The 114072-nt window shown below is 48.7% G+C and overlaps 42 protein-coding genes across 42 annotated transcripts; 20 read left to right on the forward strand and 22 right to left on the reverse strand.

Annotated features, from left to right (window-relative positions):
• Positions 1-1753: 1753 nt before the first annotated feature.
• N7455_006698 (Major facilitator superfamily domain general substrate transporter) lies at positions 1754-3429 on the forward strand (the record flags this gene model as incomplete). The annotated part of the gene is made up of 5 exons (XM_065605408.1): positions 1754-1989; positions 2137-2186; positions 2240-2498; positions 2567-3076; positions 3168-3429. The coding sequence occupies 5 exons, from the start codon at positions 1754-1756 to the stop codon at positions 3427-3429; spliced, it is 1317 nt and encodes a 438-aa protein (XP_065461262.1).
• Positions 3430-5048: 1619 nt separating this feature from the next.
• Positions 5049-6293, forward strand: N7455_006699 (NADH:flavin oxidoreductase/NADH oxidase; the record flags this gene model as incomplete). Its single annotated transcript, XM_040958381.2, has 1 exon — positions 5049-6293. The coding sequence occupies one exon, from the start codon at positions 5049-5051 to the stop codon at positions 6291-6293; it is 1245 nt and encodes a 414-aa protein (XP_040811247.1).
• Positions 6294-7117: 824 nt separating this feature from the next.
• N7455_006700 (uncharacterized protein) lies at positions 7118-7339 on the forward strand (the record flags this gene model as incomplete). The annotated part of the gene is made up of 1 exon (XM_065605409.1): positions 7118-7339. One exon carries the CDS (start codon positions 7118-7120, stop codon positions 7337-7339), a length of 222 nt encoding a protein of 73 aa, XP_065461263.1.
• A 445-nt stretch (positions 7340-7784) lies between these two features.
• N7455_006701 (uncharacterized protein) lies at positions 7785-11201 on the reverse strand (the record flags this gene model as incomplete). The annotated part of the gene is made up of 1 exon (XM_065605410.1): positions 7785-11201. One exon carries the CDS (start codon positions 11199-11201, stop codon positions 7785-7787), a length of 3417 nt encoding a protein of 1138 aa, XP_065461264.1.
• A 389-nt stretch (positions 11202-11590) lies between these two features.
• Positions 11591-12828, reverse strand: N7455_006702 (esterase/lipase family protein; the record flags this gene model as incomplete). The annotated part of the gene is made up of 3 exons (XM_065605411.1): positions 11591-11721; positions 11784-12414; positions 12508-12828. The coding sequence occupies 3 exons, from the start codon at positions 12826-12828 to the stop codon at positions 11591-11593; spliced, it is 1083 nt and encodes a 360-aa protein (XP_065461265.1).
• A 1087-nt stretch (positions 12829-13915) lies between these two features.
• On the reverse strand, positions 13916-14955 carry N7455_006703 (putative mitochondrial methylglutaconyl-CoA hydratase (Auh); the record flags this gene model as incomplete). The annotated part of the gene is made up of 2 exons (XM_040962134.2): positions 13916-14486; positions 14591-14955. 2 exons carry the CDS (start codon positions 14953-14955, stop codon positions 13916-13918), a joined length of 936 nt encoding a protein of 311 aa, XP_040807408.1.
• Positions 14956-15195: 240 nt separating this feature from the next.
• Positions 15196-18369, reverse strand: N7455_006704 (uncharacterized protein; the record flags this gene model as incomplete). The annotated part of the gene is made up of 2 exons (XM_040962153.2): positions 15196-18210; positions 18286-18369. 2 exons carry the CDS (start codon positions 18367-18369, stop codon positions 15196-15198), a joined length of 3099 nt encoding a protein of 1032 aa, XP_040807402.2.
• Positions 18370-18981: 612 nt separating this feature from the next.
• Positions 18982-21502, forward strand: N7455_006705 (uncharacterized protein; the record flags this gene model as incomplete). Its single annotated transcript, XM_040962154.2, has 2 exons — positions 18982-19187; positions 19240-21502. The coding sequence occupies 2 exons, from the start codon at positions 18982-18984 to the stop codon at positions 21500-21502; spliced, it is 2469 nt and encodes an 822-aa protein (XP_040807407.2).
• Positions 21503-22380: 878 nt separating this feature from the next.
• N7455_006706 (uncharacterized protein) lies at positions 22381-24012 on the reverse strand (the record flags this gene model as incomplete). The annotated part of the gene is made up of 3 exons (XM_040962139.2): positions 22381-22423; positions 22485-22869; positions 22935-24012. The coding sequence occupies 3 exons, from the start codon at positions 24010-24012 to the stop codon at positions 22381-22383; spliced, it is 1506 nt and encodes a 501-aa protein (XP_040807406.2).
• A 2416-nt stretch (positions 24013-26428) lies between these two features.
• Positions 26429-27836, reverse strand: N7455_006707 (SDR family oxidoreductase; the record flags this gene model as incomplete). The annotated part of the gene is made up of 4 exons (XM_040962148.2): positions 26429-27079; positions 27127-27303; positions 27357-27484; positions 27542-27836. The coding sequence occupies 4 exons, from the start codon at positions 27834-27836 to the stop codon at positions 26429-26431; spliced, it is 1251 nt and encodes a 416-aa protein (XP_040807410.2).
• A 1538-nt stretch (positions 27837-29374) lies between these two features.
• On the forward strand, positions 29375-31388 carry N7455_006708 (glutamyl-tRNA(Gln) amidotransferase subunit PET112; the record flags this gene model as incomplete). Its single annotated transcript, XM_040962141.2, has 4 exons — positions 29375-29759; positions 29815-29891; positions 29947-30088; positions 30139-31388. 4 exons carry the CDS (start codon positions 29375-29377, stop codon positions 31386-31388), a joined length of 1854 nt encoding a protein of 617 aa, XP_040807411.2.
• A 583-nt stretch (positions 31389-31971) lies between these two features.
• N7455_006709 (arginase) lies at positions 31972-33079 on the forward strand (the record flags this gene model as incomplete). Its single annotated transcript, XM_040962145.2, has 3 exons — positions 31972-32058; positions 32122-32705; positions 32776-33079. 3 exons carry the CDS (start codon positions 31972-31974, stop codon positions 33077-33079), a joined length of 975 nt encoding a protein of 324 aa, XP_040807418.1.
• A 626-nt stretch (positions 33080-33705) lies between these two features.
• N7455_006710 (uncharacterized protein) lies at positions 33706-34541 on the forward strand (the record flags this gene model as incomplete). The annotated part of the gene is made up of 3 exons (XM_065605412.1): positions 33706-33866; positions 34005-34279; positions 34350-34541. The coding sequence occupies 3 exons, from the start codon at positions 33706-33708 to the stop codon at positions 34451-34453; spliced, it is 540 nt and encodes a 179-aa protein (XP_065461266.1). The 3' UTR covers positions 34454-34541.
• A 318-nt stretch (positions 34542-34859) lies between these two features.
• Positions 34860-37424, reverse strand: fcpA (protein-serine/threonine phosphatase; the record flags this gene model as incomplete). The annotated part of the gene is made up of 3 exons (XM_040962138.2): positions 34860-36975; positions 37034-37120; positions 37177-37424. 3 exons carry the CDS (start codon positions 37422-37424, stop codon positions 34860-34862), a joined length of 2451 nt encoding a protein of 816 aa, XP_040807401.2.
• Positions 37425-38400: 976 nt separating this feature from the next.
• On the reverse strand, positions 38401-40013 carry N7455_006712 (uncharacterized protein). Its single transcript, XM_040962144.2, has 4 exons — positions 39816-40013; positions 39606-39756; positions 38896-39550; positions 38401-38842 (listed from the first exon to the last, which is right to left on the reverse strand). The coding sequence occupies exons 1-4, from the start codon at positions 39918-39920 to the stop codon at positions 38554-38556; spliced, it is 1200 nt and encodes a 399-aa protein (XP_040807416.2). The 5' UTR covers positions 39921-40013; the 3' UTR covers positions 38401-38553.
• Positions 40014-41048: 1035 nt separating this feature from the next.
• On the reverse strand, positions 41049-41519 carry N7455_006713 (uncharacterized protein; the record flags this gene model as incomplete). Its single annotated transcript, XM_040962136.1, has 2 exons — positions 41049-41468; positions 41502-41519. The coding sequence occupies 2 exons, from the start codon at positions 41517-41519 to the stop codon at positions 41049-41051; spliced, it is 438 nt and encodes a 145-aa protein (XP_040807404.1).
• A 323-nt stretch (positions 41520-41842) lies between these two features.
• rpt3 (proteasome regulatory particle base subunit RPT3) lies at positions 41843-43655 on the reverse strand (the record flags this gene model as incomplete). Its single annotated transcript, XM_065605413.1, has 6 exons — positions 43377-43655; positions 43281-43322; positions 43117-43215; positions 42768-43054; positions 42040-42714; positions 41843-41994 (listed from the first exon to the last, which is right to left on the reverse strand). Coding segments are annotated over exons 1-6 (1413 nt in total), but the record flags the coding sequence as incomplete, so codon positions are not given.
• Positions 43656-44073: 418 nt separating this feature from the next.
• On the reverse strand, positions 44074-44540 carry N7455_006715 (uncharacterized protein; the record flags this gene model as incomplete). Its single annotated transcript, XM_065605414.1, has 2 exons — positions 44074-44210; positions 44279-44540. 2 exons carry the CDS (start codon positions 44538-44540, stop codon positions 44074-44076), a joined length of 399 nt encoding a protein of 132 aa, XP_065461268.1.
• Positions 44541-46018: 1478 nt separating this feature from the next.
• On the forward strand, positions 46019-48976 carry N7455_006716 (putative ARID/BRIGHT domain protein (SWI1); the record flags this gene model as incomplete). The annotated part of the gene is made up of 1 exon (XM_040962147.2): positions 46019-48976. The coding sequence occupies one exon, from the start codon at positions 46019-46021 to the stop codon at positions 48974-48976; it is 2958 nt and encodes a 985-aa protein (XP_040807423.2).
• A 735-nt stretch (positions 48977-49711) lies between these two features.
• N7455_006717 (mitochondrial 54S ribosomal protein mL49) lies at positions 49712-50903 on the reverse strand. The gene is made up of 3 exons (XM_065605415.1): positions 50699-50903; positions 50123-50508; positions 49712-50061 (listed from the first exon to the last, which is right to left on the reverse strand). The coding sequence occupies exons 1-3, from the start codon at positions 50850-50852 to the stop codon at positions 50011-50013; spliced, it is 591 nt and encodes a 196-aa protein (XP_065461269.1). The 5' UTR covers positions 50853-50903; the 3' UTR covers positions 49712-50010.
• Positions 50904-51114: 211 nt separating this feature from the next.
• On the forward strand, positions 51115-52537 carry N7455_006718 (eukaryotic translation initiation factor 3 subunit E; the record flags this gene model as incomplete). The annotated part of the gene is made up of 2 exons (XM_040962137.2): positions 51115-52259; positions 52324-52537. The coding sequence occupies 2 exons, from the start codon at positions 51115-51117 to the stop codon at positions 52535-52537; spliced, it is 1359 nt and encodes a 452-aa protein (XP_040807412.2).
• A 1212-nt stretch (positions 52538-53749) lies between these two features.
• On the reverse strand, positions 53750-54587 carry N7455_006719 (uncharacterized protein; the record flags this gene model as incomplete). Its single annotated transcript, XM_040962149.2, has 3 exons — positions 54125-54587; positions 54015-54056; positions 53750-53935 (listed from the first exon to the last, which is right to left on the reverse strand). Exons 1-3 carry the CDS (start codon positions 54239-54241, stop codon positions 53750-53752), a joined length of 345 nt encoding a protein of 114 aa, XP_040807419.2. The 5' UTR covers positions 54242-54587.
• A 915-nt stretch (positions 54588-55502) lies between these two features.
• On the reverse strand, positions 55503-56771 carry N7455_006720 (ArsA family ATPase). Its single transcript, XM_040962143.2, has 2 exons — positions 56296-56771; positions 55503-56230 (listed from the first exon to the last, which is right to left on the reverse strand). Exons 1-2 carry the CDS (start codon positions 56683-56685, stop codon positions 55598-55600), a joined length of 1023 nt encoding a protein of 340 aa, XP_040807421.1. The 5' UTR covers positions 56686-56771; the 3' UTR covers positions 55503-55597.
• A 458-nt stretch (positions 56772-57229) lies between these two features.
• On the forward strand, positions 57230-57778 carry N7455_006721 (hydroxyisourate hydrolase; the record flags this gene model as incomplete). Its single annotated transcript, XM_040962140.2, has 1 exon — positions 57230-57778. The coding sequence occupies one exon, from the start codon at positions 57230-57232 to the stop codon at positions 57776-57778; it is 549 nt and encodes a 182-aa protein (XP_040807420.2).
• Positions 57779-60286: 2508 nt separating this feature from the next.
• On the forward strand, positions 60287-61781 carry atfA (bZIP transcription factor atfA; the record flags this gene model as incomplete). The annotated part of the gene is made up of 3 exons (XM_040962156.2): positions 60287-60320; positions 60381-61419; positions 61478-61781. The coding sequence occupies 3 exons, from the start codon at positions 60287-60289 to the stop codon at positions 61779-61781; spliced, it is 1377 nt and encodes a 458-aa protein (XP_040807405.2).
• A 749-nt stretch (positions 61782-62530) lies between these two features.
• On the reverse strand, positions 62531-64054 carry N7455_006723 (uncharacterized protein; the record flags this gene model as incomplete). The annotated part of the gene is made up of 2 exons (XM_040962155.2): positions 62531-62893; positions 62951-64054. The coding sequence occupies 2 exons, from the start codon at positions 64052-64054 to the stop codon at positions 62531-62533; spliced, it is 1467 nt and encodes a 488-aa protein (XP_040807414.2).
• A 99-nt stretch (positions 64055-64153) lies between these two features.
• Positions 64154-64393, reverse strand: N7455_006724 (uncharacterized protein; the record flags this gene model as incomplete). The annotated part of the gene is made up of 1 exon (XM_065605416.1): positions 64154-64393. The coding sequence occupies one exon, from the start codon at positions 64391-64393 to the stop codon at positions 64154-64156; it is 240 nt and encodes a 79-aa protein (XP_065461270.1).
• A 548-nt stretch (positions 64394-64941) lies between these two features.
• N7455_006725 (tubulin gamma complex associated family protein) lies at positions 64942-68095 on the forward strand (the record flags this gene model as incomplete). Its single annotated transcript, XM_040953606.2, has 2 exons — positions 64942-66190; positions 66246-68095. The coding sequence occupies 2 exons, from the start codon at positions 64942-64944 to the stop codon at positions 68093-68095; spliced, it is 3099 nt and encodes a 1032-aa protein (XP_040815974.2).
• Positions 68096-69886: 1791 nt separating this feature from the next.
• Positions 69887-71296, forward strand: N7455_006726 (WKF domain-containing protein; the record flags this gene model as incomplete). The annotated part of the gene is made up of 1 exon (XM_040953700.2): positions 69887-71296. One exon carries the CDS (start codon positions 69887-69889, stop codon positions 71294-71296), a length of 1410 nt encoding a protein of 469 aa, XP_040816032.2.
• Positions 71297-71629: 333 nt separating this feature from the next.
• prs2 (proteasome core particle subunit alpha 1) lies at positions 71630-72993 on the forward strand. The gene is made up of 5 exons (XM_065605417.1): positions 71630-71812; positions 71888-71947; positions 72044-72138; positions 72201-72413; positions 72494-72993. Exons 1-5 carry the CDS (start codon positions 71806-71808, stop codon positions 72878-72880), a joined length of 762 nt encoding a protein of 253 aa, XP_065461271.1. The 5' UTR covers positions 71630-71805; the 3' UTR covers positions 72881-72993.
• Positions 72994-73723: 730 nt separating this feature from the next.
• Positions 73724-75114, forward strand: N7455_006728 (uncharacterized protein; the record flags this gene model as incomplete). The annotated part of the gene is made up of 3 exons (XM_040953671.2): positions 73724-74469; positions 74532-74763; positions 74835-75114. The coding sequence occupies exons 1-3, from the start codon at positions 74457-74459 to the stop codon at positions 75112-75114; spliced, it is 525 nt and encodes a 174-aa protein (XP_040816054.2). The 5' UTR covers positions 73724-74456.
• Positions 75115-77663: 2549 nt separating this feature from the next.
• On the forward strand, positions 77664-79273 carry N7455_006729 (glycoside hydrolase family 18 protein; the record flags this gene model as incomplete). The annotated part of the gene is made up of 7 exons (XM_040953587.2): positions 77664-77702; positions 77830-77930; positions 77990-78243; positions 78306-78335; positions 78389-78438; positions 78487-78547; positions 78612-79273. The coding sequence occupies 7 exons, from the start codon at positions 77664-77666 to the stop codon at positions 79271-79273; spliced, it is 1197 nt and encodes a 398-aa protein (XP_040815884.1).
• Positions 79274-79478: 205 nt separating this feature from the next.
• On the reverse strand, positions 79479-80458 carry N7455_006730 (ubiquitin-ribosomal 40S subunit protein eS31 fusion protein). Its single transcript, XM_040953485.2, has 4 exons — positions 80344-80458; positions 80115-80220; positions 79732-80012; positions 79479-79650 (listed from the first exon to the last, which is right to left on the reverse strand). The coding sequence occupies exons 2-4, from the start codon at positions 80206-80208 to the stop codon at positions 79561-79563; spliced, it is 465 nt and encodes a 154-aa protein (XP_040816097.1). The 5' UTR covers positions 80209-80220; positions 80344-80458; the 3' UTR covers positions 79479-79560.
• Positions 80459-81246: 788 nt separating this feature from the next.
• On the forward strand, positions 81247-83469 carry ace2 (putative C2H2 transcription factor (Swi5); the record flags this gene model as incomplete). The annotated part of the gene is made up of 2 exons (XM_040953676.2): positions 81247-81937; positions 81989-83469. The coding sequence occupies 2 exons, from the start codon at positions 81247-81249 to the stop codon at positions 83467-83469; spliced, it is 2172 nt and encodes a 723-aa protein (XP_040815871.2).
• A 779-nt stretch (positions 83470-84248) lies between these two features.
• On the reverse strand, positions 84249-86070 carry N7455_006732 (T2 family ribonuclease). The gene is made up of 6 exons (XM_040953642.2): positions 85674-86070; positions 85326-85620; positions 85065-85257; positions 84767-85006; positions 84596-84693; positions 84249-84535 (listed from the first exon to the last, which is right to left on the reverse strand). The coding sequence occupies exons 1-6, from the start codon at positions 85949-85951 to the stop codon at positions 84395-84397; spliced, it is 1245 nt and encodes a 414-aa protein (XP_040815874.2). The 5' UTR covers positions 85952-86070; the 3' UTR covers positions 84249-84394.
• A 280-nt stretch (positions 86071-86350) lies between these two features.
• Positions 86351-87705, reverse strand: N7455_006733 (RMD1 family protein; the record flags this gene model as incomplete). Its single annotated transcript, XM_040953511.2, has 2 exons — positions 86351-87313; positions 87373-87705. The coding sequence occupies 2 exons, from the start codon at positions 87703-87705 to the stop codon at positions 86351-86353; spliced, it is 1296 nt and encodes a 431-aa protein (XP_040816022.2).
• A 28-nt stretch (positions 87706-87733) lies between these two features.
• On the forward strand, positions 87734-92127 carry N7455_006734 (CLH domain-containing protein). Its single transcript, XM_040953637.2, has 5 exons — positions 87734-88222; positions 88277-88303; positions 88352-89316; positions 89369-91641; positions 91717-92127. Exons 1-5 carry the CDS (start codon positions 87911-87913, stop codon positions 91998-92000), a joined length of 3861 nt encoding a protein of 1286 aa, XP_040816043.2. The 5' UTR covers positions 87734-87910; the 3' UTR covers positions 92001-92127.
• A 488-nt stretch (positions 92128-92615) lies between these two features.
• On the reverse strand, positions 92616-95007 carry N7455_006735 (uncharacterized protein; the record flags this gene model as incomplete). Its single annotated transcript, XM_040953608.2, has 4 exons — positions 92616-94600; positions 94687-94740; positions 94801-94869; positions 94932-95007. The coding sequence occupies 4 exons, from the start codon at positions 95005-95007 to the stop codon at positions 92616-92618; spliced, it is 2184 nt and encodes a 727-aa protein (XP_040815863.2).
• A 2948-nt stretch (positions 95008-97955) lies between these two features.
• Positions 97956-98789, forward strand: N7455_006736 (alpha/beta fold hydrolase; the record flags this gene model as incomplete). Its single annotated transcript, XM_040953722.2, has 1 exon — positions 97956-98789. One exon carries the CDS (start codon positions 97956-97958, stop codon positions 98787-98789), a length of 834 nt encoding a protein of 277 aa, XP_040815967.2.
• A 2059-nt stretch (positions 98790-100848) lies between these two features.
• Positions 100849-103690, reverse strand: N7455_006737 (grainyhead-like protein; the record flags this gene model as incomplete). Its single annotated transcript, XM_040953474.2, has 5 exons — positions 103290-103690; positions 103075-103218; positions 102467-103006; positions 101209-102398; positions 100849-101153 (listed from the first exon to the last, which is right to left on the reverse strand). The coding sequence occupies exons 1-5, from the start codon at positions 103301-103303 to the stop codon at positions 100849-100851; spliced, it is 2193 nt and encodes a 730-aa protein (XP_040815950.2). The 5' UTR covers positions 103304-103690.
• Positions 103691-107933: 4243 nt separating this feature from the next.
• Positions 107934-110473, reverse strand: N7455_006738 (zinc metalloproteinase family protein; the record flags this gene model as incomplete). Its single annotated transcript, XM_040953709.2, has 4 exons — positions 107934-108030; positions 108090-109957; positions 110040-110135; positions 110201-110473. The coding sequence occupies 4 exons, from the start codon at positions 110471-110473 to the stop codon at positions 107934-107936; spliced, it is 2334 nt and encodes a 777-aa protein (XP_040816058.1).
• Positions 110474-112073: 1600 nt separating this feature from the next.
• On the forward strand, positions 112074-113276 carry N7455_006739 (uncharacterized protein; the record flags this gene model as incomplete). Its single annotated transcript, XM_040953523.2, has 2 exons — positions 112074-112133; positions 112275-113276. The coding sequence occupies 2 exons, from the start codon at positions 112074-112076 to the stop codon at positions 113274-113276; spliced, it is 1062 nt and encodes a 353-aa protein (XP_040815888.2).
• Between the last annotated feature and the right edge of the window lie 796 nt (positions 113277-114072).

Consider the following 114072-nt stretch of genomic DNA (forward strand, 5'->3'; position numbering starts at 1 on the left):
TATCCATCCATGGATTGGATCCATATTGGAATTATGTAATCATGGACCCACCCCAGGGCTCCACCTGTACCCAGTTCCCCAGTCTGGTGCACGGACCTCCACGCGCCTCCCCAGATAGACTTATTTTCTCCGTGGCCCGCTCTCTTGACAATTGACAATCCCTGTTGGATATTATTTTCAACATTCATCGGCAGCGAGTCTCATTTCCGAACTAACAATTCATGGAAAAGGGAATCGAAATGTCGAAAAGGCACGACTGACCCATTATTATATGGAATTTCTCGGTATCATGGATGATCTTCCTACCTGGTTGCAGGCTGCGAACATAATAATCTCCTCTGACGACGGAAACGCTGTTCAATTCCAGAAGACAGCTTTCTGAGTTCAGGGATGTACAATTCTAGTGATATTCCAGTGTCTACGGTTGCTTATCCTACAACAATGTATTGAAAGCAAGCTATGTGATGTTATGGGATTGAATGATCAGCCTCTGACATTGGAGATAACAAAGATTGGGACGGTCCACGACTTTGTCCAGACTTTGGAGGATATTCCTTTTGTTTATTTGCAAGTCAAAGGGGAGCCGACCGTGAGTTGAAAAAAGAACCGTTTCTATCATTTAAATATATGCTGATCTTTCTTATCAGGTGGAAAGGATTCGCCGAGTTGGGAGTATAATCTTAGAGATCCTTGACAACGCTACCAACGAGAGAATTAAAATACGTGCTAAGCATTATTTCACTAGACTCCTCGACATACTCTCCCGACTGGACTCCAAGTCTTCGGATGTTTTGGTTGAACTACGCGAATCAAATCAACCGAGAGTAGAGATTCGGCTACATGAGCAGTTGGCTTTATGACCCCCGTGTACTTTTAGTGTTTTTGCATGTTTGTGGTTATCTTCTAGGCATGCCACTTTTGAGCTGGAATGACCCCCAAAATGAGATTTACCCTATATATCATGGCCAACATCGTGTTTTTGAAGACCACAGCACACATCCAACGAAGTATATCGTCTGATCAACATCACGGTCAAGTACGAGGAGTCCAAAAGGAGAGCCACTACGATGAGCTCAGAAAATGGATAGTAGCCACCTTTATATTTCTCCACGGGGGAATTCTGAACCTATCATGTCTCCAGTCTCCAATTTGGAGAAACCCCCAAAATGATCAGGCCAGAAGAACTACTGCGTGTGGCCGTGTTCGTATTCGACTTTATGTGAATTCTCGACATCGGTTTAACCTTGGGAACCCCAAGTACCAGGTTATTGCCCTAAGGCTACTGAAGTGTCTGCGGAGTCATAGAGGATATAGACCGGAGCCAATGTAATCCCAATATTATTGCCAGAAGAGATCTACAGCAAACCGATCATGAATAGTCGATCATAAATAGTAGAATGGAGGATAATGAAGGGGTCTAGGAATAGAATGGGAAACATGCCACATTCCAGACTTAAATGCTTCACTAGTTCCGCCACCAAGACCCGACTCCGTGGAGAAATTGCACACCTGGGGGTCATGCCCTAAAGCTCCCTCAACCCCCATACATGGAGACTCCGCAAATGTTAGTATTTACCCCACAATCTTGTCCTGGGTGTATGAGGAATTACAGTAGCCGATGACACAGGGCAACCATTGGAACTGAGGCTTTGTATCCAGCAAGGTATATACACCTTGAACAGTACTTAAACTCCATCATACCCCCGGCCAACCTTTTACACAACTGGTGCTCACCTCAATCACTCTTCACAAAATGGGTTCAATCAAGGAAGTTAGTGCGCAGACTGAGCATAGCTCCGAGATGTCTACCTCTCACGAGGAGCATAAAGAAAGCGATCCTGTCACTGTCCTTTCGGCAACTCAGGCGGTTGAAAGTCTTGATCAGATCAAGCCTTCCCCGTGGACGCCGAGTATGTTTCGTCTTTACGGCGTTCTCTTGTGCGCTTACCTGGGTGCGTGTACCAACGGCTTCGATGGTTCCGTCATGGGGTATGTAGATTTCAGGACTTGTCGTTTTTCAACACACGCTAATTTGGTCTGCAGAGGACTGAACGCCATGCCTTCATATCTTGAATACTTCCATATGTATGGCGACACAGAAACTCTCCTTCTTGGTTCTAGCTAATTCCTGTGTAGGGAATCGGCTTCTGCTTCTACTGGCCTCGTGTTTGCCATTTATGGAATTGGTACTAGAGGTTGCGGACTTTTGCCAATGATATCATGTCTAACTTTGGAAAAGAATCGATCTGTGCTCTCCCCTTCGTCGGTTCCGTAAACGATCGTCTCGGCCGACGTGCTGGCATGTTCACCGGAGCAACCATTATCATCATCGGCGCCATTGTCATCGCAAAGTCGCTCACCACTGGCATGTTCTTAGGCGGACGTTTTATCCTGGGATTCGGGGTTGCTTTTTGCAACATCAGTGCGCCAGTTTATGTCGGGGAGATAGCTCACCCATACTGGCGTGGAACACTCATGGGGATCTATTCCAGCCTTGCGTTCGTTCTCTCATCTCATTCACGTCATAAATTATGGTTGCTGTTCAGGGCACTAACATCTGAGTTAGGGGTATCGGTTCTATCATGGCTACTTGGGTCGTGTATGCTGCTCAGTTCTTAGGGCCGAGCGGATGGCGTATCCCTCTCTGGTGTCAGTTGATCTCATGCGGCCTCCTATTCACCTTTGTCTGGACTTTACCTGAAAGCCTGCGTTGGTTGGTCGCTCAGGGACGACTTGATGCTGCGAGAAAAGTATCGATACGCTACCACGGTGAAGGAAACCCCGAGCATCCCCTCGTCAAGTTAGAGATGGCAGAAATAGAGGCCCAGATCTCGAGCACAGGATCCGATAAGAGATGGTGGGCTTATAGCGAGCTCTGGAAGACCCGTACTGCGTGTCGCCGGTTGCTCTGTGTATTGACCATGGCTACCTTTGGACAGTGGTCAGGAAGCTCGCTCACAAGTACCTATTTACCGGTTATGCTCCAAGATGCCGGAATTACCTCTGAGCAGAAGAAGCTGATGTTGAACGGAATCTTTGCCGTTCTTACCTTTCTTTCGAATCTATGCGGAGCCAGGTTAATGGATAAGGTTGGGAGAAAACCGCTTCTTCTCGGCACGCTCACCTTCTGCGTCGCATGTTTTGCAATCATCATTCCAACCTCGAAGTACGCCACTGAGAACCCGCGATAACTCGGCTATCGCGAACACATCTATTGCTTTCATTTACCTATTCGGCCTCAGTTGGTTTTTGGCATGGGCTCCTCTTGCGCCTATGTATATCGTCGAGGTGCTTGACACTAACACGAGAGCTAAAGGGAAGTCCCTGGCTCAGCTTTTCACTGCGGTTACCTCAACCGTTATCACATACGCATCTTCACCGGCATTTGCGGGATTGAAATACTACCTATATGCTATTTTCATTGGGTGAGATATCATGGAGCTTCTTGTTAGTTAACTATATACTTCTTCTGGCCTGAGACTAAAGGCCGCACACTCGAAGAGCTCGAGGAGGTCTTCTCGGCACCGAACCCGGTAAAGAAAAGCTTGGAGCCGATGACTTCTCAGACAATCATGAACCCCATTCACGCTGGTAAAAGGGACGTGGAGATGACAGAAAACACCAATGCTGTCTAGAACAGTCTTATACTGTATATCGGACTTTATCAATCAAATTGCTAACATTGAAATCAATATTTATAAAGCATTCCATATTTCTGAAGCTTCAAGCTCAGTGCATCATTGACAAAACCATTGAAAAGTCTCTCAAGTATTACTGTTCTTTTCTATAGGAATGGACACAAGAAAGAGTCAATGCCCATAGATTAACACTAAAAAGCACCTTTATAACAATTTTTAACTTCGGGGCACCTTTGCAATAAGCCCTTTAGGTACTTATCTATAATTACTCGATTTAATCTTATTTGATATGGGTTTTCCCCGAACGCTCTTCCTGCTCTTAACAACCGCATCCTCCGCGTAACCCGGGAAATAGAGATTTAACCGTAGCTCGTTGTCAGGGCCCTAGCTGAGAGCTTTAGTGCCTAGGAGCCTTAAGATAGAGAATGAGCAAGAAGAAGCTGAATAAGCGGTGACCACGTTGAAAGCTGCATTCTCCCATATTCCATAGACTGGAAGCAGCCTGCATGGAAATGCCATCCTGCCATGCAACATGCTGCAATATGTATAGAGAAATAGATGACAGAGGCATCAAACTGCATCAATACCGCTAATCTCGATTTTGTAGGAGTTCTGAATTCTTCGACCGGAACTCCATGCAATGAATGGCCATTTTAACCTCCCACTCCTTGTCAAGAGCCTCGTCAATCTCTCTCGCCTGCCGAAGATCATCTTGAAGAAACCAATTTGTCAAGCAATTGACATATTGCTAATGTTAGCTTGATAACATCATTTTTGAGAACATTGACATGGAAGCTGGTGGGCAATGGCAGCCCGAGCACCAATGGGCCGGGGTGGCCTCTAGAGCTGCGAACTAAGCTTCTTTGCTTATATGTTGTGGTTTTCCACGGCATCCTGGTGGCTGCGATTGAAAATAGTTGTTGATTGTCGATCTGTTCATGAGGATAACAATGCCCCCACTTAAGGGGGTAATGGTGGAGTATGTGACGCAATCAATCGACGAGTTCAGCTCGTATTGCGGCCCAGGGACTATCTGACGAGACACAGAAATGATAAACGAATTCTGATTGGATTCAATGTCTCCAATGCTTCGATTCAGAACCTGCAGAGATGCAGGTTGTTCGCTTCGCGTTGGGACTGGTGGAGTTAGCTTTCTTCACACCCAATAATGTATCCGTATCTGAATCTGATGGATCTGATGGATCTGATGCATGCCGTTGCAGGGTTGTGGTTCGTATCCGATGCATCTGGTGCATGCCGCTGCAGAATTGAGATTCGTGATCATCACACTAATAATAATATCCCATTGATGCTGAATTCATATCATTCCAAAAGACTCAATCCGGGTTTTGCTTTTCCCAGGTTTTGCTTTTCAGTGCCTATTCAACTCTTCGGTCAAACACTGCCACCATGACAAAAATAATCGACAACTTTGCCGCCAAAGGCATCTCCTATTATACACCAGCGCAAGACCCTCCAGCAGGCACACAATTAGAGGGATCAACCAAGCTGTTCACCCCTCTTACCATCCGCGGTCTGACGCTTCCAAACCGTCTGTTCCTTGCTCCCCTTTGCCAGTACTCTGCCAATCCCAACGATGGCAAGGTCACCGATTGGCATCTGACACACATGGGCGGAATTCTCCAGCGCGGCCCGGGATTGGCAATTATGGAGTCCACAGCCGTGCAGAAAGTGGGTCGTACCACGCCTCAAGATCTTGGTCTCTACGAAGATGGTCAGATTGAACCGCTGAAGCGGATCACCGAGTTTGCCCACAGCCAGAGTCAGAAGATCGCTATTCAATTATCTCACGCCGGTCGAAAGGCTAGTGGTGTTGCTCCCTGGTTGAGCCTCAACGCTATGGCTGCTAAGGAAGTCGGCGGGTGGGATGGGATCGTTGCACCGTCGGCAATCCCCTTCGAGAAAGGAGTCAACACCTTTCCTATGGCCCTTACCTTAGAGGATATCGAGATCTTGATCAAGGATTTCGCGGAGGCTGCGAAAAGGGCTGTAATGGCTAACTTTGATGCCATTGAGATTCACTCCGCTTACGGGTATCTATTGCACCAGTTTCTAAGCCCTGTTAGCAACAAAAGAACGGATCGGTATGGAGGTAGTTTCGAGAACAGGATCAGACTACTTCTGGAAATTTCCGAGGCAATTCGTGCTAGCATCCCGGAAACAATGCCTCTATTGATCCGGATTAGTGGGACTGATTGGTTCGAGTTCAGCGATAACGATGAATTGAAGAAAGACTTTCCCGAGAGCTGGACAGTTGCTCAATTGGTTCAGCTCGCACCAATGTTAGCTGAACGTGGTGTTGACTTATTGGATGTCAGCTCTGGTGGCATCCATCCTAAGTCTGTCAGTGCTATCAAACCGGGACCTGCCTACCAAATGGATTTGGTCCAAGAAGTCAAGAAGGCCGTGGGTGACAAGCTATTGATAACAGCTGGCGGCGGAATTAAAACGGGGCCTCTGGCCGAGGAGGTGGTGCAATCTGGCATTGATGCAGTGCAGATTGGGCGCTGGTTCCAGCAGAACCCTGGCTTGGTCCATGCTTTTGCTAATGAGCTAGGAGTGGAGGTGAGGATGGCCACGCAAATTGGTTGGAGCTTCGGAGGGGGTGGAAAGGGGGCAAGCAAGAGCTCGTGATTAAACAACTGACACAACATCACCTGTTTTGTAAATGGTCAGTCATTTGATCTCACTTTCCTTCTAGAATAATACATTTCTTGGGATGGAATTACCCCCAGACCCGCAGTCGCTAAGAGTAAACAAAGTTTTGAATCGGTGTAATCGTCCGTCGCAGCTAAAACACTATACCAACCTTCCTTGGTTGTTCCTTCCCAACTTACGTGGACCGGTATTCTAGGTAGGTCCTGGAGGGAAGGAGTCGTGAAGGTCAATGAGGCAATTGAAGCCATATTAGAAAGGCGGGATAGACCCCTCCCGTTGGTATAAACCCCCCCCTCTCTGCTCTCCCTCTCTCCCTCTCTCCCTCTCCCTCTCTCCCTCTCTCCCTCTCTCTTCCTTCCATGTCACTTTCACGATTGACACTAGGTTGATACTACTATATATTCCGAAGTACAAACTAACTACATATTGTTAGGAGGCCTGAGGCCAGGGGATCGGCGTTCCTAATCGGGTTATATTAAATTGAGCCCCACGCGAGTCATGGACCGCATTTCGGAGTGAATTCATCCCTGTTCACAGATTATCTTATCAACACCCACTTCAAGAGAGCAAGGTCCAAATAGGAAAGTCCATTTTCTCGCCCCCTTGGTATCTTTTCACCGACTAGCTCGTCAATCCAGTACGTTATACCAAAGCCACTTAGATAGTGGAGCTATAAACTGATGTTGCATTACGGACTCAGTCGGGGAAGCGGGGAATTCTCATTTCTTGGTTTTTGCTATCTGCTTCATTTCCATCTTTCGATCGAGCTGTGTACCTAGAGAACATCCATTTACGCGACCATGGATTGGTTGACGAACTTGTTCACGGGAAAGGATTCTGCGAAAACCGCACAAGAAAAAGCAGAAAAACGAGGGAGCAGAAGACACAGTCAAAATGTTCTTGCGCGGGAGAAGGAGCTACGACGAGGGAAGGATAATGGAGGTAAAAAGGCGCGCTTTTTCTGGGGATCACCGGGGCAGACGTACGAGAGTAATGTTCGTGGTCCGGATGAAGGTGTTTGATATCAACTGGTGAATATTTCGGAGGACTCCTTTCTATAGACCAATATGCGACATCAGACGAAAATGTTATAGCGTCTACTTGTTGGTTACTTGTTAGGTGCTAGGTGACGATAGATCTCCAATGCCTTTGAAATATAATCTTGATTGGGATTTTGATTGAAGCGTTGAAGATAGCACATCAACCCTTTTGTTGAAGCTCCTCTAGATGCTATAGTTTTTGCCAACTCGAAACTCCAACTTAGACCATGCTGTTCGGTATCACCCAAGCCTCGAAATGAAAAAAAAACCCCTTATGCAAAATCAAACAAACCAGATGCCAGATGAGCAAGTATAAAAGACAATGAACGCACCAGTCTAACAACCTTGTATGCAAATGCAAAAGAAAAGACACCAATAACAATAGCGAATGCCAAAACGCCAATACTAAATTTAAAATGTATTCCCATCATGAGTACCGCACACCCAAACCAGCATAATTAGGGCGCACAGGAGAACTCCCACTCCGCGCACGAGTCCCATTTACCTCCAGTCGCGGCGCAGGCGCAGGCGCATAGACCTGACCCTCATGCTGAATCAAAGGACCCGACAAATTAGGATGATATAGCTGATACTGCTGGGGACGCGGGGGCAGCATTCGAGTCGATTCATGGAGTCGGAGTCGTGCGTCTCGCACATCAACACGGTGTCCACCAAAATGCAAATACTGCACTGGCTCAATCTCCGGGGTCCGGCCCGGGTTGGAATACTTCAGTCGCTCATTCATAGAGCCGAGCTTCCCATGCGATGACACGGGTGGGCTGGGGTAGGTGGGATCTGACTGGAGAGCACTACCCGCCAGGGGCAATTCGGTTGTCCAGCCAGCGGTCCCGGGGAGCATTTGTTGTTGATGCTGCATGCTCGATGGGGGACTCGGGGTCATCTCGGGGGCCTGTTGAAAATTTGGAACTGGTGAGAACCGCGGGGGATATCGCACGGGTTCTGTGGCCCATGATTGATGAGAGTATGCCGAAGAATCACGCGACATTGGCTCGGGGATAGAGCGCTCTGGGGCTGATCCCACGTGTAGTTTTGCATTAGACGGTGACAATGCGCTGGGCATGATTGCGGATGGATGAGCGATGGAAGAAGGTCTAGGAGCCCCCGAGGTAGGTATTAAGCCTTGTCCTAATTGAGAGAATCTTCTGCGGCTTGGAAGAGTAACAGAGATGTTCTCATCGTATGGAAGAGGTGGTGGATATGGAAGGAGGGATGGCACGCTTGCGGATAGACTTTGTGGGACGTCCAGATGTGGTACGGAACCACGCCGAGAGGGAGCCCGGGATCCAGGCGCGGTATGTAAGCCTGCTCCGTGGTGATTAGGCATATTGAACTCAGGCTCACTGTAGGTTGACTGGCTCAGAGGCTCAATCATCAATTCGTCAATGACCTCATGGTATAGCGGAGACGTGAAGGCGTAGCCCACTTCACTATCGAGCGACTCGGCGGACGGTTTCATCTGCAAGCCGCCATTGAGATGCAAACCGCTAGCTGGATCCAAGGCCTGGAAAACGGGAACAGACGACGGGCGTTTCGCCGTAGAGTCTGCCTCTAACATTCGTCGGGTGGCCACATTCGCATAGGTAGGAATGTTCTCTTGGTTTGCTGGTGGAGAGGCGATTGTAGGCTCCAGGGTGCCAGCGGATGCTTGAGAATTGCTAGAACGACGCACTGCAGCGAGTGCTTTTTCAGCAGCTGAAGCCATCATCAATGAGCGCCCCGTTTCGCCAGCAGCTGTGCGGCTTGAGGATCCTTTGCCTTGGATGGAGGACAGTTTGACCAGTGGGGTGTCGAATTTGGTATCTCTAAAGCGACGAGGGCCTTTGTTTCGCCTCTTTGTTTGATTCTCTTTATTTTGTCCTTGCTTTGAGCGTCGATTGACCACTTGCCATTCCGATAGGCCAGTGGGTAGTGGAGGACTCGACGAGGGAGGTGTATTGTTCGGTTTCTCTGTAGCTTGGCTCATTTGCGACATCGCAGGAGAAATTCGAATTGCCCCCTTAGCTTCCCCGTCCGTTTCATATCCCTCTTCGGATTCATACCCAGATTGTCTGAATATATGTGGTGGGAAAAGCTCCAATCTGAATTGGGGAGGCGGCATGGCTATTTCCTCGGGAGACTCTGCTCGAGGTGACCCGAGATCACTCCAGTTGAAGGTAGACCGGCGCGATGGACCTTCGTCGGCTGATGAATCGCGGAACGAGGAGGACGAGCTGCTTGACCTGTCGAAAACTGACTTTTGATTCCGTATAGAGTGGTGCGAGGAGCTTGGAGACATGTTCTCTATTTCTTTGCTGATCATTTTCGTCAACCATCGCAAATTCTCTCGCGTTTCACGAACGATTAGTGGATGTAGATTGATTGTTGCCTTCTTTGGAAAAAGCTCAAGCAGTCGTGAAGCATGAGTTTCGTACTCTCGGTAATCCCGCACAAGGCCACAGTCTTCATAATGAGCCATCCGTCCCATAGCGGCGTCGAAAGACGTGATAAGGAAACGGGTGGCAACAATCAACCAAGTATCGAAGAAACCAGGGTCATTATTGTTCATGATGCCTTTGTTCTCCTCGTCCTTGATTCGGAGCTCATCACGACAGAACCCTTGCACCACACTGTGGATCTTAACTACATCAACCACCGATTCATGGCGGTAGATAGAGAAAAATCCTTCTTGGCTGCTCTCTGTCAGGGAATCTGAGAGTTCCGGAACAGACTTCACATCCGAACTCCTCTGATCACCCTCAAAATGATTCACGGATGATCTCTGCTGAAAGAGATCAGCATCTGAAATCCGTTCAACCAACCCATAGTGAATGAGAGTTCCAAGTGTGGTATCGAGATCAGGATCTTCTCCAATTTGGCTGCTGGTCTGGATCTCCAAATTCTCAACGGCCATAGCTGCTCGACCGAGGTTCAGAAGGCCCACTGGCACCTGGTGACCAAGAAACGAGAGAAGGTTAATCAAGTGCAATGCCTGCTTTTGCTGCAACCGAAACAAATCGTTCATGATGCTCAAAAAAGGCTCTGCAAGTTTCTTGTCCGTCACCTGAGATTTGACATGGTACTTTTCGATCGGTTTACCTGTTGCGTTGAGACGGTGCCCAATCGCATGGATTGCCAATGGTAGACATTCGTAGTGCTCGACTATCCGGGTAGCCTTAGAGATTTGCTCGGGTGTCGCTCGCGTAATCCCAAGATCCTTAAACAGAAGCTTGCAAGCGTCTTCTACTTGCAGCCGCGAGATCATCAGACAATATGGCTCGTACAGTCGCTGCTTTTTGCGCAGCGTTGTGTCGACCGAGGTGTATATAATACTGCACTGTTTGCTCCATGGCAAGACCTCCCTGAACTTATTGATATCGTCGTCACGGTCGAAGGTAACACCATCGAAGACGAGGAGCCAATCTTTGCGTGTCTGAAGCCAGAGGCGGACTGCATTCACATACTTTTCAGTCTCGTGATACTCGGTGCTCACGGTGACCCTCTGTTCAATTAGCGTAGCTGCTTGTGCAATCTCCCAAAAGCACTTGTAGGTTGATTCACGGGACTTGGCGTCAATCCAAAATATGCCACCTGGGTAGCAGTCACGCTGAGTGAACACGTACTGGCGCGCTAGATGTGTCTTGCCGGAGCCTGGAACGCCGGAGATCAGTACGGCCATGGTCTTTTCTGGACGTGCCTTGGCTTTGAACAACCGGCTGTGCAGCACTTCAAGTTCTTTCTCCATTCCAAAAAAAGTAGCGTTAGGATGAAATCCCGGAGGTGCCACGAACAGGGGGGCATCTTTGGTGGAATAGTGGGAGAGTTGAAGAAGTTCACTGTTTCCCATATCTGATACCGGGGAGTTTCGGCCTTCTGTCGCAGGGGCACGCGGTAGAGATAATATGGATTGGCCTATTATGAAGTCAGCCAGCGTGACTCTAAAGAAATTTGATGATTCTCATATTGAGATAGGTGTAGGTCAGCTAGTCTGAGGACATGAGATGGGAGCCACCCTGGGGACAAGACCAATAATCTCAGTACAAAAATGAAGAACACACTGTGCATTGTATGAAAAAATAATAGAGTGAATTTGCAAAGGTATTTGGCCCCTTGACTCGATAGCGAGTGGCCAAGGAAATCATAGACAAGAATTGGAAGAAACATGAGCAAACTGAGCTCGAAGAAAGAGCAGAATAAAACCAAAAACCAAAAGCAAATGTGGCTCGCCGGAAAGCTTCAGACAGGAGGCTCCTCAATCTCATAGTCCCTCAACGTGACAGCCACTTCCGGTGCAGGGAGAAGGTATGAATCCCTACCGGTTCTGTTCAAATCAGGCATGCTTCGATTTGCCGGGTCATCTATTCTTGCTGCAATAGTCAGCATCCGAAAGAACACATATCAAAAAGTACCAATTTTTCGAAAGACTCACCGTCATAGATTTCCCTAGCCTTGGCCTTCTTCTCCTGAGTGCGGGCTTTCTTCTCTTCCGCCCAGCGCTCCGTAATCACGGAAGGAGCCTGACGTGAGTACCGTAGAATGGCCTCGGCTACAACTTCATAGCCCGCCGCATTGTCGTCATCGAACTTGCACATATGACTGTGATCAGCCTCAATACCAGCCCGCTCAACACCTTCCATGTACGGCGCGGCCGAGTGCTCGTCCACAATCACTTCGCGGGTACCACGCACGTCGGTGGACCGTGTTTCATGGAAGAAGTAGATGTGGAATCGGCCCATGATATCAACAAAGAGACTGTTGATGTGCTGTAGGGTTTCATTGTTGGTCCGCAGGGCTTTGACAAGCTGCGGAGACGCCTCCATAAACTTCTTGGGGAGCACCGCGTTGCAGATGTTGTGCAACAAAAGACCCCATTTCGCAATATCAGATCCATTGTGAGGTGTGCCGAGGAAGAGAATGCCAAAAGTGGAAACATAGACGGAACGTAGATGCTCGGTCTTCTCACTCGAGAGACTACGGGAGTATATCAGGGCGCGCTTCACAATCAGGCCTCCCAGCGAGTGGCAGATGAAGATGATCGGACGGTTGGAGCAGTCTCGCAGCTATATGAGAAATTTAGGTTAGTTCTTGAAGCTCAAGAAGAAGATATCAAAGGCAAGAGCAATCAAAAACAAAAGTTGAGAATATCGACCTACATTTCGATTAGCGGCGAGACTGGATGCAAGAGTCTCAGCATGGCTGACAACCGAATCACGCGAAGCTCCATCGGTGAAGGCAGTGACATTCGCATTATAGCCGTAAGTAAGAATGCGGGGACAAAGTGAGGCAAGCACGTCCGGGAGAAGGTCGGTAGGCCAGAAGCAATCAGTAGTTTTGCTAGTCCAAGAGTCGTGAGGATGGCCGTTCAGGCCGTGAACAAAGACAATATCGATCGTTGGATCGTCGCGCGGGGTATAGATCTGCGTCAAGCCAAAGGCCTTGATGGCCTTTGGATCGGCGATACGGGGCTTGGACATGGCAACGGATGGGACAATAGCAGAGTTGGGATGCTATTGCCATAATATATGAAGTTAGGAGAAAGAGAAGAAGAAGTCAAGAGCCAGTCCGGACTTTGGCATTTATAAATATGATGCAGGTGACTGAGGTGAGAGTGACTGGGGGTAACTGGGGGCAGTGTGCACCCCCCTGACCCAGGTCACCCGGACTATTTTGTCGATCCATGGGGTTTCTGCATCGATTTTGAATCCCGGGTGACGGGCCGCATATTATTCTTCTCTATCATTTTTTTGTTATGTCTTGGGTTTTGGCCATTGGTGGTTTAACCCGGGGTTCCTTGCACAGCCCTGTCAGATCGGGTAACCTGCCAGGTACCGTGCCACTCAGACCTCGAGTTGCCGTTATTCATAGACATACATACATATGTAGAATATGTACGATGTTGCATCATTGCATCATTGCATCATTGATGAGTATGCCTTGTTCGGGGTATGCTGCCTTGGAGTATTTCTATATAGGAAGTGACCAGTGAGTCACGTAGATCAACCATGGGAAATGAAACACACTTATGTAATTTTGGCCCCAGACCATCTTGAAATTTTCATGATGTTCTCATTTATGTGTTCTATATTGTAGCCTATTTAGGATCAGAGTCAGAACTATAGACAAGACCAGGTTATAGATCAGGCAGAAGCTTAAAAGCACAACCACGGAAACAAAATATATCAGACCCTCATCCAATGGAAATAGATCTCTGTATACTACATATTTATATCACTATTTACTATTTACAGTCACTGAATCATTGTCTTATGGAAAAACCTATGCTTATTAACATTGGATTCCAAGATTGGAAGGTTGCCCTCATGATCAGAAACCATGTCCACATGATGTCTTGGTATGTAAGTATGTACCTAACACTCTACCTTCAGTAGTCTACCCAGTCTATTTAAATCAGTTTTTCTTCTTCTGGGCTACCAATAGGAGTAAATTACACATAAAAGTCCGTAGAATTAAAGGGCGTATAATTTTGATAATATAGCTTACCTAGGTGGGTCACCTGTTTCTACATACTATATCACTCCACACTCATCCCATCACAGAACATTACCTCCCACGGAACGCCGGCTTGCGCTTCTCGACAAAGGCGCGCAGCGCCTCATACCGATCATCAGTCTCAACGACTGCCTCATAAGCCGCATTCTCCGCACGCTCACCCAGAGCATGAGCATCGACAGCCTGCATCGCCATCTTGATGGCAATAGGGCCACCTTCACAGATATCCAGAGCGAGCTTGATACTCTCCCGCAGGACACGTTCGCGTGCAACGCCCTCCTGTGCCTCCTCCTCGGGCAACACCTCCACAAGCCGATCACAGAGCCCAATGAAGTAAGACTCGGGTCCAGTCACCCGGCGGCCGGTGAGGATCATATCCCGGGCGCGGTTCACGCCGATAATCGGAGGCAGGCGGTATGTGCCACCGGCGCCGGGGATAATGGCAAGACGTGTTTCGGGGAGAGCGACAACGCTAGAGGATGCGAAGACGCGCAGGTGCGTGCACAGGGCGAGCTCGAGACCGCCGCCGAGGGCTACGGACGAGACTGCGGAGATGGTGGGGATTTCGAGGGAAGCGAGTTTTTGGAAGGTGGCGCGGAGTTTGAGGAGGAAGTCTTCGGTTCTGGATAGTCGTGTTGAGTGGTTAGCTGCATATGTTCGCGTAGATTCTAGCTTCAAGCCCGGGGCACCGGGCACCGGGCACCAGGGCACAGGATTGTTTCTCACTCGGCCATGCTCATGTTGGCGCGTTCCTTCAGGTCTGCGCCCGCGCAGAAGGCTGCATCTGCGTTACTCGCTACAACCAATGCCCGGGTTGGTCCGTTGCCGCCTTCGGCGGCGATAGCGTCCACATGCTTCGAGAGCGTGTCGAGTAAGTGGGTAGAGATCGCGTTGCGAGCTTTGGGCCGGTTCAGCTGTAGCACGCGCACATGCCCTGAACCTGGCGCGGGGACTTGTTGGGTCTTGATGATGTCTTCTTCCGTGCTGGTGCTGTAGCGAGAGATGAAAACCCGGGTAGGTACCGCGGTCGCCCGGAGGTGGGCGAGGGGTGCGGAGAGGCGGACGAGGCGCGTTGACATGATGGTTGCCATTGTGTAGGTGGCAATTCAAAGATCCAGTCGGATTACACTCGACTGCGTTATTAAAATGAAGAAAGATAGACCACTGCGCTGAAAAGTTCTCGGGTGGAAGTTGTTCTCGGAGCTCGGGTGTGGGGAAAGCTCTGAGGCCGACGATTACCGAAAGCTACAGCGCTTGATGAATGGGATATATATGGGGGGTATCATGTACATTGACAAAAGTTCTCTAAAACTACAATATTATACACACAGTCACTGACAATATTCTGTAACCTCCGCATCACTCGGCCAGTCCCAGCCTGTCCGGCTGATAAGGTCGTTTGCTTCCACGATTAGGTCCGATGGTACCCGCGTGTCAATCCATTGCTGTCGTCTTTCCAAAAACACCCTGATCGCCACAAGGGTTCGACGCATCATTTTGTCGCCATTTGCATGTTCGTCTGCAGCTTCTTTCAATAGATCAGCTGACCGACTCATCCAGTGCAGCAGATGCAACAACCCTTCGTCATCCCCTACAGACCCCAAAGCCCGAACAAAGGCATGTAGCGTGGCAGGTGATGGTATTTGTAGCATCGAGGGAACATTGAGGTGTGTTTCGGAGGCGACTTCTCCCGCAAAGACACTTTGCTCCGCATGCTCCGAGGTTTTGGAAGCTGGGAGAATAAGATGATCAAATTGATGCTTCAAAACCTGCAGCCCGTGCTGCATCAAAGCGTCAATTTCGTCATCGCCTTCGTTTGTAGCCTTGAGACGACGAATGCGAGCTTTATGAATCAGCGCAAAGCTTTGTTCGGCAGTGCCAGGGTGTTTAAGGGCAGCGTCAATGGCTTTTGTAAACGCCACACATAAAATGCGGAATCCTTCCTCGCCAAGTTCAACATCACGCTGTCGCATCCAACTTAATGCTCTGAGAGCCTGGTGCCATGCTAGTATGCGCTGAAGACTTCGGCTTCTTGGGCCATAATACCCGGCAAGGCGCTCCCGGGTCAGAGCTAACAGAATATGGGTCCAGGCCGGGGTGTAAGGAGCACGTCGCAATTTGGTTAATTGGATCGCGTGCCATAAAGCCCTTGGGTGGTGCTGATTACCTGGATGTTCCTCGGAGTATGCGACAAGGTCCACTTTCGCACAGGTCGAGCTGCCAGCGGCTATCAAGGCCGGGAAACGGTCGGCTGTGAGAATATTTCGATTACCGACATCCAGGCTAGTAATATCTGAATGTGTGCATAGAAACTTGATGAACGATGCAAATACCAAGTCCGGCAAGTCATGAAAAGCTTCAAGGTCCAAGGTTTGGTATGTGCGAGGCTTGCCCTGCACAACAGAGAGTGCCTCGATTTGAACATCTGTCAGGTCACCGCATTGGAGGTAATGCAACCCCGAATGCAGAGAAGTAGCCGACTGAAGTAATAGGGCGAGGAATCTCCCAGAAGGCCGAAGCCCCCGTCCGCGCATATGATCAAGGAACTCATCCACGGTAGGTGGTTCTGTGGGCACATAGATAATGTCGCGAGCAGAAGCTGGTTCCGGGTGGACTTCGAGGCCATCTCCTGGCAGAACATGACTCATTTGGTCAAACTCGCGTTCTATGGCATTTCGTCGGTAGATTAACTTTTCAGCCATGGCAGCGTAGATGGCACCCTTCGCAGGCAGGCCACGATCCTGATAGGACAGAAAGCACGCCCAGGCTTCACGGACAGTCCTCGTAGAGCGAATGCGGGCAACCCACATTTCATGGTGATTCGACTTAGAGCCAGGTCTATCCGGTAAAACTTGCGGGCGACGCATCATAGCCCTTGTCTGCACCGTCGGACTGTGATCCGTATCCCAACCCGCTAAAATCGAGGATATGTCCTCCCAAAGACGATGAGAATAACCAGCATCCTTCATTTGTGAAAGTACCTGCATCGCACGACTGAACATCCCTTCATTCCCACGCTGGGAATCAATTCCCAATTTCTCTTCCTTCCATGGGGGCCACGATGGAGCTTTTAGTTCAGCAGACTGGCGCTCTTCGAATGTTTTCTTATGGGCTAGTTGGACTGCAACGACCGCTCGATATCCTTGTCTTGTGACGGGAAGGACGGGCGTATGGGTTGCCATGGCTCGAAGAAGCTCAAATTGCGCTTGCTGTTGGATAGATGTGGAGCGGTAAGGAGCGATGCTGGCCGGTATGGAAAGTAACCAGAGACATTCATTAAACTTGACGGTTTTGGCGCGATCGTCATGTCGAGTCACCAAAACCGACCTCTCGGCATCATCCACCCTGCGAGCTGAGAGGAAGCGAGCGAATGCACGTGCAATAGTAAGAAGTGATTGCGGCCACACGCGCCGAGCATGGCGGATTAAACGAACTACCAAAATCATGCATGTACCAGAATCGATTTGAGGCCGGAAGTCCTCGGGTGATAGCTCAGGATCATTTTCGGCAACACCAGCAGGGGTTTCGGCGATGGGGAAGGCATGTCCGCTCATGAGATGCAAAGAGTGAATTAGGAGCAAACGGAAAGTGTGAGCATCGAGGTTTTGCTGTCTCAAAAGATGGAGCGGGATAAAAGGTGGGATCCTCGGACTAGTAGCGCCAGACTTGGCTCTGTCAGTTTCGAACAAGAACAGCCGTACCATTGCCTCGTGGGGGTTGTGGCTCTTCATGATCCAGGCCCAAGCAGTCACATCGGCGGCATCGTAGCCACGCCATGATAAATAGTCATGACTTGTGTTTCTGAATACTTTCTGGAGAGCGATATCCAAATCCTTCTTTGCGCGCTTGTCCGACGTAGATGAAAGCAGCGGATCCACTTCTCGTAGGTACTCCCCAAGAATAACCGGCAGTGACGGCTTTTTTGGTCGACCAACTGTCCTCAGCTCGTTCTGTGTTTGGGGTGTATATTTGGAGTGAGCGCGGACAAACCCGGCTGATTGACCACCATATCCAAGGGCGTGGCCAGTATTTCGCAATGCTTTGGAGAGATATTCGGCAGGCTTCGGTTTCACTTTGATGTTGGGGGTCTTTTCGAGCGTTTTCTCTCCGAGCGAGCTATCCACCGAGTCTTGGGGCACTGTTGCGCATTGTTCGTCGAGTGAGGAATCTGGCCGCTTTTTGTTGAAATGGTCACCAAGTTGTGAGAGTTCAGTGTCGATTGCAAGTGACTCGGGCACATTGAGGAACGCAGTGGACTGAAACGAACGGAAACTGCCTAGGCTTAAGCCAGCCAGGGAATTGCGCGAAAAATGTACGGGAGACTTGGTGTCATGACGAGATATTGCCTAGGACACAGCATGATCATTTAGCACTATATCCAATGACAGGCAGAGTCAAATTCAAAAAAAAAAAAAAATTACCTTGTATAATTGACTATTGAGCAGGTCTGCTCTTAGCCGCGATACTCCCGAAAGGCTTCGGGCATGCTTGAAAACTGATGACATCCATGAACGTAGTCATGGGTGAAAGTGCCTGGACGCCACAGACCCATTCAATAGGCTCAAAGAGTTATTTGTCTCCGAAGATGAGAGAAGTCAAGTCAGGAATCAGAAAAATACAACAATCGCGCGGCAGAAAATTAGGTCACGTGATGGATCGTCAGAAGGCGCGCCATTCCGAAAAGCGCAAGTGAACGTTCTCTCCAACAAAACAGAAAAAAAGAGAACACTTGACCTATTTGTTCGAGGGTTGTCTATTGCATTGATCATTGTCCTAATACCTTGGTCTCTACTGACAATTATTTCCACCTCATATTCACATCTTTTATTGTGGTGACGGGAAGGTTTTATCTTCCTCTCCCCTCGCTCTTCGCGATCCCCATCTTCTCTAAGGATTCGCTTTGACGCCCTACCCATCGAGGTTACTTGGACTCCGGTTGTTTTCCGAACCAAGTATCAACCTCAACACTAAATCGCCAGCAAATATTTATTTCCGCGATCGCATCCTTCCAATCTTTACTTTCAACCTTCTGATTTGTGGACCCCATCCATTTACATTGGAGGGGACCGCGTCAAAGCAAGTATCGTGAACCTTTACCTCGGCGCGACTTCGCAACCATGAGCGCCGACGAAGCTGGAGACACAACCCCGGTGTCCGCCACAAATGGCGAACCCCATCCTGACCCTGCTACTAATGCAACCTCTGGGAAACGGAAGCGCTCCACTCAGGACGACAAATCGAGCACTGATTCAAGTGCCACTACCTCCCGCGATCAAGCAAATCTCCATGAAACTCTACGCAGCCTGGTAGAGCTTCTACTGAAGTAAGCTTTGATGAAAGTATACGGTTCTTAGTTTTACGCTAACAAATCACAGGCATGACACCGAACTCCAACTCCTCTCTTGTCCCTTCCCAAATTCAACCACCAAGCCTCGTACGAAGCGCGCGAAGATTTCTGGCGATTCAGAAACCTCCAACATCCAAACACGCGTCAATTCGGGCAAATACAACACATTGCAAGAGTTTCTTTCCGACATCGAAAGAGCATCAGCTGCTGTAATTGAACGCAATCAGACTCAGGCCAACGGTGCAAAGGAAGATGGGGCACCTTTGAATGAGGTGGTCAACCGGATCGCAGCATTCAAAAAACATATGAACAGCTTGATTGGCCAATCCTTCGTCAACCAACCCGAGGTCAAAACAGAGACAATGGAGGACGATACCGACGAATCATCAGAGCTTCACGCAATAAATGTCTGCCAGCGAGAGGATAAGCCCGCCCTAACACTGTTCGGAAATCCATCGAATCCCAAGCAGCTATTCTCAAGTCTCCAAAAATCGGTGAAGGTGCCGTTGCAGTCTGAATCAGGACCTGAAAAATTTGTCGAAGTGCAGGAGGAGCTGCGCGAGCTCGCTCTGCCTAATGGCATCACAGCCACCAAAGTCATCCCTTACAACCTTGATGCGGCATCTCAACCAAAGCGAACATTCGGGGAGGTATTTGCACCACGCGAAACATTGCCAAAGCTGGAACCTCCGCGTAAACGATCTCACCGGGCTAATTCGGCCACATGGACGGATCGGTTCGACACCACTTTCGATGTCAGAACATTTTTGGGGGAGCGCAGCAACTATTGCCTAGCACCCCTCCCTTCAACCCAGTGGCTTCAATACGGTGGAGTCACATCATCGCCTTCCTACTGGGATCGTGTACAAAAGCATACTGATTCGGATAATGTTCATCGACATGGCGATCCTGCCCTTTGGACTGGCCCCGATTCGTCTGCTTTCCAGGGTGTTTTCTCGTCATTTGCTCCTTCTTACGACAGCTCTGGCGCGATTGTACAGCTCGCTTCGAAGGATATGGTTTGGTGGGGACAACGGGGTGCGGACCGCGTGAGCAAATTGCTGTCGGTCCCATGGGAAGAAGACGTCAAACAAAATCACACCCAAACCGCTCAGCCAGGCAATATTGGCGAACTTGATGAGAGCATTCTAGATGAAATGGTTGAGTCATTCAACGCCCAGGACTTTGCTATTGACATCACGGAAACCGATGCGAGTAGTGAAGTCGACCCGGAATCAAAAGAGATCAAGCAAATGCTTGAGGAAGTTTCCGACTTGCTCGACACTCTTAGTTCCTACCAGCGTCTTCGAAGTTTCAAACTTCCCTCTGATCTGCAGCTGCCTGGTCACCAAGTGCCTGAGTCGAATGAAACCCCTGGCCTTGATTTGGGCGACGTGAACACGCCCTCCGAAGCAGAGACCCTTGTCTATGATACCCTCAAGTCAAGCCTTGCTGCAATCGTCAGCAACTTGCCACCTTATGCTGTCGCTAAATTGGACGGTAATCAGCTCGCTGAGTTGAATATCAGCCAAAAGGTTCTGGTTGAAACTCCTGACTACAGCGGTACCATGGAGAAGGATGACTTCACTTTGTCGCAAGAAAGGGCTGCAGCATTGCTCGCAGCAGCCACTGCCGCAAATCGAACTTCAACGCCCTCCACTTCACGGCCTAGTAATTACCAAGGCTCTCATAGTGCCTACAACCAACGTGCTTTTGCTTCCAATGCTCGGGTTCCGGCTCAGCCCGGGTTCCAGGTCACGCCGCAGCACGCACGGCAGCCCTCAGCGCCAACCACATACACGCATGCTTATGGCGCGGGTCGTCCACCAAGCACACCCAGTCAACGTCCAGCCAGCACTCCTCAATACACGCAAATGAACCCGCAGTACAGTCAGGGCAGCCAGGCTCCCCAATACCAGCGCCCTACTTCCAATGGATTTGCCCAAGTGTCTCCACAGCCATACACACCACAGCCCAGGCAGCCGGGGACATTCAACGCCACGCCACAGGGACGTACACCCTACGCGACCGCAACGTCGAACCAGCGAGCTCAGTACCCAGGCCAAACTCCTTCACAGGCTGGCTACTCAAACTCCGCTGCCAGTGCCACATACTCTCGTAGTGCGGCCGAACAAGCTGCGCTGATGGACAGGAACAAGGCCCAACTGGCAGCTCGACAGTCAGGCCACAGTCCTTCAACACCTCAACCCCAAGGGCTAGATACCCGTGCTTCCCAAGAAGGCAGCATCACACCAGGGAGCAAACCAAATGGCACACCCCTTTCGACCTAGAACCTGATACTTGCGCGAATTTGAACATGTGGGCCTGTGTTCAAAATTCAAAAATGCGGTTTATTTCTGAAGAGAGGCAAAAATCCAACATTATATTCCTCTGCAGTCGGCTTTCTGCTTTATTGACTTTTGCATTTTTCCTCTGACTATTCTCGTTTCGAATGATGAGCTCTGGATGTGATCCGCGTCTCCGAATTTTTATTTTTTTTTCTCCCCAACTGTGTTGTTAATGAACCTCTTGATCCCTGGCTTTGTATGATTTCTCTTTATTTGGTGTTGTATTATGGACTAAGCGATTGGCGTGGATGGTTTTACTTCAAGACAGGTCGGCCTGGGTGTACAGGCTACCATTGCGATACAGCTAAGTCTTGCTTAGAGAGTTACTTGATTTTTCGCTTCCGATCCAATTCAATCAATATGCTGCATACCGGTACACATTGTGATTTCCAATGTAGAGATTTGACTGTAAAGAGGCATACTGAAAAAAGAGCTTGCAGGGAGTTCCCAGACTCATATCTCATAAATAGTACATTGCTCAATAAGACCCCCAATATAAAAATAAAAGCCCACCCTACTATAGTATCTCCCAGTCCGCTGTATCTCTTGCCCAATGCTCATATTCCATTACATGCCAGGCCCGAGATACTCGTCTATCTGCCATATCCAATTATTGAAGCAATCGCCCGAAAACTGAACGCCATCTCTTTCTTGCACACTCGGTGGTGAGTGCCCTCCCAAACCTTCCCTTCACAAAAAAGACAAAGAAAATCATAGTGACATAGAGGGCTCGTCGCAAGGGAATAGAACAAAGAATATTCGTAAGTCATAAGTTGATGCAGGCAGGATCCAATCCAAGTTGAGGAAATAGAGCATCGAAACTATGGAATGAACATAGCAGCAATAGTCATAAAGCCAAAGTATCTAGAAAGAGAAAAGTCAGTCTCAAATCCATCGACAGCAACAGAATGGGAAGCAATCATACATCGTAGCACAGCGCCAACCATCCCTCGAGTCAACCAGCGTATCAATACCAGCCGAATAATTCGCCGCAATAGCCGCCGCAGCGCCACCAACAACCGTCACAACGACTAGACGACCGGAGAATTCCGCAATAAGGCTAAACGCTAACAATGGTAGCAAAAGTGCGCCAGAGGCTATAATAATGGCGATGTAGACGGGTGCTGCGGCAGTAGAAGCAGCCAGTCGTGGGGTGAGGGAGACCAGATCCGCATCGTGAATTAGGAACCGTGTCTCGACACCAGCGACCGGTTTGTTCTCTCTCATCCAGGTGCGATAGCCCGTGATTTCCTGTTCCGAGGCTCGGGGGAGGGTCTGTAGGACTTTGCTATAGGCGCTGAGGGCGTTGTCTGCACACTAGTCAGCGATATGCTTTGTGGAATAGCGATATCGAAAGTGGAAGGAAAGGACTTACTGTATTGTTCCGTCTTTTGGATCAAAGCACCCATGAGATCCATGCGACGGTAATGTAAAGATGAGTACGCCTGTGACTGGGCATCGCGCCGTCGTGAAGCAGGTAATGGCTTTGCGCCTTCCTGCTCGGCTATGTCGACTCGATGCATTTCTTCATATTCATCTAGCACGTGGAGATCCTCTTCCATTTGGGAGATCTCGTCTTGCAGGTGGAGAAGAACGCGGTGGTTCACGGTCTCGAAGCGTCGGTATAGCGGAGGGAAGCTCCCACTCTCTTCTGAGGTGGACTTGGTTAGGTGTGAAGCTAAGAGCCCATATCCTGATGGCTCTTGTGATGCATTGGAGTCTCGTCGCTTTGTCGGCGTGCGGTGAAGGCTATCTTCGGGGCTTCTTGGGGGAGATGGTGGTAGCGGTGGTCTGTGGACAGCACCGCTGTCTCTTGATGGGTCATGGTAGGTCGATGGCCGGGACAATTCTAGTTGACCTTTTCCTGGGGAGATACTTGCAGTCGAGATCGGACTCGGCTTTCTGGTTGGTTGTCTCTTCCGGGTGACTAACTGATTGCCAGTTGAAGGCGCGGGTGGTGCTGCGGGCTTTCGTGGTTCTTTTGGACTTTTGGATGCCACTGGGTCTGATTGGGCAACTTTCTTAGGGGGTATGTTGCCTCCTGAGACCAACACGCCGTGTGGTACAGTATTTGCCCGTGGCTTGGGAGACTGGATCTTGGTGGTAGTTTGTATAGGGCGTGGAGGGTCCGGCTCCTCGTCGGATTCGGATTCAGACTCCGACGATGACGAGGATGCCGATGATGAGTCTGAAGACGATTCCTCATTCTCTTCCAGGAATTCAAACACATTAGGCAACTTCCTCGCCGGCTCTGCTGGTTTCTGTGGTGGGTTCTCTGGAATAGCAGGCGCATTTAGGGCTTGTCTTGACCCGTTAGGTTGCTGTGAAGGTGAACTGTTCGCGACAGTTTTAGGACTTGCAACAGGACCAGCCTGTGTATTTGTAGTGTTCGATAGCAACGAGTATGTCCTCTTTCTTCCATCCTTTTTTGGCTTTCTAGTTTGGAGCGGCATGATGATCGGAGCAGTTCGGAATCGACACCCGATTCATAGATCTCAAATCAGGGCATGCCCGCAGGGAAAGAAAGGAAAATGAGAAGTAAAGTACATGAAATGAATTGCAGCGACGGGATCACAATGGAATTAGGAGTATAGGGACCCGAGGCATAGCCTAGGGGGGAGGGGTGGAATTCCAGGTCTCAGATCGAGTCGAGTGTCAGAAGGTGCGGAATCTAGGGGATGGAAAATAGTATGATATCTCCAATTTCCCCGCGAATTCCATCAGACATTCCCAAGATAAAGGGAATACGGTATTATTATAGAAACGTCAGCCCAAGTTTCAAAGTTGGTAGGTTTTGTGTCAGCTGCTGAAAACGAGCCCAAAGTGGTTATGCTGGTCGAAATGTAGTCTTGTAATTCGTCACACCAGTCAGTCCCGCAACAATCCGAAGCAACTTAGAAGCGCCGAGGGCTTTATTTAGATCGACCAATGACAATGGTGTCGCAAGGAGGTTCCTTGTATCCCTGTCGATCGACCTCTGTCTCACGATTCAAAGAAATCAAGAAATAGGAAAATGGTGAATTGCCGAGCTGCTGAACATTCTGAACAGTTCAGTGTGGGCCAAAGTGTGACAGCAAATCAGGCTTCATGCTCCATGTGAAATGAAAACGCATGTGTCTGAACCAAGTTAGAAAGGAACATGTAGTTATGCGCTGGTCGATCTTCCTTGCATCTGGCGGTCTAGCGAAGCGGGGGAATGTGATGCAGCTATGTGAACAGTGTATGTACTCTGTACAACGCCACTTATCTGCCATATTGCGTGCATAAAGCATGAAGTGTCAAGAATGTATTGATATGGAGAAGTTGAGTAGTTGTCGGAAGTACTTGAGGTACTAGAGGTTGCGAGGATAGAGGAGAAATTGAGATGATCGACTATTCAGTATAGAGGGGATACATATATGTACATACATATGTAGATATGTCATATAATTTTCAATACCATAATTGAGTTTAGAACGAATTTTAATTCTTCTCTGTACATGCAATGTTGTACATTGTATGCATCTCGTCGTGGCATCCCCAGGCTACTCCGTACACGCATACACCTGGGGCTTTCCCTTTCTACCTATCTAAGCTGCCGCTTTTACAAGGTTGCTTACATATGCAGTTAAACCGCCGCCGCTTTTGTCAGCGTGCTGAGGCTCGAGCTCACTAAGTATATGTCAGCATGGGCTACTTGCCTACATATGTATGCATGTAGGTAGGTACTCAGAGAAGTCACTTCACTGATTAACCTGTGTTTCTATCACATCCGATGCTCTTGCTTGACAAGACCTAGTGGCGAATATCTTACCAACCAAAGAATTTTGGTCAACATGATGAATCATGAGTCATTTCGACACATAACACTAATATACCCATATGGGACCGATCATAGTTGTGTTCAGACAATTATGCTACAATGATTCAAACATTTCAAAAAGTATATAAAGATATAAACCATCGGCACTTTTCTAATATTACCTTCTGTAACAACAAAGATCCACCGAATCTCTATAGTGATGGTATACGAGAAATCTGGAATGCTCAACTTCTTTCTGGGGGATTTATCTATCAAATATATCCTGTCTACGGCTGTGCTAGGTTGTCTTGTTATCTTCGCCCTGCGTTGGTTGAGGGCATCAGAAATTCCAATCATCAATTCCTATCCTGGTGATATAACAAACAGAAAGGCACATGCAGAATTTACCTCAAATGCCAGAGGCCTGATCTTGGAAGGGGTTGAAAAGGTACGGACAATTTATCCAATTCTAAATGCAATAGCAAGGCTGATTCGGGCTTCAGTTCAATGGCCTTAGCATTTCTTTACGGCAGAGCCGTAACTCAGCTACGGTGACATACAAATATCCAGTAGGGCCCGCTTTAGCAACTCAGAGGTCGTGTGCATTGCACTTATCGCAAATGTTATTTGCGCAGCAGCGGCATCGTAGGGGCATCCTACGGCTATCTCCTTGAGCCATTCTATCGTATCATTCAACTTCGCTGCTTTATGCCTTTCAGTAGAAGAGCTTGATCTCCCTGCACAGGAACTGGAACTTGTCGTCATCGACATTATCAGGAATAAAAATCTATTTCCCTTTCTTCTCATCCCGGGGCCAGCTTTCGACTAGTTTGAATATGTTGACTTTAGAATCCTGATGACCTGAGATTTTAACCTGGTCCGCGATGTCTCGAAAACTTGCTCAAACCGAGCTTCGTTACTCGCAGGGACCCAAAAAAAAGCCCATGTTGACTTATTATATAACACGGACAGTGCGCGGGCATTTGCGCAAAGAAGCCCGTTGGTTTGAGACCGAAGAAATAACGCTTTCTGTTCAACATACACGGATTCCATTGCTCATATAGAGGACAATATGGCGGTGCACAAACTCAGAGTACCAATCCAGCCTTTCTGAACATCTCAAAACTTTCCAGCCAGCCCTGAACTGGATCTATGTCGCCTTCAAATCCCGTCCCCCTCAGCTTGTCCAGGCTTAGTTGCCGATCGAAAGTCAACCAGTAGCCTACACTGTCAAGCTGCCGATTACCAACGCCAACACCTCCACTGACAGCATTCACGCACCCACACTCAGCAAATTTGCCCTTATGCTCGGCGATATACTCTCCAGGTGTCAGGAATTGAGTAGTTTGGGGGAGCTCGCCAACCTTCAAAGTATTGTCCAGAGCTTGCGAGTTCTCAGCGGGTCCCGCACCCACCAGGCCGAACCATCTTGCCAGATGGGGCCAGACCTCACCATACTTGCATGGCTTCTGGTTATCTGCAATGTTGAACAGCTGACCGCTGCCACACTCTTGGGGATGCAGCGAAGCATAGATCATGAACCGTGCGATTGTCTTGCTAGATACCGGAGAAAACAAAGAGTTGGCGCTGGCTGTGTTGCCAGGGAAGGGTACTTCGATGGCAATTGTGTTGGTCTCTGGCGTATTCGGTCCAATACCATGGTTATAGGCCCACAGGGATAGATACTGGGCCCAATGCAGTGCTAAGCTGTACTGAGAACCGTTGGGAGTGAACCCAATCTTGATTGATGTCAATTACGCTCGGGTGCTTTTCATAGAAGACTCACAATTGCATCCGGACAGACTTCGCACCATGTCCACTTTTTTCCTTCCCTCGCTGTATCAAGAAGGTTGCGGTACGCGGGGTATACGACTGTCTTGGCGTAGTCGACTGGGAGGTCGTTCACCATGTCCTCTTTCAAAGGAGGGGTGAATGTACCTCCGGGAGTGTATATACCGTACCCCTATTTATTTAGTATGCGACGACTAATCATGTGGCTAGCATGGGGTTGCTCACCCGTGTCCCACCAGGGAATGCCACAAATTGCAAGTTGGGGCTGATCAAGTTGTGGGCGTCGATGACATTCTTGAACATTCGCAGATTGGTCGTGACTTCCTCAATATCGTCCTCGACTGCAGCGAAAACTATTGATAATCAATCAATTTGTGCACTGTACAATGTATGCTGCAATGGTGACATACCCAAATAATAGATATGGGTAACACTTTCAACGTCTTTCACTGCCTGTTTTAAAGCATCTGCCAATGTGGCTCCATTACAGTGACGAAGGTCAATGCCTGAGACGAGCTGGAAGTCCGGGCGGTGCGAGTCAGGCTCAGGCCAATGAGACTCAGAGAGAGTGAGCGGGCGGTTAGTGACAGCGGTAACCTTGGCGAAAGTGCCAACATCAGGGTAGGAACCCAAGAGCTGGTCTACCAGAGCCCAGCCAATTAAACCGGACGCGCCGAAGATGATAGCGTGATTTGAGTCACCCATACTGGATGTCAAAATTCGATAAACGATGGATTTGACGTTTCCCCTACAAATTTGGCTGTTCTTATATTCTAATTTCTAGCTATGTATCCTGAGAGCCTTGGGAACCTTCCAAGGAAGTCACAATGAGTCATTTGGAGTCAAGATTCCGGTCACACGTTATACGCACGTGACCGGCAATCCTCAGGCATGAGATTCTGTTAGGATCGCATGGTTTCTATTAGGTAGTACTAAGCACTAGCTAACTAACTATTTGCCTGGTAGCTCAGCTTGGTGCGGCTGGGGTGTTGCACATGTTAAAGTAGCTGTTAGGGCATCGTACCTAATTTGTATCAAAATCTTGATGATCAAGTAGTAAAAGTGACAATAATGGTGGGGCCAAGGGATTACTGACCTGCCGTTCAACGTTACCATAATAATCTTTGGCTTTTTCTGGGAATGGGCACTCAGGTCCACGATATTTCTCGCGTAGGCGGCTCCTACAGGACCTGACCCAATGATGAGAAGGTCTGTAGTGATATCTTGACCTGCCATTGTGGAGGATTTGGCAAAGCAGATGAGGTGGTTGCAAAGTTTTCAGTACAAGTATACTAGGGGAACATATCACACGGGGAGGATATAGCCATGTGCTTGAGGGATAGTTAAGCTCTATATATACCTCCTTTCACGTGAGGTATGTATCTACCATTGGCTTCTTCAAGACACGTCAAACATGCAGAAAGACAGCTTGCCCCTATACATGCATCTGACCTTGTGACAATTGCAATTTTACGTAAAGGGTCCTTTAGACGACCTCGTGAGGTTAACGATTGGCCGATCTGTACTTTCTTCGATTAGGTTCATGGTTAACCACAGTGGACTGGCGGTCAATTGCAGCCACCGATTTATGAGTGTGGATCGCGGTGATAGTGGACCATCAGTGGACTAGTAGTCAGCTGCAGCCCACCGTCTACTAAGTATAAATCTCGATCTCAAATGGATTGGGAAATTACAGTTTTCGACTCATCGATTAGTGTCCACAGACTCGACGGTGAGATGAAATGGATTAGTGCATATGTACTATCCGGGAATCAAGTACAATAAGGAAGAAGTGTATGGAAGTAACTCTGTACTTCGGTACTGGAGATAATAGGTCGATATGAGAAATAGAGAAACCTTGAGGAAATATATACGGCAGTATTTGAAGCTATAGTAGTGATGAACCCCTCGAATTTAGTATATACTAAGGCTTATACCGCCTCGTAGTATACTAACATGCCCAAGAAACTATACCTCACCAGCCAATACTTGAATTTCGAACATAATTGAGAGCTTTACTCGTGTTTAAGCCTTAAGCGTAGACCCGGGTGGATAAGGGTTCGTATAGAACCTCGAATTTTCGCGCTAATCCTTCGGATTTGATCTTAATATAACTTTGCTAGACATAAAAGATAACTGTAATAATATCCTATTTTTCTTGTAATTTTAAAAATATTGTAAAGGTATAAAAATGATAGTTGAAAATGAGGTTTAAGAAGAGTATGCCATTTCCGAGACGTCCAATGATCTGCAGATCGCCAAGTCGCAGCTTCTCCCGCAAATTCACGTCCTTCCAAGGTTCAACACTCCAACCCGAGTCCAATCTCTCTATGCTTCGGTCATGGATTGGCAGCGGTACGGTCCGCTCTCTTTGCGTTCGACGCTTGACTCGGTCATCCCTTTCATCCCCTAAAGCCCGATTCTCCTCCGCGCCAGCCCGTTATCTCCAACCGCCGGTCTCCGCAGATCGCGTTCCCCTCCGCAAACAACTCAAGCAGGAAGCTAAAGCGCTTCGGTCACACAAGAAACAACGCAAGGAAACAGAGGAGGCTTCGAGGCAAGAATGGGAACTCACAGTGGGTGTGGAGATCCACGCGCAATTGGATACAGAGTCCAAATTATTTTCCCGTTAGTACGCCTTGAAACTCGGAGACTACAAGTCATCCTCTCATAAATTGAATAGGGGCAGCAACATCGACAAGTGATACTCCCAATTCCAATGTTGCGTTGTTCGATCTGGCGTTCCCAGGTAGCCAACCGGTTCGTGTTATAGTATACGATGCTGTGAAATAGAGCCAGGGCTGATCGGAGACAGGCATTTCAAATCGCAACACTCCTACCAGCTCTCCGTGCTGCCATTGCACTGAACTGTGAGATACAGCCAGTCAGTCGGTTTGATCGGAAACATTACTTCTACCAGGATCAACCGGCGGGGTATCAAATCACACAATACTATGGTAAGTACTGTTCCTATTTAATCCATGAAATATACTTACCTCTGCCCTAGAACCATTCGCACGAAATGGCTACGTTGACCTATTCGATTACGATGGAATCGCCCCGGAAGACGGCGAGCGGGTTCGTATTGACATCAAGCAACTCCAGTTGGAGCAGGACACGGCCAAATCCCAGGAATACCCGCCCTCAACACAACTTCTCGACTTCAACCGTGTGTCGCATCCTCTTATCGAAATCATCACCATGCCGCAAATCCACACCCCGGCAACGGCCGCAGCCTGCGTTCGGAAACTACAAGCCATTGTACAATCGTGTGGTGCCGTGACTACGGGAATGGAGATGGGCGGTTTGCGTGCAGATGTCAACGTCTCGATCCGACGCCGAGGCGAAGCACCCGGGCAACATCAGTACGATGGGATCAGCGGGCTGGGTCAGCGTACCGAAATTAAGAACCTCAGCAGCTTCAAGGCGGTAGAAGATGCTATCATTGCTGAGAAGAACCGCCAGATCGAGGTGCTCGAGAGTGGCGGTGCCATAGAAGGAGAGACACGTGGCTGGACGATCGGCAGCACCGAAACTCGCAGACTTCGTGGCAAAGAGGGTTCGGTCGACTACCGCTACATGCCTGACCCTGATATTCCACCACTGATCATTGGAGATGACCTACTCTCTAGTCTCAGAGAATCTATCCCGACAGCACCAGACGCTCTTCTTACACTGCTCGTCGGATCCGAGTTTAGTCTGCCGATCGAAGATGCCAAACCACTCATCGAGCTAGACAACGGAGCCCGCCTCGAGTACTACCATGATGTGGTGGATATCCTCCGCACCCTCCAAGTAGACCAGGACGACAAAACGCGCGCCAGTCTCGCGCGGGTGGCAAGCAACTGGGTTTTGCACGAGCTGGGCGGTCTTGTGGCCAAGGCAGACCAGGCATGGGACGCGGAGATCGTCCCAGCCCGATCCTTGGCCCATCTCATCGACCATCTGCAGCGGAAACTCATCACCGGCCCGACTGCCAAACAGGTGCTGGCCACCATCTTTGACGGGGATCATCGACCAGTGCCGCAACTACTGGAGGAGGAGAATCTCCTCCTCCGGCCGTTGTCGCGGGAGGAGTATCTAGCGCTGGCAGAGTCGGTCATTGCTTTGAACCCGCAGATGGTCGAGCAGATCCGCAGCAAGAATCAGCTGGGTAAACTGGGCTGGTTCGTGGGGCAAATGATGCGCAATGGTGAAAAGGGCCGCGTGGAGGCACCCAAAGCAGAGGAGATTCTCCGGGAGTTGATTCTGGGATAGCTTGTATAGTATAGTATAAAATGTATTCTATGGCATCAATGATACCCTCATGACCGTGAACAATACTGTGGCCTTTATTATTCTATTTCTATGTAAACTCTCTCCCGGACCTCCGATACCACCCCACGGGCCTGCATAAAAGGTCGGAAATGAAATTCTAGAATTTCCGGTCTATCAGTCACTGTAACAGGTCAAAACAAAGTCTTGTGGGACACCGAATGGCCCTAAAGGGGGGAGCTCTCCTCAACCTGTACTTAACGGAAGTGATGGAGATCCGGCGGAGTCGGTTTGATCGCTAAAAGCAGTTTTTAGCGACTTCGCGGGCATTGCGCAAGGAATGAAGGCATTGCCCCGGTTGAAGTCGGGGCAAGATGAAAGATGCTTTGAGACAATTCTGAGATATTTAAAAGGAACACTTATCCTCCTTTTCTTCTCTTCTTTTTTGTTTTTCCACATAAAATATCATCGACATCATCCTGACCTTTCTTATCCAGAGCCTCTCCACTTTTTTGATCTTATCTCGATCTTTCCGATAGCTCTCGTTACTTCCAACAGTGACCTACAGTCACCTATATTCTACACAATGACACAGCCTTCAACAATCACTTCGAGATTCCTCTCACACCCTAACCAACTCGGCGTTGTTGCCGTTGGTTTCAATGGTGGCCAGGTAAGACACCGTGTGGAACCGAAGCTATAGATCAATGGATCATACTAACCCCACTATTCACAGTGCAAGAAGGGCGTCGAAGCCGCCCCAATGGCCCTCATCGAATCAGGCCTCCTAAACCAACTCAGCGAGGATCTCGACTACGAAGTTCACCACGACAACACAGTCCACTACTACGAGAATGACATCCCCACCGAAGACCCCGACCACCGGGGCATGAAGAAGCCCCGCGCCGTCAGCGCCGTGACCGAAAAGCTCAGCTCCCAGGTCTACAACTACGCCAAGGACGGAAAGTTCGTACTCACTCTCGGCGGCGATCACTCCATCGCCATCGGCACCGTCTCCGGCACAGCAAAGGCAATCCGCGAACGACTGGGCCGCGAAATGGCCGTCATTTGGGTTGACGCCCACGCCGATATCAATGTCCCCGAGACTAGCGACAGTGGAAACATCCACGGTATGCCCATGGCATTCTTGACCCGGCTGGCCCGGGAGGAGAAGAAGGATATCTTTGGCTGGATGCAGGATGAGCACATCGTGAGCACACAGAAGCTTGTCTATATTGGCTTGCGCGATGTCGATCGTGGGGAGAAGAAGCTCTTGCGTGAGAATGGTATCAAGGCTTTCAGTATGCACGATATCGATCGGTATGTTTCTCTTTCGCTTGGTTTTTCCTATGGTGGTGATCTTCATGCTAACTTCTCTGTGCTCTGCTAGTCATGGTATCGGTCGCGTTGTCGAAATGGCTCTCGCTCACATCGGTAACGACACCCCCATTCACTTGTCCTTCGATGTCGATGCGCTGGATCCTCAGTGGGCTCCTAGTACCGGTACACCTGTTCGTGGTGGTTTGACGCTGCGGGAGGGAGACTTCATCTGTGAAGCTGTGCATGAGACGGGAAATCTGATTGCGATGGACTTGGTCGAGGTCAACCCTAGCCTGGAGTCCAAGGGCGCATCGGAGACCATTCGAGCGGGGTGTTCGTTGGTGCGTAGTGCATTGGGTGACACTCTTCTATAAAGACAATTCGATAAAAGGATAAAAGAGAATAGAGAATATTAAATGAGATTTCTAGAGAATTCAATACAAAGATTGGAAGTACGAAGTAGATCAATAATACGAACTCCGTAAGTGAACACTAAATCCCCTGCCACCCCAATTTCCTAAATTTCCCCCTCCCCGGCCTTCTGTTTTTTTGTTTTGTTTTTTTTTTTTCCTTTGATTTTTCCTCCTTTCTGTATTCTGCACAAAGTACTCCGTACATCTTGGCCTTTTTTCTTTAATCGGAGATTTATGCGCAGTTGTAAATATCCACGTCGCACCAACTCCAAATCCCCAGGGCCTCCAGCGCTCAAGGGCGCCCAATGCGCTGTCCCAAATCACGACGCCTCACCAGAAACAACCATACGATTCTACCAATCTCAGACTTGAATCACTTGACTCACGATCTGGCCATTCGATCCCAAGTCTGCAACAAAACATAGGGCATCCAAGCCTGCGTCGGGCAGTATACAGCAACAATACCAGTATAAAGCAAACAACACACTCCAGTCGCAATCGATCTCCATCACCCATCGCAATCCAAAACACAGTTACAATCCAATACACAGCTCCAATCCTCCATCCACGTCCCACAAAACAATCCAATGGCAGTCCGCAAGAGCCACGAAGCGCGCCGTCGCTACCACTGGCCCGAACTCCAACTCAACATATGGATTATGGTCGTGCTATCATGCTCAGCAACATGTCTGGGTATCTTCTCCTGGTTCATGGCTGTACAATCACAAATGCATCTCGGGACACCATGGTAAGTGGTTTGTTTTTATATTTATATCTATACAATGTGGATTCGATGCATTCCCAGAACCCACATCCCCCACATTCTTCCCATGTCAGACTTGCTATATATAACACAGAGAGATAAGGATATACTAACGAGATCCAGGCTCTTCCCTTACATGGTTGTCTCCAGTGCCCTCGGTGTATGCTTTATATTCCTTATTATGGTGCTTGCATCGCGACACTTCCTCTTACCGGGGATTATCATCATCGGCAGCTTTATTCTCCTTGTGCTGTGGTTGACGGGTCTGATTGAGACTTCCTTACAGCTGTATGGGGTTGTCGGCAACGTGAATGATAATTGTCAGATCTATGTGAGGGATAATAAATCTTGGGGGAATAATATTAATACCTTGGCTTGGTTGACGCAGAGTACCATATGTGAGTTCTTTGTTTTGTTATCTCCTCTTTCGATATTCTCCAAAGTTGGATGACGGACTGACTGTGTTAGGCAATTGCTGGAAAACTGCCTTTGCACTCGAACTTGTTAATACGATTTTCTATCTTTGGATGATGATTATGTCGTGGCAGGTTAATCGGGATGTTTATGATTGATTTGATTTTATGTCTTTTGTTTTGTGATACCATTTTTTTTTTGCATCTATGGCGTTGAAAGCGATATAGCATTGGATTTTTGGGGATGTACTATTTATGAGATTTGGTTCTATCTGAAAAGAATATAAACGAGTTATTCCAACCTACATAGACATATAGATCATCTTAGTCGGTCCAGACAGAATCCCAAGTAGTTCATGGTATATCGAACTGAATTGTACAACTAGCGACTCTCAGATACACACAAATTCCTGAGAATTACACACAAAACACATAAAAGTCAAATGGACCTAATAAACGCCGTCGCTATGCCAAGAGCGCATTGCAACCGCACCCACACCGGTGATGACACGGCAGAAAGCAGACACAAAGAGAATCCGAAACGAAAGCACAAGAATCAAGTGCTCTATCCATTCTCAGCTGCAGCATCTGCCTCTGCTTGAGAGTCATATCCTCCGCCCTCAAATGCAGCAAACATCTCCCGTTCCAACTCATCGTCATCGTCATCAGGGTCGGGGTAATCGGGCTTTGGGCCACTGGTTCCTGCTGTGTCAGAGTCAGACGCTCCTTCCACAACTGGTGTTTTTGGTCGATCTGGGGAAACCTGGTCAATTCCGGAGGCAGGAGCCGACGTGATTTCTCGCAGCTTGGTGTTGCGCTCGTAGGAGCGTTTGATGCGTTGGGAGAGTCGGGAGCCCTGCTTATCATGGTCGTCTCCGTCGTCGTCTCCAGACTCTTCTTCGTCGGTGCCGCTTTCGGTTTCTTCATTGCGTTTACGCTTCTTGCCTCCTGTGGATGGTTCATCCAATAAGGACTCGTTGTCGCTTTCACTTTCGTCATCGCTACCCAGGAAGTCCTTCAGTTCATCGTGTACGGCGGCTTGCTCGTCGGCATCATACCCAATTGGCGATGTCTCGTCCAGACCGGATGACTTGAAGATGTCTTCGGCATCATCTTCTTGTGTCCATTGGGACCCTGTCATATCCTCGTCTGTGGATGAAAGCATGGAGGTCTCGAGTTCGAGTTCACTTGGGGTCAGGGGATCGCCTCGGTCGTCTGGGTGAAGTGGGAGGAGATAGGGTTCCTCGTCCACATGTCTCCACTGAACCAATGCGTCCACAAGCCATTGTGTCGTCACGATCTTGATGTTGGGGTAGCGAGTGGCTTCTCTCACCTTGGCGGTGCGATTGCGGCCAGCCACGAGGTGCGTCGTGCGAGCATTTACCCTTGACGAGATCGTCACACCAAAGCTCTTCGCCCACAGGGAGATGTCTGCATTTTGAAAGTCTATGCCCAGAGGAAGCACACCTGAAAATACCAATACTACCCCTCCAAGGATACGTCGTTTGATCTGCGGCATGATGTCCTTGACATCGGGAACCAACTTGAGATCCACATCTTTGTCTCTTGAGTGAACCTTTTCTCCCCTTAGAGCTGCCACCCGACCCCCAAGAGCGAGAGTCCGCCTCTTATCATATTCATCATAGAATTGAAGATGCACTTGTTCGAGGCGGTTTTGCAGTTGGTAGAGTTCTTGGTCGTGATCCTCAAGGAGGTGATGTCGATGCTTCGCATGTTCTTGGGTTTCTTCGACGCTAGATGATGCAACACTGGTTTCAGCGATATTATCCTCTGCCTCCAACTCCTTTTGCTTCTGCAACAAAGGTCGATCCTCCACTTGATGCAATATTGTCTCTTCTTGCGCATCGGTCTGTTCCTGGAGGAGTCTCGGACTGTCTCCACCTCCCATGGTTACCAGTTGTTCTAATGCTGAGATCTCGGTCCCCTCTTGCGTTTTACCATTGACATGGTGTTCTTTGGTCTTCTCGGGGGCCTTTGGTTCGATCTGAGGCTTGTTCGCTCCAATATCTTCCTTCTTTGGGAGGAAACTTGAATTGATATCACCAATTCCGACGAAGAAGTCATAAGGCGAGACCTTGATGAGATTGGGACTCCACCGCCAGATATCACCACGGTCATCAATGATTACCACCATCTTTGTGTCCACTGGGAAGAGGCGTTGCAGGTCCTTGACCGTCAAACTTCCGCTCTCGTCACGACTAAGAATTCGGTCTCCAAAGAGCTTGCGGGTGGGATCAATGATATCAACAATATGTTGGGCATAAGCACGAGTACCCATGGTGTAGATGTGCAACTCATATATCTCGGCCACATTTTGCAAGAATTCCTCCAGTCCTGGCCGCAGCTTGATGTAGTACCAACATCCACGCATCCCAGGTCCATCGTCAATCAATTGGAATTGTCGCACATCCTTCACAGCTTCGTGGTTCGGGTTTTGCTTGTCTTCTCTCCATTCCCCCACTGTCGGATCAACAGTGGCATGGATGATAGTTTGATCAAGATCCACCACCAAGGTCAAACGCCTTGATGCAAGTAGCCGGCGCTTCGCGTCTTCTTCGACTCGGGTTGCTTCCCGTTCGCTGACCGTAAGTGTGACATTATCATGGGCCATGGAGATTGGAGCGCGCATGGAATCTGTGATTTCGGTGTTGTACGTAGATCTGTTTCCGCGACAGACAGTTAGAAAGGCTTGTTTCCCGCGAAGAGGGTTATACATACTCAGTCATGTCCTTTCCGCACTCGGCGCAAAGTCCTCCAAACTGGATCTCGTGCGCGCAAGGCTCATCGATTTCGACAACGTTGACCCTAGCAACAAATTAGAGGACATTCAACAGTTAAAAGACAAGGTTAAATATTCTCACGGTTCATCGATAACATCTCCCTTTTGGATTTGCCATTTAACGATCTCTCCATCAACGGTCGATTCGAATCTAGTCGGGTATCTACGCTTTACCTCGACGATGTTCCCCAGTCCATCACCCTCAGTGACGGTAGTCTGATAGACATACCAAAACAAAGCCTCATCCCTCTCAACCGTGTCACCAGGCTGCTTGAGCAGTGAGGTCACGGTGATCGGGTAATGTAGGCTGGTGGGCAGACGGAGAAGCATCGTTGCTCTTCGTTCGCCCCCAGGCGCGATGTAATGTACAAATGCTCAGTCGTTGTCCTGCCGTTCTCCCAAAATATATCCTGTGCCCCTTGATTTGTTGACAGTGCGCGTCGAGGACGTGTGGGTCGAATGGATTGATCGCGTGCGCTTCCGGCTACGAAGCCATCACCGACACGCAACGCGTGTAGAGCTGGAGTATATCGGGTTTCGGCGGGTGTATTTCAGCCTATGACTCAGTGGTCCGGGCTAGATCGGTGGGATAGGTAGATGTGAATGGTGGTTTAGGCAGCGCAATGAGAATCGCCACTCGAAGGCGCGGATGGGAAAAGAAAACTGTGCGCCTAGCACAACCTGGCGCGGAGGTCAGAGGTAAGCCACACACCAGGCGGAGTAATTTGCTTAATTTGAGAAGGTGGAGAAGGTTGAAAGAGGAATGCGGGTTGCGATCAAAGAAAAGGGAAGCTCATTGAAGTTGTGCGGGGACTCGCTCGATCCAGGTTGGACCTGGAGCTACGTCCGCTTATGTCATACCGGTACTTAAAAACCGGTATCTCCTCTTACTAATTGACATGCGATCTACCTCAGTTCAAGTATCTTTATTTTTCTGAATGGTCTGATATAATGGCTTGATCAAGCAACTCCCGAGGTACATGTAGTTTTATTTCTATTCTAGGTAGTAATGGTAACATTACACTTGACTTTGGCAGTGTGTATTAGAAACTTGACTGTAGATTGGTGCTTACTTGCACCTTAACCAGCATAAGCTCCAGCCAATTGCCACTCAATTTCTTATATCTGGGAATTAGCCGAGGGATCTAGCATGACATATGGAGTACTGAACCCATTATGAGGGAAGAATTATTCAATAACAAGGTCAAATGTAATAAGTAGATCTTAACCAATAAAGATTCAATTTGCAGTACCAATGAACGACAGGCCTCACGATGGGGCTGTACCAGCAAAAAAAAACAAAACAAAACCAAAAGCCCTTAGCAATAGGCGAATAAAGTGCGCTATGAAACCATACGTTCAACCCAGAAGCCACATGTATATACATACGAAGTAATCTCATGGTGTCACCTGGTTCTTTGATATTCACAGCTCACCGAGCCATCGAGCATTGGGTAATTTATTTCGCCTTAGCCAGACCGACGGCGTTGTTACCGACATCATAGACACTGTACCAGCGGCGCAGGAAGGCATCACCCAAGATAGCAAGGGGACCCACAGGCTCGGGGAAGTCCATGCCCATGAAGCTACTAATGCAGGAGCCCTGGACCTCAAGGATGTAGTCGTGGGGGCCAATGGTGAACTTGTGACCACCCAGGGTGAAGGTGAGATCGGGCAACGAGTCACGCTTGTCACACTCGACACTGTACTGGCCAGTGAAGCCCTTGGTGGCACCGATCTCCTTGTTCCTGTTGAATGGGTCAGCAAAGAGGTTACAAAGACAAGGGAAAAATCAACTTACAGCAGCTCGGCCATGGTGGAGGGCAGGGCAATGAGGGAGGTACCAGTGTCCAGAATGACACCGGTGTTCTCAAGTTCAGCAACGTTGTTGCCAAGGGCAATGGAGTTGAGTTCGACCTCCCAGTAGGCCTTGCGGCGGAGAGGGATCTTGATCAACTCGCCAGTGTAGTGGCTCTCGTCGATACCACCAAAGGTAGCGACGGAGTTATCGCCATCCTTGTTGGCGTCGCCAAGGTAGAAAGCAAACACAGGCTCATCCACGAGCTTCTGGTTGATCATGTGATAAAAGGGAGGAACCATCTTGTTCACGGAGATGGTATCATAGCCGAGGCCGAGAATACCATCAAAGCGACCGAAGGCAAAAGCCAGACCAGGCTCATTGGTAGCTTCAGCGAAGTCCTGTCCCTCGACCTTCAAGTCACCGATCTGGAGTGTGTCCTTAGACACGAAGCCGCTCAGGCTGCCAGATCCATAGCGAATCTCGAACTCGGTACCATTCTTCTGGTAGGTGCTCGAAGAAGAAGAGTCATACTTGCTGTGGAGGAAGCAGGCAATAGAGCTGCACTGCGAAGAAGGGACCCACAGGTTGGAGCTACCGGTGTCAAGGACAACCTTGAAGGTCTGGGGAGGGGTACCAATCGAGATCTCGGAGAAGTCTGGGAAGGTCAGCGTCATCACTCACACCATAAATGGTCAGGGGTAGTATCTTACACTGAGCATTCAGGAAGTTGTCAACGAGCACGTCATGGCCACTAGCGGGATTTAGGGAAGTGTCGTGGAACAGGTCCTGGTGCTTCTCGGGGCGAATGCCCATGTACTTCTGACCCAGGTTGTGCACATGAGCATCGATGTTGTGTGTGTTCTATCAATCGATTAGCTTCCGGGGTATTCTCAAGGCAATATTGATGATGATAATCATACCAGTTGCTCGGACAGAGGGACCTTGTTGAGCTTGAGCCTGTGAACTTCGGCGGCAGCACTGCCCAACAACGCCGAAGCTGTTAGGAGAGTGAATGACTTCATCATTCAATATGAGAAAAGAAAGTTGTAGATGTTGGATGCAAAGAAGAGAATGACTTGGGATGTGAGAAGGAACCTAGGAAGGAGAGGAGATAAGGGTAGATGGTAGATGGGGGAAGAGTGGAGGCTGGAGAGACGATGACGGAAGCGGGAGGGTCACACTAACCCCCTTTGGGCGATGGACTCATGACATGGATTCCCAGGCTCGGAGGTTTCCAGTTCCTGACGTATACAAATAATATTTTCTTCTTTCCCAAGCCATTCACTCACTGGATTACTACAGCTCCTCTATGATATACTCCGTACAAAATTGAACCTGGGTAGGGGAAGCGCTTTGGGCTGGTGCCTGGGCGTGATTAGCGCTATGATCGGACTGGTCGGAACACACCCCTCCCGGCGTACCTGGCAGCTGCAAGATAGTTGATGTGGCAAAAGGCTACGCTCAGATGTTATTGTTCTACAGCAAGGTATTGTGCCCTGCTGTGGTACGCCATAAAGTTTGGGATGTGTACGGAGTATCATTAGGGACCTTTAAGAATGTGTGTCTAGAGCCCAAAAGTATCCATGAAATACTCCGCCTGGTGCCTTTCAAGCACGTGCCCTTCCAATGCTTTAAAGGCTGGCTTACTACGAACTTTAATATGCCAATACCACGCTGCATATATCATAGTCTCCAGCTATGGACTACCTGATACCTTATGTAGGCATCGACACCTTCAGTACTAGGGTCTACATGATCACTACAAGGTCCCCACCCGGATAGGCCCCACGGTGCTGACTAACTATATATAATCTCCAGGGCTCCAGTTGACAAAGGTAAATAACCGACCTGTTCTGGCCAATATAAAGTACTTTAGGGGAGTCCTCTGATTGAGCTTGATGGTGTAATAAGCTTCTGCCTACTCTATCCGTTCGAGTCTTTTGGTGTGTTCTTGTCGAGCACATAGGGGATATCAAAAAGACTAGGAGACCCTGGGACAGATGAAATGGATGTGGAATATTTGATTTCTTTCCTCTCTGCGCATAATATACACTGTTTCCTTTTGCTTCACCAGTGATGAAGCGTGCAGCCAAGTATCGTCAAAGAATTTCAAGGAAGGTCAAGGCAGACAAAGCCAACGCGTCGATTCCAGTCTACAATGTAGGCTGAATTGCCGGCGCATATATAGGACTGTGGGTTGGAGGCAAATCTCCCAACTTGCCTTGCCTATTTGCCTTCTCCCATATCTCTGGGTCTGTCAGGCCAATGTTCCAGTACACATATGGTATTGGGTTTCCACCGGGCGGAAGGGAAAGAAGCACGATGTCATCCGCGACGATATCTGGTGGCATCACCTGAATAACCTTGGGTGATTCACTACCATAATACAATTCCAGCACCCGGGTGAATCGTCTTGTTGCCACATCATCGTTATCAATGGCTGGGCTGCTAACCGTAGTCACAATACGGGGAGCTATCGGGGATCCAGAGACTTCGCACTCATTTCGTATAACGCGCTCCACTGCAGACTTAGCAAGTTGTTGAGTGCTTTCCGAGAATGTACGCACGTCGACCTAAAAGTTGGCGTACTCTGGAATGATACATACTGGAGTCAGTACCGGCATGAAACGTCCCGCGGCCTATTACGTTATATAGTTGAGTGGTTTCGTTTCATTGATTGAAATGATAGTGGCAGGTTTTTTGTGGATTCTCGTGATTGTAGATGAATATATATCTTGACCTTTTCCCTCCCAAAGTCATCCGTATCTAAGAACCGATACTACAAAATATATCATAACCCCATCGGTGATTCTGTAGAATAATAATAGGAAAATAGATCTAAATGTATATAGAAGAACCTCGATTCGACACGCATGTTCAAGCAAGTGGTCTATAGGCAGGGTGCCACCAGCCAATCTACAATCTACATATACAGTCTAAAAGAATGAACGGAAGACCATGGTATCAACACATAATCCAAACACTGTGACACATGGCGCCTGCATATTATTGATAATACAACCGGTGAGGGAGACCAAGCTTTCGTCACCCATACCCACGTTCCCAAGAGACCCAAGCATTTACCGGTAGAAGTCAGGACTGCAAGCAACCAGTTAGTGACATAGAAACCCCCCCCAAAAGTACAATAAACATACCGGTCATCATCCTGTCCAGTCTTGACCTGGACGGCATAAGCATCTTCGAGGTCCGATTGGATAATGTTGTAACGGTTCTTGCGGACAGCCCGCAGACCGGCCTCCTGCATGATAGCAGCAATGACAGCACCAGACAAGGGGTCGTTGCGCACGATCAGAGCATCGAGATCAACCTCGGGGGACAGTGACATCCTCGCGGCAATGGTTGTGAAAATCAATCGGCGCTCACGTCGGTCACGCAGGTTTGGGAACTCGATCTTTCGGTCCAGACGACCAGGACGCAGCAAAGCCGGGTCCAGGGTGTCGGCTCGGTTGGTGGCCATGATGACCTTGACGTTGCTAGTTTGTTCGAAACCGTCCATCTGGTTCAGCAACTCCAGCAAGATACGCTGAACTTCACGATCGGCACCAGTTTGGGCATCGAAACGCTTCGTGGCGATCGCGTCGATTTCGTCAATGAAGATAATGGCTGGGGAGTTCTCACGAGCCATCCGGAACACGTCACGGACCATACGAGGTCCCTCTCCTAGATACTTCTGTACGAACTCTGATCCGTTGACACGAATGAAACTGGCAGTTGTGCTGTTGGCCACGGCTTTCACCAGCATGGTCTTTCCGGTTCCGGGGGGGCCATAGAGCAAGACACCACGGGGAGGGTCAATACCTGCAAATTGTTAGCAGTGCCATCAGCCGCAATGGATCTCCATCACTACCCACCGATTTGCTTGTAGAGTTCAAAATGTGTCAAAGGCAGCTCGACGGCCTCCCGAATCTCCTGTTTCTGCATATCCAAGCCACCGACATCTGCGTACGTCACATCGGGCTTCTCGTTCTCGCCGAGCATCGCGATAGAGGAGTCGGCCTCGGGGGGAAGAATATCGACAAGGGCATTGGAGTGACGGTGGAGGGCGACCGAGGACGAGGGCTTCAGCTTCTCGCGGTCGAGAGTGGAGAGGATACGGACGACGTAATTAGAACCGGTCGAGCTTTGCACAATGCCGGTGCTATGGATATGAGTTAGCAAAATGATCATCTCGACTAGGGGCCCAGACACGGAAAGGCATACTTTTGATCGATTGCCTCCATAAACTGTCCGATGACCAATGGCACACTCTGTATGCGCTTGATCTCTTCTTGTGCCCGAACCAGTTCCCTCTTCAAGCTCCTGCATCGAACGACGATAGTTAGCTACTGATACAAATCTTCAATGACAGAATCCAATATGCATACCTCTGCTCATCCTTGATGTATTCCTCCTGGAGTTGGATATACCTGTGTTCGACGTCAGTACAGATCACTCCATCTAACAAACACAGTTAGACATACTCGAGATGTCTCTGTAGCCTCTTGAGGGTAGCATATTCATCGTTTCCATCAACCCCTGTGCCATCGAGGGAATCCAAGTTGGCGAGGGCGTCGAGCGCACCTGGCTTGGTAAGAGGCGTGACGTTGTTCGCCGGGTTCTCCACGGCAACGTCTCCCATGGTGGATACTTTAGATAGCGAGCAAGATAAGAAAGGATGGTATATCTATCAGCTGGAAATGGAAGGGAAATGGAATGTGCTTTGAAGATGGTTGGTGAATGACGCGCTGTGTGAAGGGCTCGGAGTTCAGCCATCTGGAGCTTTCGATGCTATGGGCCGGGAAGCTTATCCATCACGTGATGCCAACCAGTCTTGCCAACGCTTATAGATTTAGTTCCAAGTGCCATGAAACATTCCATTACAGAGTCCCACAGCTGATTATTTTCTATATATATTATGGTGTATATATGTGGTGTCCAATACTTCATCATTCCAAGGCTAGAAGATTGTGGCAATTGGCGATACGGTAACACTACCAAATCAAGCGCCCGTCAACTACATACTTGAAACATTTGTATGCAACAATCTCACCCAGAACAGTGAGATAAATTACAGAGCCTTGGAAAGTCTCGACAATTCTGATCATAATTTCCCCTGTATCTTGTCCAGACACCAAATATACACTAATCTTGTCTGGGTGAGTGTGTCTCAATCCAAATCTATGGTCGGACGCTAGCGGCTGTCGCGGAATATGTAGCCCTGGAGCCAATAACGGGGATCTCAAGCTCATTTGCCTGGGTTGTTTGTTTCATCGAGTGATCTGTAGATGCACGGAGCATGTTGCCAGTTTGGACACCTGATCAGGTTCAAGTCAGGAGAATATCATATTGGACCGCCGTGCGCAAAGGCCTTTGAGGCAGTTACGAGCATCCTTGCTATTGGAGTTAGCCATGTCCTCAAGCTTGCCCCAAAGCCCTACAGAAGGAAACGAAGAAAAGTTGATCCAATCATTTGTAGCGGTGGAGTAGCCCGGGACACGGTAGGTGGGACAGGCACCAAAGCCGTCATGATTTCCCACGCGGATCGAGTCGGATCCTTGCACGGGGTTCACTAGGAAACCCAGGTTAATCCACTCCTTAGTTCTTGACCTCGAATTGTTGGTGACTTCGGAGGATTGGGCGCGCATCGACATGATTATCAGACGCTAGTGCGAGCTTTATATAAGGCGAACCGCCCGCTGGTCACCGTCACGGCTCTAGATCTTTTTTTTCCTCTCTTTTTCTTCTCTCTTTTCCCCTTCCTCCCAGCTCTTGGTCTAGAAAGACTATTTTTTTTTTTTTGCCATGACAGTTTTCCTCTTTGGAATTTATCACTGGGTGATTGCTAACCCTCGGGGGTTGGAGTACTATATGATCTAACCTGACTCGGCCAGACCGTTGGAATGGATCATCGTTTAGACGATTTACGAAATCCGAGGGGAAGATGGGGTTTTTTAAGGGAATTTTCTCCCAGAAAGAGATTTCCTTCATTCTCTCTCTGTTCCCTAATATTTCCCATTCCTTTTCCCTCTTATGTGTGGTCAGTCTCTTTCATACATATGCAGGTTGAGGCTGACGACACCCGCTCTCAACGAGATAACAAAACCAATGGGAAATATAGACTAACACAAAGGGCCAAAAAAAAGAAACTCCTCAAAAGAGAAAGGGAATAAGAAAAACGAAGAAAAACGAACCCAAAGAACTTCAAAACTGAAAAGAACAGAAAGACTAACCTAGTAACACAAAAACACCCAAGTAACAACAGGGAGGGTTACTTGCGAAAGCTCTGACCTGTCAGTAATTTTCCCTCTCCTCTCTCCACTTCCCCTTTCATCCCTAACTGAACGGATCTTGTGAATTGGTAAGTACGCCAGTTTCTTATTTGTTTCGTTTGTTTTATTATTATTTTGTTCTACCCATATTATATTACATTATATTACCTTATATTACCTGTATTGATATGATTTGGTTGTGACCACGCACCCCCCTTCTCTTTTTTTCTTGGTGCCTTCTGTAACCGTCTGTGGTTTCTGGAGGGAATACTCCCATTATTATATCTTGGCTCTTTATGGAAAAAAAAGATCAAGGTTGACGTTCCTTGTCTATGATTTGCTAACATTTTACTCTACCCCAGCCTTCTTACTTCCCCCTCCTTTCCCCCTTCCCCCCAAATCCATAAACGCCTTTGCCTCCCGTGGTTTGCTGCCTTAGGTTTCTAACACCACGTGACCACACCTGGCCAACCTCTGTCCCCTTCATTATCCCCCCATCTGCCAATTCCGGGACCCGGCTTCAGTCATCCGTATAAAAAGCGGAATTTAAGTCACTCCAGCCTTATCGGTATGTACCTCATTCCCTCCCCTCCTTCCCCCCCATATTATCTTCAATATTCCCCCGTGGTTGTGCCTTCCCTCCCCACTTTCTCTTTGACCTGTGTCGCGACCGGGTCTGGGCGCGACTCCAAACATCTCATCCCCGACGCGTCCGCCTGATCGCCCATCATTGGACTAAATCCTATACTTCCTTCATTCCTATATGACATCGTTGCACATTACAGTGATGGAGCATGAGTCAATGTTCACATGCTGACTCGCCCTAGGTAGATGGGTTGGCATAACCGCTCGACATGAATGCCTGGCTTGCCGACGCCTCGAATATTCCTGGCCAGGATAATGGCGCTTTCCATCCATCCACTATAGATCCCTCTACTGCTTTCCTTCATGGCTCCCCGACTCCCCAGGATCCATCCCAGTTCCAGCGCATGTTCAACAATGGCGTGCCGCGGAATGCTTCCCCAGGCTTCCACAATCCAAACCAAGTGATTCCATCCAAGCGAGCACGGCCAGAAGATGGCATGCCCATGTCGCCAAGGCCAGCACCGGGTGGCGTGACGGGCTCGCGATCCCAAACCCCTCACCAACCATTTCCAGGTTATCAAGGACCGGCTAATGGCAATCCGCAATTCCCGCAACACCCGACGCCCTACCAGCATCTTCAGCAAGGAGCGTCTCCGAATGTCACGCAGTCGCCCATTATGCAGGACTATGATCAACAAAGCGCTCGTATGGGAACGGCCTCTCCGAGCCCCTTCTCGCCCGCTGGCCCGCACCCTGGACCCCATATGTCTCCATCGCAGTCGGACGGCAGCCGCGTGAATACGCCGCAAAACGCCAACTTTATGCAAGCGCAGCAATTTGGTGGAATGACCTCGGGAGCCCCTCAACCCTCGATGCAGGCGCCGCAGTTCAATGGCATGCAACAAGTACCCCAGGGCTACCATCAAGCTTTAGCAAACCAGCAACAGCGGCTGCATGCCATGCAGCAACAGACACGGATGAATCCCAATCCTGCAATGGCTGGACGGCCGGGTCCAGGCATGAACCCGATGGCCAATCCTCAGCAGCAGCCGCAGCCCATGGGAGGAATGAGACAAATGCCCCCGAACATGCAGTCAAACATGCCGAAACCCAATAATCCGGAAGGGTTTTTGCGCTCATTGCAAAAATTCATGGTGAGCCAGAATCTTCCGATGGACCCAAATCCAATTGTCAGTGGTCGTCCGATCAACCTCGTTCAGCTCTATGCCACGGTGATGAAGATGGGGGGATCAAAAAAGGTCACAACAACAAATATGTGGCCAGCAGTTGCACATCAGCTGCAGTTCCCCCAGATGCAATACCCCATGGCCGCCCAGGAGATCCAAGCCCACCACTCAAGGAACTTGGCTCCTTATGAACAAGCTTTTATCAGCTCACAACAAAAACAAATGGCGGACCACATGCAGCAGCAGCAGCAACAACAGCAGCAGCAACAACAACAACAGCAACAGCAGCAGCAAGGTGGGATACCGCGGCCGCCTAGTCAATTCCAGTCTCCTTCAGTTAAACCCAATCCGGGCTTTGAGCAAGGTCAGGCAATGGCACAGTCCCCTCAGAATAATACGCCAGTTCATAATAATGCCCCCGGGAACCCAGTGAATGGGTTCGCCACGCCGACGCACGCTCGAAGCCAAAGCAGGCCAGCCCAGGCCGGACATCGGCAAAGCATCTCGAGGGGTTCGCAGCCACCAGTCCCACCCACTGAAGCTGCTCCTGGACAATTCACAGCTCCTTCCCCGCAGTCCGTGAAGGGTGTTACGCCTGTTCCGGGCCAACAGCAACCCGTACAACAAGAACAAAAACCAGAGCAGCTAGTAAAACGACCTATTGAAGAGACCTTCAAACCCATGGTTCTGACAGGGAGTCGTTTCCACGGGCCCATTGCCGTTGATGAGATGTACCAGATTGGCGAGGACATCTCGAGACTAAAGCCAAACGTGCCAAGCTTTGCAGAACTAGGAGTTGTTGACATTCATGCGCTGACAATGGCGCTCAAGTCAGGGATCTACGCTGAGATCCGGGTTGCCTTGGATACCCTGACCACACTTTCTGGTGAACCATCTATTCAGATCTCATTGGAGAACTGTGATGACTTGGTAGAGAGCCTGATCGACTGTGCTGAAGACCAAGCCGACCTTCTAGCACAACACACCTTGGAAGAGTCGGATACTATGCTGCTACGTTCCTATGACGAAGTCACACGGGACTGCCAGTCTGAAAACACATGGCTTGCAGATGTTCCCGAATTTGGAAGTATTGAGTACGAACTAGACCGGGCCGTCGATCGACTTATCTGTATCACCACCATCCTGCGCAATTTCTCGTTCAGCGAGACGAACTTCTTACCTCTTGGTATCCCTCCTGTCGCTCAGCTGTTTTCGGCCGTCTTCCGTTACATGGGAACTCGCAAAATGTTCCTGCGGACAAGCCACAACACGTTAGACTTTATGAAGGATGCAGTGATCTTGCTGAGTAACTTGGCGCATGTTGTTCAAATCCCCGGCAAGGACGAGGCGCTGAATTTGTTGATTTTCTTGTTGGCATTCTCGCCCGAACCTGAACCCACATCACCCTCCGGAAAAGTGATGTTCACTACATTCAACTCTTCGGTTGATCGATACACCCCAGCTGCTGTTGACGGGCTTGCCAAAATGTTGGCTAGGGACGACCCGAACCGAACTTACTTCAAAGCCATCTTCTCGGGCGATGGGTCTGCACCTGCCCAGCCGGAGTTGTTAACCCGCGCGTTTGGCCTTGCCATCTCCTGTGTCCCCGACAAAAAGCCCATGGCCGTCGTGGATGCACGCAAAGTGTTTTTAATGCAAGGTCTTCTGTCCGCCGATGTTCTCACCACATTCGCCGATGGGGCTCTTGCCAAAGCATGGCTCGAGTCAGTCGACGGGTTCGCCGTCCATCTCCTGCGACTTTCCTGCGCGCTGTGCACAGAACGCATCCCGCAAATCAACATGCGACAAAGAAGTCAGGCTGAAGCCGATGCATATGCCTTCAGCTCAATTGTCAACCGAGGACTGGGGATTCTACGCCGGCTCGCGGAAAAATCAAAGCAAGTCGACAACACCTCCCCTCTCAACATCCCATCCGGAATCCTTCCTAGAAAAGAAAGCCTGCTAGGTGCACTGCTCCTCCCCAACATCGACGGTGGTGTTGTTCGCCAGCTCCTCACATATGCTCGGTTGGCGGAGTAAATGATATCTGCATGAACTTCTAATGCGCTGGTGACAGGTTGGTTTCGTACCAGTCCCGCCTAGGAGGAATCGGATCCTCTTCCACGTAGTATATACGACAATCTTGATTTTCTCTCATGTCATTTGTACTCATGTCGACTGTCAGTCTTCCTATTCTTAACTTTTGGGCGCTGGTCGGTGATGGAGATTCTATTTTTTTGTTCTTGTGAGATAGCGTTCTGTTCTGCTTCGGTGTACAATGCTCAAAATACCCTCGACACAAATCGAGAGATACTTGCATCATGACCAATTGGCCTTTGCTTCCATTTAAATTCGTAACTATCAAATCAGTGGCTTACTAGAGATTCGTAGTTGGACTCAGCCACGTCGAAGCATCTAGTAGAGACAGAAGAGGGCAATGCAAGCCCTATTCCGTCGCCCGCTTGCCGAAGTAGTTTGGAATTTATAGTCTTGAATGAGTCAAGCCGTGGCCTACATTGGCATACTCCAATTGCAGACAGGAGCATACCTACTGCGTACTGTTACAGGTCTCCTGAAGGGGAATGCATGTGGTCATTCAATATAAAAGCACTAGCACCCATCGAGTCGTCGAAAATGTACAGATTGGAAGTGTTACAGGTAGATAGAAAAGCAAGGGAACACGAAGAAAAAAGCAGGTGGACGCCAGAAGACACGACCAGATAGATAAGACACAAACACCAAAGGAAAAGAGGAAGGAAAAGGTAAAGAAAAATAACCCGAAACGAGATTAAAGGTATGCACCGAGAGGGAAGAGGAGAGAGAGATCAAGAAAATAGATATTACCCATCCACATCAGGGACCACCGTGAGCGTTCGTTTCTTTCTTTCTCCTCCCTTGTTTTCGACGTGATGTGATTCTTGGTCTCTCCGATAAGTATGCTCTGGCATACCCCTCGCAATAGGGGTATGATGATGCTTTTTGGGGGGTGAATCTTGGGGCCATTCGAATGATTCCAATGAGCTCTTCAATCGCGAGCGTATGAGATAAGATTGAGGTATTAGAGAAGAAAGCATTTAGAATTTCCGCTCCTGGAGGAAGTTCAGAATCTCGGGTTTGCGCCAGCCCTGTATCCATATATCAGTTTCTGTCGCGTGATAATTAACTGCACCGTAGAAGCGAACGTACCTTGACAATGATGTGGCCAGTGAGTCGGTTGAGAGTAACGTCCGGGTTAGGCTTGTTTCCGTCAACGACACCCAGGGCAGAGGCTAGGTCGTTGCGGAGCGCGTCCAGATCGCCTTCGGTCTTCTGGAGCTTGGTGAGTTGCTTGGTGCCGCCGGCCTTGGTGACGACGTAGACGGGAAGCTGGTTGGAGGCAGTGCGACGGACGAAATAGGGGAGGTTGGTGAGCTGCAGGGTCGGACTGGGTTTCTTGTCTGATTTGGCTGGGGATGGAGTCGCCGATGGGGTGGTAGATTGTTGTTTCAGGGCTTGCGCTTGACGGCCGAGATGAGCGAGGAAGGTACGGCTTTGGCGAGTAGGGAGAGTAGGGAAGGAGGATTGAGGACGATCTGAGAAGAAGGGTTAGCCATGCGCGCTCTTTTCTCTGTTGAAACTAACACGGCATAGATGCGTGTTTTTTCTTTCTTTCTCTCTTGTTTGTTGGTTACAAGATATTGCAAGATCCGAGGATTCGGCCTTGCTCTTGTCGTTCTTAAAAGATCAAGAGATCAAGATGGAACCGAACAAATCGTAACTTACGTGAAGCTTTCAACCTCGCCTGAGGACATAATGTGGAAAATGAACTACATGTCTGAACGGAAGCCACGGACTGTGCAGAGTTGACGCGAAGAGGAATGATTGTGGCCTGTTTTCGCATGGCCGAAGACGGGCCCGAGTATAGAAGAGACGGCATTTCTCACGTTCTAAAGGACCGAAAGAGAAGACCTGGTTGGAGAAGATGGGGATATCAAGGCAGAGACTGGGAAGATCGGGGAGCGACATCTGATGCTCCTCTGCTCAGATTTTCTGCCACCGCTTGCCCAACACCCACTTCCAAAAAGGGTTTAGGGCCACCGACGCCCGCACAATCTGCAAATTCTCCATTGATCGCGGTTGGCCCTTTGTTATCCCCCTCTAGACCTTTAACCCCCTTCTGCCATCTTTTGAGATCCAATATGGCAGACAACGCCCCCCCTACCGCTGAGACCATGCTCAGCGGCGCTGCTGCTCACACGCCCAAGACCGCCGAGGATATCGCCTCCCAGCATGATTTGCTGCCCCGACTCATCCCGTACCTCGACCGTCACTTGGTCTTCCCCCTGCTCGAATTCAGCGCTACCGGCGATGAGGAGGACAAGGAAATCACCCGGGCGAAGTACGAGCTCCTGAAGCACACCAACATGACCGATTACGTCGCCAACTTGTGGCAGGAGATCAACGATTCCGACACCATTCCCGAAGAGTTTGTGAAGAAGCGCGAGGAGGTTCTGGCCAAGCTACAGCACTACCAGGATCAGAGCGAGAAGATTTCCGAATTGTTGCAGGATGAGGAGGTCGTGGGTAACCTGCGAAGCGATAAGGCCGCCAACTTGCGGTTCCTCGAGGAGCAGCACGGTGTCACCAACGAGATGGTCAACTCTCTCCATGACTACGGACGCTTCCAGTACAGCTGCGGCAGCTACGGAAACGCCGCTGAGCTGCTTTACCAGTTCCGTGTTCTGTCCACCGACAACGACAAGGTTGCCGCCGCCACATGGGGTAAGCTCGCATCAGAGATCCTGACCACCAACTGGGAGGGTGCGATGGAGGAGGTTCAGAAGGTTAAGGACTCAATTGAGACTCGCCTGTTCAACAACCCCCTGGCTCAGCTCACCAACCGCTCTTGGCTCATTCACTGGTCGCTGTTCCCCTTCTTCAACCACGACCCCGCCCGCGATGTCCTCACCGACCTCTTCTTCTCCCCCGCCTACATCAACACCATCCAGACCAGCTGCCCTTGGGTTTTGCGGTACCTCGCCGCCGCTGTCATCACCAACCGCAGCCGCCCCCACAAGCACTCCGGTGTCTACCAGAAGCAATTGAAGGATCTGATCCGCGTTGTGCGCCAGGAGGACTACGAGTACACCGACCCCGTCACCGATTTCGTCAAGGCCCTTTACGTCGACTTCGATTTCGAGGAAGCACAGAAGAAGCTCGGCGAGGCCGAGGATGTTCTGCGCAGCGATTTCTTCCTTGTCTCGGCCGCCGACGCTTTCGTCGATGCTGCCCGTCACCTCATCTCCGAGAGCTACTGCAAGATCCACCAGCGTATTGACATCAAGTAAGTTATTTTATATTGGGGAAATTGGCACGAACAACAGACTAACGGTTTCCTCTTTTCCCAGGGACCTTTCCGCCCGCCTCGGTCTGAACCAGGACGAGGGTGAGAAGTGGATTGTCAACCTTATTCGCGACACCCGGGTTGACGCCAAGATCGATTACAAGGAGGGTACTGTTATCATGAACCACCCCCCTCAGTCGGTCTACCAGCAAGTCATCGAGAAGACCAAGGGTGCCTTCTTCCGCACACAAGTCTTGAGCGCTGCTGTCGCAAAATAAAAACACCATGACCTTGATGTTGAAAACTGAACTTTTCTCTGTTATGTGATTTCCAACTTGTTTCTGCCTACCCCATTTTTTTTAGTGATCTCCCCGTGTAGGTCATAACACGGTTGTTTGGGGACTCCATGCAGAGTGGCATCCGGCTGGCGTTTTTTCGGGGGTCCACACTTATTTCTTTACCTCTTTAGTCTTGCAGTTATGCAAATCACTCTCTCCCCATATTTTTTCACTTCCTGTGTCGGATATTTTGCTTGACCTCTTTATGTATTGGCCATTTCTGACCCTGGAGGTTTGGAGCGAGGGGGTCCCAAAAGCAGCCAGAGAATCATGGCGCCCTCATATCTTTGGGAGGAAAAGATGAGAGATGGAGATATGTAGTAGACTCTTTGATCTTAGGGTCTGATTTATCTATGCTGTTACGAATGGTCTATAGAGATGAGTGAAAGATGATGTCTTTTTTGACAATAACCCTTATTCCAAAATATCCCTGTTCTTAGGCTAGGATTATGTTCCGGTTTATTATTGATAACTCGTAACTATTATAATGAGCATTGAACATAAAACCTATTTGACGTCCATTTCTGCCTCTTCCAGTCCCAGTGCATACATAGCCTCTATGTACGGAGTAGTTAAGGGGATCATCCCATTTGTCTTATTTCCCCCCTGAGCCCCGAAAGATCAGTCCAGCGCATAGTTTGTTATAGGCTAACAGCTTCAAATCCGAGATTCTAATGTATTCAAAAACAGATTTGGCGTTATGACAACTAATAGGCATCCAAGACCACGAGAAGAAAGAGAGGAGGGTATATCAGAACGAGACGAAAGGCACATATTCCTATCAGCTCAAAACAGGGCTACCCCTATTACCCACAAGAGCCTCTTCCATCCCACCTGGGCAGGATTAGTGTTCCTTTCCTTCCACTGGTCCATTCGGGTTCCTGTAATCCAAGGATACCACCTGGGTAACAGAGTCAGGGTTTGAATATCCATGTGGCCAATATCTCAATCCACGAGATGCTCCGGGGCACGAAGAACGAGTTTTAGGAAGAAAAAAAGGTCAAACGGAGCGGTATCGGGCGGCCATGCAGGAAGGTCCTTCCTCGTAGACGGAATCCTAGAACGGAGGCAAGAGGTAGAAAAGAAACAGCGAGTCCAATGGATGAAATCAAGGAAACAAAATTGGGCTCGACGACCGCCTCGTGAGTCTGGTTATGCACGCCTGCGTGTTCCAGCTTGATTAATAGGGATGATCTCATTGATGTATGGCTCAGATTGAGTTGCTGGGTTGTCGCTGCTGGGACTAGAAGTCGAGGAGCCGCTGGTGTTGTGGGTCATTCGAGTAGCTTCCTGCTTCTCGTACTCTCGAGACATTACCGCGAGATCATCAATTTGTTCCTGTACGAAAGAGTCAACAATGTTCGATTATCCTTCTCTGGGTTCAATTCATGTTCAAATAAAGATAGGAGAAACAAACCCGCGTGAGTGGCACGCCATTGATGAGGTAGCCATCGCGTCCCTGCAATGATATCTGGTTAAAATGGGCTACACATAGAGGGGCGTAGTGGAAGCAATGGCAAGATATACCTGGTAGCTGTAGGGTCTAACTGTTGCACTTGGTCCAAGGAAGTAATGGATATGGCCTAAGACAATATGTCGGGACAGTCCATATCCCGGAAGCCAGTATTGCTGGACAGGAGCCATTGTCAAAGCTAAGAGGTGAGGCGTCGAGACGAGGCGAAGAAAGGGCTAGGGTCTGATGTCAGTCGACACCGACACACAAACGGACCGTGCCTAGAAGCTCTTTGTGGGACTTTTGGCACAGCTCAGAAGGATGAGACATGAGTATAAATAGGTTGGTTGATACCCTAGCTCAACAAATAACAATTCCACCAGCGACGGAGATGCATAAGACAAATCTCTATTGAAAATGCAGGCCCCGATCCTTCGGAGAATATGGTCTCACAACAGGTCAACGGCAGAGGGGACCGCGCATCCCCCCCTTCATCGAACAGCACGATCCACAAGGTCGGCTGCACGTAGGCAAATGAAACCAACCGGTTACCCACAAATCCGGTAACACTCGAGCAAGTCTCCACGGAGGGCGGCAAGAATAAGAAAGTGAAACCAGTGGAGAATCACCAGAAACGGCCCAGATCTTGTGCCTTGATCTCGAGAGGAGGGTTCATGTCGGAATGTTCGGAGGGCGGAGGACAAGAGAACCACCCGCCTCACTTTATCAACCAACGAGACCCAACCCTTTTTTCCCTCCCTTGATGTGTGACAATTTGCAGCTTCTGACCGTCAAAATGGGACGGGGTCTTGGTCTGCCCACTTTCCCACTGTTTAGTACCGAGAACCCGGTCTTGGACGAAAGTGAGGCTTGCATGGAGGAGCATCGGCCTCGAATCAATCTCAGGGCGCATAGAATTGGAGTATTCCCCTAAAAGGAGTGGACAGTGCACCTGTAGGAGTATTTGGAAGAGGAAGGAAATCAGTTCTGACGTCTCCTTTTCTCTCACCGCAGATTCTCAAACCTATGCAGCGCCAAATTGGCTCACTGCGGTGGTGTCGTGGCACCACGGATTGTGGTTTTAGATCGCGGGGGCCACTAAGCTGCAGCGAGGATATCTGCAGCTCTCGCTTTTAGGGTATGAACTCGCTTCAAGGGCATGAATCCTGTATTGCCAAGACTATATTGTATATGGGGTCATTGGTTGTTGAAACACATGGCAGATGGAGAGGAGCTTAGGTGCGGAAACGATTGGAATTCCTCTCTCGAGGATATATATTAATCGGGGTCCGATATCATTTAGTCAAGAATTGTGTGCGTTGTATCTCCGATCGACCGAGATGTAATCAAGAGGTTCATCACAGAGCGTTAGGATGTGACAGAATATGCATGAACACATTCATGTCTGTTAGCCCGGATGCTCCCGAGGTGTCTACATGGGGTTCAAACCAATCTTGGTCCACAAGGCGCTTCATGTAATATTCTCTAGTCTTTTCATAATTCGTCCGACATGAGCGAAAACCAAATATCTCGCATCGACATCGCCTTTACTGCGGAGGCACATATGGGGTCACCAGCATCTCACTGAACTTCTCCAACTTCTCCTTCCCGCGAACTTCCTCAACAAGCATTGGCATGCGGACCACATTGAAATCCTCATAGAGCTCCTCGATCTGATCGAGGTACTTCTTCTGCATCTTTCTCCGGGCAGTGCACTGTTCGCAACCACTTCCTTCCTTGGGGAACAGCAGCTGGTTGACAACGATTGCGTGGGTATCGATGTTGTAGCTGGTCAATTCCTGGATCATACGTTCCGTCTCGTAGAGCGACAAGAACTCTGCAATGCATACACAGACAAAGGTGGTCATGTCTGGGTTCTTGAATTGCGTGTTGACCTCGCTAATAGTCTCGCGCAACGACTCCATCTTCTGCAGCAACTCATCCATATTCTGACCTCCGGGTAGACCACCACGGGCGCCCAGAATCGAGTTGAGCATCGGACCGAACTGGGTGGAGAGCTGGGAGAGCTTGGCTAGCGCCTTCTCGAGCACGGTGGGGAATTGGAGGAATCGAAGGGTGTGGCCGGTGGGCGCGGTATCGAACACGATGACTTCGTAGGAGAGTGACTTGACCTGCTTTAGGACTTCGGCGAAGGACATAGCTTCGTCAACACCGGGAATCTGCCATCACCAAGAGTTAGATTGACACGTAGGGTGTATTGCGCAACAACGGAATAAGAACTTACGCTGAAGGCAAGATCCTGCATCATGTTTCCCATGCCCAATCCTGCCATGGGGTCTTCGGCCTGACCATCTCCGGTAGCGAGTAGATCCTGAATGCTCCCATTGGGGTCGATCTCCATCGCGCTCAGGTTTGAGTAGCCATCGATCAGACGGGCCTCCTTTCCGAACTTTTGACCGAAAGCGTCGCTCAGGTTGTGTGCGGGGTCGGTCGAAATGAGGAGGACGGATTTGCGGACTTTGGCCAGCTGGATGGCCAGCGAGCACGAGGTGGTGGTCTTACCCACACCTCCTTTTCCTCCGACGAAGATCCAACGGAGAGTGTTTTGATTGAGAACTGACTGGAGCGTAGGCTCCATGTCGAGGTCATCGCCAGTTACCACGGCGGAGGACATTGTGTATGATTTGTTGAAGTTCTAAATGTTGCGAAGTTGGGAGCTTGGAAGTTCAAGAGTTCCCAAGTTTGCCCCGCAAAATCGAACTTTCCGGAAGACAAGACGTTCACATCATAACCCTTTCAACTTTCTCTTGGTGTTTTTGTTTTTGTGGTATATATACATGCAATTGGCTTTAGATGCAATATATCTAGGTAGGGTTATAATTAGCCCCGTTCATCTACTAATTGGAAAGGTTCCTATGGTACTGGGAGCTTCTCGTCTCTGAAACCACAGATTTATCTTATCCTACTTAAGTTCTCATAATAGAGATAATTCTATTTACTACAGATGGTCACTAAATTAAGAAGCGAAGAAGCTATACAACCTACATGCGCGAGTCATGGATTCATGGATCCCCAATTGATAGCTGCATGGCACTCTCCGCAGCCATCGGTATCCTCCGATGAACCTTTGATAGCACAGTAGAGCTGTCCTCCTAGGGTATTTCTTCTTCTTCTCCCTTTTTCTCCTTCTCCTATATCCCCACGTTTTCCTTGAATGAATGGACTCCTCTCAAGATAACCAACAAATTGGTCGCACCACCAACCGCCTCGCACTTTATCAGCAACAAATCTCTCCCGCCCCGCACACCAAAGACTCAGACCTAATCAAGCAACAACCAACCACCATGGCAGCGCGCGATCCCATCACCTGTCATTGCCTCAACACTTTATCAGGAACACCCGCAGCCAACCTGCCAGTGACCCTGACCCTCCTCTCCGCCCCGACATCCGCCGCCGGCGGCATCTCGTTCCGCGCAACTACCAACGCCGACGGCCGCGTCGCCAACTGGACACCAGCTGGAACAGCCTCAGAATCAGTCCCCGCTATCTTGGCTGCTCTTCCTGCTGCAGACAGCAAGACCAACTGGTCTGTGCGCTTCGACGTGGGTCCCTGGTACGAGGCCCAGGGCGTCGAGAGCTTCTGGCCAGAGGTTGAGGTTAAGTTCACTGTCAAGGGACGTGGCCGCGAGGGCGAGGAAGGTTGGCGCCACTACCATGTTCCTGTCCTCCTGGGTCCTTGGAATTACTCGACTTATCGAGGTTCGTGAAGTCTTGGTATAAATGAGGGTTCCTTTTTTATGTAAATATTGCAATATTTCCAGGGCCTGGTGGATGGATGTCAATGATCTATCTCTATTGCAAAGGTGTTATTCTGAAGCATGGATCTTGGCTATAGTTTTCATTGCTCGTTTGTTGTCTAAAAGCTTTATGCTTTATGTTTCTTTAGATATATATAGGCTGTAGGGTGCGCTGGACAGGTAAGGATTAACACCTTCCTACTGAATAATATCCATAGTTCACTTTCTCGGAAAGAGAAGCAGCACGCAGACAACTTGGACTCCTTCAGATGCTCTGTGGATACACTGAAGATCTTGTCAAACCTTGATATTTTTATCTTCTACCAATTATACGGCGGAGTAAATCCTCGTTGAAAAAACTATGCCCTTAAGAGTTCGAGTCGGCAACCTGCTCTTGGAACCTACTCCTTGTGAAGTAACACTATCTTGACTGTGCATTATTAAGTTTTGGCATATGTATTGGGTTTAAATATAGTCGAATGTTTCACCCAATGCCGGTAATTTTGAGTGGTTCGATAGATATTTTGGGCTATTACTCGATATGAATCAAGCTCTCAGGATGCATTGAGAGCCGTGTCCAAGCTGAATCGTTAATTGCAGTTAGACCTGTCTAACAATCGACAGGTGATGCACATACGTACAATCAAGGTTGAAGGATACCAAGACTGTGGGGAAACCTTGGAGCTCTCCACCACCCTCAATCCCGACGAAATCGCCCAATTGGCATGGTGATTAAAGGGCTAATTTGGGCTAGACCACTCTTTGCAATTATCGCATTGATATTCAACATTAAGATTGTTAAAGATGCATACGATGGCACGCTCTCGAGACACTAGTAGGTGATTGATATAATATACAACATACTAATTACTCCGTACTACCCTAGCCTACGGAGCACATAGGCCTTTTTGCATTAATATCAGGGGTAATACATCCCTCCAGGGCTAAATAACAATGTTATGTAACGTACAAAGTGCCACCCGTGGACCTGGGCAGACGCGATCTTGTGTACTCCGTACTCCGTATGCATACGACGCGTATGTTGTATGGAGTACCCATGGATACACCCGTGGACTGCCGTTGATTAATAATACCCTGTTGGGGGCCGGCAACAGGTGGTACAGGCTCTACACATACATACAATACATAATGTACAGACCTTCGTCAGAAACAATATAGCCTTTTCCTGCCCCCCATTTGGCATATATAATATGTACACCTATATTTCCGTTGCATATGGAGATCAACATATCTACGACTTGTAGAATTCCAGTGGCAACCTTGAAGATAGATAGGATCCTCACGTGCCATCGATTGCGTCATCATTTTCACCGCATTCCTTGGGTTAAGTGAAATCCTTACCTTGGCACTGGGGAATTATGTTATTTGATTGGTCTAAAGAGTGCATCTGACCCACAGCGGGAGAGATTTCTGTCGTCACCGTGACATAATGAATAATACTGGGATGTAATACTGGGATGACCAACCTTGGAAACTCTCTGTATCAAAGATGCAAGCATCGACTCTCTACCAGTAGGTGCAAGGATTGCGAAGAGTCGACTTGCGATTGTACAATTTCCTTTTTGTCCTCTTTTCGAGCCAGTGATATTGGATCAGGTTGACTCCGCTCTCCAACTCGGCAAATGAAGATGGACCTATTCAACCGATTCTCCACCTTATGGTCAAAATCCTAGGTAAGGGTGTCTCTTTATGGTATAGAATGTCTGAGATGGGGAGGAGGGTTGCACCCCATTCAGACCGAAAAGGCAAACACGAAGATTAGAAGAGTACATATGTACCAATAGCAACATTTCAAAGATTGTGTACAAAGTACAAAATACAAAATGGTGGAAACCAAGGTCGAACCTGATTCGGAGAAAGACAGTTACCGTCATGTATGTTGGATATGTTGGATACCCATATAATGTGGTAATCAATTTTTTAAAATACAGTACCTGACTGTAATTGTGTTTTTTTCCTTTTTCAACTGCCAAAATCCCCCAATTCCCTAAATTTCATCATATCCCTCTTCCCCCTACGTCACTCTCTTCCTCTCTCTCACTCACTCTCACACTGCCAGAAAGCCCATTGTTTGTTTGGCTTTGCAGCATTTTATATCCATTATCTTCGAATAAGCCCGATGTCTGCTGCGGTCGCCCCAGCTGTATCGACTCTTCGATCAAACATGTCTTCCCCCATGGACTCGAAGAAGGAAAAAGAAGGTTCGTGTGTCACGCTTTTACATTTGCGCATTTTTCTAGTACTTTTGCTTTACACTGTGATTTCATATGGATGCTTTCTCCCTTATTTCATGTTCTGCATTATACTTCCAGAAAAGAAAAAAAGTCCCCTTTTTGGTTTGGTAATACGCCACTGCTTCCCCCCGATCCTTAAATTCCCCAAGTCCATTTGCCGTCGCGATGACTTCACCCACTGGCGTCATTGATTTCCTCCCCACCAACACATGAATCTTCCACAATGAAGCCCCCGACTCGATCCCAAAACCGCAGTGGTACCTATTTGCGATCGCATTAATTCTTGGCGCGTTGCTAACTCGAACTCTCCCCGCCAGACTCGCAGGCCGCGTCTTCACAGAACGAGCAGAAATCGAACGTAGAGCCTCAGACCTCGTTGGCGCCGCCTCCACGACCGGGTGCGCCTACTGCGTCTGATACTCCGGACTACTTCAGTTCCATGCACAATCCTTTCTCACTAGAGCCCAATCCATTTGAGCAATCGTTCGGAGGGAATCCGGCCGAGACCCCAGGCAAATCGCTTCTTCCCTCTGTCGCTGCCCTCACCTCCCCGGCCTTACCTGGAACAACCTCTACTACTGGTTACAATTGGAACAACTCCCTGCGCTCGGGACCACTTAGTCCGGCTATGCTCCCTGGGCCCACCGGCCCTAATGACTACTTCGACAGTATCGGTCGCGGCTTCCCTACCCCGAACGAGTCGTCCCTCCGCACGGGACTGACACCTGGCGGTGGAGGTTCCATGTTCCCGGCCCCCAGTCCGAACTCACAAGCTCTCTTGCAACAACTTCAGAACGGCGGTGCCACTCCTTCCACTATTGATTTCCATCGCACCGCACTCACAGCGAAAAAGAACAACTCGAATGCTCCCACCTCCAACCCTAACGAGCAGGAACAGGCTGCTGCTAATATGGATGTAAAACCAGCTCGGCCTGCTGACTTCACTCAGCATGATGCGGCTGATGCGGCGAACGGACTGTTCATGCTGGCAAAGGGTGGCCAGGCAAACAATGCGCCAATGAACCATGCCCAGATGCCAAATGATACCCGTGGTGCAGCCCGACGTGTTTCCCAGAACACCAATGGTACCAGTGCTGAGGATGCATCTGATCACGAACCCGCTAAACCCGCTAAGGGCAAGGGCAAAAAGAACGCCCCTAAGGCCCCTGCTGCCAATAACCGCCGCAAGGCCGAAGATGCCCCGAAGGGATCCAACAAAAGGACCAAAGCCAGCATGGAGATGCCCTCGGATATGGATGACGAGGACGATGACGATGATGATATGAAACAATTCCCAATGGATACCAAGAAGATGACTGATGAGGAGAAAAGACGCAACTTCCTGGAGCGGAATCGGTATGAATGACCCAACCTTAATATATTCAGGAACTTGGAATACTAACGTTTGCTATAGTGTCGCGGCTTTGAAATGTCGTCAACGGAAGAAGCAGTGGCTGGCTAACCTTCAAAACAAGGTTGAACTTTTCACCTCAGAGAATGATGCCCTTACTGCTACAGTGACTCAGCTGCGTGAAGAGATTGTCAACCTCAAGACTCTATTGCTGGCACACAAGGATTGCCCGGTCTCTCAGGCCCAGGGACTCGGCCCCCTTATGATGAACGGCATGTCAGCCGGATATGATCACCACGGGTATAATATGCCGCCCAACATGGGCATGCAGCCCGGTGGCATCCCTACGCAGGGCATGCGTCGATGAGATAACCTGCTTTGTCTCTCATCTCAAGATACCTATCGTGCTTTTCGCCGCATGTAGGAAATACAGTTCACTGCTTAGACCCGGCGGTTGATCTCTTCTTCCTAGGAGTTTGTTTTTCCTCGCGGTTTCCTTCGGCTAAGGCTCCGCCGATTGTTCTGGCATGGGCAGGTGTTAATGATCCTCACGACTCAAAAATGGACGGACTAACTTGGTGGTCTGGAATGACCTTTTTTTGAGGGTGTGTCAACTCGGCGTATGAGATGCTTTCTTTCGATTTATGGCTGCTTCGAGGTTGATGTTCTGCTTTATGATGTTCCCCTTTTCCTTGTTGTATTTTTTTACCCTTCGCTTTTCATCTTTTTTTTAATCCTCCTCCTTGATGGCTCAGAGGAACCTTTTACCTTTCGCTTGTCTAATACTTGAGGGCACATCGGTGCATTGTTTGTTTTCCCAAGTGTGGGTTGCTTGTGTCGAAATACATGATTCCTGGGTGGCGTACGGATGGCTTTGTGATTTTTTGATGTGTTTGACTAGTTTCCTTGAACCAGATGGTTGGGCAAATGAATCGACAATCGCTTTGAAAGTGTGTTAAGATCTTCATTTAGTATATGCTGGATGTAGAGGGAGGTCATTGTGCTTTGTGGTTGTAGCTCGTAGCTCTGGGATATATAGGAGTCGTATCTTCAGATCGTATATCATTTATTAACGTTTTATAGTAAATCCTTGAAAGTCGTGTACACGTCTAAATTCTAGAAAATTCTTGTCAAACTCGGCTTCATCCACATGGGCTGTTTACACGTGTTTTTCACCCGCCAATTTTGGATCTTGTCGTTGTCCCATCCTGCCGTGAATTGCTCGGCAATTTCCAGCTTGCTCTTTGCTCCAAGTCGCAAGCTCCGCACAAACACGCAGACTCCAGCAGTGTCATAAGTATATGACATACACCAATCCCGGTCATGGCATGCCTGGCGACAAGCTTCTAATGACTCATGTTGGGGTAGAGTATCAGGTTGTTCGATGATTCCACCCCAGGCTCCATTATCCCATCCTTTTCGCTCTGACAACTGTCCCAGACGAGGGTAGTCAACTAAGTCTGCGTAAAGTAAGGGCTTCTGTGATATGAATTAGAACGTGTATCACCAAGTAGGTTCAGCAAAAACGAATCATACCGTTCTATCCCGCTCATCCTCCCAGTCCGCCAGCCCGGTCATATCACCCAATTGTGATTTATGCATGCTGATCGCAGGCTGGCACCAGTGATGATCATCACCAAACGGAATCGAGTCCAGCGGGTGCGCATTGAACATCGGCCACATCCCAGACAATTCAATGCCCTTTTCATACAGCGCAAACCCAAGCACAGAGTCACCACAGCAGTCATCTTTCACCACCTGCATATACTGCTCACTGAGCGATTGTCCAATAAACTGCCCATACTCACCAACCTCCCGCGCCACCAATGTATCAACTGCAGCTCGGGATAACACAAAGCCCGAGCCACCGTATGCAAACCAGTTGACTTTTCCATCACCGATATCGCGGCCCGGTGCAGGTGATCCCATATACAGAGGGAACAATGGGTCGAACTGTTCCAGCATTCGGAACAGGTTATCCCACACGAAGTAAGTATCCGTCTCGAGAAAGACGTACCACTCCGCGCCGGGGTTCACTTTCTTAGCACGCTCCACCATGGGCAGGAACTTGAATCGATCGAGTTTCCACCCTGCTGAGCCGTCGACGTTGCTCTCCCCGCGTTGTAGTGCTTCGTATGCTTTGAACTCCGGAGTCTGATTCCGGGATGAGGGGGGCAGATCGGCTAGAATGTCGTGCACACGATGGCCATGGAGCTCGGTTTCCTTGTCTGATATAACTAGCAAGTTGGAAATGCAGCGGGTTACAGAGGCCATGTGTGTGTCGACTCGTTTTGGGTCTTCGGTTGCGCTGGTTTTCAAGATAATCTGAATGCGCGATAGCATGTCTGATGGGAAAGCGTCACAGGTCGCATTTTGTGAACTCTCGGTGTCATCGAGGTCATTTCCATACTTGGATTTCCGGAATCGGGTGCTTGTTTCCCATGTCCAGTAGTCTTTCTCGTTCGCAAGCTCGTTTTTTGTGCTAGGTGAGATGTCCTCTGATAGACCCCGTGAGGAGTATAACGTAAGTAGGAGGATGGTCGAGACTGTTAAGAATGCAGCAAGTAATTTGAGCTTTGCGTTGCCTAGAGCTCTGAAAAATGGTCGCGCGGTCGCAGAGGTAGATGTGCCTGTGTCCATATTGGGAGATTACACATTTGGTTTACTAGAACAGGGACATGGAAAGAGAAAGGGAATATGATAAAAAGAATAGAGATAATGCAAGAAAAATTTAAGCAATTAAGGCTTTGTTAGGGTCGCCTCTGGGGTGGCTCCAAATCCTACAGATCCTGTATGATCATGGACGTCACTATAGCGGGTCTTCTCTAAAATGCCCCGAATCATGCCCGCAGTGTTGCGTACACCTTGGCTGCACTTTGACTGTGCATTTGCTGGGCCTGAGCTCAACAATTGCTGGAATTCGGACCGAAGGGCCCAAGTTCCTTGCACATATTCCATGATTGGACCGGTGAAGGCCATGCTGCGGTCTTCTTAAACTATGTAGGTGAGCTCACGTGTAGATATTTCATTGTTGTGGGAAATTCATCGAGGAGAAGCCTATAAGATATCCCGGAGGACCTGCATTATAAAGAAAGCATGTGGAGGTGTTGTCGTCGAGATTTGTTGTAACAACAACCTTGGAGGTTTATATGACAGGGATGATATATCGGCCCCGGGGGTAAGGGCAAACTCAGATAACTAGTTAGCGATAACCGATAAGGATAATGTGCCTTAGGGAATTGGCATCAACACACGCCAAACATCACAAACACAAACATTCAAGCTTCAAGCTTGAGTCCGCGTTACGTCCATTGAAGTGCAATTTGGAAGGTTCATCTCAGACGTGTGTTGAAACTGTACAGTCTAGCATCAGTCTTGATTTGCGACCTTCTTCCCTAACCCGCTGCCTGACCGCGATCTCTTCTTGCTCAACAATTTCTCCACAAACAAAGCACCCACAGACGCCAACTACGAGCGAACAGATACAAGATACCGAACAATTCGCCCACTAGGGCACCGGGCAGACGATGTCAAATCCAGCCCGAAACCCGGCGCGCGGGCGCCGCTTAGATGACGCCCTCTCCCAGCTAGTCGACGGCCTAACCCCCGCGCTCCCGATCTCCGCCATCCAAGACGAGGACTACTCCGACACAGAAGAAGCCCTCGCCTCAGCCGAAAGCCGCCGTCACCATATCCTCATGGAGCGCGCCTGGCGCATCCTCGACACCCATGCCAGCACCAACGCCCCAGACCCAGGATCACCAGCGGGGCTTGGTGGACGGCGCGGAAGTCTCGCAGGAACAGAGAGCATCAACAACGCGCCAGATCTGATCAAGCGCAAGCTGCGCCGCGAAAATGTCAGCCCGGATAAGGCGGTGCGGTTTTCGAATCTGTACTCTCGTCTCCTGACGCAGCCTGTGCTGTCGCAGAAATGGGGTATCCTCTTTTTGCTCTATAAGTTGTCCGCCTCGGATGAGCTAGTGGAAGGCGGGGAACGAAGCCGGAGCCCGTTGATGGACGAGGCGCATTTGCACAATATGTTGGGGAAGGGCGGTGCACGTCCAAGACGGGGTACGATGATCGACTCGGAGGATGAGGGCCCCGCTGTTAGCTCGTCGGCTTCGCAGCAACACCAACGCGTACTACCGCCGAAGATGGAGCGGCAGAGCTCGCTGCGACATGATATCGATCGTGATGTTATAGACCAGGCTGGGCGCAGCGCGACTGAAATACCAGCCACCCGCGTTGATGCTGGGGTGAATGATCGTTCCGGCGATGAGGATGTTCGTGCTGCTTCGCCTCGTCCCTCGAGTGCTAATCCATCGGGCCCGGCCAAAATGTCTGGGTCTGTTGAGCATAGGCTCCTGCGCGACCTTCCGTTCAACTTGCAAGGGTTGTCTTCGTCGAATCTGCAGTTTAGTTCCTCGTCGAGCTTGAAATTACCCTCGAATCTGTCTGCGCCAATAACTTCACTTCTTAACACCTTGGCGGAGCCTTGTCTGCTTTATAAAGGACTGTCTGTGTTTGTGGGGAGCGAAGAAGGTGGACTGGTGAACCAGAGCTTGCGAGCTGCCATTGCCGTTGAGCTGCGCGCATATCTTAGCTTGGTGGCTACACTAGAGGCGGAAATCCGACAGGCGCTGACCGCAATTGGTGATGGAACCGAGCCTCAAGGTGTACGAAAGGGTGGCGTTACCTTGAAGCGATGCGTGGTGTGGACGAGAGATGCTACGATGGCCCTTCGGCTGATGAGCTTGATTGTGGAAGAGGCTCAGAGTGAGTGCACAGACAAATGACTAGGCTTTCTTAATGACTGACACATATATCACAGGCAAGAGGGGTGGCCAGTTGATTTCCTTAATACACGGCTTTTCGACATCCCACGGAGATCCCTTCGTGTGCGCATTCGCCGAGAAACTTCTTGCACACGTGACGCGCCCATTCTACGATATGCTACGACTATGGATTTACGATGGTGAACTGTCAGATCCATACAAGGAATTCTTCGTCGCTGATCCAGAGTTCCGGCCGAAAACTGACCCCCGGCGGCTTGCAACTAGCGTCTGGGAGGACAAATATAAGCTTGATGATGACATGCTACCTTCAATCATCACCCAGGAGTTTGCGAAGAAGATTTTCTTGATTGGAAAATCCTTGAACTTCATCCGCCATGGCTGCGGCGATTCGGCGTGGGTGGAAGCTTATTCAAAGAAAGCCTCCAAGGAGCTTCGATATGGTGACACCGCCACTCTCGAGATCTCCATTGATGAGGCATATAAGACCACAATGGCTCGATTGATTTCCTTGATGAATGGAAAATTCAACCTATTCGATCACTTAAAAGCACTGAAGAGTTACCTGCTACTGGGCCAAGGAGACTTCATTGCTTTGCTCATGGAGTCGCTTGCCACAAATCTGGATCGTCCAGCAAATTCACAATATCGACATACCCTAACTGCGCAGCTGGAACATGCTATCCGTGCCTCCAATGCACAATACGACACCCCAGAAGTGCTGCGCCGGCTTGATGCCCGTATGCTCGAGCTAAGCCACGGTGAAATTGGATGGGATTGCTTCACATTGGAATACAAAATTGACGCTCCCGTGGACGTGGTCATCACACCATGGGCATCAACTCAATATTTGAAAGTGTTCAACTTCCTCTGGCGCATCAAGCGAGTTGAGTTCGCGCTGAACAGCACCTGGCGACGATGCATGACAGGTGCACGAGGAGTGCTCGGCAACGTGGAAGACAAAGTCGGAGCAGACTGGAAGCGTGCACGCTGCGTGATTGCAGAGATGATCCATTTCGTCAATCAGCTCCAATACTATATCCTGTTCGAAGTCATCGAGTCCAGCTGGGAACAACTGCTCGAGGCCATCCGGAGACCGGACTGCACGCTGGACGACCTTATCGAAGCACACACCAAATACCTCAACTCCATCACCCACAAGGGTCTACTAGGATCTGCATCCTCCTCACGCTACGGCTCCTCAACCTCAACCTCCGCCAAACAACCCGAAGAAAGCTTCCTCAGCCAGCTCCACCAGATCCTCAAATTCATGCTTGCCTACAAAGACGCCGTGGACGGCCTGTACTCCTTCTCCGTTGCGGAATTTACCCGTCGCCAGGAGATAAACGCCAAGATCGAGACTCGCTCCGCCCAGGGTCAATGGGGTCTCACAGAGCGTGATCTCCTCTCCCGCCAATCCAACACCCGAACCGGAACCTCAATGGCCTCCCCAGACATCCGACCCGATAGTGCTGGGGTAGACGGCGTCAACACCCCGCTTTCAATATCTGGCCCCAATCTCGCCGCCGACGACAACATGCTTGCATCGCTTCGCGTCCGCCTCCGCGAACTCTCCGCCGAGTTCCGCTCCCGTCTGACTGTCCTCCTAGGCGATTTGTCATACCAGCCGGATGTGGATATGCGTTTCCTGGGCGTTGTGATGAACTTCAATGATGTCTATGAACTGCCTAAACGGCGGAAAGCGGCTGGTCCGAATGCCAGGGATAAGGAGAAGGAGAAGGAAAGGGAGAAGGCGAAACGGAGGGCTGCTGCGTCTGCGGCGGCTACCGGCTCCGGGACTGAGAGCTTTGTACAGAAGGAGGTTCGCAGAGAGAGGAGGGATACTGGGGCTAATGATCCTGGGTTTGCTTCCGGGACTGGGACATAGATGTCTGCCGCTATTACGTTCCTCTTGTGAGGGCATCATTAATGCAATTGACGAGTTCCACGATATTTTCCTTTTCATTGAAGTGTATACAAGATTATCAAGAGCTGAACACATACTAGAAAATCAATCAAAATCACACAATCGGATGCTGAAATTCATCACTAACAAGAGGTTGGCGGCTAGGAGATCCACTATCCTTTGATACCAGCCAATAAAACTCGATGACCCCATGCCAAGCTTTTAGCCAAGATCTAGGTTCTGTCCATCTATATCATCAAATCCAGTCGATCATTGTTGCCAATCTCCAGATGGAGCATCCAACTCCCTAGATCCGCTCATCCCATTTTCTGCAGGCCATCTAGGTAGATGCTAGGCGTTCGTCGTTTATCAAAACGACCCGAAGAGTGTCGAAGTGCTAGATGCCCCGTGCCATGTATGATCCTCGTCGAGATCTTCGATTCTTCGATCTACGCGGCTTTCTGAGTCCATATCTAATCGGCATCGTGCAATACATCGGTACGCCATATCCATGGACGTTATAGACATATCGATGCCACAAAAGCCCGTGTCCATGCACAAAGCTTGATCTGAAAATCTGACTCGAGACCTTAACATTATTCCTATTGGTCTACTATAAATGCTCATCATATCTTGTGTTGATAGCTCTTGATAGGTAGTTTATAAAACTCTTCTCGATTTCGGTGTACTTGGAAGATTTACAGTAGCCAACCTTGGAATGACTTGGGGCTGTAGAGGCGGCGTGGTATTGGATCCAGAACCAACGTCACAATCTGCCGGACCGTAGACTTGGATCTTCAGTGGTGGCTTCAGGTGACTTCCAAGTATAGACAGTAACGTCACCGCCCTCAACTGCCATGGAGTATAAATAAGGTCGACCCCCAGATTTCTTTTCTTTTCCCCTTCTCTCTCCAGTGGACGGGTGGGATCATGTTGGTGCTAGTCGAGAACTACTAAATTTTTGAACCTCGCAGCTTGACTATGTCTGGCTGCACCGTGTCATTAGGCTTACACTACCCCCATACGATGCGAACCCTTTTTCATCAACTGTACGGCTTGTCCGGGCACTTGGAGAAGAAGTTGTCTATTGTGCATGTTCTAGGTACCGCGTTGTTGTCGTGTCTGTACGCGTCCTTTACACACTCCTCTATCACTCTCGATGTCATACAGGTTATACGGTCGTACTTTGTTTGTTTCCTTTGAGGTTCCCTCCACGTCCATGACTCTCTACGACGTACATGCTTGTCTCCAGAGGAAAATTCGACATACAAGATGAGAAATTATCACACATTGTATTGTGGAGTCAGTTGTTCATTGGCATCTGTTTGCTGGAGCTTCGTTTGCCTTTGTGTCCCATAGGAGAGCTCGTCTCTCGTTTCCCTCTTCTCCGTGAATGGACCTCCATTTCTTTGCTCCTTGGAGATTTTACCTGTAGATCCCTGGTACATCAACAGCAAGACATTTAGACACAATTCTCTGACTGACGCTTCTATACCCCTCACCTCAATATTGATTCTTTTGATATGTTTCAATTGATAATTCCCTTCCAAATAGTTAGCTTCTCAGAGTATGTAGAAAGAGGAGAAAATATGATTGGCCGGCGCAATTGATCGGCAGAAAAAAAGTAGTCTCCGCCCAACCATCTCAGCACCACAGTCGAGGTCGCATTTACAGGCCCTGAACTTCAGATTCCAGCCTTCTTTAGAGCGTCACGCTCCTCTCAATTCTATTTTGTTTCTTGTTAGACCCTGTCGCAACCCGCCTACAGCAACGATGGCGCACCAGACGGACGTCCAGTCCTCAGCGTCGAAAAAGCTCGGATCGAAGCTCAAGAAGTCGAAGGATTCTACAGGAGAGGAGGGAAGTGCAGACGCACAGGAGTCCACTCCCAGCAAAAAAGACGCCAAGTCCGACAAGCAGGACAAGAAAAAGCGCAAGTCCATTTCCGACGATGCGGCACCCGAGACCGACGGCGAAATGAAGAAAAAGAAGAAGCGCCGCCATACCGAAGATGACAACGACCAGAAAGACAAGGATGATGAATCGCACAAGAAAAAGAAGAAGCGGGTTTCATTCGGACCCGGAACAAAGGAATTCGACGGCGACTCCGAGAGTGAGTCGGACGATGTCGACAGCAATGATGCTGCCGCAACCGACGGAGCGGAAGCAGACACCGAAGACGCCGGAGACAAGACTGCCGAAGAGATGAAGCAGCGCAAACGGGAGAAGAAGAAGCAAAGAAAAGACGGTACCGCCTCGGCTGAGGCCCCAATCCACGAGACGCCTATTCTCTCGTACCTGAGCCACTACCACCGAGCACGCGCCACATGGAAGTTCCAAAAGAACCGGGAAACCAACCTGTTCAAGCACCTGTATTCGCTTGAGCATGTCCCCTCTAAGTACAACACATCACTGCTGGCGTACATGCAGGGCCTGAAGGGTGATGCCGCCAAGGAGCGAATGAGCAATGCTGCGAGGGAGGTGATCAAGGCCGATATGGATCTTGACAAGCCGAAGGAAGACGAAGAAGGGGAGACCCAGGAGCCTTCAACAAGCCCCGAGTACCTGGAAGCTATCAATGCGTTCCGCGAGTGCTTGCCAAAGGGAGATGAGGACCTGGACAACGTCAACTTCGGAGAAAAGTTGGAGGGAGACGTCCAAAAGCGTTTGCCGAAGAGGCAGCGAGCAGAGCTGGTCTTTTTCGCTGTTGCCGGCAAGCTTTTCAGCGCCGAGGATTTGAAGAAGCCGAAACCGAAACGCAAAGCTCCCGAGCCCGTGGTCAACAAGAAGCGGAAGAACAGAACTATGGTTGTTGATATCAGCAGCAGCGAGGATAGTGATGATGATACCCCAGCTGCCAAGAAGGCTGTCAGCAAGCCCGCGCCGGATAGCGATGACGATACCTCGTCGAGCGGCGGCAGCAGCAGCAGCGACAGTGACAGTGATCACAAGGCATCCACTGCCCCGGCCCCGGCCAAACAGATTGCTGCGAAGACTCCTTCATCGTCCGCCCCCAGTGGTGCTGCAGTGCCGAAGGAGACCAAGGCTGCCAAGAAGAAGAAGGAGAAGTTTGTACCTGTTCGCGAAGCAAAGCCTGAGCCTGCTGTGCCGAAAAAGACACAGAAGCGAAAGCTCAGAACTGCTCAGATCGAAATCTCGAGCAGCGAAAGCGACAGCGAATAGTTCTGACGAAATAGGATTTGGGTTGCTACCTAGGGTTTGGATGTGTATATATCTCTACCACAGCATTTGGGACGGTGTAATTATGTTCATGTCAAAAGTCATTTTATCCTCGTGTCGTCCGGATGTGCATTGAAGTATGTGTAGTAGATATCTATATGGTTCGTTTTCTCTTCGAGGTCGATATTTCACACATTCAAGGGCGAACAAAAAAAATTACAAAAATAAAATTCGAGTCAGGCTTTTAAAAATCCACCTACAGGGCCTTGTTACTCTGTGAAATACCTCGAACTCACGAATAGTAGAAAATCCATGACCAAATGCTGGTGAACTCCAGGGCTGTTGATAGAGGAACCTGGAAGGCGGTGAAGCTAACCTCAAGCTTGAGCTCAGGCAGCTCTGGCACGCGTCACTGATCAACCCCCATCATCTCATCCTCTCGGACCCTCCTTCCTCCTTTCTTTCCTTTGCTTCTCTTAATCTAGCTATAAAATACTTGAAGATCCGCCATCATGTCTGGTATGCTCCCTCGTTGATGATGGCTCAGTCCAACCTCATGACTTCATCCCCGACTGACCTTGGATCTCTCCGCAGGAAGCGCCTACGATAGACATATCACTATCTTCTCTGACCAGGGTCGATTGTACCAAGTTGGTATGTACTGTCCACTTGTCGATGATTCCACCTCGGCCTGCCCAGCGGTCTCAATCCGTACGCTGTCATCATGACCGCTGACCAAACATCTCCCAGAATATGCATTCAAGGCCATCACTTCAGCCAACATCACCTCCATCGGTGTGAGGGGCAAGGACTGTGCCGTGGTGCTCTCGCAGAAGAAAGTCGCTGTAAGATGGATTCCTCGTTCATACCTTGGGGGTTGCGTTCACGCTAATCCGCTGTCTACTAGGACAAATTGATCGACCCTTCCTCCGTTTCACATGTTTTCCGGATCTCACCTTCCGTAGGCTGTGTGATGACCGGCTCCATAGCAGATGCTCGCGCATCCGTCGACCGAGCCCGTGGTGAGGCTGCTGAGTTCCGGTACAAGTTCGGTTATGAGATGCCGTGCGATGTCCTGGCAAAGCGTCTGGCAAATATCAACCAGGTCTACACACAAAGGGTATGTGTTTCCCGCCACCGTGAAACCATCTCATCCAGAAAGACAGAATGGCTGACATGTTTCTCTTTGAAACTCTCCAGGCTTATATGCGACCACTTGGCGTGGCTACGACCCTGATCTCTGTCGATGATGAGAGCGGCCCGAAGCTCTACAAGTGTGACCCGGCCGGTTACTACGTTGGGTACAAGGCGACAGCATCCGGCCCCAAGCAGCAGGAGGCGTTGAACTACTTGGAGAAGAAGCTGAAGAACAAGGATGCGGCTGCGGGTAGTTGGGAGGAGGTTGTGGAGCTGGGCATTACAGCCCTCAGCAATGTGCTAAGTGTTGACTTCAAGAAGCACGAGATTGAGATTGGTATCGTTGGTGGGCCGCGGGCCGATGGCGAGGAGGGAACCACTACAGGATTCCGTGCCCTGACGGAAGAGGAGATTGATGAACGGCTGCAGGCCATAGCCGAGAAGGACTGAGCGAGCTGGGCCTGCAAGCTATGGAGATAGGCGACCAGTAATGGAAGGACAACGGTGTTTATTTTAGAGAAACAGACGATCTGTGAATGATAACTCAATTGTTTCCTGCACAAGTATACTTTCGGCCATGTTCGGGGCTCTCATCCTGCATCTTGACTCCATACTACTAAAACATGCATATATTATCGCTGGTATTATGGATACTCGGGCATAAATCCATTTCTTATCGATACTACCTATGGATACTATAGCGTAACTCCGTCGGGTGGTCCGAGACCATATCCAGCCTGTCAAAAACTACTGGAGAATCCGCCACCCGTGGAAATTTTTTGGGGATTGACAATTCGGTATTACCGATTTATCACAGCTTCTACTCCGTACGTGCATAAAAGCAAGGAGACAGTGGACGGGCATGCTACTACTACGAGTCTGTTGTGTGGGGCGCCACATGTGGCTTAGCGGTGGCTGTATCCTGACAGCCCATAAATTATCCATCGATGCGTCCAATGGTCTTTCTCAATGGTCTTTATCGGTATATGATTGGTGTTGTCAATTGAACTAGAAAGGCTAGGGGAGACTAAAGTGGCTAATAGTAAGTCCCAGACTAAGAATAAGTGTGGCAAATATCAGCTGAACATGTTCACCCTAACTGTCAGATCCACTACTGTACACGTCGAGGAGATCTCGTCTAATGCAGGTCCAAGGCTGAGGTCTCGACTTTTTTGCCCTTGCTCTATGTCTCTGAATTTCAACAGGGGTCCCACGAGCCATGATGCATCGCAAAAAAAAAAAAAAAAGAAAAGAAAAACAGGGAAAAAAAATATGGTTCCCCACTGAGTAGTTCATTCAATACTCTCCAATCAGCATCATGAAACACCATCTGTCTCTTCTTACGAGAACCCCCCAAATCGGCCGCACAGGAACCTAATCTCATATGCGGGACAACTCTCTCTCCACTTCAAATCCACAGCTCGGAATACTGTGAAGGCAATAGGCCAGTTCTTTTCCCATGCGACATATGGGCCCTCCTTCCTGTCTCTCTTAACTGTCTCCACCGATCCATCTCCTCGGAACAGGGATGGTCCTAGTCATGCTGTAAACGGTTTCTCGGGAGCTTATGGTGTTGCCCGGTCCCATCCCAGCTGTGCTTGACAACCCGAGCTCCCTGATCGTGGGATCTTGCCCGTCTATTGGTGCAGCTCGTTCTCTTGGTGATGATGTATCCTGACGTCGGCTCCGCTGTAGCGGGCTGATAAATCCTTGGTTTCATATTATTATTATTTTGTACTATTCTGGCTTTTTTCCTTTTCCGGTCCACCTATTGAGGGTTGTCATGTATGGGGTAAGGAGAGAGACACACCACAACCTTTGAACAACTTATATCTTTCCTCTTTCCCCCCAGGAACCGTTGGTGGCCTAACAATCTCGACTTCATGGACCATCAGTTCCTCTGACCATTGCCTTTCTTTCATCTCTTATTGGTTATCGTTGATACCCATTCTTTTATACTTGCTTTTTGCCTTCTTCCTACTCGTCTATCGTCTGATCCTTTTTATAAACTTAATCTGCCAGAAACATGGCAGACGGATGTAAGCTGACTTCCCAAATCATCTCAACCAATCACCCAAACAAACTGCTAATAATCGTGCAGTGAACCAAGCCCGCGCTATGCGAGTCGCAGAGATAATCAACGACTACCGCACTCTCCTGCTCCACATCTCGCAACAGAATGTCGAACCATCCCAAGAAGAATACTGGGAAGATGGCTTCGTAGTACTCCGCGAGTCCCTAGCCTCAGCCCAGACCTTAATGTCCGCCAATTACCAAGCCTGTCCGGTAACAGGGCAAGGGAACGTCGAGACCGAGAAAGCCGAGTTACAAAGGTATATATACATTCCTCCCTCCCAACCTCCAATTATATCATCATGTCAAGATGCTAACGGCCTCTCTACAGAGTCATACTGGACAGCAGCGCACGCCGATTCCAAGCGCACAAAATCTACCTGCGCGCCGCCGCAGCCCGACGATGGGCCATGACCCGCGCCGGCGTTCTCCGCGGCTCCAATCCAACGGCCCAGTTGAAGAGCGCAACTGCCACCCTCCATCAGGATCTGGCTCGCTTCACGGATCAGCATGTCGTGGCGGACTTGCGAGCTGCTGATCAGCGCGCCGGTCACTGGCTTGATGATGATCCATCCTTGGAGGCAATCCATCGCTGGGTCGCGGGCCGGTAATGGGGATATGAAACGGATATGAAACGAAAACAAGAATGGAAACGAATGCATGTTGCATGGGGTTGAGGTTGGGAGCTTTTTTTCGGATTTTTGCCTTCTACTGATTCATGGGTGATTGGGAGCCTTGGGCTTTGTATGATTCTTTTTAATAGAGGGGCTTGTGTGAGATGGTAGGTACAGCGCTGGTCGTGAGTACTTCCTTCTGTGAAGAAGCAAAAATGAGTTTGGATTTTATTGCGTGGTTTTGGTTATAGCTACGATATCCCCCTCTTGTTTTTTTTTTGGGTTGTATTTCTGTTTGAGATGTTATCAGTTATTTCTAAAAATCAACTTCTATTGTTTTATACTCAATATACAAGACTGGCAATATAGTTATACAACATAGTATGTCATACTTGTTCTATTATTGAATACAGTATCCGTAACCCGGGAATTATCCGAGGACAGCCCTAATGGCCCCACAAGGATCTGACACAAGTACTACGGAGTAGGTGGTTACAAAGTACTCCATGCAAAATTTACTCTCAGGGACTACATGCAAAGACCGAAAATGATAAATGCAGGCCTCGTCGGCCCTGTCGGCAATTGGCGCATGAACTAGACACCTGGGGCGCCGAGGCAGAGATGCCAGCTGAAAGATCCACCGTATATCTAAAGTGAAGGGTCAAGAGAAAAAAAAAAACGTTGCACAGATCAGAGTGGATCATCAACTTGTAGACTTGTAGAGATTTCCGACACGGGCTGAGAAGCTAAGGGCGTTAGTTCGGCTGTGTAGATCCAATCAGCACTACGAACGACCATATCGCGGCTCGAGTTCAGCTATGGATGGACTGGATTTTCAGGCGACATTTTTTTTAATTTATTTTTTCTTCCTTTGTTTCTATAGTGAATTTGTTATTCGCACGTTTTTATTTTTTTTTCCCGTTAAACTTCAAGTGGGCGCTATCGGATCACTTCCTATCCATACATTTTGGCTCTTTAGTGTCTTCTCGGCCGTCACGGCACTCAGGAGTAGCCGTGTCTGTTTTATCTTGCACGATCGGCACAACCGGCATTAGGGTATGTTAGGGTATGAGTACAAGGTGGGGCATGTTGGATAAAAGATGCTCTGTCGATCCTCGTAAATCAACTTCTTCGGCGACCTCCGGTAGTTAGGTCTAATAATGTATTGGTGGATAAACAGTAGTAACCTCGCATTTTACAATATAGAACTACATATCTCATGCATCAATTTATAACTTATACATTGTGATCCAGAAATTCATCACATAGGAACAGGTGGAGAGCATTGGAAAAGAAGAAAAGAAATATATATAGGCCAACTAAATAGGTTACATCAAGGCCAAGCATATTTGGGGGTCATGCATGGACCTCCAATTTCATGCTAAAATCTTGATCTATAGGTTCGAGGATCATCTCATGACGAGGAAGAAGAGTGTTAAATCCTGAGTCCACGTGTAGTCTCGGTCGATCTTTGTTATATCATTCGCTATATATCCTGTTTAGATCACCACGCGGGATTGCCGCTTCTCCGAACATTCCTCGGCTTGAGGTTGTCACTTGCCACGGGTTCAATGGTCGATCTACTGCCGAAAAAGTTTGGTCTATGCTCGATTCCCCAACCATATTTGAGGACGTAAGTCGCCTGACCAAGGTTTTACATATCGAGGAATTGCTTCGGGAGCTTATGTTAAGCTCCATTTGACGAACACCAGAGGTTATGAAGGCGTTTGTAGATCTTGCATCGCGATATACTTCTAATCATGGGATCTTCGACAATATTCAAAATATTCAATTAAACCAGTACAATCACAATGAGCTCTCATGACTAGTCAATCATGACTTCATAAATAGTATTGCTTCTTTTTCTTAGGCGGGCCATGTCGCATTCTTGCCTGGAGTTACATTCTTCAACATCACGAGTACTTGATACTCCATATCTTGTGCTTCCACAAAACAATCAAGTTTGAATTCAAAACCAATAAGCTAACACACTATTACATGAAACATATTAGGGATTGGCCAAGAATGAGGTTACATGCACCTTGAACAGGTGGAGGTGTCACGCACCACGTTTTGTTGGACCCCTTCTGGGCATTTAGTAAACATACATATAGTCTCTCATCGACATCGGTTGTCTCCAGATTATCCAGCTTATATCTTTGATTGCACAGATATATCTTCAATCTTCTATCTTCGGATATCTTTTTCGATCTATACTCAGCCACGATTGGTGCCTTGGTGCCTTAAATTATACACCGCCACATGTGAGTCCCCTAGGGCTGACCAATGACGTTGTGGCGTTGATCTTGCCCAGACACTCCAAGGTGCGACAGTCCACTAACAATTAGGCTGCGACATAAAGTACTTCCTAGAAATACTTGCACGCTGCCTTTTAGTGTTTTTGGTCGAAACTCTCGAACATAACTTTCTTCTGACTTGAAATTGTGGCGTATCGTCTCAAACCCATTGCTTTGTTTACAGCCCTACTTGTGGCTGTCCTCGTGCAATACTTTAACTATCCCCGTACTACTCACCCCGCATCAACCATGTCTGAAATCAAATCAGTCGCCTACTTCGTCAATTGGGTATGTGCTTAACTTTGCTTACCTCATTTCATTTCACTTCCGACCGCATGATCTGCATCCATCTTCCTATGCCTAACTGGCTGGACATATATGCCGAGAAAAACACCAATGTTGACATACCCCACAGGCAATTTACGGCCGCAACTACAACCCGCAGGATCTGCCCGCGGAGAAGTTGACACACATTCTCTATGCATTTGCCAACATTCGTCCTGAAACCGGCGAGGTGTAAGTCCTGCTTCTGACCCTTACAGACTGCACAAGAATTTCCTGACCCAGAACTGCAGGTACTTGACCGACTCTTGGTCTGATGTCGAGAAGCATTACCCGACAGACTCGTGGAACGATGTCGGTGACAATGCCTACGGATGTGTCAAGCAGCTTTTCCTGCTCAAGAAGCAGAACCGCAAGCTGAAGGTTTTGCTTTCTATCGGTGGCTGGACTTACTCGGCGAATTTCGCGCAGCCTGCGAGCACTGAGGAGGGTCGCACTACATTTGCCGAATCCGCGACACGCCTGGTTCTGGATCTGGGATTCGATGGTACGTTTCGTCAGCTAGGTACTTCAGGGCTGTGTACAATGCTGACTTTGACTCTTTCATAGGTATTGATATCGATTGGGAATATCCCAAAGGTGAGTTTGTCAGAAAACACTTGAAGGAAGTACGAGGCTAATTTTATATCCAGATGACGCCGAGGCTGAGAACCTTGTTCTCTTGCTCCAGAAGTGCCGAGAGGTATGCTATTCTCCTAAAACCTACATTGGACCAACTGACTGGAAATAGGTTCTCGACAGAGAGGCTGGTGCCGATCGCCGTTTCTACTTGACAATCGCCTGCCCTGCCGGTATGTCTATACCATATCCTCGATGATGGAAAAGTACCATGAACCACCAAACTAACTGCTACAGGCGCGAGCAACTACGAGAAGCTTAAATTCCAAGAGATGACCCCCGTGCTTGACTTCTACAACCTCATGGCGTACGACTTCGCCGGCAGCTGGGACAGCAACGCTGGCCATCAAGCGAACATCGCCCACTCGGATTCCAACCCTGCATCTACACCCTTCTCGATCAACGCTGCTCTGGACTACTACATCAACGACGGTGGTGTACCAGCCTCAAAGATCGTCATGGGCATGCCACTGTACGGCCGTGCATTTGAGAACACTGATGGACCCGGCGCCCCCTTCTCTGGGGTCGGAGAGGGCAGTTGGGAGAACGGAGTGTGGGACTACAAGGCGCTGCCCAGACCCGGGGCCGAGGAACAGTTCGATGAGGAAGCCAGTGCCTCGTATTGCTATGATGGCGGTTCGCGCACAATGGTTTCTTACGACACGCCCCATGTGGCACAGGTCAAGGCGAACTATATTCTCGAGCGCGGACTGGGTGGTGGTATGTGGTGGGAGAGTAGCGGTGACAAGGGTGGTAAGGAGGCTGATCCGGCGGAGGGGAGCTTGATCGGTATCTTTGTCGACGGTGTGGGTGGCGCAGACGCTTTGGATCAGTCGGAGAATGCCCTTGAGTTCCCCGAGAGCAAGTATGCCAATATCCAAGCTGGAGTCCCGGAATAGGTTGAGCGAGAGGTTGCACGGCTTTGTGCATTGCTATTCGCAGTACAGTGATTTACGAGACAGTGTGACAATATCTGAGTCTACGAATACATACGAGTCTATCATTACGTGGGAATTTGAGTTTTCGGCGGATGCCTAGTTTTGTTCTTTGTATTGACTGTAGCACATGGGTATACCAAGGAACCATCATCAACCAACGTCAACCGTGATACTCCATCACTTGCCCCAGCCTAGGGAAAACCATGCTCAAGCTCTGTGACAGCACACCACGGCCCGACTTAGACCATTTATTTGGCCTCGTCGAAGACGTAGGTGAGGTGGCACTTACCGCAGTACTGGCGGTTGTGCATAGCGGCCATGAAGACACCGGCACCACACTATAAGAAAGGATGAATTAGTTTCTGTTGATGGGGATTGTAGGATATTGTCTTGCGACAAAAATAAGTGTGAACACATACCTCGGGAGCGGGGCACTCGCGGCGAAGACGCTCGATCTTGCCGTCACCGTCAACCTTGTAGTACTTGAGGATGGCGAGCTTGGTCTTCTTGTGCTTGTGCTTGATCTTCTTGGGGGTGGTGTAGACCTTCTTCTTGCGCTTCTTACCACCACCACGCAGGCGGAGGACGAGGTGAAGGGTCGACTCCTTCTGGATGTTGTAATCCGAAAGAGTGCGGCCATCCTCGAGCTGCTTGCCGGCGAAGATCAGGCGCTGTTGGTCAGGGGGAATACCCTCCTTGTCTGGTGCGGGGTTAGCCTATGTCGCTTTTTTTTTTGTATTTTTTGCGAGCCTCGCATGTGTGTTCTGTGCGATCATTGCTCGCGGATTTCGGTGGTGCTTACCCTGGATCTTGGACTTGACATTGTCAATGGTGTCGGAGGACTCCACCTCAAGGGTGATAGTCTTACCCGTAAGGGTCTTGACGAAGATCTGCATCTTGATGAAGGCCTGCGATAAAGTCAGTGGGATGCTCGCGATGATAAAAATGTGGTAGGCAGAGAGAGAATGGACTGCATGCTATTTGCGCATGCTCATCACATTCCTATCTGCCTGTATAGGACTAAGACTCACCTCGACAGTCGTGTCTTCCTCAACCTTGCAAGATTAAAGAAGATCGTTGTGCGCGGAAGCCGGTTGGTGATTAAAATCGTTGTGCGGTCACGTGGGTGGGTCATATAGCCGAAAAGAGTCTAGCTCAAGAGTAAATGCTGACTGAGGCTAGTCACGTGTTGGGCGGTGAGGTACTGACAGGAAAAAGGTCGGCCCGTTTCGGCAGAGAGCCCAACACGTGATTCTTGAGTGATGTGCATGGATTCATGCCTGAGGCCAGATATATTTATCCCGTGTTGGACAGGTCGAATATGCAATATCAAAATATTGGATGTGACGCCATGGGGACTCTATCGGCCTATCGGCCTATGGGTACTATATATGGAGCCAAGGTCTATAGAGTATGAGATCGACTTTGTTTATATTGAATCTCCTCGGAAACCAACCGAGGAGTCAATTTTTTTATAAGTCTATATACATTTAAATGGATGATTATCCCAGGGATTAGCTGCCCTTGCAGTAAAAGTCGAATAATTCTAAGCAAGGTGATCATCAAAGGGCCAAAAAAAAAAATCGAAGGGCAAGGGAAGTGGGGCCACTGTTCGTCAGAGCCTTGGTTTCCCAGACGCCCGGGCTAAGGGGTTGCTATGCCAACACCCCGATTTGTTGATGAGAACGGGTCTCTCACATAGATCTGGGCTCCAGAACCAAACTTGGGAAACCATTCATACATCCGTGTTTCTGCTCTTTCAGGTTCAGTTCTGAATCCACAGTGTGACAGCTTTACTTGAACTTCATACTCTTGAGCTACTTGCCCTACTTGAGGCTCTAACAACTTCCCTTTCTCTTCCCTATTGCCCATTGCTTTCATATTCACATACTGACACCTCAATCAGGACCCATCCGTCAATCGGCGATATAATCATGAACTCCAACGCGCTGGGAACCGGTCGTCATCGCCGTCAAATCTCCACACCAGTTGCTCCATACCAGCCTGCGCCAGTCATGACCAATATGCAACCCCGTCGGTCACATCGTCGAGGCCAGACAGTGGACTACAGCTCTTTCAGTCAACAGCCACCGATGGACCGACACATGCCGAAGACGGTCTCGCAGCTGCGGGATTATTTTAACGAAAAATCAGGTTTCCCATATCAACAGAGGGATGTACAGCAGTATCAACAATATGCCCAGCAGCCCGAGCGATCTTTCATTCCATCAGGCATGCACATGCAGCAGCCCTATCAATATCAACCTCACCAATCGCTCGGGTCTGACTGCCAGGCTTTCAACCAAGAACAATTGCAAGCCATCCACACCACCACTGGCAGCCCCGCGCCCTCTTCTGTCGGTGCTCCGGCTTTGTCTCGATCTGCCAGTGAATGCTCCGAAAACACACCATTGAAGCTTGCCCTGCACCGCATGCAACAAGAACAATTCTCGAACCAGCAACAACAACAATTTATTGGCAATGCCGACTGGGAATTGTTTCCTCGGCGCAACATGCCAATGGTCCCAAACGAGCAGGTGACGGCGTATGCCGGACAAATGCACCCAGTCTCTGTTCAACCAAAGGCTCCATCTGCGAAGATTCTTTCGCAAATGTCTACTGCTTGTATGCATCTTCCTCTGCAATCTAACCCGACTGAAGCTAATGATATTACAGACAACTCCCCCTTGACCCCCGATTCTACCCCATTGAAAAGATCTATTGATTATTCCATGTACAGCAATGACCCAACACCTTCCAAGTCCCAAAGTTTCTCATTTCCCCAAACCCCTGCCACCGCTGAGATGCAAAGAGCCCAGTCTTTCCAAGGAGCCCCCTATGTCAATTCTGTGCAAATTAAGCAGCAAATGCCGTCCCCCCTCAATTCCCCGATTACCGCGTCCTTCACCGAAGTTGCCGATATGCCATCCCCGAGTTCTTACGGAATGACACCTCAAAACTCCAATGTCTCATTCACATCTTCCACTGGCAGAACCAAGAAGCGATCCCAATCTACTGTGTCAACTCCCATTGAGTCAGCTGCTCACGATGATGACCTTGATGCTCGAGTCAAGGCATCAGTCCAGCAAACCGGTGTCTCGACCGACGAAATCGCGAAGTTCATCTCCGGCCCTGACCCCAAAGATGGAAAGTGGGTCTGTCTATTTACAGGCTGTCTTTGCCGCTTTGGTCGCAAGGAAAACATCAAGTCCCACGTCCAAACACATCTCGGAGACCGCCAATTCAAATGCGACATTTGCGAAAAGCACTTTGTGCGCGGACATGACCTCAAGCGCCATCTCAAGACACACAGTGGCAACAAGCCCTTCGCCTGTGCCTGTGGCGCCAGCTTCGCTAGACAAGATGCTCTGACTCGTCACCGCCAGCGCGATATGTGTGTTGGAGGCTTCACCGGTGTGGTTCCAAAGACTACCAAGCGTGGCCGTCCCCCGAAGAAGAAGAACAGCCGTCCCGATATCGACACTCGCCAGGCCAAGTCCACTCGTACTCGTCAACGTGTTGCTGAAAAGTCAGCCTCAATCGCTTCTGCCCAGACCCAGCCCACTCTGCAAGATGCTCCCGTGTTCAACTCGCCCAACTATGCCCCGTCCACTGCCGTCTCGTCATTCACTCCGCCCACCTCCCCAGGAGACAGATACCACACAATTTCCCCGCCGTGCCAGACCTACAACTCCCTGGATGCCCAGCTCGAGGATGACATGCTGCCCTTGTCACCACCCCAACTCGCTCACGCTAGATACGAGCAGGCAATGGCTGAGTACGGATCAAATTTTGGTTCCCAGACATACTCGCAGGAATCCACGTACTCGCAGGAATCTCTCTACAGCGAATCTGCTCTCTCGCCTCGGGAGATGTCTTCCCCTCGCTCGGCGCCCACCCTGGCTGAATCATCCGTCGGCTCGGAGATCGATATTTTCATGACTCAAGATCCCTCCGACGAATTGCGAGAGGAGTTCGGCCATCTCGCTCACTCGGGTATCCCTGGTTTCTCGAATTATCAGTTCGTGGATACCACCGACTTCGCCTCTGTCTCATCCTATTACCCTGAGAAGACCTTCTCTGGTCTTTCCCATATGGATGATGACTTGACGGACCCAATCGACTGCTTGTCCAGCGAGTTCCTGGTGGACCCTTGAACGGCTTTTGGTACACAAAATAAGAGCACGACACATACGGCGCGGCTTATCATTTTCTTCACGGCGACACTTCTTTGCAACGATACGGGACGACCTTGTACACTTTAATGACCCATGACAAAAAATCGGGCGTTTACTTTCTCTGCACATTTCGGGATTTGAAACGACTTTGCGACATGCGGGTGTTTCGGGCTATTTGCTTTTTGCCCTTTTTGCCCTCCTTGCCCTTATTTCCCCCCTGTATTTCTCCTTTCTTGTTTTTTTTTTTTTTTTTTTTTTTTGTCTTTTCGAACGATTGTCTCAATGTTCACGTGGTTTTGGCCTTGTCTCATCCCTTTGAAGATGTTCGATGTATGGCGACGTGTTTATTCCCGGTGTTTACCCTTCTTTTTATATGTTTGATGATGCGATATGTATTTGATGTTTTTACTTTCAATGGATCTTTTCTGTACCTACCCTGTCAACAAGATGACTTACTTGGAGGATTATTTTCCTTCGATGACAGACATAATTGCCGATAGCCTGTACTACTATGTCGAACTTTTTATGCACACAGTTTACATCCGGTTCCATATCATCTGTTACTGTCTTGATTGTGAAATAGTAGCCTGAATCCTCTAATTTATATCTTCTGAGTAAGAGAGAAAATACCTTCTTCAAATCTGTGAATGTGCACACTCGAGACTCGAAGTAGAAAATATTCGTTCAGAACAAAATGACATTTACTAAGATACGACTCCAAACAACGCGCATTTCTATTTGATATTTCTAATTACTCTGCTCGAAAGAATCGGTGACTGACAGTCTCCTCGCCCCATTCTATGCCGGGATTTCTGTGCAACTCTATCACATCCCGATAGGCTCACCTAATGACCTAATTTCCACTAGGAACATAGGAAGGGAAAGCAATAGTGAAGATGACCATCTACTTCGAAGTCCAGGTGATCTCGATCTCGATAGGCCGCCCCCCTTGCGAAGCATACACATTACTCTGTGTACGCCCCTTGGGTGGACTGTCGGCATAGAAGGTAGTGTGATCACTGTAAGCGAGCTTACCATCCTTGGCCTGTATGCAGTGTGAGAACATGAAACTAATATCTCGTAAAACGATCTGGAATATACATACGGTGAACTCGCTTGCCGTGGTGACGTGGGGTCCGCAAGCAAGGGCGTCGCGCTCGAAGGCACAGGGCCCCTTGCTAGATTTCAGAGTAAATATATCATCTGCAAGAAACAATTTACTTCATGTTAGCAAACAATATCAGAGGCATCATATGCGGAAAGTGCAGCTACGAACCTGAGATCTTTTCGGCCCGGAAAGTCGCACAGGTCCCTGACGAAAACCATGTTCCGTAGCTGATGATGCAACCGTGCTTTCTGTTAAGCCTCTCCACAACTAAGTTACCTCGGCCTGTAAACGGAGTACCTGGTGCCGTGGGCTCGGGGTGACCTATGGTTGTCGTATGGGTAGGCTCGTGCCGAGCGTGCTTTAGTGGGTATTTGATTCCCCTGGAGGGGCAATTGGACTTCAGTCCATCTAGTCATTTTGTAAGCTTGTAATCTACCAGAGTGAGTAACTTTGAAAGTTGACCGACCTGGGCCTGCAGAGACGAATTCTCCCGATTGCAGACTTCCTGCGATGTTGAAATGGTACCAAATCTCATTGATGGCGCCGCTACGACAACGAATAGTGACGGGGTTTCCATGGGCTTGTTCCAGCGCAGCTTCAATATCGGCAAGAGCATAGGTTCGTGTCTGGGATGGGATGATGCCGGCATTGGCCAGGAACTGATGTATGGTTAGTGCTTTGATCTGAATATATATAGTCGGTCATTGACCGAGAGAATCAAACTAACCTCATGGGTAGGCAACTCCTTATAAACCTCAACAGTCTTGTCGAAGTAGTCCACAACCTCTTGTTGTGGCAGATAGTCCGCGTAGCAATCTGGCTCCAGGGTGCTGACGCAAGTGCCGTGCTTGTTCCACTCATGTTGCCACAGATTGCTATCGTCACCACGGAAATCCTTCCAATACTCGCTCATGTATTCGAGCAGATCTCCCCGGCCCGCATCGACTAGGATCAGAGAAATGTTGCTGTACTTGCGTCCGGAGTCGCAGAATTGATCAAAGCCGCCGTTACAGTGATCGGGCCTGGAAGAGTTAATTGTATATTCATTCAATCCGAGAATGTGGTACAAACTCACCATAGCCCATGGATAGTCCATGCATCTTCAGGACCGAGTGCAGGGTCGACATCCCAGAATTGCGTCTGTAGCATCTGACCGCCAGGGTGATTGAAACAGCAGGTGTCTTGACCGTGGTAATTGGCTTGGCAACTTATTTCTGAGGTCGGACACGATGAGGAAGTTCCGGGGTTTGCATTCTCGTTTGAAGTTTGTGAAAGCCAGAGTGAGCCGACGGTCTTGAGGATCTTCTGGGGTCCGGGGATCCCCATGAACTGTTGTGATGATCCCCGCATCATCGATGGCAGCCGTTTGTGGTGATATCAGGGAACACACTTGTGAAATTGAAACAGAGGAAGAATACAACAATATACAAGTAGATAAGTACTAGGATGGTCGTATTCAGAGGAAGGATAGGTATACTCAGGAGGCTACGAAGGTTGTCCGCGTACTGTCGGAGTCGCCTCGTGCGGAGTCTAATATGACTAAGCGCGGGGACAGCTGATAAGAGTCATCCGGGCGTTGTTTACCTGCACAACAGCAACCACATTCTATATTGCACTCATTTAAAGTTGAAGATGGTCATTCAGAATAATATGCTTATATTCAAGAGTGGAGGGGTATCATAGTTGGTTGGTCCACGGTGGGCAAAATATTTCACTGACCTTGCGTCTGTCATTTTCTGGCATCAGGTGACCCTAGGCCTCCTGCTTGCGCGCCTCCTCCTGTTCATGTACTCTTTCTTTCCATAAACGCAATACTTCAAATCCAACCTCAACGGCAATGAGCAGAATGATAATCCATTCGAGTCGGAGACCATGTGTCTCACTAAGGCGCTCCCGGAGTACACTTGCGATCTCTTGCGCATAGTCCATCTTCTCATTCAGCAGTTTGATGCGAATTCCAACATCTAAAGCTCTGCCAGCCTGCTCATAATATCCCTCTAAGCCGAGCTCGTGGCGGCTGTCCCAAAATATATCAGGAAGGGAATCAGTGAGCTCGGAATAGAGATTGAGCTGTGCTCGGACACTAAGTAGCTGCCCGGTTTTGCGGAGGACAAAGTCTCGTGTAAAAGGAAGACGTGATCCTTGTGATAGGAGAGTCGGAATTGGCCGAGTCGATTCAAAATAGTTTGAAAGAAGACTCTCGAGGACGGCCAACTTCGTACTCCGGGCAAGACCCGAGGAAAATGCAACCTTTGTCAACACCGTATCGACGGATTGTTGCGCCGCTGGTGATCCCTCTGCATCCCCATGGCCAGAGTTGGTTCCTAGTATAATTGTGTCCCCTTTGATCACACTGTTCTCCCTCTTCGGGTCCTCCACGAATTCGAGATCCTCGGTTTCCAATTCATCAACATGAGCACCTTCTGCTGCGGGCAAGAGAGTTCGTGTTGCTAGGAATGATGTGAATCCTTCTGGGAGCGACCACGCTACGACTGTACCAGAGGGAAACACAAATAAATCGCCCACTTCGTCGGATGGTAGATCTGTGCTTGAGGGATTCGTCATGCGCTGTATGGAATCTAACGGTATCTGAACATGAACGACTTGTGGGAAGAGCCCCGTTTCCAACGGATCCGGTTCATATCCTCGTTCTTGTAAAATATCTCTGACTTTGCGGATGTTGAATTTCTCGGCTACAGCATAGGCAGTCACTGTCTAGAGACGCAAAAACTATTAGCGGAAGAAAATGATAAGAAAATCTCAGTTATGCCAACCTTAGTCCGATATAAACCTTGCTCTTTGAGGAGCGCCTTGGAGTGAATGCCATCCTTTGATCTCTGTGCCTCTACCGCTACTCGCCGCAATGAAGTGGGTGCTGCCGGTAACCTAGGCCCCCGTCGACGTTGCTTCTGGGAATCCGGAGAGAACTCAATCGGTTCATCGTTGTTGTTCTGTTTTTGTTTTAAGTGGGCATTGGATGAGAAGAAATCCTTCCGTCGGGGAAGTGCCAATGGAGGAGAGACGTGAAGGTATTGGGCCTGCGGTCGCGTAGGTAGCTGTAATACTGGGCGCTTGCAGCTCAAGCAGACAAATGGCCTGGCAAACATTGTGTGTTCGAGGAACAAAAACACCAGTGGCTTGGTCGATGACATCGTTTTGCAGCCCGCGGCCCGATACCCAGCTTAGTCATGGAACCAAGCTCGGGGCCCTGACCTACCCCGGCTCAACTGTAGAACCACAGAATCCCGCTTCCAGCTTGTCGCATTCCACTTTAACCAGCTCGGGAGCTGCAGGTGCTGTGAGGGATTCGCCATGGACGCGCCTGGCGCGACACCGCCGGACGAAAGTGCCGTTCAGAGCACTCCCAAGCACGACACATCCATACGAACCAGTTCACCAACAGACACGACTGAAGGCGCCCAAGATAAGCACCAACGATACAATGACCAGAGCTCTAGTAGCAGTGATGACGGGGAAGAAGAAGAAGAGGCCGAGGAAGAAGATGACTCGGACGACGAGGACGAGGAGCCCCGCCTCAAGTACGCATACCTTACGAAGCACCTAGGATCAGTATATCGCAACGGGGATGCGACAAGCTCGTTCCTCGTAGCAGGAGATAAAATGGTATGTATTGTTCACAGAACCTATACTATAATAATGAGCTGACGATGTGCCTAGATCGTCGGGACACACAACGGGAACGTCGTAAGTTAGCCACACCAGCGCGCAGACATATGAGCTGACCCTGTCAAGCATGTTATGTCCTTACCGCTTCTACAATCCCTCCGTGTATATCATGCACACTCAGCAAGTGTAACCTCTATATCGATATCGCCATTTCCACCTCCCCTCCCGAACCTTAGGCAAGACACCTTCAGCAAGCAGACCACAGAGGAATACAGACCATCCACGCGATCATCTAATACCACCGGCAGTATCCGTGGCCAAGGGAAACTGGGTAACCACCCAGCTGTCCCTCCTATACCATCGAACTCGATTTACATTGGAACCTCCTCAATTGATGGCCACGTGTGTATCTCGTCGCTGGTAGACCCCAAGGACGTGCAATTGCGCAATTTTGGCCGACCAGTTCAGTCTATCGCTTTGTCTCCAGAGTACAAAAGTGATCGGGCATTCCTGTCTGGTGGCCGAGCGGGTGAATTGGTTCTGACGACTGGCGGTCGTATTGGAGCGACCTCCAACTCGACAACAATGGGGGGTGCGGCCGCCACAGCGTCAAGTTGGCTTGGATCCATGGGCCTGGCATCAACTAGTGGAAAAGATACAATTATCCACAGTGGGGAAGGGACCATAAGCACAATTAAATGGTCACTTTCAGGAAAATATGTAGCCTGGGTCAACGAGGAAGGCATCAAGATTATGCGGTCAAATCTGCATCTGGATTCTTCGGAGACAGAATTTGCGTGGAAACGAATCAGCCATATTGATCGTCCAAATCGTCCCGGCTGGGATGAAATGGCCGGTGTTTGGAAAGCACGCGCAGAGTGGATTGACCAGTCTGCTTTAGACAGTCGGGACAATCTCGATCCAAATGACAATCCAGCAAGTCCAGAAATCCAGTCGACCGTGTCGACTGAGAAAGTGGAAAAGCTTGTCGTCGGCTGGGGAGGAACTGTTTGGGTCATTGATGTCTACCCCGACAGGGCAAGCAAAACATCGAAGGGCGAGAAATTGGGCTCCGCAGAGGTTGTTACAATGTAAGCCGGAGCTCACATGCGCTCAATTATCCATCGCTAACTTTGAACACAGATTACGAACAGACTGCGTGGTATCTGGTATCTCATTGTATACGCCTCGTCTTCTTGTCATTCTCGCATATATGGAAACCGAAGGTCAAACTGCAAGTAACGGAAGAAGCAGTGGGACCCGCAATCGGAAAAAGGGCCTGGAACCGGAACTTCGTGTCATTGACATTGAAACCAAGGAAGAAGTCAGCGCTGATACACTTTCAGTAAACCGGTTCGAAGGTCTCTCGGCGTCCGATTATCATCTGAGTGTCCTGCCTCCGTGGAAGACCCCAGAGGGACAAGTCGTCCAGCGCGGTGCCCTGGGGGCTCTTGGGTATGGGCTCTTGGATGCTACTATGTACTCTGCGCGGCTATTCAGCTCCGGCGCCAGCATCCGAAGTACCACAAGCAGTGGTGATAAGGGGTCTGGTAGAGTTGCTCCCTCCTTTATATCCAAACTCCATGCGGCCGAAGATGCCCTTCCGAAGGAGGTGCAGGAAGTTGCAGGTGCTCCTGGTGCCAAAATCTTTGTCCACAGCCCATACGACTGCGTTGTTGCAGTAAAAAGGGATATGGCGGACCGTTTGTCCTGGCTTGACTCTCATGGCCAGTACGAGGATGCATGGCGCCTCGTCGATGAACATCCCGAAGCTGCGGGCTCGATACCTGACCTAACCGAAGTTGTTTCCGTGGCCGCAGGAAGGTCTCAAACCAGTTTAGGTGAATTTTTTGCTGATGATCGATCATCTATCACAACAGCTGGTCGAACAAAAGTTTCTGCTGCTGAACAGGAAAAGGCTCGCCTTGGGGAACTTTGGATCAACCAACTTGTCAGCGAAGAGAAGTGGACTGAGGCTGCGAGCATTTGTGGCAAAGTCATCCGCAATGCCCCACGATGGGAACACTGGGCATGGACCTTTATCAAAAATGATAAAATCGACGAGATCACTTCGCAAATCCCAGTCGATTTAAATCCATCGTTGTCGTCCCGGGTTTACGAAGCCATTCTCACTCACTATGTGTCACGAGACTTGGTCAAATTCAAAGAACTCATCGAAATATGGCCGTCCGATTTGTTTGATGCGAATGTGGTCACAGAAGCCATCGAAGCACAGGCGAAATCCGAATCAGTGCGCGCCGGGTCTGAAGAGTGGCGGATCCTCACAGATTGCCTCGCCAAGTTGTTCCTGGTAGGAGGACATCATCGCGAAGCCTTGCGTTGCTATATACGATTGCAAGATGGAGATGCTGCTATGGCTTTGGTCCGGGAACACCGTTTGCTCGACGCAGTCACTGATGATATACCGGCCTTCATTATGATTCGGGTCTCCAAAGAGCAGATGAAGTCAGCCACGAAATCCGAACTGGAGGAGTTAACTTCGGAGCCCACGCGACTCCTTGTTAGTGAAGCATACACGGGAATTGTTCTCCCAGATACCGTGGTGTCTCAGTTGATTGCCGCAAATCGGTTCCTGTTCCTTTATTTCTATCTCCGAGCGCTCTGGCGAGGCGAGTCATTACCACACGACGCCTCTAAGCCCAGAAGAGGGCGTGGAACCCATGCTCGAGATGCAGCCAGCAAGCTTGCTGCCGACGAAGGCAAAGCCCTGATTGATAACTTTGCCGATACGGCCGTTGAGGTATTTGCCGACTATGACCGGCCTCTGCTGATGGAGTTCCTCCAAACAAGCATATCATATTCATTCGAGAAAGCCACATCCATCTGCGAAGACCACAAATTCACACCAGAGTTGATTTTCCTCTTGTCCAAGATGGGTCAGACAAAGCGAGCCTTGAACCTGATTCTATCGGATCTCAAGGATGTTTCACAGGCCATTTCATTTGCAAAATCACAAGAGGATCCTGATCTATGGGAAGATCTGCTTGATTACTCCATGGACAAACCGAAGTTCATCCACGGTCTTCTTGTCGAGGCCGGAACGGCCATCGACCCGATAAAGCTTGTGCGTCGGATCCCGAGCGGACTTGAGATTGAAGGTCTAAGAGAGGGTCTCACTCGCTTGATCCGTGAGCATGATCTGCAAGCTAGTATCAGCCAAGGTGCGGCCAGGGTTATGCAAAGCGAAGTTGCACTTGGGATGGACTCGCTGCGTAAAGGCCAGCGCCGGGGAATCAAGTTCGATGTCATTGATGACAGACAAGAAGATTTCAATAAGACACCGACCGCAAAGACCCAAGCTCAAGATCAAATATCTGTGAGCAGTGGTGCGAAGAAATTCGGAGGCCCTGGACAAGGAAGATGCGGCGGTTGCAAAGCCGCCTTCCGGGAAAACGGTATGATTTTGACGCAACTCCATTCCATATTTTATCCTCGTAAAAAGAACAATGCTAATAATAACCCTGCTACAGAGCGAGAAATTCTTGTTGGCTTTGCTTGTGGCCATATTTTCCATCTCTCCCACTTGCACGCAGATACATCACAGCCACAATCCGGCACGAATAGCCGTGACCGATCTGCAGATCTTACACCCCGAGCCATGTCTCCAGTCGACGAGACCCGATCTGCTACCGCATCTCGCACCGTTGGTCCCAAAGTCACGACGGCAAGAATCCTGCGAGACAAGGTTGGTGATGGTTGTCGGATCTGTGCTCTGACGAGAGAGATTGAATCTCTGGGTGAGGTGGAGGTTTGAGCTCTGTTGGGGTAGGGAGATCTGTACCCAATCACGTCTGTCCTGTGTGTATACTCCATGTGCACATACCTATTCATTCTCCTTGTTTCTCTGAGATACCCTGGCTTTTAGCCAAGCTACTGCACCCATTTTCTGGGGATATTAACATTCATCCATTCTGTGAGGTTATCATACTGGCCAGTGTTTATTTGATAAAGATGTGTGTGATGTTCAATGCTTTGGCTGCTCAACTATATACGTAGTACTTTCTGTTTATCTGTAACATTTGTTTCATAGCCGAAATATAACTGCCCGAATGCATTGTTCGGCCAGCTCTTTTGTTTTTGGACTTCGTATTTGGTTGCAGATTACAGGTTACAAGATACGTTGGACATAACCAATAGTGAACATTCTTGGAATTTGGAAAGCTATGCTTCAACTAGAATATGAATCACTAATAAAATTTGCAAGATTAAGGGAGCCAGTTGCATCCCATAAAAAAAGAAACGGCCACCCATCAAAACCATGGGTTCCTCAAATTCCATCGCAAACACAATCATCGCATCAGGTACTATCCTTGCTACATCAGAAGATGGCTAGACTTGCCTCCTAACACGGGAATAATGTGTGGCGTTCTCACAGAATCAAGTGAAAGATATGAGAGAGCATAACCACAATGCTCATGGTAAAGAGACGGCTGTCCATGATTCCAGCGGCATTGGCACTGTTGAAAACAGGGGAAGGTGCATGAGTGCCACTGGAAGAAGTACCGTGAGATGGTGGGACAGTATCCTCCTGGGTGTAGGTAGGCTGTTGAGGAGGCACAACTGAAACCTTGGACTCGGTTGTGGTACCCTCGGCCTCAGTCACCGCGGGCTTGGGAACAGTAGTCGTAGCCAGAGTGGTAACCTGCTGAGCAGGAGGAGCAGGAACCTTGACCACAGTGGTAGCCTCGACAGTGGTGGCGGGCGGAAGTGGGACCAGCTCAGTTGGCTGGATCACAGTGGTCAAAACCTGGGTGGTCTCCTGTGGGGGGACACCAGGAGCAGTTGGCTGAATGACAGTGGTCACAAGCTTAGTGGTCGTTTGCGCAACGGGAACAGGACCGGTGGGCTGGACAACAGTAGTAACAACCTGGGTGGTCTCCTGTGGAGGGACACCAGGAACAGTTGGCTGAATGACAGTGGTCACAAGCTTAGTGGTCGTTTGCGCAACGGGAACAGGACCGGTTGGCTGGACAACGGTAGTAACAACCTCAGTTGTCTCCTGTGGAGGGACAACGGGAATAGTTGGCTGTACAACAGTGGTGGTCTGATGAGCAGGAACTGTGACCGGGATCGGAGTCACCGAGATGGTGGTAGTCTCCGCAGGGGTGGTGGTGTACATCTTGGTACTAATGCATTTGGTGGTCTCAGTGCAAGGGATCTCAACTGTGACAGTGACCTCTTCAGTGGAAACCGGGACAGGAACGGGAACAGTTGTCTCCGAAGCCGGCAGGGTACTGGTGGTGAGAACCTTGGTGCTGAGACACTTGGTAGTCTCGGTGCAAGGAACCTCAACGGTGATGGTGATCTCAGTGGTCACTGGGGTAGGAGCCAGCTCGGTTGAGTTGAGGTAAGAAGACGTGGTGTAATATGTGGTCACATCAGTCACAGCACTAGGAGCCTGGGGAAGAGTTGAGTTTGTGTACGTGATTCCAGTGGTACCGGGGGCAGGGACCACCTTGGTAGGACGAGAAGATGTAATGGACCCAGTAGTTACTTCAGAAGTAGTTCCAGGAATATCGGTGCTACCAGGAGCAGGGGACACTTCAGAGGAGGAAGAGCAAGGCAGTGAGATCGTCTCGGTGGTGATCTCGGTAGCAGTGCCAGGAATTGCAGAGGTGGTGTGATCCTCAGCAGTGGTGACAGGAACAGGAGCCACGCTGGTAGCATTGGGACTTGTTGTCACTTCAGTGAGGGTACCAGAAACCATGGAAGCGGTGTGGTCTTCAGCAGTGGTGGCAGGAACAGGAGCCACGCTGGTAGCATTGGGAAGAGATGAAGAAACCGACTCGGTGGCAGTGGCAGTAACCGTGGAGGATTCAGTGTTGGTTACAGAACTGCTTCCAGTGGACACCTCAGTAGTACTGGGCACTGGAGTCTGAGGAGTTCCGGGTACGGAAGACTGCGAAGTCACGAAAGTGGTGCCAGGCGTAGAAGTCTGGGTTGTACCGGGCGCAGAAGACTTGGTGGTCACTTCAGTAGTTCCGGGAACAGAACTGTGAGGGCCAGCAGGCACAGATGACTGGGTGGTCACCTCAGGAGTGCTGGACACAGAAGTCTGAGTAGTAGTGACAGGCACTGGAGTCTGGGAAGAAACTGGTGCAGTCGACTGAGAAGACACCTCGGGAGCGCTGGACACAGAAGTCTGAGTGGTAACAGGCACCTGGATCGACGAAGTAGTAGGCACAGTAGACTGAGAAACACCAGGCACAGGGGTAGTAACCTGAGCCGGGACTGGAGTAGTAGACTCCATGGTGAGAGGTGTGGTAGACTGCTCGGTGGTGCAAGGAACATCTGTGGTGACAGTTGTGGTCGTCTCCTCATGACCGCAGGTAGTGTGGGTAACCGTGACAGTGACTGGTATCGAGTTAGTTCTTGGTCTGAAGAAAGGCGAGGGAATTGAAAAATCCCCGTGTAGAGGATGAGGAGGAGCCTAGACTTACTCAGTTCAGAAGGATGAACAGCACGACCAAACAAGGCGCGAGGCAAAAGATTGACTGAGGATTGATCAGCAACGGCAGATTGCAAGGTAGACCCACACAGTGAGATTGACTTACCTTCACCAAACTGGTACTGCTCCCCAGAGTGGGGGTCCTGAAGAAAGACCGTCTCGATATCGTGGCATTCTGTTCAATGACAAGGTCAGTAAGTGATCAAAATGTAGCCAGTTATGGGCCATGAGACATACCAGCCGAGGCAGCAACCATGGTCACCAGAGTGGTGACCATGGCCAGAAGCAACTTGAAACGCGTCCAAGCTGCCATCTTGGCGAAGACGTAGATTAACAAACGAATGTGAAGTGATGACTTGATGGAATAACCAAGCAATCGATGAAAACGAAGGTGAATGTAGAAAAGGAGGAACGAGTGTGAAGTGGAAGAAGAGAAAAAAAGAAGAGAAAAGAAAGTGGGAGCTGGGGGAAGAAATAGTAAACAAAGTCACCACCTGTTGAGGAAGGAACGGTGCCCGTGACTACGAGGGAACACGTGCTGGTTTCTGATTATGTGCTTTCCATCTTTGTCCAGGTGAGGTAAAACGTACAAGGAAGTCACGACTGCCTCTTATGGCTATGGGGAAGGTACTTGACAGGGCAGTACTCCTGAAATATAATTTGACCATCACACCTCTAGGTATGACTCGAATAGAACCTTAAACTGGATGCACCGGCAACCGTAGGTGTACAACCTGAGTGAGACAGTCTAAATCTAGTTCATTGACTGAAGTGGATGTAAAAGAAAAGGCCCTTTGCCTAACATCGGGGGGTTTCGTTCGGTAGAATCATGCCGTGGGCTACAGTAAAGGGCTTCATGTCCGGCTTTAGCACAGAGACCAGCTCAAAATCAGCCCCTCTAAGGCTCTCGGATGAACAGAATCATTTCTATAAAGAGGCTGGGGTATCACAGACAATGGTCTATGTGCCACATTAATAAGACCACAAAGGCAAATAGGTATAGCTCTGTTTTCTATTATTATGGTCAGGCCATAGAGGTCCCGAACTAAGTTTGAATATAAGACAAAGTAGCAAAACATTGCAAGGATGTTGACTTCTATAAAATTACATTTGAAGTAACGATGATCATTGGCATGACAACCTAAATTTAGGTCAGACACTGTGAGAAGGCTGAGTGCGGAAGTGGGATATCACCTTAGCCTTGAAAGTTGTTGATTATTAGCAAGTCTAGAACAGGGTTCTATTTTAACTTAAGCATCAGCCCTAAATCAGTGCGAGGGATGGTCTATGTTATACTGTCAGGTCAGGGGCAATGGTGACACGACTTAGGACATGATTTATCAGGTGAAATTGCAACGACATAATCACGACATAAGCAACTAAGCAACTAAGCAACCATAGATAGGTATCATTTGAACTTTATAAGCACAACGTCAATGTTGACTGTGAGAAAGATGACATCTAGGTTAAGTACGACATTTATATACTAACTATAAACACAAAGTACGTTCCCATAAGCAATGCCTAGCGAAACCAAATACCTATAAAAAGCGACAAATGCCGATCATAGTCCAAGCGGTTAGATACTCCGATGAAAAAAAAAAAAAAGAAGAATAAAAAAGAATAAAAAAGAAAAAGGTCCAATCAGGGACATGAGGGACATCAGTCAAAGTGGCAAACGATATTCCAACGATATTCCAACGCATGATACACTCCGGCTACCGAAAAATACTAGTGGATACAGATACACACGTAAACGTATTTCTGGGATACCCGGCAAATGGGTATGTATGTAACCGGAATCCCCTATACCCAAAGGAGCGGTCACGTACCGGGACGACCCGCGCAGAGAAAAAGCGAAAGTGGAAATTATTGATTTTTGCCCCGCTTCTAATGAAGGCTGTGACATCATATTGCTTTTATGTGGAATGCTAAGGAATCCAAGTGGAAGGAGTTTGAAATACTTAAATTGTGCCCAGGTGGGTGTGTCTGATTGAGGATACTAATCAAGATACACCGAGTTTCACATTGTACAATACATATGACAAGTAGGCATACATACCTTCTAGTTCCCACCAAAGTCGATCCTTGCCCCTAATTACCACCGTACATATATGTAAGCCACCCCAACACAACTACGTTTTTGTCATTGGCAATAATTCCGGCAAAATGCCGATTATACCTCTTGCAGTAGAAATGATGTTCAGCATCTGCAGCTATCTACAGCTATTGAAATGACAAGCGCTCGGATTATCGTGCCGTGCATTCTACAGCATATGACTTGAGGGGTTCTCCAATCAGTATTTTAGGAGCATTCACTTCATCATTATAAGCGATAATCAGCGTGAACTGGAAAATCTCGCTAAATTGAACGGTATTTGGGAACGACTTCAAGAGCTGTGGGTAATGCTAACCGTGTTTAGGGGTTTCCATACACAGTGTGAAAGCAACATGTTTGATCTAGCTATACCATCGGAAAATTGTCAACGGGTAGAGGGTAACACACTAAAGGCTCGTTATGCTATATATATGAAGCTGTAGTCAAAAATAGCTCGAGTCTCTAAAACCAGAAGCTTTGATCACTACACTTTGAAGGCAGCCTAATATAGGAATTTATCTCTTTGGCCCTATTAAGACTTCTTCGAACGCTTAGCAAGACCAAGAACCAGGAAGTTATATTATTGTAATTCTGATTACTGTGGTGTTGCAGCTCTGAAAATCTTCCATTCCCCATTGCAATATAGTTCTCTTATTTCCATAGGAGAATATTTATGTTCGTATAGCTCTTAAGGACAAGAAAATAGCTGCGGTTTTACTCAGTGATCAAAAAGCGGCAAGAAGTAAGAAATAAACAGAAAGGGAAAGGGAAAAGTTGCGACATTATCTAGTACACATGTGAGCTGGCGCGCCTTTCAAGGCATGAAGTTATTTCATGTAGTCGCTCATTACAGGGTATATGGAGCAAGATATATGAAATATTTGAGATACCCCACTTCTCAGCTCAACCCAATCTTTTAATTTTTTACGAGTCTTTGGTGGTTGAACAGTGTTGGGCTTTTAGGACACGACTAAAACACGCGATGTTATCGGCTCGCTTGTATTATCCACTCCAGGCTTATGGGTTACGTTACGATAAGAGCAGCACTTTGTCAGCACTATAAGATGGCGTGATTAGGAACAATCTGTACCCCTCCAGGAAATCAACTGCTCTGGTTGCTGCTCATATATGCACAAAATCACTTCTCTATACGCAGTAACAAAATGGCATCTATCCTATCCGCGCATGAAATCGGCGAAGGCCTTCCCGTTTTGATCATCCATGGATGGCAGATGGAGGGAAAAGGCGAGGAGGTGGACTTCGAGCCGATCTTCAACAAAACACCTGGACTCCGCCGCATTTACGTGGACCTCCCAGGCATGGGCACAACACCCGCGAATAATGTCAAGGATCTGGACGAGATCTACCATCGCCTTGTGCAATTCATTGATTCTCGACTTGGGAGCTCAAGATTCCTACTCGTCGGCTCATCATGTGGCGGCTACCTTGCCCGTGCGATAGCACAAAAATATATCGATCAAGTCGATGGTTTACTATTACGGGTACCACTCATTGAGCCCAAGGACAGCAAGCGCGATCTCGACGCTTTCAGCCCTTTGGTTGCAAATGAGCAACTCATGTCGAACCTGCCAGCCGAAGATAAGAAACTGCTTAGAAACGTTCTCATACAAACGCCTGCTTATGTTAAGACTTTAAAGGCAAAATACGAGGAGGTTTACATTCCAGCGGAGAAAGCAGCAGACAATGAGGTGTTGGATCCGATCCGAGCAGATCCAGATCGTTATCAGTTATCTTTTTCGTTGGACGATAAAAGTGCTAAGTTCTTTGCACCCACACTTATTGTATGTGGTCGACAAGACGACAATGTGGGCTATCGAGACAGCCTTCGATTGCTGGAACTCTATCCACGATCAACCTATGCTGTTCTAGATCGTGGTACGCATGGACTTCCTATCGATGAGACCGGGCTTTTTGAAGCTCTTGTTCGTGATTGGATAATCCGGGTTGAGGAGTGGCGGGGTCGCACGGACAGCTAAGGGGATAGCAGCTCGGGGAGGCTTGCAAAAAGCTCGGGGAGACCCGAAATATTTGAGCTCATACCGTTCAAATCCAGGGTGGACCAGAAAGCCAGACAACTCAGGCTGCTTAGGAGCGTGCTCAATTTACTAAGTGAGAAAAAGGGGCGAAGGGTGGGCACTAAAACTGAGAGGGAGGGCCAAGAATTGCTAGATATCATCCTGTATATATGTACGATATTATTTGAAAGCTAGTCCAGTGTTCGGCAATCTCGTTATAACTTCGGGATTGTGCTTTCCTCACGAAACAGAAATATGTTCTACCAGAAGGCCTACTAGAGACCGTGATCTCATTACTGTGAGTTATTACTTCGAGGTCAATACCTGGGGTTTAGACATATATAGCATTTGGGTCGGGCATATCTACTCGGTACGGAGATATCACTGACTGTTACCCGAGAAAAAGGAAAGAAAGATCAAATGCGGAAATAAAAAAGAATATTAATTTTCTCGATTTAGCTGACATTCCAGGCCTAGGGCATCCATAGATACGACCTCGAAATGGACCCAAATACTCCATACCTCTCTCGCTCTCGGGATCTGGAGGGAAGATCATGACAAAAACGAGAAAGTGATACATCTGCAATGCAACCGATATTAAGTGTCGCAAGCCTAGATTACAAAATAAGTAAGAAAAAGAGGGGTGAAAAAAAGCCAAAGAATGTATGTACTATACGGTCTAACTAGAAATGAGTGCTCGATCTAGGAAGCTCGTCTCGATCTGGAATACGACCGAAATTTAGGCCCAAGGGGGAAGACACCCGAACCCAAAAGAGAATTGGACATTGACCTGAGGGCCAATAAGAGGTCTCACATGTACCCGAAGCAGCGGTTGGGATCTTCCTGGCCCAAACCATAGTCAGTTCTCAACGGCTCTCTACCAAGTTGCTGGGAACCGGGGAGTGGGTTATCAAGATGTTTGTCAGTGTTATGTTGACTTTTTTTTTCGTGGTCGCGAAAGCCACAGTCCGTGCTCTTCTGGGTCGATGTGGAATTTTGTGGGCCCTGATGCGTTCATTGTTTTCTTTCTTTTCTTTTCTTTTCTTTTCTTTTCTGCCTGCTCGGCACGACGAACCCGATTTGGGGGGGTTGCGAGCGTCAATCATTCTCGGTTAACGTGACGGCTTTTAATGCCAAGAACTAGTGACGGAACGTATGATTGTTCCAAGGTTCTTTCGAGGTGCCAAGGGTTAGATAGCTGTTGGTGGCTTTATTGGTGTGGTGTATGAGATTTAACAACTGAGTATTAGAGATACCTTGTGCTGAAGGATAAAATACGGCTTCTACATGTAAGATCATAATTGAAGTAGCAAGGTCATCGTATTCTGCACTTGCATCAGCGTAGCTGACTTGTAGTCTCGTCCTCAGGCAACTATCTATATCAAATGATCCAAATCCCGTAGATATGCACATGGCATAGACGTGGATAGAGATCGCAGAAAAGTCGAACGCTCAGCGGGTAAGAACCAGCAACCAACAAAAAAGAAAAAAAAAAAAGAAAAAAAAAAAGAAAAAAAAGAAAAATAAAAAGGGTTTATGTCGGATGAAAAGACACAGAAAATCAAAAATGGAACAGGGTATCAACCTCGTATGCTCGGCCCTCGACCAGATCCAAATAATAACCATAACAAAGATATCAATAGTTCCATAGCCCATCGACCCATATACCGTCGTGGATAAGCAACGCTAAAGTTGAACAAAGAGATGTCAAAAAATCAAGAAACATAGTGTAACAGGGTATCGTTGCTCGGAGACTCGTTTATTATCCCCATGTTCAACGCCCTGTGGAGAGGGAAAAGTGAATGCCAGCCCATTGAGAAAGGAGATATAAAAACATAAAACGAGAAGACGAGTGCAACTCATGCACGCAAGATGGCAAGTTCATGTACTGAGACCAGAGTGGAGAGATCACAGTGGCTAGCGATGTGAGATGAGGCGAGTCGAAGAGAAAAGTTACTTTTGTATTAGGTTCGAATTTGAGAGGCGAAGGGCATGGCCTTGAGACGTATGCGGTGCAGTTTTAATATGTTAATTTGATCTCCAAGGGAGATCCGGAAGCACCGCCATTGGGACCTGGTGTTTCGGAGATGTCGACGATCATGTCTTGGCCCTCTGGAAGCTGGCGGACCACATCGTCATCCACTATGACTCGCATGCCTTTGTCATGGACATGCATGATATTGGAGATTCGCATTGGATCAATGTGATATTTCTCGGTAACTTTCGCCACAAGGTCTCGAGCGGTGCGTTCCGTCAAATAGATTGCACGGTAGTAGTCCTCTGCGCGCTTCGCATTTCCAATGAATCGAACGTAAAAGCATGCAACTGCGAAGAAAATTAGCAAACATATTAACGATCGGGTTGCGCTTGCAGAACTTACTCGGCTTGGGAGGGCGTTCGGCCGGAGGTCGGTATGTCAAGTCTACACCCACGGCCTCTATGAAGCCTCTTGAGACTTGATCGCCAGCAGGGATTCTCTGGATGGTGGTTGGACACTTTCCTAATCTGAGTGCTTGTGTAGGCGGCGAATTCGAAGAAGAGGTATTAGTGTTGGGCGGCGAAGGCATTATTGACTCCAATTCACGTGTGCTTGAACGGCTCATATTTCCATACTGAGGGGAATCGCCGTCGGCTGATAGCTGAATGGGATATAGGTCGGGATCATCGAATGTTTCACCGCGTAAGCCGAAGATGCTCACTGAGCGAGTAGACGAGAACATCTCTTGCATTGTAGCCAACTTGGCTTGGAGATCATCCTCCAAGGAGACTTTCTCTGGAGGAACATCGTCCGAGTCTATCGACCAAGTTCGCTTGTGGGTCGAAGACTTCATAAGATTGTCGGATCCCTTTGCAGTAACAGGAACGTTGCTTCCCCGTTTGCGCTTCGCAAATCCACCACCCATCTCTGCTTGGGAGACTTGCTGCTTAAGTTTATCAATGGTCTTCTTGACATGGGCAACGTCATTAGACAGCTTCCGCTCAGCACCATGATCCCGGAAAAGCTTTACTTTGCAGTAAGACAGCTCCGTATCCCGCGATACACCTGTCTCCTCGCCGGGGGACAAAAGCTCGGTTTTGGCGCACAGTCTGACAGGAATTCCCTTCACGCCTTTGGAATGGCTGAAATCCGTGGAAAGGAAATTGAACCGCACGGGGATGTTGCAATCCGATGCACCGGTCGCTGGATTGGCAGTCCAAGTGACGCAGAAACCGTCGACCGACATACTCTCGACTTGCACCTGTCGATTCCTGTGTGCATCACTCCCACCTTGTAACGGGTCCACATATTCAACAGCTAATAATTTTCCGCCCCGTTGATGGGCTTCTGTAGTACCACGGCCTTCCTTCCATAGTTGCCAACATGTTGCCGGTTTCGCTCGTTGTTCTCGCTCTTCGAAGGAAACGCGGACAAATGTTCTATATCGAAGCAGTTCGTGGTTGATCATTGGTGGGCTCGTGTCGATAACTGAGAGATTGTATGCTTGGCCCTTATTGAGATACGTCACGGGAATTTCACTCAAGTTCTTCACCATGGCCGTCGGTGCTCGGAGGGAAACATTGAAGCGGAATCTAGAGTGTGATAAAATGCGGTTAGCATTGATCAAGAATTTACCCTTTATCAAGTTATTTTAACTCACTTTTCACCCTTGGCATAGGACATGTCACCAGCCATTTGAGCCGAAAAGTCTGTAGAGGCCGTCACGTTGGATGCCGTTTCGGCTTGTACACCATTTAGAGAAGAATCATCGAGAGAATCATCCATGGCGTCATATGCGGTGTCGCGGTGCATAAATGCGCTTGGTGCATATGACGGCTGCTGTGTGTATTGGTTCATGTCGTGTACTGGATTCATGAACTGCGGGTGGAAGGGCTCAAACCCATTGCTGTGGTGATTGTGTATAGCTGGCATGCCCCCCAGCGGGGTCATCAGGTGCATCCCGGTTGGAGTATGCAAATCGCCAGCCTGATTATGGAACACCGCACCCATTCCAGAAGAAGTTGGAGTATAGAAGCCTGCATGTTGGTTGACAAGAGGCATCATGGAATACGAAGCTGATTCCATCCACGAGGGCGTCAAGCCTAGTTCGTGCATATTTCGGGGAGTGCGGTCGTTGTTGGTGATGGGGAACTTAATACCATGAGTCTCCTCCATTTTCACATCGTTGTTCTCGGCCATTCTAGCAAGAATTGCTTTGTTAGTTTCGATTGAATGCATTTCACCTAGTGGAATACATGATATACATACCTCGAGGCCATCAAAGGTTCACCTGCCCTCACATTGTGCGGGTCTTCGGTTGGCCCACCCTCGCTGTCTCGCCGAGGGACAATGTCTGAAAATGCTTGCTGGAAGCGAGTGATGAACTCGCCATCCGGCTTCCGAGTGCTTTTGCTGTGCAGAAAGAATGTACGTTAGAAATGAAACCATTATACTATTGACAATTTGAAGTGTTAAAAACTCACCGGCTGTTAAACATTATTTATTTTATCAATGCTTCGCTTGGCCCGAGATAGTAAAGAAAAGAAACAAAAGGTGACCACCGGTAAATTAGTGGCCCACTGCCAGTAGAGTCGGATGTGCTCTGTCTGTTCTTCGATTGGAAGTGCGATTTATCGAGATTGGGGGCGTTCGGATGTTGTACGCAGTGTTCGATGGGTTTGAAGTTGTACGAAGCCTTGCGTCGAGTGAAAGGATCTATGAGGAATTTCGTCTGAAGGAATGCGCAAATGACTAGATCGGTGTGCAAGATGAAGTATGCCACGGAAGCTCGCGGGACTATCAAAAAGGTGAAGGTAAATAAAGTATAAGGTCGAGCCCAAAACAATGTTTAAAATAGCAATGGAAAAATTTTCCTTCTCATAGGGGATTGGAGGAAATGTATAATTGGAGACGAGGGGTGGAGGGGAGATGACGATGCTTTAAAGGGAGAGGGGGGAGGAATAGTAAGGATGGTACGGTTAATGAAACCCTCCAATGAAAGATGTATAAAGAGATCCCACAAAACTGTCATTGAGCCACAGTGGACTTTTTAACAAAAAAGGGGGTCCATTGGATGTGCTCGGAAGATTTTAAGAGGAGTTATGATCTCGGGAGGAGGAAAGCTGTCGCCACCTAGGACCGATAAGAACAGACCACTTTTGGTAAGAGGCGTTTTCTTTTTTTTCTTTTCGGAAAGAGAAAAAAAAAAGACCTCTCTAAATGGTCGAACTACTAAATAAATTGTATAATATAAATTGTATAATATATTTGGCTATGAATAAAGTGATTGGTAACAACGGAAATAAATTATGGAGTAAAGGCAAAGAAGGGCTGGGGGTACTTATCGAGCTACGGAAAGCCGTGCAGGTATAAGTGGGGAAAACAAATGCGAGAACGAGTGGTAAATTTACCGTATTATATATATTCAATGTTTCCTGATCCCATACGTTTTCTATTGTATCTACATATTTTAGATGCAATATAGGCATGTATTGTAGACTATATAATATATATACCAGCTGGAAACATTTCATAGTTCGGCATTCGTACTATATGATCCATGGTTCCCTATTTCTAGCATATAATAACACCCGTGGTCTATTGCCAGGCATGTGTATACCTCATAGGCGCCAGCAGGTAGTATAGAATTTTCTCAATACGAGTCATGTTCACGGGAATTTGGAACCATTTCCTTATTGGGTAATATAACTTTATAGCAGTGGTTATGCCCAAGCGGAGTGTTTAGGGTACTTTGTATATAACATTTGTAGACTTAACCTAATCGTTACTATAACCATCATTCATTGTTCGAGTCTTCAAATATATATCCAAAGTCTGACCTCATAACACGGCGTACATTGTACAACATACAAAAGTACATTAGCCGCGAAAGGAAGGAGAAGTTGTGTGGAACAGTGAATCTCTGGTAGTTAAGTATGATAGGTGGCCGGCCCGACCGGATCTGCATCAAAACTGATATTATTCGGTTGTTCGGTTTGATCATAAGTTTTTCCATTGGAATCCATTGGTTGGGTCCGGGAATCTATCAACTGAATCAGTTGCATCAGTTGCATCAGTTGCGTGCTGCCTACCCCAAACATTCGAATTTATATTGATGATCTCATCTTCGGTCTCTCCCGGCTCAAGGAGACCCCGATGAATGGAGGCTGTGGTTTAGTTGAAAATTGAGTAGTTTCTCTCGCTACCGGGATTTATTATATACTATTGTATAAAACATAATTGTAGTCTACCAACATGGTTGATAGTAATGGCCATAGCTTCTCTACAGATGTGATTTATACTCGGTATGGAATGTATGTTGTAAGGTTTGAGGTGACATGGAATAAAATACAGCCACATACCATTTCAAAACAGTGCCGGTCGAACACAGCTCATTGCTGGAAAGCCCACCCACCAGTAATATTGCTCAATTTATCCTTGAATGATCGGCAGAGCACGTGCTGTACGTACATTTACTATAAATATTCGGCATATTTGAATACATGTACATTTGTTACAGGGTAAGTACCTTAACTCGATTCAATTTAAGTTATTAAAGCTAAAGCGCGGAATCCCAGATTCGTTTCCAAAAATTGTAAATTACTAGTCTAGCATATGAAGCTAATCCCCAGGCTCACGGGCTCACTTTGAGTATCCAAGGTACTTTTTACATAAACACACTAAGGTTCTAAGGCCGTATAACCGAACGCCTTCTCCACTTGTATTACCTCATACAATAAGAGGGCGTCCACCGTTGCTCGTCATTGATACCCTCAAACGGCTGAGGGTCCAATTAGACCTGACGTTACGACCTTTCTTCTGAGACCAGATTTACTATGATAGTAGCAGTGGAAGCCACCCCGTCATAAAGAAACGTTTTCGGTGATATAGCATGGGGGAATGGGCTAGATGCCAGCTGCCAGCGGCTGCGTTGGAAAGGCCACATCTACGGTTGAGGGGGGAAAAATAAAAAAGACAAAAAAAATTTCAATTTGTGTCATTATCATTCTATGAGAATCAATCGGAAACAGTAGGTGTATAGAATATACAATCGATTATTGGTCAATCTGACATTGATAGGAGTATTGTAGGAGCTACTCTACGCCACAGTACAAAGTACGGAGTATGCTGTACAACTCAATATGTAAAGTTTGTCGGCTCAACGCACCGATCGGTTACATCATCTGTACAGGGGTATGTATAATGTTCGAGCTTCACTAAGAGTACAAAGTAGTACGGACAGTTGGCCGAGCGCTTAGTGGTGTGTAAGCGGCTGAATTCCCACCCTAGACGAATCCACAGCGCCGAACAAAAAGGAAAAAGAGGAGTATCCATTGGATCGGCAATGGGAGAGGGGCCGATCTACCCTGGCTTACAGTGGTGGGTGCGAGCATAGCCAGTAAGACCACCAAACGGTCTTGCCACTTTGATTTCAGGCATTCAGAGCTCTTTGGTAAACGGGAATGCCCCGGTACAGCTTACGCAGCTTGTATCAGCCACAATTATGTCCCAATTTTGTTTCCACTCATGCTCATCTTAAGCGCGAATGAGATATTCCTAAGTATGTGTTAATATATACTTTGTACATTTGCACTCTGTATTGATGTGCCGAATCTCCGTAAGAACATTCAGAAGCTCCATTGGCTGCTTAACATTTTCACTCGCTGTACGGAGTACTTCGAGAATTTATATACTACTTCTATGTAGAAGTATGAATGTATTTACTCTGTGGCGAGCTCTATCCACATCATTGGCCATGCTTATATTTTCCTGGAGCTCGGATACATATCGTACCTAGGTACCTGTGGAAATATCAAAAGTTCCCCGGGTCCCCGGGCCGACTCATAAGGTTCAGATATGACGAGGTCTGTCCCGAGAGATTGGTGATAGATATTGTTCCACTCCACAATAACGGGGGGAGAACGCACTGGCACTCGGATTGGCCGGTTAGTGCTTCCGTCTACAGATAGGGTAATTGAATATGTACCGAGCGACATCATAATAAGTTTTATAGTATGTTGATCGTACTGTACCTACGATTGCCCTGGACTAGGTTATTGGCTACGGAGTATTTTCCCACGAAGATCCACCTCTATGGCTGTACAGTACAAAGTACAAAGGAGTACATTGGACAATAGACAATCAATCAAATCTAGCCTTTCTCCACAAGGGCATTGTCACGTTGTCAGTCTGAGCTTCGACAATCTCCAACGCACATTCCACCATGCATTTTGATGTCTCTGCAGTACTTTCCTGACCCACATTTTTTGCTATGAATCGTAGGGCCATCTTTGTTTAATGAAACTGGGTTTATTACGTGTCTTCGATCTGCCCTACCCAGGTGGCGCTTCCCTGTTTAGGTATGCACGACAGACTCTGTGTGGTTTTACACTGTTTTCTGCCGTTCTTACCCCAAATCATCGAGCCAACTGGATGTCGTCAAGGACAGACTAACGTGGCCCTATTGTGATCAAGATTTCTGAACGTGCCTTAAAACTCCTTGCTAATTGTAGGATTGTGGTTTATGCCTTGAACAGTTGGCATTCATTTACTCTTTGGGTCTTAATTCTTGAACATTGACGGTGGTTTCATGACATTACCCTATATGAACTATCAACCAATATGAATGATGTCCCCTTTACAAAATGATCCGGTAATGCTGTGTGGCCATCCGTATGCGCAATGATTACCAGTAAGTATAGTTCCATCCACCCGGAACCTGTATCGACCGCGTCTAAGGTCGAAGAAAATATCACCATGCATACATGCAACCCCAACACGCCCAGGACGCCGATGTGTGACAGAAAATAAAACAGAAGAAAACATATAGACACAGACAAAATCCGACAGAACCTCGTGTATGTAGTGGCCAATGGCCGGTCCTTGATCGCGGAATTGCCTGTTCCCAGATTAGGGATGAAAAGAGGGTAAAAGATGCAAGAAAATGCAAGGCTTGGTACTGCCAAGCCGTTTAAAGGAAATGAATGAGGAGGATGCCTGCAGTCATTCGCAGTCCACCATGCTGTGCGATGGTTGACCGGGTTTGTGGCTTGCCTCGAGGGATGGAAATGAGGACAAGGAGCTCCAAGAGCTGGAGGAGAAGGAAGGTGGTAGACAGCAAATCGCTATCAGTGTTGAATGATCAATGAGAATCCATCGACCCAGGATGCACAGGAGCCGGAGATTCCAGCAATCTTGTAACCCAAAGGAGGTATTAAAGTGTGGCTGTTTGAAGTTGGTTAGCATGCTTCAGATATTGCGGGATAATAAAAGATGTTACATACCCTGAACCACCGGTAGCATTTCCATATATACCAGATTTCCTCCCCAGGCTCGTGAGAATTTCAATCCCATCAATCCAGAGACCAGCCCGGACATAGAACCCAAGTAGGATTTCACCGCGTCGAGTATCAAGGACAAACTCATCACCACCAGGCTTGCCTCCTCGCTTACCGAATAGCTGACTGGTCGCATCCTCGTAACAGAACTCGAGACCATCCACTGCATTGCCATGGTAGACTTTGATCGATGTCAAGAGCTTTGTTTTGATGAAGGCACATTCCAGTAACACCTGCTCGGGTTCACTGCCTTCCATCGCCGACTGGCCTAATCTGCCGCTTTTGAAACCGGACTGGCTTTTGGGCAATTTGACGAGGGAATTTTTCGATTTCAGATCGCCAATGTTCTCAACAGTGTAACTGCCTAGCGTACCAGAGCAGACAACCAGACGAATGTTCTTTTTCTTTTCCTTTTCGGTGCCATACACACGCTGGCGAAGCTCGATCTCGGTCACCGCAACTTGTCGTGGCAGTCCGTTGGGGCTCGACTCGCTGTTCAAATACTCAATGAAGTTGTGACAGAAGGTGTCGCCCTCGGCATATAGTTCCATGAACGCGATCCCCGACGAAGCAGTGAACAATATCTTGCCGTTCTCCACTGGCCACACCTGGACGCTGTCATCCGAAGTGGGAGAAGGGTCACTTGGGAGTCGGAAGCTTGGGTGGAATCGGAAGCGTAGCGCATCGAGACGGTGCCAGCTACACTCGTCGTTGGGCAAACACACTTTCAACCCTTGAGTCTTGGTGCGCGTTGAGAAAGGCTCTCGGGTCAGGAATGTTCTGTTCAAACGCACATAATCGCGAAGCATGACTCCCGACTCCTGGTGAGGACATCCGAAGAGATGGCCCACCTCGTGTAGGTGAGCACCGATGCCCAGGTTTGCTGATTCCCAATTGGAGCCCGCCTCGCCACAGTCATTGGCGACGTGGTTCGTATCCGTGCGGGTGCAGTCTGTGAACGCATCCACGACTTCTTCCAGACATGATGGATAGCTTTGGAGACAATGAGACCCAAACATGGCCATTTTGATATCGTCGTCGGCCGAACCTAAAGCCGCATGGCCGGTGATCATCTGGGATTGGGTATCCCAATGAGAATCGAGGAGGAGAACGGAGACGTATTGCTTCTGACCGGGCTGCGGCTGGAAATGATTTCGCACCGCTTCTTTAGCAATGGCAAACAACTCGTCTTTCTTCTCCGCCTTCTCGTTTTGCTGGGCGATGTTAAGATCTCGGAGTTCGGCCACCGTTTTCTCGGTGCGGACGACGTGAATCTTGGCCTCGTTCCGCATCTGGCCTTGTGTCAAGTCCCGACGGCTCAAGCTACCAGACTGCCACTCTTCCTCAAATCGGAAACAACGGCGCCCGAAATTATTGCGGAACATCTGCTCACCGGTGAAGGCCTGCCAGAGATAGGCTGCCATGCGGTACTTTCGAATCGCCGTTTCCAACCCGTTTCCTTCGCGCTCGACCCTTTCCGGTACTGCATCGTATGTGCCGTCTGAATCTTTTCCCAGGAGGATGACCAGCTGCAATGGCGGGTTGTTGACCAGAGGAAGGTAGTTGATGCAAATCCAGGAGGAGTGGATGGCGGGGTGGGTGCTGCCCGTGGACAACTTTGGCGAGACGAAGTCAAAGCGCAGGCGATTAGGACCGGGAACTAGATGAACGAGGACTTTAAAATGCGATGCCGTGACTGGCCAGCAGGTCGACGGGAAATTATCTTGGTGGTGGTAGACAGTGACGTTTCCGTCCAGCGGATGTTGCCTTGGGTCGCCGATTTGACCATACACTAGCAGCACTTTCTGGTTGACCTGCACGACAGTCAGACATTCAATTCCATTTTACCGGAGAACAGTATGCGCCTCCAATTCCTGAGCTGGCAAGCAAACATACCCATGAATTGTCAGCTACAGACACGAGTCTTGGAGCGTAAGGCGAGACGGGAGCTTGTGATCGGTACACGCCATTGACTGAGGACGAGCTGCTACCCTATATCCCGACGCGATCATAAGTCAGTATTGTCAGTTGTTGCGGGAATGAGTACCGGTACATACAATAACACTGTTTCTCTGAGAGCTGGCCACCAGAGGCCCTGATCGCTGTGTAGGCGGGGCTAGACTGACTGCGCTGGTGGGTTCGGATTCATTGAGAGCAGGAAGACTGGGGGTTGAAAGGGTTGGTTTGATCGATGACGGTGGAGTGATTGAGTTGTGGGAGGAAGTGTCGATCGTGGATGATGATTTCCCGGAGACCTCCTCCACACTTTGGGATGGAGTCTTATGAAAAGTGGCCTTTGATCGACGCCGTAGGTCTTTGAAAAACGGCATGGCGAAGTTGAAAGAGAAAAAGACGAAGCTTCCCTGTTGTTTTTTTTTTTAAGGCGGGTAAATTGTCAGGAACAGGGTAACCGTTTGCGGTTGACGACAAGTCGCCCCGCAAGTCACCAAATAGGGGGAGGGGGAGGGGGAAAGGGGGATGAATGGGTTAATGTTGGTTTATAGAAGCGCACATGTGTTTTTTTGAAAAAGAAAGAAGAAAGAAGAAAGAAGAAAAAGATCAAAGATCTCAGGGATTTCCCTTAGCTTCAAAAATAATAATAATGAGCTACTATACTTAGAGCACTTTAAAAAAAAAAGGAAAATAGCTCTAAAAGGGCATTACGTACCCTCAATCTTCGCCTAACCTTCGCTATTATTCTGTTATCAGCTCAGCTCAAACCCTTTTAAGTCGCAATGTTTCACTGTGGATCGGATCGCACTAATATCCTTAGCTTAGATCTTGTCTGAGAGCTCACATATCCGGCTATGGCCACCTGGGCCACCTGGGCCACCTGGACACACCCGGTATGCCCTTATTATTTCACTGTTTCAGGGTAAACTTCCTGTTATGCTACATTTTTGGGAAATCATTGGAGTTACGTAGGTGGCTCGCGTTAAAATCTACCACCCCTAAGGGGGGGGCCAAGATTAGAATCTTGAAACGGGGTCTCTAACAGGGCCGCATAGATGGCTAGATACAGCCTCACGGCCCAAATAAGAATTGATTTATTGATTGTTTCTTTCCATCGCACCATGTGGACATCTATATTGTAGAATGCTTATTTTATCCCATTTCTCCCATTTCTCTCATTTCTCCTATTTGTTCTGTTTGTTCTGTTTCATCCAGAATTGGATACTTCATACAAAGTACATAAAATGCTTTCGGCGATCTAGAGCATACCTCAGGGGAGACACTACCTCATTCTCCAGTCCAAGTGGATCGGAATCCGTGGCTGCATGCCTGGTTTCTATGGGGATTCCGGAATAGAAAAAGAAAACATTTTTCTTCTTTGAGAATGAAGAGCTTTGGACTAGACTGTATAGAGTATAGTAAATAGGTGATGGGAATTCAACAGGGTACATGCATGTGGATTGATCGAATTTTCAGGGCAACCAATTGTGTCTTAAAACAATAAAATAAGGAAATAAGGAAATAAGGAAACTAAATAGAAACTAAATAGGGGTGACTGAGTTGAACTATATAATAGTTGCTGAGTACTCCTCCAAGTACTATAACGATGGCGTACTCCGTACTCCGTGCGGAATAGTTCAAATAGAATGGTTACATAGTAGGTCTATGCTGTAGAAGAAAGTTGATGCAAGACAAAAAGAATTATAAAAAATTAAAGACATATGCTTCCCCAGTATCTTCCGTTTGACAGTTTCAGCGAATAAGAAGTTTCTTTCTTTCAATCCCAATCTGTTCAAGTGCTTCTCCAGAATTGTTCTCCGAGTTCCCGCATTTCGCCAATCTCTCACCCTTCCCTTTCGCCCTTGCTCCCCCCCAAACCCCAACCTCGACTCTACATTCGAAAACGTCTTTCATTTTTTTTTTTTTTTCATTTTTTGCATAGGGGTGTCTTGCTTGTTTCATTAGGTTCCTGATATAATGCCTCTATCACAGCCGGGCTCGGCAGAAAAAACGATCCGCAAAATCGATATCGCCCAGGTAAGAGATGGAAAAAAAAGAGGCTGCGGATCCCTTGAGATGCAGCCTTGGCTGTCAGTTCAAATACTTGCTACTGCATCCGAATACTTCCAGATGATATTGTTGGTGATGTGGGACTGACCCTGGATTCTCTTCGCACAGGTTTCTCTCAGTCTGCAGGATCGATTGGGCCTTGCCAAACTCAAGTACCAACATGGTCGACTGCACGGTTTAAACCCGAACCAGCAGGATGGCAGATCCCATCTTGAGAGTGACAAGCCTTCCGACTCTTCATCCGAGTTCTCACGCAGTCGTTGCGAGACCCCCTTCACCTCCCCTCCCCTCCAAGCCTCCACCTATTCCAAGGAGCTCCCTCGATCCGCCCACAATAAACATGCCGCCACCTTCAACTCTCGAGTCATGCAGCCTATGCTGTCTGCCAGTCGAAAGCGCCTCCGGTCTGACTCCGATTCCGAACGTCCTGCCAAGGCACCCCGGGTCTCGTGGAAGAGTTCTTACCGGCTGCCGGAATCCTCCCCTGGCATGAACCGACACCGTACGAGTCGACGCACACAAGCCCCCTTCATGTCCGAGGCTACAATCCTGGAGATGTCATCGCCTGTATATCCTAGACCGTCAGAAGAGATCGATCCCGACCTGCCGTTGCACAGTTTCCAGAACATGAGCTCGATCGTAGGCTCCTCCCCTCCACGAACCCCTCCTCCGAAACATATGCGATTGCCCCGAAACAACCAACCCCAGAACCACGAGGATGGTGCGGATTTGCTCTTGTACCTCGCCAACTCCCCGACCCCGGCTCGGGTTGCAAGGGGCAACGGAAATCAGGCCTTCCCACCTTCCACTCCTCCCAGCCAGCACGCAGTACTCCCCGGCATGACACCCACCATGGGCGGCGGCATGTTCGCCAACATAAGCACACCTAACCAGCAATTCAATTTCGCTGATTTCGTGAATGTGACCCCTAGCCCGGCGCAACCAACTTGGGGTAGCCGCACCCCGGGCAATCCCGCTCGCACCCCGCTTACTAGCAACAGAAAGCGATTGAATTTTGATGCCCTGGTTCCTCCAAGCAACACCAGCCCTCGACTTCGTGGCAAGGAAACAGGGCTGGCGTTACAACTCGGCGGCGAACTGCATCCATGAAACCCAGTGTTTCTCTCTCCATTTTCTCTTCTCTGTTCATTTTTGCCTTAAATCCCTCTTAAAACCCCATTGACGACTTTCTTATGATCATGTTATGTACACATTGTGTTCATCCCCTATGTAATTTGCCCTCTCTCCGATGTGGAGGCTTACTCTTTCGAGGACCTGGGCCTCGATTGGGAGGGCCTCTACACGGACTTGCATCCACAGGCGTTGTCTTTTTTTTATCTTTTTAAATGCTTTACTATCATGTCTTGCATTACCTCTCATTCATCAAGATCATATGCCTTGCTTTTTCTATGTCATTGTTTGCCCTTGGCAATTTCACTGCTCACTCCTATTTCCTTCTTTTTTCCCCCTTGCCAGCTTGCCTTTGATGAGACTGTTTAATATTTTTGCATGACCCCTGTCTTGATATAAGGAGATGGAAGATGAAATGGAATATGTTCATTGAGAACATACGTGTATCTCAGCACAGCCTAAAAAAACTACATATTTCACCTTGTCCGCTTATTTTTCTTAAGTTTAGTGGCCTCGAACACCCCGGGGGCCCCAGCCCACTACACATTTTACTGTGGACCCTAGAGCGGCATATCGGGCGTCTTAGTCTAGTAGGGCATGAACTTCGCTTTAATCAGCTTATTGAAAATAAGTTGTTTCCCTTCCCTTGGACCACGTATGTAGTCAACCCCTCATTTTCACGTCCAATCCGGTCGCGTCTTTTCGCGTCACTTTCGCGTTGCAGTTTAAGAGGCTTTTCGGTAGCCAATCAGAGACGATGAGATTGAAAGTCAAA

The sequence above is a fragment of the Penicillium solitum genome (genome assembly GCF_028829755.1).
Source record: "Penicillium solitum strain IBT 25940 chromosome Unknown utg000004l_segment0_segment0, whole genome shotgun sequence".
In the NCBI taxonomy this organism is placed as follows: Eukaryota; Fungi; Ascomycota; class Eurotiomycetes; order Eurotiales; family Aspergillaceae; genus Penicillium; species Penicillium solitum.

Coding starts and splice junctions, on each gene's coding strand:
- N7455_006712 (XM_040962144.2), bottom strand. CDS start 39,920: ATGATGAAGTCATTCACTCTCCTAACAGCTTCGGCGTTGTTGGGCAGT. Junction 39,757..39,815: donor TCCCTCTGTCCGAGCAACTG/GTATGATTATCA, acceptor ATCGATTGATAG/AACACACACAACATCGATGC. Junction 38,843..38,895: donor TCCACCATGGCCGAGCTGCT/GTAAGTTGATTT, acceptor CCCATTCAACAG/GAACAAGGAGATCGGTGCCA.
- N7455_006734 (XM_040953637.2), top strand. CDS start 87,911: ATGGACGCGCCTGGCGCGACACCGCCGGACGAAAGTGCCGTTCAGAGC. Junction 88,223..88,276: donor TCGTAGCAGGAGATAAAATG/GTATGTATTGTT, acceptor CGATGTGCCTAG/ATCGTCGGGACACACAACGG. Junction 91,642..91,716: donor AGCCGCCTTCCGGGAAAACG/GTATGATTTTGA, acceptor ACCCTGCTACAG/AGCGAGAAATTCTTGTTGGC.
- prs2 (XM_065605417.1), top strand. Junction 71,948..72,043: donor GGGTCGATTGTACCAAGTTG/GTATGTACTGTC, acceptor AACATCTCCCAG/AATATGCATTCAAGGCCATC. Junction 72,139..72,200: donor TCTCGCAGAAGAAAGTCGCT/GTAAGATGGATT, acceptor GCTGTCTACTAG/GACAAATTGATCGACCCTTC.
- N7455_006732 (XM_040953642.2), bottom strand. CDS start 85,951: ATGATGCGGGGATCATCACAACAGTTCATGGGGATCCCCGGACCCCAG. Junction 85,007..85,064: donor ATTCGTCTCTGCAGGCCCAG/GTCGGTCAACTT, acceptor CAAAATGACTAG/ATGGACTGAAGTCCAATTGC. Junction 84,694..84,766: donor CCGGGCCGAAAAGATCTCAG/GTTCGTAGCTGC, acceptor TGTTTCTTGCAG/ATGATATATTTACTCTGAAA.
- N7455_006717 (XM_065605415.1), bottom strand. CDS start 50,852: ATGCCGTCTCTTCTATACTCGGGCCCGTCTTCGGCCATGCGAAAACAG. Junction 50,509..50,698: donor GGCGAGGTTGAAAGCTTCAC/GTAAGTTACGAT, acceptor CCTTCTTCTCAG/ATCGTCCTCAATCCTCCTTC. Junction 50,062..50,122: donor CTGGCCACATCATTGTCAAG/GTACGTTCGCTT, acceptor ATATGGATACAG/GGCTGGCGCAAACCCGAGAT.
- N7455_006720 (XM_040962143.2), bottom strand. CDS start 56,685: ATGTCCTCCGCCGTGGTAACTGGCGATGACCTCGACATGGAGCCTACG. Junction 56,231..56,295: donor TGCAGGATCTTGCCTTCAGC/GTAAGTTCTTAT, acceptor TGGTGATGGCAG/ATTCCCGGTGTTGACGAAGC.
- N7455_006730 (XM_040953485.2), bottom strand. CDS start 80,208: ATGCAGATCTTCGTCAAGACCCTTACGGGTAAGACTATCACCCTTGAG. Junction 80,013..80,114: donor TGTCAAGTCCAAGATCCAGG/GTAAGCACCACC, acceptor ACCCCGCACCAG/ACAAGGAGGGTATTCCCCCT. Junction 79,651..79,731: donor GCGAGTGCCCCGCTCCCGAG/GTATGTGTTCAC, acceptor CCTTTCTTATAG/TGTGGTGCCGGTGTCTTCAT.